Source organism: Papio anubis, chromosome 6 (genome assembly GCF_008728515.1).
Source record: "Papio anubis isolate 15944 chromosome 6, Panubis1.0, whole genome shotgun sequence".
In the NCBI taxonomy this organism is placed as follows: domain Eukaryota; kingdom Metazoa; phylum Chordata; class Mammalia; order Primates; family Cercopithecidae; genus Papio; species Papio anubis.
Window position 1 is genome coordinate 88,887,775 of NC_044981.1, and position 144,179 is coordinate 89,031,953.

At 35.1% G+C, this 144,179-nt stretch overlaps 1 long non-coding RNA gene across 1 annotated transcript; it reads left to right on the forward strand.

The window, feature by feature from the left end:
- The first annotated feature begins 53,913 nt into the window (after nucleotides 1-53,913).
- Nucleotides 53,914-82,208, forward strand: LOC103883863. Its single transcript, XR_002521656.2, has 2 exons — nucleotides 53,914-58,734; nucleotides 82,024-82,208. It is a non-coding gene; the product is annotated as an uncharacterized LOC103883863 (long non-coding RNA).
- Nucleotides 82,209-144,179: the final 61,971 nt, after the last annotated feature.

The window sequence follows — 144,179 nt, forward strand, 5'->3', positions numbered from 1 at the left end:
TGACCTTATTATTGTCCTTATTTGGAGATTAATTGTAATTTAAGATGTGTATGGATGCCAAGTTGACAAGGAGTGAACTTACGATGGTTAATACTAGGTATCAGTTTGATTGGGTTGAGGGATGCCTAGATGGCTGGTAATAAATTGTTTCTGAGTGTGTTTGGGAGGATGTTGTCAGAGATGATTGACGTTAAGTTGGTGGACTGGGAGAGGAGACCCTCCCTCAGTGTAGGTGGGTGCCATCCATTTGACCATCAGTGCAGCTAGAACAAAGCAAGAGGAAGGTGTAGAAAACTTTGATTGCTTAATCTTCTGGCTCTTTTTATTCTTTTCATGCTGGACACTTGCTTCAGCTCCTCCTGTCCTTGGGCATCAGACTGCAGGTTCTTCAGCCTTTAGACTCTGGGACTTGCACCAGCAGCTTCTCACAGACTCTTGGTCCCTTGGCTGCAGACTGAAGGTTGCACTGTCATCTTCCCTGGTTTTGAGGCTTTCAGACTTGGACTGAGGTAATACTGGCTTCTCTCTTCCCCAGCTTGGAGGGGACTCTGTCTATCACAGGACTTTGTCTTGTAATCTTGCGAGCCAATTCACCCTAATAAACTCCCTTTTTTATATGGTACTTACCCCATTTATTTAGGAAGAGTCAAACTTCACAGCCTTCTAAGTAGAGAAGACTTCAGTGGTTTAAATATTTTCATTCTGAATTCTTGCCATAAGTGTATTTTATGAGACGATTATTTTTCCCCTGACTCTGCTTGGAAAGTCAGAAGCGAGCAACATGGAAGAATATCAGTTTGGAAGCAAGGCGGAAGAATATCACTTTGGAAGCAAGGCGGAAGAATATCATAGGCAGATGCTTTAGCAGAGAACAAATAAGGGATATGGCAAAGTCCCAGTCCCTGCTTCATCTTCATCTATGGTCATGTGGTGGGCCAAACTTTGGAGTCTCTAGCTCCCGAAGACCTACCTGGAAGGTATAATCTGTCAACATCTGCTCACTCGACTCAAATGAAATGTACTCTTATTTAGTCCCAACTATCCCTCCAATAGCTTTAGATAACAGTTGCCAGCCTTTCACTGCATAGTGATTTTGTCTGCGTGTGTGTGTGTGTGACTGGCACATATTTCATGAGATTAGAAGCACTAGAAGGGTCAAAACTTATCTTGGGCATTTTTGTATCCTTAGCAACTACAGCATGCCTGGCTCATAGCAGAAAGTCAAAGAAATAAATCCAAACAAACAAGTGAATATATTCAAGACCTCACTCAAAATCTCGCAATTCTTCATCACCTTCAAACCTGCCATAGTGTTTGCTCCCTCTGTGATTCCATAATAATTTGTATATGATTCTCTTACAGCATTTTCATGTGACTTCATAATTATATATGTAGCCTGTGTAATTGTCAAGCACAATAGCTATACAGCTGAATGTTTAAACCTTGGGCTTTGAATCACAACTCGACTGCTACATAGCTATCTCATCTTAGTTAAGTTGCTTAACATTTCTAAGATTATTTCCTTGTTAATAAAATATATGTAATTTATTTTTACACAAAGAAAAGATTTATTATATACCAACATCTAACAGGTGTAGCTATTGGCAATAGACTTAAGAGAAAAAGAAAAAGAAAAAAAAGAAAAGGAAAGTATGGAGATGGGGAAGAAAGAAAAGGTGGACAAATTGCTTGTCCTCATGAATTGTGCATTACAAATATGAATTTATTTATATTTTTCTATGCCCAATTCTACACCTCCAAAGCAAACAATATGATTTCATATATTTATAAGTAGTCTGAAGAAAATAAAGCAAGGTAAGGGCATAGAGCTTGACAGGGATTTCAGAAAGTCCTGATGTTTATTGGAGAAGCTGATTTAAGGATTGAAGTCCCCCAAATCATTAGGGTTGTGCAAAAAATTCCAAAAAGTTTCTTCTTCTCAATGCATGGTAGGATTGCACTTTCTATCTTCTTTGTATCTGGGTATGGCCTTCTCAGTCCATGAAAGCTGGACAGAAGGGAGTTGCATGCAGAAGCTTTGAGAACCAACTCAAGATTTGTCCCATCTTCTTCACCTGTAGAAATTATTTGGAAGCATTTACTGAGAAGTTCTGGCCTTCATGTTAACCCAAACTGGACAGCACACAATTTGAAGATTGTTTTAGTACTGTGTAAGCTCTCCTGTCTTTACTGATGCAAGCCTTATCACAATGCCTGAGCCCCAGAGACTGCTTGATAAATTCTTATTATCATTGTGGCTGACATTATTATTATTATTGATTTTATTATAGTAACATTCGTATTACCTATGTAGAAACGTAGTAGAGGATAAATATCTTTCTCTTGAATTAGTTTTAAGGCAGGAAAATGCAAGCCTTTTGATCCTATCTTTAATTAAAATTACCTGTCAGAGGTGGCAGAGTGGCAATACTTAGATCCAAAGAGGGATCCCTAGTGGGAAAAATTAAATGTATGCTTTCAATGCTATATTTTAATTGATTGGCATGGTAAAACTGGATACATATATTTTTAAGCTATTTGGCTTGGAGACCTAATAGATCTAATTATCAATGCAGAAAACTTTAAAAAATCAAGTATATAAGTAAAAAATGTTAATTCTTTGAAATACTATTAGGAATAGTAAAAATTGTCACAAAATGTCAATATAAACTAAGAAATATTTTTAGGCACAGCTAAATTATAGAAGAAAGCATTAAGTAACTTAACTGGACAGAAATACCAGTTTTAACTGAAATGTAGCTCAGTTTCATTTAAACCTTTGCAAGGGAATCATAGGAAAAAATATAACACATAACTTTCTCTGGTGGCAGAAATTGCTAACAGCATCACAGTAAATCTTGTGTGAAACATGTAAAAACAGATCTGGAGGGGTGGGGGAATGCAAAACACGTCGGAAGCAATTTTTCAGTGAATAAAATTAAATCAAAGGAAAAAGTAAATTTATTGGAACATAAATATAAATGATAAAATGAGAACTACATTTTATAAAATAAGAACATGTTTCTTCAATAAGTATTTCAGTGGTATCTACAAAATCAAGTTCATAATTTTAAATTCTATAAGTGGAATGCTAAATATCCTATTTCTGATGCATACTAAAAACTAGTGAATTTGGAATATTATTTATTTTCTAGAGCTCACTATTTGCCACAACAATAGCTGCAGGAAAAGCTTAATTGAATTTGCATATGTTAGTAACAAATACAGTACAATCACAATAGTAGCCTTGATGGGCTTGACTTGAAATCGTGTGCTTTGACAGACTTGATTTGAGAATATGCAGGTAATACTTTTTCTATGCTGTAGAAATAACGAATGCAAATTCCTTGCTCCTAGAACTGAAAAAGAAGACATTATTCAATTGACTAGGACACAGAGTTACTGTCCTTTTTTTGTTTGACATGTTAACCTAAATAGAACCGATTTGTGAAATGTGTTCCTGTAAGAAAGAAAAACTACTTTTTGCTTCACTTTGAGATTCATTTATTTGTTCAGAGCTCATTGTACTGATTGTGTGCTATCAGGAGAAGGCTTAACCCAGAAGCCAAGTTTCCAACAAGCAGTTTCTAGATATCACATGGTTTGGTTTGTGTTGGTACTAAAATAGAGCACATGGAAGTAGTATCATGTAGTATTTGCCTTTCTTTGTCTGACCTATTTCACTTACCATAATATTCTCCAGTTTCATCCAGGTTGTTGCAAATGACAGAATTTTTAAAAATATTTGAATAATATTTCATCGTATGTATTCATTCATCCATTGATGGACATTTAGGTGGCTTCCAGGTATTGGCTATTGTGAATAATCCTATTATGATCGGGGTGTACAAATATCTCTTCAAGATCCCAATTTCGATTTCATGTTTCAAAAGAGGAATTACTGGAATATATGGTAGATCTACTTTAATTTTTTTGAGGAACCTCTATGCTGTTTTCCACAATCATTGTACCACATCCCGTCCTCTGGGAGAACTGAGCAGTATTAGTCAAAGGGTACGAAGCTTCAGTTGTGCAGGATGAATAAGCCCAAGAGCTCTGGTCTGCTGCAAAGTGCCTATGTTTAATAACACTTTGCTTTATACTTGAAATTTTGCTAAAAGTGTAGATCTCATATTAAGTAATCTTATCACAAAATAATAACAACAATAATAAAGACGTGAGAGAGAAACGTTTGAGGTGATGAATATGTTTATGATATAGATTGTTGTGATAGTTTCACAGATGTATATTTATTGCCAGATTTATCAAGTTGTGTAGATTAAATATATACATCTTTTTATGTGTCAGTCATGTATCTCAATAAAGTGGTATAAAAAACTAAAATAAAATAAAACACAAGATCATACACAAACTAGCATATCAATAAAAATAACCTAATTCTTAATTTTGCATTAACAAGCTTATTTTAATTATCTGTATATCTATTTCACTTGATAAACAGCTTTTAGGTTCCGAAAGTTAAATATAATATTTTAAAGTAATAAATCATAAAATATAACAATTTTTCATGTGGTGCTATGGATATATATCATATATTAAATCATGTGTGGTATGTGTATGTATATATGTCTTAAATTTTATAATTTATATATTATATTGGAAATAATAGGAACAAAATTTGAACTAATTTAAATAGGATAAACATTGTTTTCTTTTGTTCTGAAGTGAAAATATAGATCAGACCCTTTTCTTCAGTTCACTGAGGTTTCCTCAAATGGCTTGACACTACTGAGTTAACAAAGTTAGACTCTCCTCAATTTTTTAATGTATTAAAATAAAAGTCTCTTCCACTAAAACATTCACTAGAATTATCAAATCTTCACCAGTGAAGTGTAGTCATTAGATAGATGGATGGGTTTTTACTCCTCCTATCATTTTTAATTGTCATGGAATTACATTTATCCTCCCTAAACCAGTACAATGTATGCTTTTCTTGGTTCAGTAGAAAGGGATGCATCCAAGGAAAGATAAATTATTCCTTTATCACCAAAACATTTATTAAATGTCTATATTTTTAGGGGGCTGTGCTGAGTGCTATAAATGGGAATTAATTAGGCTAAATTCCTGCCTCTATCTCTATTACAACAGAAGATAGACAACAACGTTGCAGGAATTTTAAGGCCATTCATTCAACATGGGGGATACGTTCAACATGGGGATGCAAACAGATAAGTTTTTACCATGAACATTTGCATCCTTGAGCACAGTATATTAGTGTACTGGGTGAAAAGGGTGATGCATGCCATGTGATTAATTGCCTCTCACCAAACATGGTAAGAAAGATCCCTGCCAAAATCCTATGACTCTACAGAGTGCTGTCCAAATGAGAGCATGATAAGAAGGGGTAGGCACAGTGGGTTTTTTTTTTTTAATCATCCATATCCAATCTCAGAAATTACTAAAAGAAAGGGATTTCCAGCTTGCATCTGCTTTATACATTTTAAAAATCCTTTATATGCTGTGGGGAAAAATGTTAAACAAGGAATAAACTAGTTGTTGGCAAACATCACAGAGAGGCACACTAGAGTAATGGAAACTTCTCATACTCATAGAAATTTAAGCACATGCTTAGGGAATTATACACATTTTATATATTACATATACTCAACGCACTAACATATTATTTACTCTACCTATATTCCCCATCTCTACATGGGAAGATCTTATTAATCTTACCACATCTCTCTCTCAAACTCATTCCTTCTTCATTTGTTTCAGGACAATCAAATTAACATAAGTTGTGAATCATTTTGTTCTCGATAATTACAATAACCTCCTAGTCATTTTTTTGATTTTCCATTATTGTATTTCATACAATATTGCTTCTGAGGAAGAAACTCACTTTAAAGCAAAAAAAGTGCAAGAATGGGCTCATGCTCATGGATTTCACTGATTTTACTATGTACCCCACCAGTCTGAAGCAGCTGGCTTGATAGAATGATGGAATGTCCTTTTGAAGACTGAATTACAGCACCAGCTAGGTAATAATACCTTTCAGGGCTGGAGCAAGATTCTCCAGAAGGCTCTGATTCAGCGTCATTATATGGTACTGTTTCTCTGATAGCCAGGATATATAGGTCTAGGAGTCAAGGAGTGGAAATGGGAGTGGCATCACTCACAATTACCCTTGGTGACCCACTAGCAAAATTTTGGTTCCTGTTTCTGCAGCTTTAAGTTCTGTCAGCCTAAAGGCCTTAGTTCCACAGAAACAAATGCTTCTACCAGGAGACACAACAATGATTTCATTGTATTGGAAGTTAAGACTGCCACCTCGCGCCATTTTGGGTTCCTCATGCCTTTGAGTCAACAGGCAAGAAGAAAGTTGTGGTGTTGGCTGGGATTATTAATCCTGACCATGAAGGGGAAATTGAACTAATCCTCCTCAATAAAGGTAAGGAAGGGTATGTCTGAAATCCAGGAGATTTCTTAGTGTGTCTCTTAGTATTATCATACCCTAAAATTAAAGCCAATGGAAAACTGTGACAATCCAATTCTGGCAGAACTACAAATGGCCCAGACCTTTCAGGAATGAAGGGTTAAGTCACCCTATCAGGTGAAGAACCATCAACAGGTAAAGAACCAAAATACATATATTTTTCTCCTTGGCGGTAGAAAAAAGATACCCCTTTGAACATGATTTTCTTTGAACATTCATTAAGTATCAGTGTATTACAAACCAAAATATTCCTTAGCCTTTATTTATTTCATTTGGCATCTAACCTCATAAACTATGGTTTGACAGATGATCCAACCAAATTATTGTACATTTTAGTTAAATATTTTAGGATAATGGTTCATAAAATAATCATTGGGATCAACTACTCTGAGCTGAGCATCTAAAAAGTCTTGGTACAAAAGTTCTAAGCGATCATATCCATTCTGCACCTTAGGGGAAGTAATCACAAATTTATTTTGGTAATGTCTATGTTAGTCAGTATTTTTACTTTCCTGCTATTCAGAAGACTGAATATTAATAAACATAAATATTTGTGATTGTTAGAACCAAATGCAAAATGAAGCAATGTTGTTTCTACATTTTTATGTTGAAAATAAACCAGATTTAATTTTTACCCTACATGGGATAGGAGAGAATACACAAATCAATTTCATTCTGAAATGAGACAAAGAGATTCTGGCATTTGTTAGGACTGTCTAAAAGGAGAAAAAAAAAACAAACAAACTAGATATTTGCTTTAATGGGATAATACTGTGTTTTCATAGGTACCACAAAGCTATTTCCATAGCTTTCAGTGGGGGCATATTGTTTTAATCGCTTCTATAGTGACTGCTATGGTTTTGTCTTGGTTCACTCACATTAAGTTGCCGAATCCCTATTTGTGTACATAGACTTGCATTTATAAATATATGCCTGGTGTCTGTTAGTGACCTTCCACTGACCAACTCTGCACAAATATCTCTTATCTGAACATTTAGAGCAAAGTTTGGTAAACAGTGCAAAATTCAGGAGAGAAGACATAAATCAAAACTAAAATAATAAGTTCAAAGCCTTGAACTCTTGCAATATATTGTTTTTCAATCTTGGGAGTCATTGAAATGATTACAGAGACCCAAACTATTTGAAATGCATGTCTAAAATCTAACTGGGATGCAACCACATTTGAGTAAAAGGCTATTAAAATGATGAAGTCATTATATTGTATCCAAGGATAAAAGACATTGTAAATATTTAGTCTTTCACAATCACAAACCACTTAAATGAATGAATATAGTCTATTCAATGGTTTCTGGTTCTAATTGCCGCCAGGAAATGTCAAATTCACATGCTGTCCCAGAACACAAGATTTAGCTTTTGGATTTTTAATTTAGCTAAAAGATGTGTAAAAGCACACAGTCATTCAGATCTCTATAGGCTCCAAATCTGTGTAAGATTATATACAAATAATGTTTAAGCTAGCATTGGCAATCACATTGGCTAACTAACTTTAATGTAATTAATTGTATTTTTGTTTTTTATTTTTTTTTTAGGGAGAAACAAAAATAATGAAGGACGAAAATTTGGAGAGGCACTATTTTCAGTAATAGTCTTATAAATGAGGTAAGGCTCAAAGTTGCCAAAATGGAATCTGGAAATAAAGATCCATCAGCCTTATGTCTAAAGTAAATCATAATTGTTCTGAAAATGATTAACGCTGGGTGACAGCCAATGTTCCTTTGATAAAATAGTACTTAGTCTGATGCTACAATTGAGTAGACAGGAAATGGCTCACCTTTTGGTAATGAATTAACTCTTTCGTACAGGCCTATAGTAATTCCAAAACATAAGTTACAAAAATGGCTCAGATGCCAGGAAATTAAACAGAGTTTCCCAGGATAGCAGACAATTGGGTGTGTGCGTTTTCTTTTTACTTTTTTATTTTTCCTTGCTTTTTCTTCTTATTAGTATATTTTACAAACAATGTACCTATTGCTTAAGGAGCTTCCTATAATTTCTTTGGGGATTTGGCTGCATCAAAGTAGAAGTTAGTAAACAACAACATAACAGTAGTATTCAGTGACTTTTTACTTTGCAAAATTACACAAAATATTTTTAATAACTTTGTAATAAGGTGGGATCCAGGCAGATCAAATTCTCATAATTTGTCAAAGGTAGCCATTAAAATTGTAATAATGTATTGGAATTTCTTGATTCCTGGAGTGCAAAAAACTATTAAGCTGGGTTTCTGTCATCATATAGTGTATTTAAATGCTTCTTTTAGACATGTCTTTGCATTCCACACCACACTTCCTATATGCAATATTGCCAAGCTCAGTCTCTTTCTTCCCATGGGCATAACTTAAATGCATCTAGAAAATGATCTGAACTGTAGAGTGCATATCATTTTAAACTGGAGAGAAGAATAAAGCCTTGGAGACAGCACAGTATGTGGTTGTAGTAGTCCAAGTTAAAAATGACCTAAGTATCAACGAGGGATTTGAATGCTAGACTAGTGTGGTTATTAATGGACAAATACTCTTTCCTCAACCAAGGAACTGCTTCTATTCCTTGTAGTTATGGGAATAGGAAATGGAAAGAGACAACACTTTACTGGCAGACACATTACTGACCCTGCAGAGGCAGCAAGAAAAATGAGCAGAGAAAGCTTCAGAGAAGAGAGTCCTGCCAAGCAGAATGATTGCTTCAGGAAGTACAGGATTCCTTGGGCATGATGGTGACTGGGTTGGGTAACCAACTAACAGAGTAGAATGGATCAATCAGTGGGTTGTTGAATCAAATCATCCTAGAATGTTGAAATCACTGGGAAAGAAGCAAAGGCATCCTGATTCCTGCCGTTTCTGACTCATGGGTATTTGAGAGAGCCAACCTCTCACTTCACTTAGGACACATTGACAGCCATTTGCTAGCCATGTATCTGGCATGGTCTTGAATTCAAATATTCATTCTGTAATCAGAAAATGTCTTGATGTTTTGCTTTCATAAGTATAGCTATCAAAATAATATATTAATAAAATGCAGTTTTTAGACCACTGTAACTCTTCAAGACAGTTCTTAAAATAAATACAATGGTTAGGAGGTTTTTAAGTTACAGATTTTAGCAAATATATTTAAGTTACAAAAAACAAACATTAAATATATGTTTTTAGATTTATATTTAGCTTATTTCACATATCAACTTTGCTAACTTATAACAGTAATCAAATTTTATGAAAAAACATATTTGGAACTAGGTTCAATACAATCTAATGCATAAAAGACACGAAGGAGAAATAAATAGTGGAAGAACATAAATACAAATGATTAAATAAGAAAGCAAGCCATGTTATTACAGGCTAAATAATACCTAGAAATGGTCCCCACTTGAAAGCAGGTACTTTGTTTTTCCTCCTCTCTTTTTCATTATGCTAGAGGGAATCTAGAGCATAGTTGACCCTGGAAACAAAGACAAAATTAAAGGAGTCAGACAGAGGGAAAACCAGTACTCACCTCTGCTATCTTGAACTTGAGAGATAAGTAGAAAGTTTCTGAAAAAAGATGACTTTTATAGAACTGTGTTTTTTAGATGCTTAAAATTCTTCCACTAATCATGCATTCTTCCACTTGTGATATATTATTAAATTCTAGAACAGAAATTTATCAAGGCTTTCTGGGTCTTCAAGAAACAATTTATATAAATGAAACTGCCCCTGGAAAGGATCATAACATAATCAGCAGACACTTGGCCAGTTTTCTTTATAATAATGTAAGAAAATCTATGTTTGCTGGTAAGGAAAAATAAGATAGTCTTCTAAGGATCTGTGAATAAAGAAAATTAGGTACCTGAATTGGGAAGAAATGAAAATAGAAAGGTATCAGAGATGGGCTTTCCCTGGATCTATGCCTTTTCTGCAGTTTGCTTCACTCTACGTACAAAGGGGTCCAGCTCTAGCTGTTCTTCCCTAATGATATTATTGGCAGTCAGCTGAATGTCTGCACAGAGAATGTCACAGTCACGGCAGGATTTTTTCTGTATTGAAAAAGCAGAAACCAAGTTCTTGGCACTCCATCAGAAGAGATGTGATTTCCTAACTAAAGCAGAATGCTCAATCAGAAGAGTTTTTGGAACTTTTCCCTCTGCCATGGAACCTGGTGAATGGTTTGTGTTTTTCCAAAATTACTTGAAATTTAGCTGCTGGGAGGCTATGCCGGCCGTTCCAATTTTTCTTTCAATTTTGCATTTTATTGGATGCTTCCCTCAAGTCTTCCAGCATAGTTCAGTCATTAGTCAGAGCTGGAAGGTTTATTATTTATTTTGACAGTCACCAGCCTATTTTGTCAAACCATACACATTACTGCTCCATTTGACAGGTGTTACTCTTAAAATTCTTCAGTTTATTTTCCCCCTTTGTGTGAGGCTTCTATGTCTACTGTCTTGTTTACTTTCCCAAAGGAAGCACAATAGATTTTCTGGTTGATAAAAGCTTGAATTTGTTGCTACTTTTTGGTGACAGATTAAGCAGCCATTGGTCAAAAACTTTTTTTCTTGATTTAATCAAAATTTTGGTGGAGTGTTTACACTAGGAACCATTAGGAAATAAAATAAAACAAAGAAAGAATAGTGAATGTAGTGTAAGTAGAGGCAGAAAAACATTGCCATTTTACCTGCAATGTGCGTACTGCAGGGGATATAGAAGTTATAATTTCTTAAGAGCTCTAAGGTAAATTGTGTATTACAAACTGCCATAGAAGAAAATAGAGGGAGCTCTGATGACATAGAAGAGAGCACTATCCAGATTAGAAAAGTCAGGTAGGTCCTCCTGGAGAAGATGACAGCTAAATTGATTTGTGAAGATAAATAGTAATGCAGACAAAAGGAGATGACAGGATGGGCAATCTGTGTGGATGCCAATATAGGAAGGATGGTGAATCTGATTTGAATATATTGCTTATAACATATCACGAAAACATTTGTGTGTGTGTGTGTGTATATATATATATATATATATTTTTTTTTCTGATGTTTGTGACTCATCTCTGTTACCCATTTAGTTCTCTAATTTCCTTTTCTGCTCAAATGTTATGTCTTCAGGAACCCTTCTCTGACCACCCAATGTAAATACTTCTCTACCACTTCCATGGTAGCTCTCCTTCTTTAAGCCTTGCTTCATGTTTCTCTTTTCCTTTCTTTTTCTTTTCTTTCTCTTTTTTTTTTTTTTTGAGACAGAGTCTTGCTCTGTGGCCAGGATGGTGGGCAGTGGCACAATCTTGGCTCACTTTAACCTCCTAGGTCTCCCAGGTTCAAGCGATTCTCCTGCCTCAGGCTTCTGAGTAGCTGGGATTACAGGTGCACACCACCACACCCAGCTAATTTTTGTAGTTTTAGTAGAGACATGGTTTCACCATGTTGGCCAGGATGGTCTCGATCTCTTGACCTCGTGATCCACCGTCTAGGCCTCCCAAAGTGTTGGGATTACAGGCACGAGCCACCGCCCCCAACCTGCTTTATGTTTCTTATGGGAATGCTTCATTGTCTGTCAGGAAGGAAAGCAAATATTTAATAAACTAGTTGTTGTTAGTCCCCTTCTGTTTCTTAGCTGTACTGTGCAACACACTACTTTAACGCTCAGTGGATTAAAATGCAACCATTTATTAGTCATGATTCTGTTTTCCAAGAATGAGAGCAGGACTTGTCAGGGATGGCTCATTAGTGCTCTGTGATCTTGGCTGCATCTACTCATTCAGGTGGTAGTTGGGGTATAGGATCAAAGGTGACCTTACTCACATGTCAGGAACCATGGTGCTGGGCTGCTGCTGGGGTCCTTTTATTCACATGGCCACTTTCTCCAAGTGGATAGCCTAGACTTCTTTTCTAGAAGCCTTAGGATAGCAAAATAATGAAATAATCAGGTTCTATGTCTCTTAAAGTCTAGGCCCTGAACAAGCACAATCTCACTTCCACCACATGGTTAAATCAAATCCAAAGCCTATCCAGACTGAAGGAGAAGATAAATAAATTCCATTTTTTTCTTTTAAACATGAGGAGTAGCATGTACCTGCAGGCAAGGGAGGGATTGTTACAGTCATTTTTGCCGACTATTCTGCATACTCTCTAGAATTCAAACTGCTCAAGGATATAATCTAGTTGTGTGGAATCAAGAATATAGTTGCTCATTTATTGACTTTTCATCATGTCCACATTGAAGCACAATTAAGTACCATATTCACATCTCCAGTCCTGATTTATTTTTTATTGCGACAGGTTCTTGCTCTATCACTCAGGCTGGAGTGCAGTGGCACAATCCTGACTCACTGCAACTTCAACCTCCTGGGCTCAAGCCATCCTTCACCACAACCTCCCAAGAAGCTGGGAAGTTGGGAGGGACTACAGGTTTATGTCACCATGCTTGGCTAATTTCAATTTTTTTCTTTTTTTTGGTTGCCCAGGCTGGTCTCAAACTCCTGGGTTCAAGTGATTTTCCCACCTTGGCCACTCAAAGTACTGGAATTATAGGCATGAGCCACTGTGGTTGGCCCTCAACATATTTTTAAACTAGAATTTTAAAAAAATGGTCTCTGTTTATTGGACATTTATATTTATATGCCCTAGCCTTGCTTCAGAAACAATAATATAACAACAAATTCATCTTTCCTCCCATTTTATTTTTTTCTTCCATTTTTTTCTGCTCTGTAAATGGTATTCTTTCAGACTTTTATTATCACCAAGGATTTAAAATGTGAAGTTACCTTTCTCTCTCTCTTTCTGTCTTTTGTTTTTGCAATCAGATGGACCCAAAATCATATTTGAAAATTGGTTCTACTATGTACTGACAATGTGAAATTGAGTAAATCACTTAACCTTTCTGAACCTATTTATTCTTTTTTTTTTTTTTTTCTTTCTTTTTTTTGAGACGGAGTCTCGCGCTGTCGCCCAGGCTGGAGTGCAGTGGCGCGATCTCGGCTCACTGCAAGCTCCGCTTCCCGGGTTCACGCCACTCTCCTGCCTCAGCCTCCTGAGTAGCTGGGACTACAGGCGCCCACCACCGCGCCCGGCTAATTTTTTGTATTTTTAGTAGAGACGGGGTTTCACTGTGGTCTCGATCTCCTGACCTTGTGATCCGCCCGCCTCGGCCTCCCAAAGTGCTGGGATTACAGGCGTGAGCCACCGCGCCCGGCCCTTATTCTTCATTTAAAATTGATAGAATATCTTCATCTCAGGGTTGTTCTGCAGATTAGTTAAAAGAAAACTTTGTAGACAGCCTGAAGAAGATGTGAAGCACTCACTAAATGTAAATTTCCAGCTTTTGAAAGTTTTTTTTTCTAGTGATTATGTTCTCCATGTGCTACTATTAACATTTTATAGATATTCTATGTCTCTACAAGAAAAGAGTAAACTCCTTGAAGACAGTGACTCTAGAATTCTTAGGGTAGGGTCCTACATACTTAGAATTTGGAGCATGATAAACTCTGTCAAATGAATCACACTAACATCAATTAAAAAGCATGAACATTTTGTGGGGGAGAGTAAACATAAACTCACTGCTTTGTTGAAAATTAGGCAATGTGTATTGTCATTTTTATTGTTGTTAGTTTGCATTCTACATTATGCTGTGTTCTCTATAAAGCAAACTCTCTTTTAAAAGAAAAGTCCATAAGAAAATAAGAGGGCTCGTGTAAAGGGAACTACCGATTTTGACAGTCAGAGGAGAGTTTTTAAGACATAATACCAGATGTTGGAGTGATTTTGGTAATCACATCCCTTTTAGCTTTGCATGAAGATCTTTATACCTCCTTTTTAAAAGTTCAATAATATCACAGCAATACATTTTTAAGCAAATATATTTTAGAGACCAAATGCTTTTTTTTTTCTTCTCTGAAATGTGATTATTTCAATTACTAGTAGCAACAATTAATCACTGACTGATTCATCAGCTTGCAGCTGGGATTATAGAGCTGACTTCCCTTTCTTTTTTTTTATTCCTGTTCTACTCTGCTCAGCAGGGATTGAGTGATAGCAAACTAATAACCTTTCCCTACCCTTAGTACTTTTTCTTAATACTAGCAAAGAAGAAAATTTTAAATATTTTCCCAAGTTCATTTTTAGCCTACACAACTCATTTTTATTAAGCTTTACTGAGATATACTTGACAAATATTTTATCTATGTATATAATGATGTAATGTTTTGATATACATATATGTTATTAAATGATTTCCAAATCAAGTTAATTAACATATCCATCTACTTATGATTTAGTAAATTTCAAGTATACATTACTATTAACCTTAGTCATCATGTTGTACATTAGGAATCCGGAAATCATTTATCTCATCATTGCAATTGTAAACTTTTTGTAATTATGTATACCCATTATTTATCCCCATTTCCCCCACCTCAATCACCTGTTTGCAATTATATATCCCCAATATATTCCCATTTCCCCAACCTGAATCCCTGGTACCCAACCTTCTAATCAGTTTTTATGAGTTCAACTTTTTTAGATAAGTGAAATCATGCAGTATTTGTTTTTCTGTCCAACTTATTTCACTTAGCATAATGTCTTCTAGGTTAATCCATGTTGTTGCAAATGACAGAATTTCTTTCTCTTTTAATGCTGTGTAATATTTCATTGTATGTATATATTTTATACATATATACACACACACTAAAATGTCTTCATTCATTAATTGACAGACACTTAGGTCATTCTCATATCTTGGCTATTGTAAATAATGCTGCAAGAAACATGAGAATGCAGAGATCTCTTTGAGATAGTGATTTTATTTCCTTTGAGTATATGCACAGAAGTGGAATTACTGGGTCATATGGTATTTCTACTTTTATTTTTTTGAGAAACCTCCATACTGTTTTGCATAATGTTTTTACTAGTGTATATTCCTCTCAATAATATATGAGTTTCCTTTTCTTCACATTCTCATTATACTTATCTTTTGACTTTTCAGTAATAGCCATTGGCAGTAGAGCAAGATGGTGGAACAGAAGCCTACAACCTTTATCCCCCTGTAGGAACACAAAATTTTAACAACTATCTAAACAGAGGAAAGCAGAGTCACAAGAACTAAGAATCAGGTAGGCCATCACAGTACTTTGTTTTAGCTTGATATTGCTGAAAGAGAGGCATTAAAGGGGGTAGGAGAGACAGTCTTAAATTGCCAACACCATGCCTCCCCCATCTCCCTGCATGGTCCTGTGGGGCAAAAAGAGTCTGTCTCCTTTAGTGAGAAAGAGAGCAGTGACTGAGGGACTTCACACTGAACTTCATACTGCCCTGTCACAGCAGAGAGAAAAGATATGCTGGGCTTAGCCAGTTCCCAGGCATGAAGGGAGCCATAGACTGGCCCTAGACAGAAGTGAATTGCCCTTTCTAGTGGTTGTAACTTGAGTGTATTGGCAAGCCTTGTGAATGGAGGCCAAAGTTCTCTGGTGTCCTAGCTAAATCAGAAAGACAGTGTAGGAAACAAGGACTGCAATTCTTAAGCAACGCCTAGTTCTGGGTTGGGCTCAGAGCCAGAGGACTAGGGTGGCACATGATCTGGTAAAACAAGAGCTGGGGCAGCCAAAGGAATACTTGTGACACCATTTTCCCAAATCCAGGCAGCACAACTGACAGCAATGAAGGTGACTCTTTCCTTCTGCTTGAGGAGAAGACAGTAAAGAGTAGAGAGGACTTTGCCTTGCATCATGCATACCAGCTCAGCCACAATAGAATAGGGCACTGGGCAGGGTTGTGAGGCTCCCCTTCCAGAACTCTAGATCCCAGACAACATTTCTAGACACACCCCAAACCAAAAGGGAATCTGCTGCCTTGAAGGGTAGGACCCAGTCCTGGCAGGATTCATCACCTACTGGGGCTCCTTTAATCAGTAGGTCCTGAACAACCAGCAGGGATACCCAGGTAGTACATGATGGACCATGGGCTGTGAGACATGTTGGCTTCAGGTGAGACACACCACATTCCCAACTGTTGTGGCTATAGTGAAAGACTCCTTCTGTTTGATAAAAGCAGAGGGAAAAGTAAGGGGTCTTGTCCTGCACCTTAGCCACAGTGGGATAGAGCAACAAGCAGGCTGTTGGGGTCCCTAAGTCCAGGCTTAGGCTCTCAGTCAGGTTTGTGAACCTTCCCTGGGCCAGAAGGCTAAGTCCCAGGTCTGGTAGCATTCACCACAAGCTGACTGAAGAGCCCTTGGGGCTTTAAGTGAGCATCAGCAGTGACCTGGCAGAATCCCCTGTGGGCCAGTGATGGCAGTGGCCACAGGGAAAGGCTCCTCTGCCTATGAAAAGGGGAAGGAAGAGTAGGATAGACTTTGTATCGTGGTTTGAGTGTCAGCTTAGCTACAGTAGAATAGAACATTAGGTAAATTTCTAAGGTTTTTGACTTCAAACTCTGGCTTCCAGACAGAATCTCTGGACCAACCTGGGACCTGAGGAAACTCACTGCCCAAAAGGGAAGGACAGAAATGAGGCTGGCTTCACCACTTGCCAATTGCCAAGCCCTAGAATCTTGACCGAACATAGGTGGTAGTTAGGTAGAGGTTACAGTGGGCCGTCGGTGAGATTGAGTGCTGTGTTGACTTCAGGTCTGACCCAGTGTAGTTTCAGTGATGGTGACCACAGAGGTGCTTGCATCTCCACAGCCCAGTTTCAGGTGGCTCACCACACACACAGAGAGACTTTGTTTGGGAGAAAGTAAGTTAAGAGAACAAGAGACTCTGCCTGGTAATCCAGAGAATTCTTCTTGATCTTATCCAAAAATCACCAAGGAAGTACCTCTTCTAGTCTGCAAGAACCATAGCATTATTGGACTTGGGGCCTAAATCCTTTCAAATACTTGAAAAATCTTCCCAAGAAGGACGAGCACAAACAAGCCCAGATTGCAAAAAATACAATAAATCCTAACTCTTTAATGGCCAGACACCAACAAATATCTACAAGCAACAAGACCATCCAGGAGAATATGACCACAGCAAATGAACAAAATAAGGTACCAGGGTCAATTCTAGAGAAACAGAATTTTTCTGACCTCATGGAGGTCACAGAGATATGTGACCATTCAGACAGAGGAATCAAAATAACTGTTTTAAGGAAAATCAGAGAAGTTCAAGATAACACAAAGAAGAAATTCACAATTCTATCAGATAAATTTAACATACAAATTGAAATAATTAAAAAGAAGTAGAAATTCTAGAGTTGAAAAATCCAGTTGACACACTGAAGAATGTCAGTTGTCAGAGCCTCTCAATAGCAGAAGAAAGAATTAATGAGCTTAAAGACAGGCTATTTAAGATACAGTCAGAATAGACAAAAGAAAAAAGAATGAGAAGCAATGAAGGCGGCCTACGAAATCTAGAAAATAGCATCAAAAGGGCAAATCTAAAACTTATTGGCTTTATAGAGAAGGTAGAGAAAGTGATAGAGGTAGAAGGTTTATTCAAAAGAGTAATCTTTTTTAAGAAAACCTGTTATGTCTATAGTCTGAAATTATTGAATATTGCATTCTTAAAAAACACACATTCATAACAATTGTACAATGTAACTTTCTATTTCACTCTAAAGCATAAAAGCCAGAAGATGTATTTCTCAGATTTTCAAATGACATTCAAAAATTATATATTCTTTGCATATTTTATCTCATTTGACAATAAAAGAGCAACAAAAGTAAAAAAAAAAGAAAGAATAATATCACCAGACAACTTCCCAAACCTAGAGAAAGATATCAACATTCAAGTACAAGAAAGTTATAGAATATGAAGCAGATTTCACCCAAAGAAGACTATCTCAAGGCATTTAAAAATCAAACTCCTGAAGGTCAAGCATAAAGAAAAGGTCTTAAAAGCAGCAACAAAAAAAAGAAACAAATAACATACAATGGAGCTCCAATACATCTGGCATCAGACTTTTCAGTAGAAACTTTACAGGCCAGAAGAAAGTGGCATGACATTTAATGTACTGAGTTAAAACAAACAAACAAACAAACAAAACTTTTTACCTTAGAATAGCATATCTGGGAAAATATCCTTTAAACATGAAGGAGAAATAAAGACCTTCCCATACAAACCAAACCTGAGGAATTTCATCAACACAAGACCTGTCCTACAAGAAAAGCTACAGGGAATTCTTCAATCTGAAAGAAAATAATGTTAATGAGCAAGATAAAATCACCTGAAGATATAAAATTTACTGGCAATAGTAAGCACACAGAAAAACCAGAATGTCATAACACTATAATCCTGGTGGAGAAACTAAAGGAGAAAAACTAAATGATGAATCAATCAAATTTCATAACTACAACTTTTTAAGACATAATACAATAAGTCATAAAGAGAAAAAACAAGTTTAAAAAGTTAGAGGACAAAGTTAAGGTGTAGAGTTTGTATAGTTTTCTTTTGTGTGTTTGCTTGTTTGTTTATGCAATCAGTGTTAACTTGTTAGCAGTGTAAAATAAGGGATTGTAAAATAGCATTTGCAACCCTCATGCAAAACTGAAATTGAAAAACATACAACGGATACACAAAATATAAAATACAAGATATTAAAGCACAACACTAGAGAAAATAACATTCGCTAAAAGGAAGACAAGAAGGAAGGAAACAAGAACACAAAACAAATAGAATATAAATAACAACATAGCCAGAGTAAGTCTCTACTCATCATCAAAATAACATTGAATGTAAGTGGACTAAACTCTCCAATCAAAAGACATAGAGTGGCTGAATGAATACAAAAAGAAGACCTAATGATATGTTGCCCACAAGAAACACACTTCACCTATGAAAAGTCTACACACAGACTGAAAATAAAGGGATGAAAAGAGATATTCCATGCCAATAGAAACCAAAACAAAGCAGGATTAGCTACACATATATCAGACAAAATCAAATTCAAGACAAAAACTATTAAGAAAAGATGAAGAAGATCATTATATAATGATAAAGGAGTCAGTTGAGCAAGAGAGATAATGATTGTAAATATATATGCACCCAACACTGGAGCACCCATATATATTTATAAAACAAATATTACTGGAGCTAAAGAGAGAGATAGACTCCAATACAATAATAGTTGGAGGCTTCAATACCCCACTTTCAACATTGGACAGATCTCCCAGACAGAATATCAACAAAGAAACATTGAATTTAATTTGTACCACAGGAAATATTGACCTAATAGATATTTATAGAACATTCTATCCAAAGTCTGCAAAATTTATTCTTAGCACATGAATCAATCTCAAAGATAGACCAGACCATATGTTATGTCAAAAAACAAGTATTAAAACATTGAAAAAAAGTGAAATAATGTAAAGCATTTTCTCTGCCACAGGAAAATAAAACTAGAAATCAATAAAAAGAGATTTTGGAAACTATACAAAGACAAGAAAATTAAACAATATGCACCTAAATGACCAGTGGGTCAAAGACAAAATTAGGAAAGAAATTGAAAAAAATTCTGAAACAAATGACAATGGAAACAGAACATACCAAAACCTATGAGATTCAAATGAAACAAGTACTAAGAGGTAAATTTATAGCCATAAGTATCTACATCAAAAAGTAGAAAAAAATTAAATGAATAACCTAATAATGCATTATAAAGAATTAAAAAATCAAGAACAACAAAACCCAAAATTAGTAGAATAAAATAAATTATAAATATTGGAGCAGAAATAAATGAATTTGAAATGAAGATAACAATTTAAAAGATTAACAAAATAATACTGATTTTTTAAAAAGATAAATTGACAAACCTTTAGCCAGATTAATGAAGACAAAAGGAGAAGACCCAAATAAATAAAATCAGAGATGAAAAAGAAGACATTACAACTGATATTGCAGATAGCCGAAGGATCATTAGTGGCTACTATGAGCACCTATATGCAAAAAAATTGGAAAATTTGGAGGAAATTGATAAACTCCTGGACACACGGAACCTACCAACACTGAACCATGAAGAAATCTACAACCTAAACAGACCAATAATAAGTAACGATATTGAGGCCATAATAAAAAGTCTCCAGGAATGGTTTCACTGCTGCATTTTACCAAACATGTAAACAGGAACTAATACTGACGCTACTTAAACTATTCCAATAAATAGAGGAGGAGAGAACACTTCTAAACTCGTTCTATGAGACCAGTATTACCTTGACACGAAAGCAGACAAAGACACATCATAAAAAGAACACCGCAGGCCAATATATCAGATGAATATTGATGCAAAAATTCCAAACAAAATACTAGCAAACAAAATTAAACAATAGATTTTAAAAATCGTTCCAATCAACTAGGATTTATCCCAGTGATGCGAGAATAGTTCAACGTATGCAAATCAATCAATGTGATACTTCATATCAACAAAATGAAGAAGAAAACAACCACGTGATCTTTTCAATGATGCTGAAAAGCATTTGATTAATTTAACATCTCTTCATTATAAAAACCTCAAAAACTGGGTATAGAAGGAACTCACCTCAATATAATAAAAATTGTATGTGACAAACCCACAGCTAGTATCATACTGAATGGGGAAAAAATGAAAGTCTTTCCTTTAAGATTTGTAACATGACAAAAATTCCCACTTTCACCTCTGTTATTTGACATAGTACTAGAAATCCTAGCTAGAGGTATCTGACAAGGGAAGGAAATAAAGGGCATCCAAATTGGAAAGGAAGAAGTTGAATTATCCTAGTTTGCAGATGATATAATCTTGTATTTGAAAAAATTTAAAGACTGCAGCAAAAAACTATTCAAACTGATAAACAAACTCAGTAAGGTTGTAGGATCAAAATCAACATACAAAATTCAGTAACATTTCTGTATGCCAACAGTGAATTGCCTGAAAAAGAAATAAGGAAGTAAGCCCATTTACAAGAACCACAAATAAAATTAAATACCTCATAATTAATTTGACCAAAGTGAAAGATTTCTACAACAAAAACTATAAAACACTGATAGAAGGAATTGAAGAGGATCTCCAAAATGGAAAGCTCTTCCAGGTTCACGAATTGGAAGAAGCAATATTGTTATAAATTCCATATTACCTAAAGCAATCTACATATTAAATGCAATCCCTATCAAAATATCAATGACATTATTCTCAGAAATAGAAAAACAATCCTAAAATTTATATGGAACCTAAAAAGACCCAGAATAATGAAAGCTATCCTGAGCAAAAAAAAAAATTATAACTGGAAGAATCACATTACCTGACTTCAAATTATACTACAGAGCTACAGTAATGAAAACAACATGGTTCTGGCATAAAAACAGACAGAAACCAATGAAACAAAATGGAGAACTCAGAAACAAATCCACACACCTACAGGGCACTCCTTTTGACAAAGGTTCAAGAATATATATTGGGCAAAAGACAGTGTCTTCAATGAATGCTATGATGAAAACTGGATATGTATATGCAGAAGAATGAAGTAGATCCTTATCTCTCACCATATACAGTAATCAAATCAAAATGGATTAAATACTTAAAATGTAAGATATCAAACTATGAAATTACTACAAGAAAACCTTGGAGAAACTCTTCAGGACCTTGGTCTGGGCAAAAGTTTCTTCAGTAATACCCCATAAGCACAGGAAACCAAAGCAAAAATGGGCAAATAGGATTACAGCAAGTTAAAAAGCTACTGCACAGCAAAGGAAACAGTTAAATAAATGAAGAGACAATTCACAGAATGGGAGAAAATATTTGCAAACTACCCATCTGACAAGGCATTAATAACCAGAATGTATAAGGAGCTCAGACAGATGTTTAGGAAAAAATCTGATAACACAGTGGAAAAAAAAAAAAAACGGCAAAATACTTTAATAGACAGTTCTCAAAAGAAGATATACAAATGGCAAGAAGGCATATGAAAAGGTGCTTAACATCATTGACCATCAGTGAAATGCAAATCAAAACTACAATGAGATACCATCTCACCCCAGTTAAATGGCTTATATCCAGAAGACAGGCAATAACAAATGCTGGAGAGGATGTGGAGAAAAGGGAACTATCCTACATTATTGGCAAGAATGTAAATTAGAACAGCCACTACAGAGAATGGTTTTTGAGTTTCCTTAGAAAGCTAAAAATAGAGCTACCATACGATCTAGCCATCTCACTACTGGGTACAGACACAAAAGAGGGGAAATCATTATATCAAAGAGATATCTGCACTCTTATGTTTGTTGCAGCACTGTTCACAACAGCCAAAACTTAGAAGCAAGTTAAGTGTTCATCAACAGATGAATGAATAAACAAAATGTGGTACTTATGCACAATGGAGTACTATCCAGTCATAAAAATGAATGAGATCATGTCATTGACAATAACATGGATGAAATTGAAGTGCATTATATTCGTTAAGTGTTGCCAGGCACAGGAAGACAAACATAGTAGGTTCTCACCTGTTTGTGGGATCTAAAACTGAAAACAATTGAACTCATGGATATAGAGAATAGAAAGATGGTTACCAGAAGCTGGAAAGGGTGATGGAGTGGTGGTGGGGATATGGGAATGGTTAATGGGTACAAAAAGCAGTTAAAGAATAAATAAGACCTAGTTTTTGATAGCACAACCATGCAATTATAATTTAATTGTGCATTTCAAAATAGTTAAAAGAGTATACTTAGATTATAATACAAAGGATAAATGCTTGAGGTAATGGATACCCAATTTGCCACCATGTGATTATTACTCATTGCATTTCTATACCAAAATACCTCATGTACCCTATAAATATATGAACAAATAGAGTGAGGGTTCTCAATTAAATATTTCATAGATTTGTAAACTATCCACAAATGCCAAGAAACAATTTTTGTTGTGAAGAATTTTCTATACCTTATATCAGTTTCTTTAAGATATTAAAATAAATGTCCTTAGTGGGAACCAGAATCTTTCTTAAGGACAGCACTGAGTTACTTACTACATAATCACATTAATTTACTCACTTAATAATTTTAAAGTCCAGCATCAATTGGAAATGGTAGCTATAAGATCTTTAGACTAATTTTTTTTCACTCTTTACAAAGTAACTGAAATCATAATTAGTAGACATTAGGAATATTATACTTGTCAACAACTTAGAAGGGTCTGAGATTTTACCCTATGCACATGACAACTTAGCTTGCCACAGTTTTATGTGTTGTGGCAAAAGACAGGAGATTTCTGGGCCAGAAACAGCAGACTTTATTACTAATAGCAATACCAGCAGTCAGAATATCAGCATTTATTTTTGCGCTCCACAGGCTAAAGCTAAGAGAGCTGAGTGCCTGCATACACACAGTGGTGTACATTATACAGGAGGAAGTCTGAACTTAGGGAAATCAAATCTTTAAGGATGGGCAGTAATCTGCCTGATCTTTGCCTCCCCCCAAAAAATACTGTCTTTGTCATACTGAACAATAAACAAAACTTGTCTTTTACTTTGTAGGGGGAGATTATCATTACCTTCTTAGTCTTTTGCTGTACAATCTCCCTTGAAATGATAGTCCAGAACAATGGCTATTATTACCTCTGTTCTCTAAATGTGCAGACACATGTGAGACATATACAGAATTGTTTTTTGGCAATATTGTCTTCTTTACTCAATGCTATCTTAACTTTCAGCAAATTTTTCTATGAGTACACCAGTCTGACAGTCACACTAATTAATGTGACTGATAGAGGTTGGAACTAAATGTGTTCATTTTTTCTCATACAGCATTTAATTAAGGTTACGATCATTAGGACTTTGAGCAGCATTATGAGGCAATCTGTAGTATTGACATCAACTGTGCTCCTCAGGGTCCCGGACTCAACCAGCTGACCAAATCTCATAAACCATTTGATCTACTTTAGAATTCCAGGTGTCACTCTCCTTAACTTTCCATATTGACCTTCCCACTTGGCCCAAGGCACTAATCCAGGTACAACAGGATGTGTTAGAGAATAAGAAGACTCTGCTTTGGACCGTAAAGAGAAAATCTAGGGCAAAAATTGTCAATAACAAGCATGTTCACTCAGTAAAGACTAAACCAGATATATCCCAGGCCCAAGGACCAAGGTGGTGCCTTGATCACTTTAACTAATATCAAAGACAAAATTTGTATTACCTTTTAAAATTAGGTGATTCCTATTGCAGGAAAACCTGCCTGTAGGATGGGTGTAAATAACAAGTCAGCTTTCCTGGGAAGCACCCCTAAGTAACCAAGTATAGCTCATTTTGTAGAGAGAGGACAGTCATTTGAGGGCTATGTGATCTACTGCGGGTGTTTCCTTAAACACTTGAAGGTATGCTATGGCCACTTTTAAGGTGACAATCACCATTTTGGGAGGAGAGACAAAGGGAATGCTTGGCTTTTACAAAAGAAATACAATCCCAAGAGTACATGTGGCACCCCTAAAAATAAAGTACTGTTTACAATCACCCAGACCATCAAAGTGGGATCTACATAATGTAAGAGCACAGGTTGACATTGCTCTAATATCTCCTCCTGGCCAGCTGGCACTGCTTGGTTTCTCAATTCGGTTTGAGTAACTGAGTCTCTTTAATGTGTTTGAAGGTAAGGTCATAGGCAGTCCGTCTACTCAGTTCTGTATTTTCTCACTATCATCCAGATGACTTTCTCTACTCCACAAAATGGCAAAACTATCACAATGGGAATGGGGTGAAGCAGATAACTAGAATTATTGATAGAAATTTTGCTGGAAAATATAGGGACTAGGGCCATCATTTGTTCTTTTAATAGATTTTTTGGTAAGGATAAAATAAATGGAAATTAATTTGTCATCAGGGCTGCCTAGTGGAAGATTACCAAGGGGCATTACAGACACAGAAATCAATTAAATTTAAGTGTGTGTTACAGTTTAGGAGAGCCACTCAAGGTAATTTTTCTTGAGGAAGGCTCCAGGGGTGGTCAGAAAGAAAAAATAATAATCATTAATGTCACTACCTCATCTATGGCTTCTGTGGTCTAAGATTTTCCTTCTCTAGGTGCCAAAGTTGTTACTCTTTCTCTGCCAGCATAAAAGATCTGTGTCCTATTTTAATCTTCATAAAGAGTCTAGGTGGTTTAATAAGAATTAACTTTGAATCCCTTAGGCCTCCTTTTGCCCGGGGAGCCACACAGAGTGCATACGAATCAGTCCAGCTTGGGATTGCTACTGGGAGAAAGTAACAAGTATCATGCCCAGTAACAATCAGAGCAGAATCTCAAACTTTCAAAATATGATTACATGACCTCTTATCTTTTTCACACTGATCATTACAGAGGAAGTAACTGAAAAGGAATGATGTTTCTAGGTAGCGCTACACTCAGTAGCCAAACTGCTTTATTAAAGTGTGCGGATAAGGAAGAGTTGAGGAAGGTATAGTCAGAAATCTTTTTGAGTTGATTTTTGAGAAGGTCATTCCAATGTTCTCCAATACCAGAGTCCCGTGAATGTTAGGGAATGTAGGAGGTCCATTGTATAACTTGAATATTAGCCCATTATTGTATACATTTTTGACAAAAAAAGTACTAGCATCAGTCTCTAAATTGTCAAGACATCTGAAAATATGACATAGACCAGTTACAAGAGCCACTATTATGTGTGAACTTGGCTGATCAGGCATGGACCAAGCATTATAATCTGAAAAAAAAAAAAAAAAAATCACCAGCTATGAGGCCCTGCTGATACCCTTGAGAGAAGACAACATTCTGGTCTAGTTAATGTGCCATAGCAGGGGAGTGGAATGCCCAGTGTGATGTGGTCTCTCCTACCATGAAACAAACATATTAACTTCTGGCAAGATATATATGCCTGGTATACAGTGGTAGACTGTGCATCATAAACTCAGGGTATTTTACTTTGTGCTCGATCTATAATGACAAATGTGTTGCTATGTCTTTTATGAGAATGGATCTAGACAGCAATGGTGGAAATCTGAGCAATGCAGGCTCAATTAGCAGACTGACTTCACCTGGTTTCCTCAGGGAACAAATCCTCATTATACATATCTCTACGAGTGACCCAGATGGTTCTATCAGCAGGGTGATTTGTTACCACAGTTTGTGGTCCTAAAGAGAGGCTTCTCAAGTCTGTCAGTCTGCAATTTACCAGGTAAGAGAACAAGTAGTTTAGACCATTAGCAAAAGCTCAAGAGACAGCAAACGTAAAATAAGGTTATTCAAAGGGAATATTATCCTCCTGAATTGAGGAACAATGTCCATGTTCAGTCTGAATAGTTGGTATTGCAGTCAAACAGCTGTAGCAGTCCAGAGGACACCGTCAGGTTCCTGCTGAGATGAGCCTTCAGTGAATCAGGCCCAGGAATTTAGGGGAACCTCTGTGAAGCAAGGACCTCATTATGACAGCACTTTGCTTCGGCTGGCAGAGTGAAGGATAAAGATTTTCTCAAAGAGATATTAACCTCTTTTGAAAATGAAAGGCAAAGATGCCACTGGGTCCAAACCAATAGCATTCTTGAATGTATTACCTTCATCTGACAAATGAGGTTTGTCGAACCCTTCCTTGTCAGTCATTGTTCATCACTGAATCCAAGTTAATCCAACCTCAAATGGTAACATTAGGCTGGAAAGTCACAAAACCTTCATGGATCAGGTATTTGGTTTTGACTAGTGTCCCATGCCAAACTAAGTGCTGTTTTTCAAAAGATATGTACTTTGCACCTGTGCCACCAAGGTGATGAATCCAAAACCCAAGGGACTCCTGTGGGTATAGGGGTGCTTCGCTTTTCCAAACACTCCAATCATCAAAATCATTAGCCACAGAGAATTATAGTTCAAAGAGATCAGTTGTGTAGAAAACATGCAAAGCTCATTGGGCAATTTTAAACATAAGCTTTTGGTCTGGGCCCCACTCAATGGATGCTTATCTGTGGACTAGTTAGTATCATTTTCCAAGCAGAATGCTACTTGAGGCATGTACTATCTCCAGTATCGAAAGAGTTCAATAAATTGCTGGATCTCTTTTTGGAGATGATGTGGCAAAGACACAGTAGGTCTTATTTTTTTTCTTGACAGCCAATAGGATTGAGAGCCTTAGTATGCACTCATATAGGGCCAAAATATTAATACTCCTTGGCTAGCAGGTCCCTACATTTTATTGAAGTATTAAACCTCAGTAACCACCCTTTTTAGTAGAAATGTAATATTACAACAATCAGGGCCTTGGACACTGAGAATTCTGACTAGTAACCAGCAGGATATCATCTGTTTAGTGAAAACTTCAGACATCAGATTATGGAGACATTAATGTTATTCTGGCCCACCCCCTGATAGCAAATGGCAAGGTGCCTCTTTTAGAGTACTGCAAATGTATATCGGAGGCCTTCCTGCATGAAGGCACATTGGTCTTTGTCCTTGGGTGCCAGTGGGATAGAAAAGAAAGTGTTGGCAATATTCAGCATAACATACCAAGTGTCTTCAGTCTATGCAATGGCTTTTGAGGCTGTAGCAGCAATGACTGGATATAAATTTTGCAATTATCAACAACCTGTGAGCCCCCATCTCCCATTGTCTTTTGCATTGCCCATGTGGGATTGTTAAATTTTGCAAGTCTTACTATCTTTGCTTCCTTTAAGACCTTAATAAAGGTTGTGACTTACATGTGCCTTCCTTGGATTATATATTTTTTCTGTCAGACTATCCTGAAGAGGATAGACAGATTAATTGGGAAATGAGTTCCATGTCCTACTAGTCCTTCTCTCCGTATAGCACTTTCTGAATGGTATAATTCAGTAAGGATTTTATAAGAATGTATAGTATCCATATATAAACCATTAACATCATTATACAGTGAATTTGACAGTGAAAACCACAACTATACATTAAATTTCCCCAAATGGTGGTATCCACAAGGCTGTATTAGCTGCTCTTCCCCACTGTATACCCAGCCCAAAAATCTCATTAACTGAATTGGAGCATCTCTATACACACAGAACCCCAACAAGATGCTGAGTTGGGCACCTTTCCCCAAGAGAGCCGTGTAAGTTTGAGTTCCTGCCTTCCCCCAAATTACCTAGCATACTGAGACAGGCACATATGGCCTCTGGTCTTTCTTTTGCACAGGAATGCATAAAACTTACCCCAAAATCATATTTCTTCATAAAGAGGCTGAGAATGTGGTTGTGGAAAAGGAAGAATCAGAGGGCATGACATATTTATCTTCAACTGTGAGCAGAATGATGACCACATATAACTCAACCAAATGAACTTCCAATGTTTTTAGTCCACCCAATGCCCTGTATTAGCAGCAACATCATCCTTACTGACACCATCTATTTTAGCTTTGTGGACCCCTTGATTCAACAGCCACATTGTTTTCAGTTACCACATTGTTTTCTGTTTGGGGCTGTGGAATTTATTTCCTTTGGATTATTTAGATTTGATGTACAGAGTGGTGTCTTTTTCTTTAGAGTCCACCTTACTCTAGAACATTTGCAGTACCATTGCCAAAATAACATCTCTTAATATCTTAAGAAATAACATCTCTTAAGATCAAGATTGTGTAGTTTCAACATAAGGCCTAGGATAATTTTCCAAGATGGCATGGCTTCCCGCAAGAATTTATCTAGATTTATTTGGATATTTTTCCCATTCCTTAGTGGATCACTTTCATTATCACTGTAAAGTCCATCCAGTGCATGCAGTAAATAGTAGCTAATGCCTCACCTGTCGTTTTTCCAAGGAGTCTGCCTTTGTTTCGGAAATCTTCCTCAGAGAGCCAGAGTTTCCACATAGAAGTCAGGACACACAACAACAATAGCAACAATGACAAAACCCTGAAAGGTTCTAGGTTTGACAGTCTAGACTACAGGAGAGACTAAGCCATAAAACACTCATCTGTTGTTATTCCTCCTTAGTAGCATTATATGCCCCACTCCTTCATCTTCCAAGTGAACCAGACACAATTTTAATGGTTTGCCTGATTTCTGCACATAGTGGTAATAAATTTCCCTCAATTCTTCCCCAGTGCATCTCTGTTGTCTGAAAGGTGACAGAACTTTCTACTGTCAAACCCCAGGACAATCTTACTACTAGTTATTACAAAGCTGCAGAGGTGATGATTATCACCACATAGGGGCATTCTCTTCATCCACTCACATAAAAATTAGCAGGGTAGTTGTCTTTGTACCTACTTCCCAATGCTTTGTCTGAAACTATCTATTCAACTCACTTTAATTAAAAGTCGATGAAGTGAAGGACACTGTTATGCAGGTGACCATATATGAACCTCCCTCTATTCCTATTAGTTGGCCCAAAGACTAATCCTTCCTAATCTTTCTTTTTGCAAACCGAGAACATGCCTATGTCAGCATCCCATTTTTACCACCAAATTCCCAGGAAAACCGAAGGGTTTTAATCTTTCTCAACTAGCAAGTTATGCTGTCAATCTTTCATGGATACTCAGAGAAAAGAAAAAAAAGTAATAAAGCCTTGGATAAGAAACAAAGGGCTTTATTATTTACAGAGGTTATAATAGCCAGTACATCAGTATTTATACTGGTTCTCCAAGCTCCATGTTCCATAGGATAGCACAGCAAGGTTCAGGTGACATCTTTACATGCAATAAGTTACCCTACAGGAGAGGAAGCATGAGTTAGGGAAATCAAATCTTCCAGAGTGGGCAGAAAGCATCTCTGATTTTTACACAAAGAGAAACATGTTTTTACTATATTGAACAGTAAGAAAAATAGAGCAAATAGAAAAAAAAAAAAAAAAAAAGGGAACTGACCTTTGCTTCAGATAAAAACACTCTCTCTACCTACTTAGGCTGTTTACTATACTAACATTTTTGAAATAATAATCCTGAGAAAAGTTGGACAGTGCCTCTGCTTATAAGATATGAAGAAATGTAGGAGACTCACGGAGAATTGTCTCTCCACAACATTACCCTGTCAAAATATATTTATATTAAAAGCATTCTCTCTCTGTCTTTCTCCCATCTCTGCATCTCTCTCTCTCTCTCTCTCTCTCTCACACACACACACACACGCGCGCACACACACACACACGCGCACACACACACACACACGCGCACACACACACACACAGAGAGCAAAAACTGAAGTATTTTGCAGGTATCTTACAGCTTTAAAAGTATTCCCCCAAATTTTACAATGAAATATCAAGATGTTCATTTGGTGGGAAACTTAGAGTTTTAAAAATAGTTCACAGAAAAAAAAAAAAAACCTCTACTCTTTCAGTGATCATTAACAGTAAATGGAATGAATTCTAATCATATTAATATAATAGATAAGAATTATGACTGTAGAGAATAAATGGGAGACTGATATGTGGCAATTTTAAAAGAAAGAATTAGGAGCATTATGTGTAGCTAAGCAGATAGCTGGCTAAGGAAATGGGCTACAATGAGAAAGTCTGAAGTATATTTGAAAAAAAGAAAACAATTTGAGTTAAATTTATAAATGAAAAGAAATCCAGTCAGTTAAGGTGATGGAGGAGGAGTGAGGGTGAAGCAGTCCCGCTTCACTGAGCAAGATAATAGTCTACTCAGAGCATTCTGGACCCAGGAATTTTAGAGCCTAAAGATTTAAGGTGGCTATAAAAGAATGAATTGTAGTAGTTGACATAGGAAGGATGAATAAGGATATCAATTGAAGCCTACTCAATGTAAGAAAAATCTGGCAGTGTTTCAGAGATGATGATAGTCAAAACTATATACAGAAGGAGAAAAATTCTCTTAGAATTTTTCAGTATGGAAGCCATTTAACTCACATGGAAGTGAAGGTCTTTGAGACAGTCAGCTATTCCACAGGACATAAAGATCTGCTCTAGTGGGAGGTAACAGATACAGCCCTCCCAGCTTCTGTTTGAAGATATATGCAGCACAAGTTTAGAAAATGCCCATTATTATATTATTTTTATTGTACCATAAATATTCATAGCATCATACCACAGAGGAAAATTGTGCCAAAGGAGAGATAGAATTCCAGCACCAATGAGCTTATGGAACAATGTAATATGCAGAAAGAACAGAAGGAGAAATATAATATACTGACTTTTAATTTTTGTTTCAGACTGATGCTCATGGCTATCTAAAGCCATCCTCATCAGCAGAGGATCAAAACAAATTGTATCAGTACAGAAGGGAGGCACACCACAAAACTAAACCCCATTTTTGACAGGCTTATTTACTGCAAAATAGGATGAAAATGTAAGTATTATCACTTATAATTATGCTATGCAGTCAGGTTTTGTCTTCCCTTTTTAAAAATGCATACATGTATTGTGGAAGAGATGTTGGATAAGACCAGTTTATTCACTCAAGAAAAAAAAAAGAAATCTTTGTATGCTCTCACACAAGGTGTACACATAGGATGGGCACTAGCTTTTGATATTCCCACCTGGATCTGGTTTGAAATTGAGAAAGAAAAGGGCCAAATGCAGAAGTAAATACATTAAGACTTAGTCTTTCCTAAAACACATTTTGCGTTACAAGCATAACCCCATAATGAAATACATTTTATTTGGGCTTGATTTTCTTAAGAGCCACCTACTGCAATTGTGTGATGTCATGTTGTCTATGAAGTCTATCTTGGAACACAATCTACACTAATTTGGATCTGTATTATAAAAGCTAAGCACATCTGGAAGGTGGGTTTGTGAAAAGACATACCTTGCATTGTCATGTGCATAGCAAAGTGGGTTTTCTGTTTCGAATTGCAACTTTGGAATCAAATTTGTTTTCAGTAGTTTTGTGTAGACATGAGTAGACATGAGCATATAGCAGAATCCATTGACTGAATTCTAGGAGCGTGAGTTATTTGATTTTATTTGCAACATCTATAGGGAAACTACTTATGAAAGTTGCATTGTCAAATAAATAGCAATATAATGGCTAATATTTATTCAGTTTATTTCTACAATGGTACTATTATCAATCATCTTTATTACATAGATGAAGAAATGTAGATTTAGAAGGTTATGTGACCTTCCTGAACTCATAAACCTGTTAAATGATATTGTCAGGATTTAGATCAAGTTCTCTCTGACCCTGAAGTCCAAGTTCTTCATCAAGATCTATGCATGACCTTGAGAAAACACATTCTAATATTCTGCAAGAAATAAATCTAAAATTGATTAGAAAAAGAGAGATGAGGCATGAGATTCAGTTAATTCAATTTGTTAGAGCATATTAATAAAAAATGTTTTCTGTTATGCTCTCCCACATTGGGAAGTCATTTTTATCTATAAGCCTGAGTCAGTGTGCAAACCAAACCCAGAAAGCTGACCTGCAAATATTATACAAGATGCTGCCTTCAAGTGGGACCTAGTAACATAGTTTCTGGTTCAGCATGAAATATCATCTTTGTCAAAATCTCACACACACTTCAGTATTATAATCCCAATGGTAACAATATCCCAACTTTATAGCTTTGTGTCTCAACAATAGCTTGTTTAAAGAAATAATAATTTTGCAAATTAAAGAAATACTTTAAACTTTTAGTGTTAAATACGAAGTCTATGTTTAGGGATATCATTGAGTACAGAGCAGTCAGGAGTGAGAATACTTGGGTTTCAATACATGTTGATCAGAAATAACAGTTTTTTAATCTTTGAAAAACAGTTTACTCAATAAAATGTTTAAATGATTTGTATGACGAATGCAGGTAAAAACTGAACGATTACATTATTTAATTGTTTTCCAATATCTCAATTAAATTCCTATGAAAATAAAATGGGCTTTGATTAAAATTTCGATGGACCAAATTAATCACTACTTTATTGGTTGAGAAGATGCACTCATATTCATTATTCACTCAACCTGTCTTAATTTGGTATGAACTGCACCCTGGCCTTGTGCTAGGTGTTAAGTACATAATGATATGCAGAAGACAGACATTCCATTAGGGAATTTACAGTCTAGAAGGAGCCAGACAGAAGAATCACTATATCCTGACAAATAAGAAACTTCATATGTCCCATGTTGACAACTTGAAAGCTTATAACGTAGTAGGGAAAATGAGATAGGATGCAAACAGAGAGGTGGGTAATGATGGATCATACATAGTTTATAAAGAAAATAAAAAGCCTTTATTCTTTAAATTGAGAGCAAAAGAAAGTCAGTGCATGTCATTAACCAGAGACTGATGTAATCCAATTTATGTTAAATTTTGGTTCTCTCTTGTTGCCACGTGCAGAATGAAATGTAGGAGGGATGGGTAAGAAGGGAGATCAGAACTAGGACATTGCAATGTCCCAATAGAGAGCATCAGTAGTAATATGGTAGATGATTGTGGCTCAAATAGGGTTGTTTCTAGTGCAAATGAAGATAGTGAAATATGAGAGGTTAAACAGTCACAGCACAGAGATCAGTCATGAGGGGAAGAAGGATAAACTGAAATGAGTATGAGTTATATGGCAAGGAGAAATTGCTAAGGACAACATTTAAGTTACTAGATTGTGCAACTGGCTGTGCAGTGGTACCATTTATTGATATTAAAAAATATCTGAAAAATGACAAAGCTTAAGGAAGAGAAACTATAAGTTTGGTTTTTAAATTGCATTTGAATTGGCTTTTGCATTGTTTGATTGAATCTCTAAAGTGCAGTGGACCTGCCTTTGAAACATTTAAGTGAAGATATTGACTAAGCTGTTGCATACATTGATGTAGATCTCTAAAATGAGTTCTGGAATACTGACTAACATGGACGAACCTCCTATAAAAAATAAAGTAAAAATTAACTTGGTGCTATGTGAAATCCTATTATATCCAGGAAAGTCATCCTAGAAAAGTAAAAAAAAAAAAATACTTGTTAATACTTATCACTTGGTTTAAAACTCATTACAGAAAGCAGGAAAATATGAATATGTTGGGGAAAATTAACATAAAGAGTCTCTTTATATAAAAGTGAAAAACATTTTAGAGCCAATGCCATGCACACAGAAGTATAAGTACACTCAAAGAAATTTTTTTTCCTTATTTTTTTGAGTTGTGTAGGCTTGAGTATATACTGATATAACATGCCTCATTTAGATATGTATTTTTATCACACCTATAAATATTAACTATATATAGTGCACATGAAAATGAAATGCTAATAAATTTATAAAAGTATAACATGCTACTAAAGATAACCATTTTCCAAACACTGCATAGTCCCAAATTATTCTCTGAAAATTTCTCATTGTTTTTTAAAAAAGTAGAAACAGAACCAATAAGACAGTAGTGAATATTTTAGTAACACAGAATGCCTAGTTAAACAGAATTTGTATTTTAAAGATTTATACTTGAGCTTTTGTAGTGTTTTCAGAATTAATGTCCCAAACTAATAAACTCAGATGGCTACAGATAACCCCAAACTAACCACCTGCCTCCACTTACCCATTTGCTTTTTTTCTTATAATACAAACATAATAAGGTATCAGACATAACTTGCAAGTTAATGCAAGTAGATGACATATGATCTGTTAAGCTTGGGAAAAAAAGGAGAAAAATAAAACTGTTAAAGAAGTAAGGCCTCATTTGAAGAAGGCAAAAAAGGAGAAAGACCATTGATAAAAGCAAAGTAAGGCACCTGGAGGACATGTTTGATAAAAAGTAAAATAAAGTGGAAGGGAATGAGTTTAAAAGATTGTCAAGGATATCATCACTAGGAAAGAAAGAAAAAGGAGAGCCACAGTAATAGTAAGTACCCCTCCCTGCAGTAAAAGAAACACCATGTCTTTGGAAAAACTCAACTAGAGATATAGTCTAGTGAACTTACCGGACTACAAAAATAAAGTCCTTCAGATATTCAAGCAAAAATGTCAATTCCCTTACTCTATCAGTCAGCAAATATTTGTTGACTGCTTACTCTGTGTTAGGCATTATTCCAGTTGTTGTGGAAAGAATGGTGAACAGAACAGATAAAAGACCATGTTCTCATGGCACTTATGCAGAAAAAAATATCAGATTGGCTCCCAAGCCTCTTATTAGTCATTATTAATGCCTGAAATCTGTGGATCAATGCCTGAAATGACTTTGGAAAATAAAATATGCCTAAAGAGCTCTATACCCAGCTAAACTGCCCTTCAATATAAGGAAAACAAACAATTTTGAACATGCAAGTATTCATACAATATTGTTTCAATTAACCATTGTTGAAGAAACTATTGGTAGATGTAGTCCATCCAAATAAGAAACGAATAGAGAAACTAAGGCAAAGGGGCTGGTGGCATAGCATTGAAACCAACCACAAATGGCTGGGAATAAAGCAAATATGGTGATTATTGTAGAAAATAGAACATAGAATATTTAAACCCTCGTTGAGGAAATAATACAGCTGTTCAAATCTAGTAAAATATATTGTAAAACTGAATAAAATTGATTTTAAAATTATAATTTACTATGTTTGAGCTCAGAGTGCTACAAAATTTTACTGACCATTACCATTAAAACAAACTTATGAAATTGTAAAACACTACCTTCTAAAATAGCACTAGGCCCAATTGAATCTGTGGATGAATTCTATTACACCTTAATAAATGGATAATCTAAAGTTATCTAATATATTCCAGAGCACAGAAGAAAATTGGATACTTTCATATTATGTTGAAAGCATCATAACACTGATACGCAAATCTAACAGAGAATAATAAAAGATAATTATAGATCAGTCTCATGTATGGTTACTGATACAAATGCCTGAATAAATTTTAGTGCATTACTAATGTGGATTCATATCATAGAGGCAAGGATGAGTTTGCATTAAGGAATCAACTGTGCTTAATACTTGGTTTGGACCTTTTTCCCCATTTTATTTCACTTTCCTTCTATTTTGACAATTTGGAAAGCAAACAACACACTCTTAAGATTCCCTTGTAATTAAAATTCTGGATGTGAATTTGATTTATGCTAATATAGAAGGAAAAAACAAGGAAAGTCAATGCCATCTGATTGGGGCAGTGTTGATAGAAAAACAGCCTCTGGTAGGAGTGAGTGTTGGCAGGAGCTCTTCCACTGTTGGGTCATTAGTTTCATGGGTGTGGTGGCTGCAGTGTCCTGACTTTGGATCACAGAGGCAGTTATGTGACCTAGAAACCAGAACACCTGCTAGCTCCTTGACTCTCCCTTTACCTATCTCAGCCAGGCATATCTGATTACTTACATTTGCCTTTGTTTGCCCCTCCTCTCTTGCTACAGTGGTATAGAAGCCTCTTGTCCTAACTGTGGTTAAATCCACAACATTACCTCTGCATGCCGCTCCTATTCCTTCCCACCTGTGTGGGTTACTCTTCTGATTGTGTCTACCATGATTTTGAATCTACCAAATTTTCCTATGAAGATTTAAACATATTCAAACAACTCTTAGCTTTAACAAATTGTCGTCTACTACTTCCTTACAACCTCCAAAAAGTTGTTTAGGTCAAGCTGAGCTTATTAGGCAGTAAGTGCTCACAGCAAGAAAGAATACTACCTTGACAGAATCTTCACAGTGTCTGAATGAGGATAGGTAAGGTATGTATTCATAGAGTTTTAGGGCCTAGGCTGAATGTTTTTGCAGTGGATTTCAAAAGTAGGAAACTGGTTGGAACTGGGCAAAGTTTATGACTGGATTGGTGAGCAATGCAAGTCAAATATTAAAGCAAGTTTTGGGCAAGGTATTAGTCTTAATAGATAAATTATTTTAGATGATTCAGAGTTATCTCTCACAGGAGGAAGTGGCTGAGTTTATTATTCCTTGTCATCAATATTGTTTTCTTTGGTACAGTCTGGTCTTGGTATTGTTTTACACAAGGGTAGAAAATTCTGCTTCATGAAAACAAAGAAGCAAACAACAGCTCTCAAATTCTAGTTCCTTTTATTTAGCACACTCTTTCTCTTCCTCTTTAAAATTCAAGTTTTTGGAAGTGCTATCTATTTTCTTTTTCTCCCCAGATACTGCAATCTATTAATCTGCTTCTATTTTGGTAAAGTCACTAATAATAATTAACAAGTGTATAATTTTCACTTCGTTTTCTTATTTGGTCTTTCACCTTTTAGGCACTGCCAAACCCTTGTTGGAAACCTCACCCGTCTCTTGGATTGCAGGATGTCATCCTCTCCTCCTGTCTGCCTGCCCCTTCTCAGTTTCCTTTACCGAGTTACTCTTCTCTGCTATGCACTACATGTAGATGTTTCCCAGGGCTCTACCTGATAAATCAAATTATATCTATTGAGGTCTTCTCTTTAAAAGAATTAATTGGTAAGTTTCAACTTTCTCCCCAGCCATCACTCAATATATTTAGTTTATAAACCCAGTTTATTATAGTTATTGTTTACATTATAGTTTTAAATTTAGAATTAAAAATGTATAACTAGTATATATTTACAATTATTTAGACTTAGTTATCTGATTAGCCTGCTTTTTAATGCTCAAAACAGTACTATTAAACTCTTAAATCATTTTGATTTTTCTTCTGGTCATCTAAGCTATACTTTTGAATTCACATGGGAGAGTAAAGAGGGAGAAATATGGAGATAGTATACATTCAGAGTTTTGCATCTCCAAAAGGTATTTTTCCTCTCTTTTTTTCATATTAGAAAAACAAAGTGGTTATAGGATTTCTAATTCCAAGAATGCTCTACAAACATTTAGGTGTAAATTGTTTCTTCTATAAATTAATGCTCTAGAGGATAGAAATTCAATTTTTATTCCTTTCTGATAATTTTCTTGAACAATTATTCCTCTTCTCCCAACATTAGGTTTTGTACTAGGCCTTGAAACTCATGTATTTCCTCAAAATATAACTAGGTTTACTCGCTTTTGTTCTCTCCCATCTTTCCGTCCTTCCCTTCCTTCCTTCCTTCCTTCTTCCTTCCTTTCTCCTTTCCTGGCCTCCCTCCCTCCTTCTTCGTTCCTTCACTCCTTCCTTCCTTCCTTCTTTCCTTCCTTCCCTCTTCCTTCCTTCCTTCCCCCTTCCTTCTTTCTCACTTTCTTTTTTCTTTTTCTTATTTCCCTTCTTCCTTCCCTCCCTCCCTCTTTCCTTTCCTCCCACTTCCTCCCTCTACCTTTGCCTTTGCCTTCCCTTCCCTTCCCTTCCTTCTGTTCTCTACTTTTTACTCTCTCTCCTTCTGTCTTTTTGTTTTATGCTTTTCTTTTATGTTATTGAAGGGACATTTTGAATAATCAAAATCAGTCTTTGATTGAAGAAAGCTAGAGATTTTAATGTCCAGAAAACTTTTTTTTTTTTTTTCAGTGAAATGATATGCTGTGTTGGATGTCTCAATACTGTAATGATGTCATTACAAATTAACAAATTAATTTATTTGCATCTGCTCTCAAGCAATATTCCTACAGGATATGTGTGTGTGTCCATCTGTGTGTGTGTTTCAAAAATTGTCAAACTAATTTACATTCCCATCAACAGTGTATAAGTGTTCCCTTTTCTCAGCAGCCTCACCAACATTTGTTATTTTTTGACTTTTTAACAAAAGTCATTCTGACTGGTGTGAAATGGTATCTCAGTGCAGCTTTGATTTGCATTTCTCTGATGATTAGTGGTGATTAGCATTTTTTCACTGGCAGTTTGATGATCTCTCAAAGAATTGAGAGTTGAATTACCATTTGATCCAGCAATCTTGTTACCAGGCGTATATCCAAAGGCAAGTAAATCATTCTACCAGAAAGATACATGTACCCATATGTTTGTCACTATTTACAATAGAAAAGGCATGGAATCAATCCAGGTGCCCACCAATGGCAGATTGGAATTAAAAAAAAAAAAAGTGGTACATATACACTATGGGGTACATATACACTATGGAATACTATGCAGCCATTAAAAATGATGAAATCACGTTCTTTGCAGCAACATGGATGCAGCTGGAAAACATTATCCTAAGTGAACAAACACAGAAACAGAAAACCAAATACCACATATCGTCACTTATAAATGGTCATAAGAATGGTAACAATAGACACTGAGGAATACAAGAGTTGGGAGGGGGATTAAGGGTGGAAATAAACTAACTTTTGGGTACTATGCTCACTACCTGGGTGATGAAATCATTTGTACTCCAAACCTCAGCATCACATAGTATACATTTGTAATAAATCTGCACATGTAGCTCCCTGATTCTAAAATAAAAGTTAAAAGTAAAGAATAAATTGTCAAACTGATTTTATGTTTTCTTCTTTGGCTTATTTGTTACTAGTTTTTAAATTGATTTTTATTTCTTATCTTTTCTAGGAACAGTTTATATTATGGATATTAATCATTCACTAATGTTTTTCTTGTTTCTCTTCAGGCCACTTTGCGTTTGACATTTTAATGATGTATACAAGCATAAGATCTTAAATATTTTTGTAGACAAATTTATCATTGTTTTTTATTTTTTTCTTCCTCCAGAAGATATTGCTTATGTAAAGTTTCTGTAAGTACTCTTCTATAGTTTATTCCAGATGTTTATGTGTGTATTTATATTTAATGTTTTAATTAATCTGCGTAACTTGTATGTATGTGCATGTGTGTGTGTATATACTGGGTGAGATAAATCTCTAACGTGATTTTTGTCTTTGACTCCATTTTATACAGAATGAATCTTTCTCTTAATGTTTAGAAAAATAATGCTCACTGCTAGCAAAATTTGTATATATAATAGATTTATTTCACACTCTCTGATATGGTTTGGCTGTGTCTCCACCCAAATCTCATCTTAAATTCCCATGTGTTGTGGGAGGGACCTGATGGGAGGTGACTGAATCATGGGGGCAAGTCTTTTCAGTGCTGTTCTTGTGATAATGGATAAGTTGCACGTGATTTGATGGTTTTAAAAATGGAGTTTTCCTGCACAAACTCTCTACTCTTGTCTGCTGCCACGTGAGATGTGCCTTTCACCTTTGCCGTGATTGTGAGGCCTCCCCAGTCACGTGGAACTGTAAATCCACTAAATGTCTTTCTTTGTAAATTACCCATTCTTGGGTATGTCTTTATCAGCTGTGTGAAAATGGACTAATACAGTAAGTTGATGCAAGGAGAGTGGGGTACTGCTGAAAAGATACCCCAAAATGTGGAAGTGACTTTGGAACAGGATAATAGGCAGAGGATGGAACAGTCTGAAGGGCTCAGAAGAAGACAGGAAAATGTGGGAAAGTTTAGAACTTCCTAGACTTGTTGAATGGCTTTGCCCAAAATGCTGGTAGCGTTATGGACAACAAAGTCCAAGATGAGGTAGTCTCAGATGGAAATAAAGAACTTGTTGGGAACTGGAGCAAAGGTGACTCTTGTTATGCTTTAGCAAAGAGACTGGAAGCATTTTGCCCCTGCACTAGAGATTTGTGGAACTTTGAACTTGAGAGAGACAATTTAGGGTATCTGGCAGGAGAAATTTCTAAGCAGCAAAGCATTCAAGATGTGACATGGGTGCTGTTAAAGGCATTCAGTTTTACAAGGGAAGCAGAGCATAAAAGTTCAGAAAATTTGCAGCCTGGCAATGTAATAGAAAAGAAAATCTCATTTTCTAAGGAGAAATTCAAGCTGGCTGCAGAAATTTACATAAGTAATGAGGAAATGAATATTAATTCCCAAGAGAAAGGGGAAAATGTCTCTAGGTCATGTCAGAGGTCTTCACAGCAGCCCTTCATGTCATAGGCCTGGAGCCTAGGAGGAAAAAGTGGTTTCATGGGCCAGGCTTAGGGTATTTTGCTGTGTGTAGCCTAGGGACTTGATACCTTGCAACCCAGCTGCTCCAGCTATGACTGAAAGGGGCCAATGTAGAGGTTGGGCCATGGCTTCAGAGGGTGCAAGCCTCAAACCTTAGCAGTTTCCACATGATATTGAGCCTGGGAGTGCAGAGAAGTCAAGAATTGAGGTTTGAAAACCTCTGCCTAGATTGTGGTGAATGTATGGAAACATCTGGATGTCCAGGCAGAGGTTTGCTGCACAGGTTTGCTGCAGAGGTGGGACCCTCATGGGTAACCTCTGTTAGGGCAGTGCAGAAGGGAAATGTGGGGTCAGAACCCCCACACAGAATCCCTACTGGGGCACTGCCTAGTGGAGCTGTGAGAAGAGGGCCACCATCCTCCAGACGAGTAGATCCACTGACAACCTGCACCATGCACCTAAAAAAGCCTCAGATACTCAATTCCAGTCTGGTAAAGCAGCCAGGATGGAGGCTGTACACTGAAAAGCCAGAGGGAGCTGCCCTGACCATGAGAACCCACCTCTTGCATCAGCATGAGCTGGATGTGAGACATGGAGTCAAAGGAGATAATTTTGGAGCTTTAAGATTTGACTGCCCTGCTGATTGCACACTTGCATGGGGCCTGTAGCCCCTTTCATTTTGGCCAGTTTCTTCCATTTGGAAATGCTGTATTTCTCCAATGCCTGTATCCCCATTGGATCTAGGAAATAACTAATTTGCTTTTGATTTTGCATGCTCATAGGAAGAAGGGAATTGCCTTGTCTCAGAAGATACTTTGGACTGAGAACTTTTGACTTAATGCTGAAATTAGTTAAGACTTCAGGGAATGTTAAAACGAGATGAATGGTTTTGAAATGTGGGGACATGAGATGTGGGAGGGGCTTGAGTGGAATGATATGGCTTGGCTTGTCCCCATTCAACTCTCATCTTAAATTTTCTTGTGTTGTGGGACAGATCTAGTGGGAGGTAATTGAATCATGGGGGCAGGTCTTTCTTCATGATAGTGAGTAAGTTTCACAAGATCTGATGGTTTGAAAAATGGGAGCTTCCCTGCACAAGCTCTCTCTCTCCTCTTTTCTGCTGCCATGTGAGATGTGCCTTTCACCTTCCACCATGATTTTGATGCCTCCCCAGCCATGTGGAACTGTAAGTCAATTAAACCTGTTTCTTTGTAAATTTCCCAGTCTTGGGTATGACTTTATCACCAGTGTGAAAATGGACTAATACACTCTTTATTCTGTTTTACTGACCTATCTGTTCATTACTGTATGTATGCTACAATGTTTTACTTGCCTGGCTTTTTATTATGATGTGATATTTTCCAGACCACTAATTCTCAATCTTATGTCAGTTCATATCACTAGGGAATTTCTGGAAGGTGTGAAGTGTTTTACAGCATCACAATGACTGAGGGTATATCATTAGCTTTGATAAGTGAGGGCCAGATATGTTAACATATTCCAATAAATGAAAAAGAAAGTGCAACCCAACAAATAATTACCTTTACCAAAGTGTCAATAATACTTCAAGGCCAGGCATGGTGGCTCATGGCTGTAATCACAGCACTTTGGGAGGTGGAGGAAGGCAGATCACCTGAGGTTAGGGGTTTGAAACCAGCCTGGCCAACATAGTGAAACCCCATCTCTACTAAAAATACAAAAAAATTAGCCAGGTGTTCGGGTGGGCGCCTGCAATCCCAGCTACTCAGGGGGCTGAGGCAGAAGAATCTCTTGCACCTGGGAAGCTGAGATTGCAGTGAGCCAAGATTGTACCATCACACTCCAGTCTGGGTGACAGAACAAGACTCCATCTCAAATAATAATAACAATAATAATTATGTGAGAAATTGGTTTCAAGGAAAAAAGCCCCAAGAAATCAAACAAAACCTAGTTTAGAATCAGTTTATCAAGTACAGTTTAAAAATTTGAATTTGATTAAGAAATCTTTAAATTTATTAGCTGATTTTGAGGAGAATGAACAATTACAGATAACTAAGAATTAAGATTGATGCTTATCCACGAAAAAAGCATTCTTAAGTTGTTTTATATTTACAGGAAAGTTGTATTTTTCCCTCCACTTAGATTTTACACATTCTTCTCAGAATAATCTAAAGGAAATTTAGAGATTTTGCTATCACTGTAAATGATTTTTTAAAATTTTCCACTACATTTTCATTCTGTATATCCATTCGATTTTCTAGTCATGATAGCTGGTGCATCTGACTAGTAAAGACATATTTTTGTTGTTGTTGTTGAAATTGTACTCAGTTATTTTTCCTCTCACTTGGGAATTTATTTATTTTTAAATAAATTTTATTGTGTATATATAAGATATGTAGCATGATGTTATAAGATACAGTAAAACAGTTATTACAGTGGAACAAATTAACATATCCACTATCTCACATAGTTACACATTGTCCTCCCCTACCCCATGGCAAGAACAGCTGTAATCTACTAATTTAGTAAAACTCCTGAATACAATACACTGTTATTAACTATAGTCCTCATGCTGTACACTCAATCTTTGTACTTGTTTGTGGCACATATTTGCTACTTTATATCCTTTCATCTACTTCTCCTTATTTTCTCCCTCCTCCCTGATAACTGTTGCTCTGCTCTCTGTGTACATATTTGACTTTTATTTTTAGGTTGCACATGTAAGTGAGAGCATGTAATATTTTACTTATGTGTCTAGTATGTGATTTATTTTACTTAGCATAATGTCCTCTAGGTTCATCCATGTCAGTGTCTCTTCCTTTTTTAAGGTTGAATAATATTCCATTGCATTTTTACTACTATTTCTTTATCTATTAGTCAATTGATGGACACCTAGGTTTTTTCTTTAGCTCGGCTATTGTGAATAATGCCACAGTGGACACGGGAGTGCAGGTATGTGTATGAGGTGTTGATTTTATTTCCCTTGTGTATATACACAGGGGTGGGATTGTTGGATTACATGGTAGTTCTATTTTTAAGTTCTTTAGGAACCACCATACTGTTTTCCATAATGACTGCATCAATTTACATTCCCACCAACAGCATCCATGGGTTCCCTTTTCTCTACACTCTCTCCAATACCTCTTATTTCTTTTCTCTTTTCTTTTCTTTTTTTTTTTTTTCTTTTGGCAGCATCTCGCTCTGTTGCCAGGATGGAGTGCAGTTGTGCGATCTCGGCTCACTGCAACCTCTGCTTCCTGGGTTCAAGCAATCCTCCTGCCTCAGCCTTCCGTGTAGCTGGGACTACAGCATGTGCGACCACCTCCAGCTACTTTTTGTATTTTTAGTAGAGATCAGGTTTCACAATGTTGGCCAGGATGGCCTCAATCTCTTGACCTTGTAATCCACCTGCCTCGGCCTAACAAGTCTTTTTAATAATAGCTAATTTAACAGGTGTAAAGACGTATCTCATAGTGGTTTTAATTTGAATTTCTCTGATGATTAGTGATTTTAGCATCTTTTCAAACTACCTATTGACCATTTTTGTGACATCTTTGGAGAAATTTTTATATGTGTCTTTTGCCTATTTTAAAATCAGGTTATCTGTTTTCTTACTATTGAGTTGTATGAATTTTTTATGATTCTTGGATGTTAACCCTTTACCTAATATTTTTCCAAATTGTAGGTTGCCTTTTTATTTTCTTGATTGTTTATTTATCTGTGCAGGAGCTTTTTAGTTTGATGTAGTCCAGTTTATTTATTTTTGCCTTTGATGCCTGAGCTTTTGATGTGATATACAAAAAATCATTGCAAGGTAAATGTCAAAGAATTCTTCATCTGTGTTTTCTTCTAGGATTTTTATGGTTTCAGGTCTTACATTTATATCTTTTATATATTTTTTAGTTGATTTATATGTATGGTGTAAGATAAAGGTCTAATTTCATTCTTTTGCAAATGAAGACACGGTTTTCTTAAAATAATTTATGGAAGGATTAACCTTTGACCATTGTGTCTTTTTGGTGCCCTGGTCACAAAGTAATTGACTGTATATATTTGAATTTATTTTTGGGCTCTCTATTTTTTCCCCTCATCTATGTGTCTGCTTCTATGTTGAAACCATGCTATTTTGATTACTATAGCTTTGTAACATGATTTTAAATCAAGAAATGTAATTCTTCCAACTTTGCTTCCCCACTCCTCTGCCTCAGGATTGCTTTGGCAATTTATGGTTTTTGTTGTTGTTGTTGTTCCAATTTTAGCATTATTTTTTCTACTTCGGTGAAGAATACCATTGGGATTTTAATAGGGATTGCATTAAATCTATATATTGCTTTAGGTAGTATGGACTTTTTAACAACATTAATTCTTTCAATCCATTACCATGGAATATATATTTTATTTATTTGTTTTCTCCTTAATTTCTCATATTGTTTGGCTGTGTCCCCACCCAAATCTCATCTTAAATTGTAGATCCCATAATCCTCATGTGTTGTGGGAGGGACCCAGTGGGCAGTGGGAGGTAATTTAATCATGGGGACAGTTACCCACATGCTGTTTTCATGAGAGTGAGTGAGTTCTCACAAGATCTGATGGCTTTATAAGGGGCATTTCAGGCTTTTTCTTCAGCACTTCTTGTTGCTGCCACCATGTGAAGAAGGATGTGCTTGCTTTACCTTCTGCCATGATTGTTTCCTGAGGCCCCACCCAGCCATGCTGAACTGTGAGCCAATTAAACCTCTTTCCCTTATAAATTACCTAGTCTCGGGTATGTCTTTATTAGCAGCATGAGAATGGACTAATACAATTCCTTTCACCAATGTTTTACAGTTTTCAGTGGACAATCTTTCACCTGTTGGTTAAATGTATTCCTAAGTATTTTATTTTATTATTTAATATTATCATAAATGGAATTCTTTACTTGATTTATTTTTTTGGGTAGACAACGCTATGTGTATAAAAATGCCATGGATTTTTATATCGATTTTATATTCTGCAACTTTACTGAACTCATTAATTAAAGCTAACAGGTTTTCAGTGGAATCTTTGGCATTTTCTACATATAGGATTATGTATTCTGCAAATAGAGATAATTTTACTTCTTATTTTCTGATTTGGATACCTTTCGTTTATTTTTATTTGTCTAATTGTTCTTGACAGTACCTCCAATACTATGTCGAAAAGAAGGAACTAGAGTGAGCATGCTTGCCTTGTGCCAGATCTTAAAGAAAAAGTCTGTTTCTCTCCATTAACTATGATGTTAGCTATGGTTTTTTCATAAATGGCTTTTATTATGTTAAAATATTTTCTTTGTATACCTAAATTCTTAGAAGTTTTTATTAAGAAATGACATTGAAATTTGTTGAATGCTTTTGCTGAATCAATTGATATGATCAGGTGGTTTTTGCCTTTTATTCTATTAATATGATGTATCACATTCATTGATTTGCATTTGGTAAACCAGCTTTGCATACCAGGAATAAATTCCACTTGATCATGATGCATAATTTATCTTATGTGCTGTTGAATTTGATTTGCTAATATGTTATTGAGGAATTTTGCATTAATGTGCATAAGAGATATTTGCCTGTAGTTTTATTTTCTAGTGGTATCTTTGGCTCACATATGATAGTCATGTGGGCCTCGTAAAATGTGTTAGGAAGTATTCTACTGTTTGGAAGAGTTTTAAAAGTATTGGTATTAATTCTTCTTTGAAAGCTTTGTAGAATCCAAATGTAAAGCCATCTGGTCCTGGGCATGTTTTGAGGGGACGCTGGGGAGTCTTTTAATTACAGCTTTTATTTATTCTTTTGTTATAGGTCTCTTCAGGCTTTATATTTCTTTTTGATTCAATCTTGTTAGGTTGTAATTTTCTAGGAATGTATCCATTTTTTGAGGCTATCAAACTTATTGGCATATAATTTTTCTAATAGTTTAAGATCCTTTTTGTTTCTAAGAAATCTGTTGTAATACATCCAATTTTACTTCTGATTTTGCATATTTGAATCTTCTCTCTTTGTTTCTTAGGTAATTTAGCTAAGATTTTGTTAATTTTGTGTATTTTTAAAAATAACCATTAGTTCCATTGCTATTTTTGTATTATAGGTTTTCTATTCCTTATTTATTTATTTTCTGTTATTTACAATTTTATTCATTTTGCTAACTTTTGATTTAGTTTTTTTTTTTTCTAGTTCCTTGGGGCATAATGTTAGGCTGTTCATTTGAGAAACTATTTTTTTTTTCATTTTTTCTTCATTTCTGAAGGACAGATATAATGGGTATAGTATTCTTGGTTGACAGTTTTTGTTCTGTTTTGTTTTCTCAGCACTTTGAATAAAACATCTCATTGTCTCCTGGCCTGCAAGGTTTCTGCTGAGAAATGTTCTGATAGTATAAATGATTTTCTGCTATGTCACGTGACACTTTTATCTTGCCACTTGTCAAATTCTCTTTGTCTTTGACTTTTGATAGTTTAATAATAATGTGCCTCAGAGAGGACCTTTTTGGGTTGAATCTGTTTGAGATATTTGAATTCCATGAATCTGGATGTTTATATTTCTTCCAAGACTTGGGTTTTTTTCAGCAATTATTTCACTAAATGCTTTTTGACCTTATCTTTGTCTCTCTTCTTTCTAGAACTCCCATGATGTGAATATTTATTTACTTAATTGTGTCCCAGGAGTTTCATATGCTATTTTTATTATTTTTATTCTTCTTTCTTTTCTCCTGTCACTGAGTAATTTCAAAAGACCTTTCTTTAAGTTCATAGGTACTTTCTTCTGCTAGATCTAGTCTATTGATGAAGTTCTTGATGATATTTTACGTTATAGTGATTGAATTCTTCAGCTTCAAGATTTGTGTTTGGTTCTTTTCTATGATATTTATCTCTTTGTTAAATTTCTCATTTAAAACATGAACTGTTTTTCTTATTTTTTTAAATTGCTTTTTTATATTCTCTTTTATCTTGTTGGGTTTTCTTAAGAGTATTATTTTGAGGTTTTTTTTTGGGGGGGGGAATTTGTAAATTTTCTTTAAAGTTCAGCTACTGGAGAATTATTGTGTTCCTTTAGGAGTGTATACTTCTTTGCTTTTTAATGTGGTTTGTGCCCCTATGTTGATGTCTGTATATCCAGTAGAAAAATTACATCACCTCTCCAAATTTTAGAGTGGCTTTCACAGAAAAAGATTTTCACCTTCAGATGAAAGATGCCAGATGGAAAGGGTATGTTGACTGTTTCTGAGTAGATGAGATAGTATAGCATCCATGCAGCTCCTTCAGTTGCACTCAAAATCAGAGATGACTTTGGATGCCTCAGTGGTGTAGGCTGTAGGAGTCTATGGAAATGGATATGGAAGTATAGGTTGTTAAGAACTTTGGTGGCAAGGACTTTTGGGATTCTCCTCTTCTCATTTTTCCTTACAAGAGACAGTTTTGGTTCCTTCTTGGGATCCAAGGGGGGTCCCTCTTCAATACCACAAAGGGGATCCCTCTTCATGTTGATTATGATACAGCCCACAATCAGCTGCAGAAGTTATGGATTCTAGGCTGAAAGTGCTCAGAGTAGTTGTGGTGCTGAGTTTCTGGTCTCAGGGTCCAAAGAACCTATTGTGCCACCTGGGTCTCAGGGCACAGGTTCAGTTTCTGAGTCAGTGTGGGATGCAGATTGCCTACAAAGCTAGGGTCTGTGACTCTGAGCACCCCCGGCAGCTCAGGCTCTGGGGGACAAGTTTTAGCTCTAATTCTGTCCCTGAAGGGCAGGGTATAGCACTGCCCTGGCTCCAGAGAAAAGAGGATTCTCTGAAGATTTGAGCACAAGCAGCAAGGTACAGCTGGAATTTGAGAATGAGATCCAACAGGTCGCCATGGCTACTCAGTCACCAGAAGATGCAGCATCACATAATGGTGACTCTGGATCTAAGATGGTGGGATACAGCAGTATTTTCAGGTTCAGTGGCAGCAATAAACCCAGAATGGCAGAGAAAGCTTTGACTTGAGCCCTCGGGTACAGGGGACAGCTCAGGGATGATTCCATTCCCTGGGTAGGAGGTTGTGTGAGCAGCTCAGACTCTAGGGTGTTATTCTAATTCCAGAGCAGCAGGGTATTACAGCAGTTTGGCTCTATGGGAGTGTGTCTCAGCTCAGTCAATACTCTGTTTCCCTGGGATGTGGGGTACCATGTCAGGTAAGTTCTGGGATGCATAGAATGCTTGACTTGGCCAAAGCACCAATTCCCCATGAGTCAGGGTTCCATTTCAGCTCAAGCACAGGAAGGGTGTGAATGCTCTGGGCAGCTAAGTATCATTTCCCTGTGAGGCAGCACACTGCTTCAGCTCAGTCCCTGAGGGTCATGGCACAGCAGTAGCTGAGAAAAGCAGATTGAATGGCTTCATGGCAACTTGTCCCCATATGTTAGCATGTAGTATAATGATGATGAGTGATGAGCCACGAGGTGAGAGTGGTTCAGAGGTGACAAAGCCTAACTGATGGAAGGGTATCTTGATTATTTGTCCCAGAGCAATGTTTATGGCTCCAAGATGGTGTAGTATGATAGTGGCTTCGGCCATGCTGGGTGGTAGGAGTGGGATGGACATACTGTTGATGCCTTCTCTGGGTCGGGGGGTGGGGTGCAGCTGTGTGCATCCCAGGCAGCTCCCTCAGCTGGGCTTAGTGCTTGTGAGAATTGCAGTAGTCCCTACTGTGAGGATTGTAGGTACTCAAGGTGGTGATGGGGGATGATGGGGTCCTCTTGCTTACCTTTTCCCTATAGGAAGAATTTCCCCTTGGTTCCAAGCTGATTCCATCTGGGTGATGGAGTGACAGAGGTGAGATGTTTCCTTCTGTTCTTTGTGTGGCTATCCTGGGTTTCTTTGATCTACAAAGTTTCTGCTCTTTCTTTCGTGTACTCCAGTGCTTTCCTTCCGTTATTTTCATCAGAATGTACTCATTGTTTCTGCTGTCTTTGTAGGGGAGATGAGTGCTGGGGGCTTCTAACTGTCCATCTTGCTCTCAATCATTTTTTTTTGGAAGTGTTTTATTAGGCTTACTTTAAAAAATTTGTGTTTTCTTAACTCCTTTGTTTTCTTTTGAGATAGATAATCATGTTTTCTGCAAGAGTAATATTTTCCTATCATTCTCACATGTCCTATATGTATTAGTTTGTATAATCAAATTAACTAGAAGCAGAAGCAGTAGCCACAGTGGCATCCTTGTCTTGTTTCTCATTTTAATGGACTCTCCGTTAAAGTTTTATCAGCACACATATTGTGTTTTGGTTCTTACTAGATATGCTTAGGTAAATTTGTTTCTATTCTTAGGATATTAAGTATTTTTATTAAAGAAATTTTAATCCAAAGACAAGTGTTTCAGCTTTGAGAAAAACAATTTTGTAATGATTATTGCTTAATTTGTTTAGGATAAGATAAAAAGTGGGAGATACTTAATTGACCAAGTTGTTACAGTGACAGTTTAAAAATTGATTACAGTAACAGTTGCGCAAATGCTTCCTTCTCTTTGTACTCATACCTTTTTTAATTACTTTTTCTTCAAAATTGAGGTGACTTTAATGTTGCTATTACTTCAATAGTACCACAAATAGTTAACTAACACCTATAAAGTACATACTACATGCTGGGCACTATTCCATGTGAGATATACACACACACACACACACACACACACCCCTATTTTTCCTCAAGGTATATATCATTTGGTAGAGACATTATTGTCTTTATTGTAGAAACATTGAACCAGTTATAGTAAAGAAAAAGTAATATTTTCAAAGCCATCCAGCTGATTATTGGCTGTAATGGAAGGTATCGGGTGATGATGGCACATTAGCCAAATGCCTCTCAAAATCCCTCCCTATTTAAATCTCAGATAATTATTTCCTCTATTATATTGCTGCATATCACCAAGAGACGAACTTCTGTTTCTCTCCGGTTTGTTTTTCATTTTTTCTCGTGCATAATAATGATCTGTGTTTGGATTTGTGTCTTTTGGATCCACCATTTATTATTTTCTGCTATATGTAGCAGTGGTAGTATCCAGCAGCAAATCTTCTTGATAGCACTGGTAGTACCTATGGGGCATCCAAACAAGAGTATTTCTTCGTCACAATCTTGGCTGTGGTTCCCTCTACAAAGCTTCTGTTGTTTTCTGCCCATTTTCTTAGCAGGTACCCCATCATGCCAGCTAATTCTGTGAGCTACCCAACATTCTTTCAACAAATTTATATTCTCCTTTTGTTAGCTAGAACTGCTTTTTCTGCTCACATCCAAGATTTTTAACTGAGAGAGAAATTGTTACCTGGGGATGGGGTGCATCAGATACTTTCAAGGAAATGTGGAAACTGTTAAATTGTTCATCTGGCATAGCTGGGGCAGAAACCAGTCAAAATCTTGCTTCAATGCCAATGCAGGAATTCAGTAATCGTGAAAAAGCTAATCAAATTGTTGTCTGTAGTCACCTGGCATCAGGTGCTCATTGCAGTGATGACTTTTGGGAATTGAGGTGCCCCCACCACAGAATTGAGTTGCCCCCACCACAGAATAGTGGGGTGTACATGCAGAATTTATGGACTTAGAGAAAGGGCAGCTGTTTTGAACATCAATGGACAGCTTAAAGAAACAGAATGACAAGTTAAAATCCTTGAATTCTAGGCTCACAGCACTGACTGAAATCCAGGGAGTTTCTAGGATCAAGATAAAAGGATCTCTTATCTTTTGTTGCTTCAGGGACTGAGCTGGCAAAAAACAAAAGGTGGTATTAGAGATAGTAAAATTAGACTATCAGTTGAATTCAGAGCTTTTCCTCGTCTCTTATGTAAAAATTAGAGAATTGGTAGGGAAAGAGTATTTTGGCACCCTGAACACTAGCTCCCATTGTTAGCCCATTGACACTGAAGAATACACTATGAAAATTCCTTGTACCTCTTCTTAAAGGCACCCATCGCGACTTACCAGGGGAAGAATGTACTGGGAAAATGGAAATGCTAAGATCTTTTCGAGATTCTTAGACACAGCATTAAACACATTAATCTATTTTGCCCATTGGGAGGATTTTCTCTCTAAAACCTACTGGATGACTTGTGGAGCTCATGGGCAAAATAATGCCCCAAGAAGTCCAGTTTTCTCTTGTGCTTTGATAATAGTTTCAAATTGCCTTAAATGTCAACTTACCAGTATTTATGGCAAATAGCTGCCAGTTTGCCTAGAAACTAGATAAGGGATCTCAAAGGAACTGAACTGGGGGACTAGTGGCAGATTTTTTTTTTTTTTTTTTTTGCGGGGGGAGATTGGGGAAGAGAAGCATGGAAGAAATTCTTAAAATAGGCTCAGAACATAAAGAATATTCATGCTACATGTTAATCCAAAGGACATTTCTAGCCAAACAGCTCATAATATTTAGATGGACGAGTTAACCTAATCTCTCAATGTAGGTTGTCTTCCTTCTATAGAAGCTTTAGAATTTAATGAACAAAGTGACCATAGTTGAAAAGATAGCAGCTACTCAAGCACAACAACACAGGATTCCCTTTACCTGTGTACCAAGATATTTTACCAAAAGTAGTAAATGCAAACCTATAATACTATAGGATAATTGTTTGGACAACTGTTTGCTTGGAATCAGTTGATGATTGTTTTACTGCTTTTGTCATGGAGAATTCATGTAATGCCTCAAGTCAGCATCATTATACCTTACACAACTGAATGCTTTATTCAATGTCACTGTATTTCTCATAGTTTCTTCCAAACAAGGAACTCTATTTCCTATGAACAAAGCAGGAAAATGGGATAATGCCCTTAGGTTTGTTTAGTCTTATATATTTTTTTGAAGAATAAGTTAGGTATCATGTCATAGGATATTATCTATGATTTGAAACATTTGAAACGTACACATTTCTATTTATTTCACAGTCAGTATACAATAGAATTGAAATTAGTACTTCTCCCAATTAAACCTAATTAATTATTCACAATATATTTATTCCTATCTCTGAAATAATGGGAACTACTGGTTTAGAAACTAGTAATGTTCAAGGCAGAAATGTTACACCAGGGTATTCAGTGATTGTTACATGGAGTAAACATTGTCAGCTGGTCAATTCAGAATCTCATGACCTGAGTCAGCAAACAATAAAATGGGTTAGTGTGTTGTATAGGGTAATTGATATTGAAAGTCAAGAGGAAAGATAATTTATGATACATCAGGAAGGGTGGGTCTCCAGTTGGTTCCATGGGTAATTTTTATGTGACCATATTTATTTGTAAAAGATTGAACTATATAGATAAAACTAGTAAGAGTTCAGAACCCCTAGGAATGAAGGATTTTCATAAATCTACTTCCCCTTTCTTTCAGTTGCTACTGTGGCAAGATCAAGACTGGATCTAGGAGATCTCGGTTCAATATGGAGATTATCCAAGGATTCTAGTGTTGGAGCTATATGCTGTAACTGAAGAGGGTTAAAATTGTCTCCTTTTGGGACATTGGTAAACTGGACTTTTGCTATGAGAGGAAGTTTCATGGTATAAGACAGGAAGTTTTTTGATTAGAATGGGCAAAAGATTTTATATGAATTCCAGGTTGCTAAAGAGATTATTGCTAGTGGGAATGTTGTGAACCTATCATACACATGTTTACCTTATTTGGGATGAAAATCCGTACTATGGGCTGGGCGCGGTGGCTCACACTTGTAATTCCAATACTTTGGGAGGCTGAGGCGGATGGAACATGAGGTCAGGAGATTGAGAAGATCCTGACCAACGTGATGAAATCCTGTCTCTACTAAAAATACAAAAGTTAGCTGGGCATGGTAGCTTGTGTCTGTAGTCCCAGCTACTTCATTCCACTCCAGTCTGGGTGATAGAGCAAGACTCTGTCAAAAAAAAAAAAAAAAAAAAAATCCTTGCTATGTAAATCTTGGAGGAAGCCAGAATTTAAGGTCAGACTAACAAGGTCGTATATTCTTCTTTGTTTCCCCTGGCACCCAGAGCAGGGCAACTGACCTAGGTTCAACCTACTGGATGGCCCACTTTGAATCTTCAGGAAGTGATACAAAATTTTAAAAAGGCCTATGAAAAATTATTGACTATCACTGTGTTCATGGCAGCTGTGCCCAGTGACAGTAGGTCTAGTTCAGTGGTATTCAGGAACAACAGTGAGTGATTCCTATGTTGTAACCAGGAAATTCCTCTAGTGGAAATTACCTGTATTTTCTGATGTTTGACCTTCCTATTTTCCCAAACAGTTATCAAGCTTTTGAGTGAATTCTAGTATCTACTCAGTAGGCTCCTGTCTATTGAATCTTTTCAGGATTCAAATCCAACTTCAACATTACCTCCAATCAAATGCTCTCCCTGGACTCTACATTGGTAATTGAAATGCCATTCTAAAAACTTCAGATTATAGCTTCTGTCATGGCACTTCTCATATTTTGTTATAATTGTTTTCTTTGTCATGTTAATTTCCCAAGTAGAAAGTTGAAAGGACTAAAACTTTCCTGTGGTTAAAACAATCTGGCCTCATATAAGATTTGGTAAAGTAGGAATTCTACAACTGTGTTTCTAATCAATCAGTATAGTCGACCTCTGGCTGTTACCTTACATGGGTATTAAGTTATTGCCTCTCAGCTCAGACTCTTTCTTCTACACTCTGCTCTGTGAAGCTGGACTAGAAATCTGCAAGCTTCATGTCTGCTTTGCCAGCTGCCTTCCTCTTAGTCTTGGCTAGTAGAAAGCACTAGAGGGAGCTGTAAGGATGGAAGAGGGAAAAGAGACTTGCTCCATCTTGTTTGTTTGGTGCTGGCTTTCCGTTTGCTTCCTGTCATTGAGCATCACCTTAGCCTCATCTCACCTCTTCCTGCTGGTAGCAGCAGTTTGTCTCTGTAGAATGTTTAATTGACTTTGCAGTTCTTCAGCATTTGCAGAATCAGTCTCATTGTGCTCCTGCAAAAACAGCAGCCCCTGATGCTGTCCATCAGCATTCCCCTTCAGAGGCCTGGGTCCTAGTCCCATAAGATATTTCCCTCAAGCAAAGAGACACAAGCATGGGTGAACCAGCACACTTTATCCGAGATCTGAGTTTCAGCTCTGCACAGACCCTCCTCCAAGATTGTACATTTGCATACCCAGTCCTAGTAGGGTAACTGCAGTCTATAGAAACTCCTTCCATAACAATGCAATTATTTTTCTTTTTGCCATTTTAAGTCTTTAGTACCTAGTTAACACTTATTATATAAAACCATTTCTGTTAAAATAACTGACTTGACTTTGTCTTATGAATGGACCCTGACTGATACACACTCATTCTAGGGTAGTATATGCAAAAGCATGCTTGATGGTACCCTGAACTGTTCTGGCCCATTTTAACCATAAGTAACCATGAAAAGTGCATCCTTCTGCATGTGATATATTGACTCAGAAAACTAGAAAAATTCAGGTGCTTAGGCCAATTTGAATTGTATTTTCAGTATTCAAAATGAAAAGATGTAATGAGGATGTTCATGTTTTACTCTATTCTTGAATTGCTTATTTACAAAAATAATCATGTCAGGGTGTTGCATAGAACAGGTTATGTACTCAAATTGGATAATTTGAGATACTTTGAGATGAAATTAATAAAATGATGATCTACAAAAGCTAGAGCAGGGTATAGAGAAATCAAAAGAGATTTCAATACCCCAGGGCCAGTTGTAATGGAGAGACCTGTTATCACCCTTATATCTGAAAGGACTAAAACCCATAGAGCGATTTGTGCAGCAAGAATCACCCGTCAAGAGCTGTGACCTTTGGCAGAGGTATACAATCAACCTGCAGAAAAGGAGCAAGGAAAATAAATTTTCCTACCTACCTCTGATCTCCTGCCAGGGATATCCATTAGCCAAGCTCAACTAGAAACTGCAGGGCAAGGGAAACACTTAATGCCGTTCATAGAGATCATTGTCCTGTGGGTCTGCTGGGGAGAGGTGGAGGGCAGAAGATCTGAAGGAGTGAATGGAACACAGCTTCAAAAAATGGGTTAATTATAAGCATAAATGAAATGTTTTTAATAATGGAACATTTTCAGGAAGAAATCTTTTTGAATACATGAGGAAAATATTCTGAGGGCAGGGAGGGAACGTGATGGGAAGAGAAGAGAACATTTACAAAGCATTTCTGGAAGCATAGAAGTTAAATATCAAAGAAAAACACTCTGTCATCTGAAAACATGAGAGGAATTGGAAATATAAGTGTTCTAAATAACATTTTTACTTTTAACAATAAATACAGATTTTTAACACACTTTTATCTTGATTCTGGGAAGCATTTTAGTGCTCGGTAGCATTAAGAAACACTGAAACAGGTTGACAAATACCTCCAAACATATATAACATGTGTATGTATGTATGCTTTAACATTTCAAAATATAATGTGGTAAGTTTCAAAGCATTTATAATTAATTAAGCTGTTTTCACAGCCCTTTAGAAGAATATTTTTCCAGGATAGCTGACTGCATAATGCTTTGTATGATTTATTTATAGACTACTAATGAAGACATATCTAATCATCATAATTAATTGGTATTTTTGTGCTTTGGGGCCTAATCACAAAATCTTTTACATGCTAGCTCAAAGTAAACCTGGCTATGGGGCAAATATTTAGGACAAACCCTGCTTGTTGTTTTTAATATACAGCTCCATTTTATTGATTTGTTTATTCAACATTTCTGACTCTGATTATACAATGCCAGAATAAGTGGCCCATTTGGTCAATTTAACTTTTTAAAATACTTTCTTAAACAAACAAAAAGAAGACAGAGGAATCATATTTGGCATAGTAGATAAAAACTTCAGTTTTTTACATTATTTATTGTGTTGTATTACTATCAGATAGTGATACTGTTCAGAAGGATTTTGATTACCTTGAAGTGAAAGCAGAATTATTCTCTTCTAATTTACTTGTTAATTTTCCTTTCTCTTTTACTCATATGAAAAGTAACTTGAACTCACTGTTATGAGACAAATTAAGGTTTTTGTTTTGTGTATTTTTTATAGCTATTGGGAGTTCCTGAGGAAAACTCTCAGAACACCCACTTTCATGTCTAGATACTGAAATAGTGAGAAATTACACCAAGAACAAAGGTGAATATCAAATATCTCTTTTATTTTGAACAGAGGCCAGTTTAGCATGTGGCTTTTATGCTTTGATATGCAGCAAGCACTAAAATTACACTGGTGTTTACCCTGTGTCCACAAACAGAAACATATAGAAGGCTGCCCGGGAAGGGCAGGGCAGAACTTATATTCTCTTTGATCAGCTTCCCAGAGAAAAAGAAGGCCGGAGTGAAGCCAGGTATGTCCAGTTATTCTTTCCCAAATGTATAAATGTCTTAAATCACTCCACCTTCCATGGACAGAATGAGCAAAGAGAGGGGACTAGAGTTTTACTAATTAATCTCCTCTCAAAGAAGAGTTTCAGATTAAAGATTTCAGTCTATTAAAAGGAAAGAAGGAAAAACAAATATTTTGTATTTTCCAATGGCTTTATTCAGTTTAAGTGATCCTTTGAATATTTTAGCATTAAAATATTCTAAACATTTCATCTGATATATTTAATCCTATCATGAATCCCAAATATCACCTCAGTGTTTGCTTCAGGAACCCAACCTGTGACAGGTGCCCATTGTTTTATGAATATGAGCATGTTCTCCTTAAAAAGAGACAATACTTCAAACAGATTATAAGACAATGATTGAATATTAATAATGATAGTGATAAATTAGAATATAACATGATGTATTTAGTTTTTATTTGAAACTTATCTAAAGTTCTGAACCTTCCTTTGCTTTATAACTAAAACACCATTTATTTGAACTCCTGCAAAGGGTAGTGAGTTTTCTGGATGGTGACTTCTACTGAAGTTTCTGGAATTGGAATAACTTTCCTAACTAAATTAGTATATTAACTAATTTTATTTTTAGTGATCCTTCTATATCTATGATTTTCATTTAAACTGACTACCTAGTGATGCAACATAATTCACTTGCTTCTGCAAACATTCTGATTAAATCAGTCACTATGAAGCCCTTCTGAGAAGCCACTAAGACAAGAAAAAGTGAATATTCCATCAATAAAAGGAAATCAAAGTGAGAGATGGATAAATATCATTAGTATTAATTAGTCTAATATAATTATTTAAAAATTTAAGCAATAGAAAAATATAGGGCCCAAAAGATCGTATTTCTAAGTTAATGAATTTATGAACATGAGAATTGTATAACTGTTTGCATTAGTTTGGGCTGCTATTAAAAAAATCATAGACGTGGTGACTTTAGAGCAGACATTTGTTTCTCAAATTTGGAAACTGGAAAGTCTAAATTCAAGGTGCCACTAAATACAATTTCTGGTAAAATTCTTCTTTCTGGCTTGTAGACAGCCATCTTCATCTTCATCCTGTGTCATAACATGACGGAGACAGATCAATTTTTGCTTTTCTTCTTCTTATAACACCAATAACTCCATCATGAGGGTCCCTCATAACCACATGTAGCCCTAATTACCTCCCATTGTCTCCATCTCCAAATACCATCACACTGTGCATTATGACTTCAACATATGAGTTGAGTCTTGGGGAGACTGAAATCAGTCCATAGCACCAGTCACAAAAAAAAAATATTTGAGATGAGCAGAAAAAATTTGCTTTTCAGATTATAGAGAAACACTTGGATTCCAGCAGGTATCATCTTAGGAATGCTGAACTTAAGATAAAGAGACAGGGGGCTGAGTTCCATTGTGGGGCTGAATGCCTAAAACTCTTGAGATGGCTTAAAAAATGTCTGTAACTATACCTTCCTCAGGAATAAGATAGGGCTACTGAAGATCTTTCATAGGGTTGTGTGTATTTCTAAATGAGGTAAGATATATACTCTATGTGTCGAAACAATAATAGAAAATTAAAGGTAAGATATCACAACGTAATTTCTTCATTTCAGATACCGACACTATATATATGTATATACATATACATATATATATACACACACTACATTTTAAAGGAGTTATGAGAAGGATAGAGTATTTGAGAAATGAGCAATTTTGAGGAAAGAATAGCTAGTCTATATGAAAGATGTTTAGGGAACTATATTTTAAGCCTTCCACCACTGACTGTCTTATGAACCTTCCCACACTCCTTATTGGATATTGTTCTTCCTGAGGAAGTTTGCTTTTCCTCTTTAAAATAATCCCTGTGAAATTTTAAACTGTACTTTTGCATCCAATTGTTTGAACCATTTAAGTAGAGTTGATTGATTTCAGAAGCAGTGCTATTAAAAATGATGAGTAATTTGTTAAAGAAGGAAAACAAAACATGCGGGAGAGAAAACACAGGGTGAGACTGGAAGAGAAATACAGAATATTGAGACCCCTGTGATGGCGTTAAAGCATTGGGTTAATTACTCCTTCCCGGAAGTTAAGATGAGAGCTACTGGCTCAAACGTGTGAGTGAGTGAGGACAGGGAACACAAATAAACCTAACAGTAATTTATCTTACAAGTGTGAGAAAATACCGTCTCCTTAGAATGTGTAATGTGTATATTTCTTATTAAGGATTGATAGGTAACCTTTAGAAACTGCCCAATTAGCATTAGAAATTGATAGTGTGGGTCAGGTGGGGTGACTCACACCTGTAATCCCAGCACTTTGGTAGGCTGAGGCGGAAGGATTACCTGCGGTTAAGAGCTGGAGATCAGCCTGTCCAACATGGTGAAACCTCGTCTCTACTGAAAACTACAAAAATTAGCTGGGTGTTGTGGTGGGCCCCTGTAATCCCAGCTACCTGGGAGGCTGAGGCAGGAGAGTTGCTGGAACCTGGGAGACGGAGGTTGCTGTGAGCCGAGATCATGCCATTGCACTCCAGCATGGGTGACAGAGTGAAACTCTGTCTTAAAGAAACAAAAAGAAAAAGAAATTGATAGTGTGGGCTGGTTGTGGTGGCTCACGCTTGTAATTCTAGCACTTTGGGAGGCTGAAGCAGGCAATCACGTGACATCAGGGGTTCGAGACCAGCCTCGCCAACATGGTGAAACCCCATCTCTACTAAAAAAAAAAAAAAAAAAAAAAAAAAAAAAATAGCTGGGTGTGGTGGCACATACCTGTAATCCCAACTACTTGGTAGGCTGAGGTAGGAGAATCACTTGAACCCAGGAGGCAGAGGTTGCAGTGAGTGGAGATCATGCCATTGCACTCCAGCCTATGTGACAAGAGTGAAACTTTGTCTAAAAATAATAATAATAATAATAAAAAAGAAAGAAATTGATAGTGTGACACAGCACATTCTTGATTAATGCTAAAAGTGTGTAAATATATATATGTAAATATATATATAGAGAGAGACAGAGTCTAAAAGCATATATTTTCTAAATGAATACTTCCCTTATTTTTTATTAAAAATACACATTTTCTCCACTTCCACACTGTATAGTTTACTGTGTTAAACATTTGCCCACCTTTTTTTTTAAAGGATGTAGAATATACAAAGAAACTCTTCATAGCTTGAAATGTGCATAGGAGATAGACAAGTTTAGCTACTGCAGGATGAAAAGACTTGATGTGTTTTATGCCATGTTTATTTATTCCAACTATAAAAACAGAAATGATCCACAAAATAGTTTGATGGATAATGACTGAGGTTGTAAAAGTGATTGTGACTAATGGTATTTACCTTGTTTGGTTAAGTTAATTGAAAATCAAGGTGAAATTACCCTCTAGATAGATCCTATATTTTATAACATTTGTAAAATCATAAAAAGGTTATGCCATCCTCAATTCTCAAAAACTTGTATTGTTTTTGAAACTGTCAGAACATATTTTCCATCTGTGTTACAGAAACAGGTAAACAATCTGATATGATGACCTCATTGTGTTTGTGTTTGGCCATTACAAGTGTTGGCAGTTCCCTGGCTTCTGTTTGGAAGTAGTGTGTCAGTTGCATCTTATAATATGTTTGCCTTTGGTGAGGCATCAGAAAACATGTCACATATTGGAGATTTATGTACTATAAAACGTCTCAGGAGCTTAACTTCACCATTAGGGTTACTCCTGTATAAACTTTGATAAAAGTAATATCTTTGCTCCCTCCCAAGATAAATGAAAGAATTTAAGCCCACTTTGAGAATTCTAAGCTTTTGTGGTCAGTCTTCTTTTGTCCTCCAAGTTTGTAATTAATAGGGTTTAAACAAAGCTGTAATCTGGTGGATAGTTTGAGCTTTTGACTTAATCGATCAGTTGGAAAATTATTAGCTAGTTCCTTTACTTTACTTTTACCCCACCCCAGGATTTAGCTGTCTGAGTAACGTATTTGCCTGGTTTTATGTATTAGCATACTCTCAGTTGAAAAAGCAAATCCGAATATGCACATTGATAAAGCACTTGCACAATAAAAGGGGCCATAAAAATATTTATAATGCTTCTGAGATGTATTAGTCAATAAAATGAGTTATTCATTGAAATTTAATAGGGTGCAATCTCAGATGGAGTGCAAGCTCCTATTGAAAAATTGACACATTTTCTTGCTGGAGGGAAGGATACATGTACGTCTAGCACTATGCAAGTTGTAAGGATGCTGGGAAGCTGGCAACTGGATGGAATCCTGAATCACATCTTACACAGCTGCTGCTTCACTTTCTCTAAGAGCAGGGCTATGCTGATTAAGCCATAAGCATTTGCAAAGATTTTTTTTTTATTTTCTTTTATTATTTTCTGGCCATCTGTAAATCATAGAAGAACAGGAATAGGTGGCTTTCTTCCTTCAGCAACAGATCACCAATCCAAATACTCCTCTCTCACATAAAATTTTGCCCTGGTCAAACTCTTTTCTATTCCTCAATCAAATTCTACAGTTTCTTTTTTCTTCTCTCTAAAATGATTTTTATCAAATGTTCATTTATCAAAAGGCATCAGTAACCATTTTTTTTCATTTAAACCTTTACTTACCACTTTAATTTAACTTGCTCTTATATATTTATAAATTCTTAGAATGCTTTACCTATATTATTGGAATTTTTCACATATAACCTTGCCAACTTATTGTAGTCATTTAAAAGACATATCTCTAAATTCTTTGATACTCCTCATTGCAAAATACACAGCTTAATTCATTTCCTTTTGAGTGAGGACTAGACTTAGTTATTCTTTTCTAGTGCATAGCATATGGCAGAAGTAATAAGATTTCACTTGCAAGATTATGTTATAAAAATCTGTGGTTTCCTTCCAGAATTTTATTTCTTTCTTGCTCTTCTCACTCTCTTTTTCTTCCTCTATTTCCTGAATTACTCATTCTGGGGAAACCAATATTGTGGCTACTCAGGCAACCTTTGGAGAGGCCCACATCGTGAGGAACTGAAACCCACCAATATCAGTTATCTTGGAAATGAATGATATTCATATTCACTCCTCCCCATTGAACCTTGAGATAACTATCGCTCCAGTCAATATGTGGCTGAAACTTTGCGAGTGATCTCAAGACAGAACCACCCAGCTAAGACACCTAGATTCCTGACCCTCGGACACTGTGAGATAATAAATGTTTACTGTTTTATGTTATTGAGTTTGGGGTAATTGGCTTTGACAGCAAAAGACAGCTAATACACTTGTATATCTTTACTTTCTCTTGTACTAGATTATGAACTTTATGAAGAAAAGGATACATACTATTGATGTTATATTTTTAGTCTAGATAATACATGCCTGCAGATGTAAAAAATAAAATCTCAAAAGATTAAGCCGATAAAAGTTTATTTGTACTAATATAAAGCCTAATATGGGTAAGGAGATGTAATAAAAATAAACAAATACATATATAAGATAATTTTTATGGTAATTAATTATCTGAAAAATATAAAACACCTGTAGTAACTTAACAGAATTACTGACAAAAGGAAGACAGAAGGTACATTTGGACAGAGTGGTGAAAAATCCCCACTACTAGAAGTTAATATTAGAGTTGAAATCTGAACATTGCCAATTAACTCTGCAAATACTCAGGGAAGAGCATTCTGGACTGAAGAGCAAATACCCCAGGTAAGGACCTTTCCTAGCTTGCCAATAGGAAACAAAGTGAGCTGGTGGGCAGGAACCTGTTAAAGCAGTATTTTGTAGGTAATAATGAAGAGGTTGGAATTTATCGAAAAGTTTCATTGGAACTCGCATTTGCTGTAAGTCAACACTCCAGAGAAGACCACGGTCAGCTGTGAGTTATTATCAGCCGACACAACAGCTGGGCAATGAGTGGAAAAGGACATCAAAGTGGATCAGCAAAAGCGTCTATGACAATCACATTGGCCATTGAATGGAGAATTAATTGTGGTGGTGGTAGTGTGATTGGGCAAGTGGAGAGTAGGACAACCAATTAGTAGACTGTTGTAATACCACAGAAAAGGGGAAATCGTTCATTAAACTGGCATTAGATGTAGAAAAGAGGAGTTGATTGAAAAAAAAAGATTTAGGATGTATTTTGGAAGAAGAGTCATGAGATGAGATGTTTAGATTTACATCTCCTTTCAGAATACATTCTAAATCTCTTTTCTTTCAACTCTTCTTTTCTGCGTCCAGCCCCAGTTTAATGGAAAGTGGATAATGAAACATGACCCCCTTCACCACCTTTTTGTTTTGTTTTGTTTTGTTTTTGGTTTGGCCTGTATTACTGGATAGTGCTCTTTACAGAAAAAAAAAATTAAGGAGATACAAAAAATACCATATCTTTCCAATATCTCCCAAGATAATTCCATTTTCAGAAAGACACTTCAGTTTTGTATATCACTTGAAGAGAACAGGGTAGAGAGGGTTTCAAGGGGAGGAAGGAAAAGTGGAGAAGGGAGCTAGAGGTCAGTAAGGAAAGGAGTAATTAAAAAGATAATAAAGTAAAGAATAATACAAAAGGAAAGGAAAAGAAATAAAATATGTGAGGCATTAAAGGAAAAAAGAAAAGAAAGACCAAGGGTAATCAATGTAAAGTGGTTAAAAAAGAAAAGTAAAAATGAAAGCAATGAAAGGAATAGAGTTAGATGTCTCTGAGACTCTTCGGGGGTCTGTAAGGTCCTCCTTTGTCCCAATCCATGTCTGTGTGAGGGCAGATTTTCTTCATATAGTTCAACCAAATAACATATTGCAACAGACCGAATGTAGAAGTAGGTATGAAAATCTAGCTATTTTCTAATAAGTGAGGCAATGCAGAGATTTACAAAACTGAAAAATTATGCTACTTTTATCATTTTCTAAGCAATATAGTTATTTTAATAAAACACATTATATTGATTTTAACAGGTAATGAATTTATGTTATTTATAAGAATATTTTAAAACTGAATTCAATATGTTTTCTAGTAAGGAATATGTGTGTGTGTGTGTATGTGTGTGTGTATATGTGTGTGTGTGTGTGTGTGTGTGTGTATATATATATATATCTCCTACAGAAATAAAAGCTCTTTGGGATCTAGTTTTTAAGGGAAAAAGTGGTTCTATGACCAAAACATTTGAGGATTATTACTGTAAAAGCGATCGAGGTTTTATGGCAAGTATTAATTAATATACTCTTCTGCCAAGCTGCTCTTCATCTGGAAAAACAATGTGTTATCACCTGTTTATTTAGTAATTATAACTCAGAGATTTCACTCTGAAAAGAATAGCCAAAATTGCCAGACAAGAAGTAAAATAAGTTTATGTCATTTAATGACAGGAATATGTTCTGAGAACTGTGTCATTATATGATTTAGTCATTGCGGAACATCATAGCATGTACTTACACAAACTAGATGGTACAGCCTAATACACACCCAGGCTATATGGTGTAGCCTATTGTTCCTAGGCTATAAAACTGTACAGCATGTTACACTACTGAATTTTATGGCCAATTTAACACAATGGTAAGAAATTGTGTACAATTATGTGCAATTACCTACAGATATTAAAAAGTTATAGTAAGAGAACAGTATTAAAGACTTTTAAAATATTACACTTCTGTAGGGAACTTAAAGCTTATAGGCCTGGAAGTTGCTCTCAGTGAGTCATTGAATGAGTGAGTGGTAAGTGAATGCGAAGGCCCAGGACATTAATGTACACTTTGCAAACTTCAGAAATATTGCAAACTTTGGCTACACTAAATTTATAAAGAAATTTCTTTCTTCAATTATATATTAATCTTAGCATACTGTAACTTCCTTTCTTTATAAACTTTATAAAATTTTAACTTTTTGACTCTGATAATAACACTTAGTTTAAAACCAAAACACCTTGCACAGCTGTACAAAAATATTTTCTTTCTTCATACCCAAAATAAGGTAGAAGAATTTGGAAGAACCCTTGGAAGTAGATGCTGTGATAATTAAATGTAAATATCAAAATTGGGTATAACAAATTATATTAAAAAATCAACAAAATCCCTGCCATTCAGTGTTTAAAAACAGGTTCTATAAATCTGAAGAGAAATCTTTTCCCATATATCAGGTACTATAATAAATTTTGGCAAAAAAGGCTCTGATAAATGTAAAAGGGAATATTAGTCATTGTCACCATGATCCCTGATAAGTGAAGACATGCAAACCATAAATGTACATATACAGAGACACCAGAATGTCATTAATTTGGATTTGCAAAAGCAGACATCTTCTTATTCTATTCTACTAATGAAAGGGTTAGCTTCTATCTAGTTCAGATGTGTGCTGTGAGTGCACAATTAACTTCTACTGAGATCCATAATCATGGATTGTTTCCAGTTTTAAACACTGTTTGTCAAATGATGCTTTTTGTATACAATTTTAAGCCATGAGAACTGATTCTTTTGGGGGGAAGTGGTAAAAATCATTTAGAAATTAGACTTAGATTTTATTTTTACAAAAATTTCTTAGACATTCTGATGTTTTAACACATTTGGATAATTTTCATTTACAACTTTTAAGCTTTGGACAAAAAAACCTCGTTAAAGTGACAAATGAATTATAGGAAGGAAATTCAATAAGACAAATTCAAATAACATAAAGAGTTACTCTTAATGCAAGGTAAGAAATATGTACACAAATATTTATAACAATATTTAATCAAAATTTACTATGTATAGGTCTTTTAACCTACCTAAGGATAATTTATAGTAAATAATATATTATTAAAATAAAATATGTTTTTAAATATATTAAATTTCTTCTAGATATCTTCTTTTCTCTATTAGTATGCATAGCTTATTCTTTTTTCCCTCTTTAATTTCAGATCTCATTCTATTTAAATCATCCTAAATTTTCAATTAGAGAAAAATTTCATTGCAAAGGTTTTACTGAATTGCTGGGGGATATTAGTCCATTTTAACTTTGAAATTAAATTATAAACTGTTTTGTTACATAATAAAGAGAGCTTACAGAATTTGGACAGTGATTAAAGTAATTTAAAAATATGTATTCAGTAGTCATCTCATTAATTTCCAATTCTAAACTGTGGCTAAATACCACCACTGTCCTCTCTCTCTCTCTCTCTCTCTCTCTCTCTCTCTCTCTCCCCCATCTTAGGCACACACACACACACACACTCACATGCGTGCCAAATATGGAAATGTGAAGACAGAGGTTCAGCTAGGTTAGGTAACTTTGCTAAAATCACACAACTAATCTTACTTTGAACTCTGCTTTACAGTGAACAAATTAAATTTCTTATTGCTTTGAGAAATTGAACTGAGTGTGGTGGCTCACGTCTTTAATCCCAGCACTTTGAGAGGCTGAGGCAGGCGGATCACGAGGTCAGGAGTTTGAGACCAGCCTGGCCAACATGGTGAAATGCCATCTCTACTAAAAATACAAAAATTAGCCGGGCATAATGGTGCATGCTTGTAATCCCAGTTACTCGGGAGGCTGAGGCTGAGAATTGCTTGAATTCGAAAGGCGGAGGTTGCAGTGAATCGAGATCGAGCAACTGCAATCCAGCTTGGGCTGTCGACAGAGTAAGACACTGTCAAAAAAAAAAGAGAGAGAGAGAGAGGGAGAAAAATTGAATGAGAAAATAAGACTTAGCTATAGTAGCTGAGTGTTCAAAAAAAAAAAAAAAATTCCCCGAATCCCTCTGAATTCTAGCTTTCTCACTGCAAAGCAGGTTAATATTATCTACTTTACAAATATGTGAGGATTATATTCCAAAAGCTCCTTCTTACCCAGGTGTATTTTTCTCCGTGCTTTTCAGAAGGATTAGGGCATATAATGAAAAGCCAGGAGGGGAAAGACACTCATTTGACATGCACTAGTGTGAAGAGAACTGTACTAATGATAGATCTGGCTACAGAAACTCAATTGGATAGTTAAAAACAAACGTTGTCTCTCCCAGTAGTGATCAATTAGGGCTTTGTGACAAAGAAAAAGGATGCCATACTCCTAGAATCTAGATAGACAACTATATTTGTTTTCTATTGCTGTATAGCAAATTTTCATAAATGTAATAACTTAGTGCTCATGTATTACCTCAGGGTTTTATTTGGTTTTTGTTTTTGTTTTTGTTTTTCCCTGAAGTTTGACCACACCTGAACTGGTTCCTCTGGTCTGTGTCTGACGAGGCTGACATCAACGTGTCAGCTGCGAGACTGCAATCTTATCTGAAGTTAAAAGTCCCCTTTCAGCTCCTTGGTTGTTGCCACAATTCATTTCCTTGTAGTAGTAGGATAGAAGGTCTTGATTTCTAGAACTCATCCACTATTCCCTGCCACATGACCCTCTCCACAACATGGCAATTTGATATTCAAAGGCCAAGGAAAGCAAATCTACTACTGCTTCTTCTCTTTTACCTCTAGATCCTTTTTTAGAGGGCTCATGTCATTATGTCAGACCCACCTAGGATAATCTTTCTTTTGATTAACACAAATACAACTCAATGGAAACCTTAATTATATCTGCAAAATCCATTCGTCTTTGCATTATAAAGTGACCTAATCTCAGGAGTAATCTCATAATATCCATAGATCTTATCTGCAGTTTAAGGGGAGAGGTTAAAAATTGGGACCATGTTACAATTTCATCATTGTAGGCATTGGAGTTGTCTTCTTATTATCCATTTCACTTCTCTCTCTTACATATCCGTCATTCAGTTTGGCTATAATACCTTGTCTCCTGGAGTGAGTCCTGATTAGAAAAAGCAAGGGACTTTCAAACATTTTTAACTTGGCAACCCACGATGATAAATACATGAAAAATACATGTTGCATTACACTCTAATGCAGATACACACACACACACACACACACACACACATGCATATAACTGAAAAACACTTAGCTTTACTACATGCAATTCACTCTATTCCGTTCTATTCTATTCTGGTCTACTTTAGTCTACTCCATTCCATCCTATAAGTAAACAAATGCTAGTTACACTTAAACAAATTGTTATAAAAAACCCATCAGTGCATCACCCTAGAAGCTGAAAAACACTGGAGTAAGCCATTCACTGTGATTCTATTATCTGGCCAGTGACTATTTCAAGAAAGCTGGGAATTTTGCCCCCCAAAACAAAGGCAGAATAAAAATTCAGAAGTAATGAGTCCTCCAGTGGGATAATTACTCGGTAAATTTGAGTAGATAAAAGCAAATACCTCAACCGGAATCTAGAATAAATGAGAATGCACGTAAAAACATATGCAAATATAATGGAAGACACTTTATAAATTATTATTTTGTTATCCCACCATGGCTGCCCTGGATCTTTAGTAAACCTTAGCAGAGTTGATGGTGTCCCTACTTATTCTATATAATCATCTCGAGTGAGTAAAGCAAGAATTGTGTCTGAAGCCTTGTCTAGCTTCATTTATTTTATGCTGCCATGCTTAGGAATATAATGGGAGACTTAGAAGCCAAGTCGGTGTCAGAATTGTATGTGCACAGCGGCAGTACCGTTGTCTGAAATTCTGATTCAGAGGATCAGGTTTGTGTGCCAGGTGAAGATTAATTGTACAAATGTCAATCTTCTTGGGGGTTCATTAAATTATGATACTTAATTAACATCAATGTCAGTGAAAGAAAAAATACCCAAAGCTTCCCTAAAAGCTGTTCATATTCAAATATATGTTGATTGACGGAAGCCTATTGTTTCCCAGTGCCTAGTAATGTTCTTCACTGCATATATTACCTGGAGACTTCCCCAAACACTGAGATATTTGGAACTCTAATGAAAAAATAGCTTCTATTGTTAGGTGTAAAGTGCAATTTTATGAGCAGACCTAGTGCCTCTCCTTATCCATCCATTGAGTGTGTATCTACGACTTGATTGATTTCGACACATTCTTTACCAGCCAGTTATTGGTTACAGAATCCCATGAATAAAAATAAGAACCTATTTGTTGGTTGGCGTATCGTAACATGTTAGCAAGACATGCTTTCAATTTATAAAGTATAATATTGACTTCATTCCTAGGTAATATAAAATGACAATAAAATGTAACTATGTGATTTATTCATTTAAATAGACTCATCCAATATAATTTAGAGTAACTTTGTAAAATACTTAGCAAGGGATCACTAAATAATGAAAATGATTAGGTCAGGTATAGTGTTAGACGTTACGGAAATCATGCTGCTGTCAAGTAGTGGTGTTAATGGAAACATGAATCTAGTCTCATCTTTCCTGAGACTTATTATTGGTTACATAAAATGCATTAGTTCTATGATATTTGTAAATAAAGGAAGGATTCTAAATTATGTTGCAGATTAGGAAGCAACATGAAGCCATGAAACATAGTGAACAATTCCATGTTTATGGTGAATATCCATGATTATTTCAATGCATATTTGTGTGACTTGAGATGGGTAGGCTTTAGGAATTATGATCCTGTAGCAGGATAGGTAGATACCAGGGTAAAGACAGAAGACAAGCTAAACAAAAATCAAATGTATTCATTAGGAATCACAAAATATACAGTATATTTTTATTTAACATATGAATACATTGTTTATCAAGACTTCAGCATATGGCAAAAATGAATTATTTCTTTTCTTCTACCTCTAAATGACTTTAAAGTCATCGAGAATAATGCACTAGGGAACAGGTCTAGAAATAGAAAACAAAAATAGAAAAAATCATAAACAAGAGATCCTACAAACCAGCAATCTAAGTCCTAATGAGAAAGAAAAACTGTAAGAATAGATTGAAATAAAAGCTACAGTTGTAATATAATGTTAACCTCCAAACAAAATGTAATTAAGTGTAGACGCAAGAACCGGTTCCATAAATAGCTATCCATAATCATATACAATTGGCATGCCATTATTTTCTATTAGAAAAAAAAACATGAGAATAAAATACAATATTAAATGATAGAATTGAGTTCCTAATTAAGTCTTCAGCTGAATTAAGTAAGCATCTTCCTTTCACTTTTTCTTTATGTCTTGTGTATAGGCTGTTAAAGATGCTTGGCATAATTACAGTCAAAATAGATGTATTTTTGCCTGTTCTGAACAACAAGAAGTTTGGCAGGAAATTAAGAACCCAAACCACAGCCAAACTGCTGAATCCTTGAATCATTCAAGGATTCAAGCAACAAAACCTATGGCCTAAACTGGAAAAAAATATTAATTGTACATTTGTGACCTCTTCTTTCTCCAGCACATAGTTTACAACAACAAATTCCTGCCACATAAAAAAGAATCTGCTTACTGGCACCCAACCATAAGCAGTTTAGCCTGATGAATATGTATTGTAAGATTCTTATTAACATTCCTTATATTCCTAAATTTTAAATAAATTATTAAATCCTTCACCATTTGTAAAGGGTGACTGTTTCCCCTCTAAACTGGTCACATTTCATTAGATCATCACACTTTGGCCTTCCTTAATAAGCACAAAATCTCTATACTGCAGTTTCTAAAAAGTCTCAGTTTCATGGCTGAGGGAACACATCATGGGATATGAAAGCTTTTGCCTCTAAGTTTTACATGTAAATTCAGTGTCTATTGTCAGTGATCAAGTATTATGACATCTCATGATCATTCTAGAACTGACATAAAATATTTAGTTGCCTCAATTTAATTTTTAGGAAGATGTTATTTTTATTACTTTAAATTAAAATTGTAATTGACTGAAAGCTTCAACTGGGTCTACAGTTAAACGGGTTAAGGCATAAGTTTTGCTCAGAGTCTTTGCTATTTATGGAAATTCTAGTTCAGTTGAGAAGCTTGTGCTCCCTTCTACAATTTCTAAGAACTGTAGAAAAAAAAAATATATCAGAACTCAAAGTTTTCAAATGAGATATGACGATTATTATAAAAAAAGTTAGAAATAGTTTAAGCTATAAACTTTTGAAGAAAGTTATGATTTACCTGTACTTGGGACTTCTGGTTCTGGCCATGATGAAGTAGCTGATATTCTTACGATAGGAGTCTTATCATCCTATAAAAAACAACTACAAATATTAAAATTTTACATGAAGTAACTTTTTCAAGGTTAGCAAAAACAGAGGCTAATATTACTTCAGAGAAGGTGAAAACATGCTTATGAGATATTGTCCTATGTTAAATATTCAAAAACCTAGCATCTAAAAATATTTTTCTTAATTTAGTTTTTTTTTTTTTTAACTTTTATTTTAAGTTCAGGGACATATGTACAGGTTTGTTACATAGGTGAACTTGTGTAATGGTGGTTTGTTGTACAGAATTTTTCATCATCCAGATATCCTTAATAAGGATAACGGAGGCCATTACCCTTAACACAGTGACACAAGAACAGAAAGCCAAATACTGCATATTCTCACGTATAAGCGGAAGCTAAATGATGACTACATTTATATATTTCAGTTTAGAAACATTGTCAAATCATTCCAGAAATACAAACTCACAATTTTTTATAACTACATTCATAAAAGTATTATTGTTTAATGACAACACTTACTATATTTTTCCTCAGTAGAGAGATATTAAAAGCAAAATGAAAAATAATAATAAAAATAAGGGAAGTAGAACTTTGCAATGTTTAGAGGCGAAATTTTTCTCAGCATTTTTTTTTTTTTTTTTTAGCTTGGTAAACCAACTTCTCATATGATAGTATATTACTTCTCATTGCCTCAGCAAAACTATTTTTGAATCTACAAAGCCTTTGCCACCATCCTATTCAGGGAAATCTATCACAGTTTTGCAAATCACTCAAATTTTGCAGAAAATTATAATGCTGAAAATGATCACACAAGGCTTCATTTTAGCTTCAGCCTAGTTCTGTTCTTGGATATCAGAATATATTGCAGGTGCTTAATCCTAAAATGACTCTATACAATTTGCTTCTTTCTATCAATGAAATAGTTATTTCCTTTAAAAATAATCAATCTCATATCAATCATATGATTATATTTTATATACTCTGTATAGTTATAATATATTAAAATGTTCTTTTTTACATTATTTAAAAAGTTGATATATATGGTGCTAATATAAAATTTAATAGTGAAATATTACATTATGAGGATACTCTAAATCTATCTGCCTTAAGATTGAACAATATTATCACAATTTGCTAGAAGGTAATGTAAGGTAAGCAGTTTGAAAGTAAGGAAAAAATTTATTGAATGAAGTTACAAATTGATCCATAAAAGATAAATGATGGACTTGGGAAATAAGGCATATTTTGTGCAGGTAATAGCTAATATTATTGTCCATGGCTTTACATATAATTTTGGAATTGTCATAGAAAGAAAGTCCTTTTTTTTTTGCCACTAACTACTTGCTTCTATCAAAACTTGAAACTTATTTTAAAGATATCACTTATCATGTACTTTTAAATTTTTTTTCAGCAATGCATATTTTAAAATATCCTAAAGAATACTTCTTCAAATACAAGTCTAAAATATTCCAATAACTTTATAAAACTACAAACAAATGAGGAAATAGTCCTAGTAGGACACTGAGGTAAAATTAACAATTAGAAGTTAACATGTGAGGTACTAAAAGTTATTGAAAATAGATTTGTTTTATGTGGGTTTTTTGACTCCTAAAATATTAATGTCCTGATTACTATAAAAGTTCTAGACAAACTGTATGTAAAGTTTATAAATCACCAACTAATTTTTGCTATAACTATACATATTCTTATATAGATTCTTACTTATCTACCACAACCAGATTTCTGTTTTTATAATCCAGAGACAAAACTTTGCTAAAATTCTCATATGAGATAGGTATAGAATAAAGCAAATATAGGAAACCTTTGCTTCTTCTTTTCACTTTGACTGCCATGAAAAACTTAATGCTGAGAGAGTTCTATTCTTCTGAAAACGGTAAAGAGCAAAAAATTTCTGGTCATTTTCCAATGACTCCTGCTGCTAAGTTGGTATCATTAGAAACAGACCTATTTTGATGCTCATGCCTGTAGTGATTCTTGCATATTTATTTCTTAATTATTTCGATTAACTATAAGAGGCCAAATGCATTCGAACTACAGTTTTTCACAATTGTGTAGTTTCCAAAATATTCTCCTCTGCTCATAAGATATATCCTCAATGGCCAAATCTTTTGCAGGAAGAAAATTCTGGTAATTAACTTACTTCAAACCGAAGAGCCAAGGTAAGCCTTGAAAATAAGTTCTTGGATCGTGTGGGAAAATAGGAAATGTCTAATATTTTAAAGGATAATATTGGTATAGTGTTAAATAAACCTAATACCCATTTATCCTACTTGTGAGCTTTGTGCTAGTTTTATCATAGCCCTAATTATTAGATTTATCAACTTTTAAATGAATTTGTTTATTTATCAAGGAATTTATTACTTCCAAGAAAAAAACAAACAAACAGCATGTGAAAAAAATAAATAAATAAAGTATGGTCATGGTGGAATATTAACATTTTTATTATTAAATATTTATTCTTAAAATATTTAATATATTAAAATATATGTCATAATAACCAAAGATGAATCAAGCAACAGGCTTCATGGTATCTAGAAACAAAGACTCATAAAAATATCAATCAAAAATGAACCAAGGATATTCTCTGTGATATCTAGGGATACATGGTCTCACGTCTTCACTTCTCTTTCTGTACTATCTTTTTATTTGTTCTCTCTGCAGATTGTTTTTCTGTGCTCACTTGCATGAAGCAGATTTTTATCAATCAAATTCTGATATTAGTAACATAGTACATTTAATAATCTGCAAAATAATCTTACACTTTACTTATTAGGTTACTGTTCATATTTATGTTGATAATACAATTTCAAATAATTTTATAAATATAGGATAAAGCAAACAAGTAATTATATTAATATTGTTAGGAATTAAAGTTTAAATGTAATTGAAAAGAGATACAAATATAAGTTCAAGAAAATTAACTAACAACCTGTAATAACTAATTTAATTTGGATACTTTCATATTAACTCATAATATTTATAAAATATGTCAAAGAGATAACTGCACTTCCATGTTAATTATGAAATTGTTTACCAACAGCCAAGATATGGAATTAACATCAATCAATGAATGTAAAAAGAAAATATTGTATACATTTGTATATGTATACACATGAACACAAAAATGGCACATTATTTAGCTTAGAAAAGAAAATCCTGCAATTTGCAACAGAATGGATAAACATGAAGAACATTATGCTAAGTGAAATAAGCTAGGATAGTAATGTATGATGTCACTTATACATGGAATGAAAAAACTTTGAACTTTTGGAAACAGAGAGTGTCATGGTGGTTACCAGGGATCGGGGGAAGGTGGAAGATTGAGATGAAAGATATTGGTCAAAGGATACAAGACTTTAGTTAGACACAGAATCAAAATCATTCAAATGGCTATACTGCCAGAAGCAATTTATAGATTCAATGTTATTTCTATTACGCTACCATTGACATTCTTCACAGAACTGGAAAAAACCATTTTAAAATTCAGATGGGATAAAAACAAAAGAGCATGAATAGCTAAAGCAATCCTAAGCAAAAAGAACAATGCTGGAGGCATCACACTACTCAACTTCAAACTATACTAGAGGACTACAGTAACCAAAACAACATAGTACTGGTACAGAAACAGACACATAGACCGATGAAACAGAATTGAGAACCCAGAAATAAGACCGCACCCCTACAACTATCTGATCTTCAAAAAACCTGATAAGAACAAACAATAGGGAAAGAATTCCCTATTCAGTAAGTGGTGCTGAGATAACCGGCTAGTCATATGCAGAAGATTGAAACTGGATCCCTTCTTTATACCATATACAAAAATTAACTCAAGATGGGTTGAAGACTTAAATGTAAAACCACAAACTATGAAAACTCTGGAAAGCAATACCTTTAAGGACATAGGCACAGGCAAAGGATTCATGAGGAAAATGCCAAAAGCAATTGCAACAAGAGCAAAAATTGACAAATGTGATCTAATCAAACTAAAGAGCTTCTGCAAAACAAAAGAAAGCATCAACTTAGTAAACAGCCTATAAAATTGGAGAAAATTTTTGCAAACTATGCGTTTGACAAAGGTCTAATATTCAGCATCTACAAGGAACTCAAATTTACAAGAAAAAAAAATTTGAGCAAAGGACATGAACAGACACTTTTCAAAAGAAGATATACATATAGCCAACTCATATGAAAAAATGCTCAATATCATTGCTTATTAGAGTAAGGTAAACCAGAGCCACAATTTGATACCATTTCACAACAGTCAGAATGGCTACTATTAAGAAGCAAAAAGAAAAAATAAACAGATGCTGGCAAGGTTGTGGAGAAAAATAAATACATATACAATGTTGGTGGGAATGTAAATTAGTTCAACCATTGTGGAAGACAGTGTGGTGATTTCCCAAAGACCTAAATGCAGAAATACTATTTGACTTAACAATTATATTACTGGGTATATACCTAAAGGAATATAAATAATTCTATTATACTGTAAAGACACATGCACATGTATGTTCATGGCAGCAATATTCACAAAAGCAAATACATGGAATCGACCTAAATGTCCATCAATGATAGATTGAATAAAGAAAATATGGTACATATACACCAAGGAACACTATGCAACCATAAAAAAGAATGAGATAACGTCTTTTGCAGGGACATGGATGGAGCTGGATTCTGTTCTCCCTAGCAACAAACATACAAACAGAAAACCAAATACTGCATGTCTTCACTTATAAGTGGTAGCTAAATGATGAGAACACATGGACACGTAGAAGGGAACAACACACACTGGGGCCTATAAGAGGGTGGAGGGTGAGAGGAGGGAGATCAGGAAAAATCACTAATGGTTACTAGGCTTAATACCTGGGTGATAAAATAATCTCTACAACTCACTCCCATGACAATTTACCTATGTAACAAACCTGCACATGTACCTCTGAAATTAAAAGTTAAAAAAAAGAATCAAGTGAATAAAAGAAGGACAGAATGGAGGGAGAGACAGAGAAGGAAAGGTTGAAGAAATAAAAAGTCACAAGCTCTTCAGGACCCTCAGGTGGAAGGACTGCTTAAGTTTGGGCGTTCAATGCTGCAGTGAGCTATGATCGGCACTCTAGCCTGTGCGATAGAGTGAGACCCTGTCCCCCAAAGAATAAGAAAAAGAAAGCCATGATTTTCTTAAAAAAAAAAAAAAAAGCAAGAATAATAAAATCAAATTAATATAACAAATATTCATCTTCAGAAGTAGTTACAACACCAATTTCTTACTCTAAAAATTGATAATTAAATGGAAACCAGACATTTACTTTGTGTAATGAGAAGATACAGTGAATCCCAAGTGGTGAGGAAAATGTTTTTACAGAACAACATTAGCTAATAAATTCTTTTTAATATGACATTTTTCAACTGTTAATGAAATGATTGACTCAGGCAAAAATTATCATTCACCTAAAATTAAAGAGGAATTATTTTGGAGAAGAGGATTCACGTGATCATTAAATGTCACTTCCAGATTATTTGCAATTTGAAAAATATTTTTAAAAATAATGGAGAACATTTGGTGGTCACTGCCTTAGTGAAGTAATCAAATTTATCATCACCAACAGGGGGAAAGTTAACAATATCTGTTTTCTGCAGAATTCAAAAAATAGTATATTTCCTAAGAAGTATAGTGTGTTCGCTACAATACAAACCTTTATGAAGCTAATTAGCTTATACTGACTGGGAAAATTGGAAAATAATATCAGTAAAACATAGATGGTGTGCTGATTCAAATATTATTGTTCCTAGCCAAGAAGAACCAAAATAGCAGGAGTAGAATCACTACCTCAAGCAATATTGCTAGAGAAAATCCTGACTCAGAGAAGACAAGCTCAATGCTTGATGTGAAAAGTTATCTGCACGTACAGAACCAGTCCATAATACAAGTAGGTGTATTCAGATGAGGGCTGGGGGATATAAATGGAACACAATCAAAATTTGCTGTGATCTTTTGAGAAGTGTCTGTTCACGCCTTTTGCCCACTTTTTAGTGAGGTTATTGGTTTTTTGCTTGTTGAATTGTTTAAGTTTCTAAACATATGAAAAAAATGCTCAACATCACTAATCATCAGATAAATGCAAATAAAAGCCAAAGTGAGAAAACATCTCACACCACTGAGAATGATTATTATTAAAAAGAAAAAACAACAGAGGCTCGTGAGGCTACAGAGGAAAGGGAATGCTTATACACTGTTAATGGGAATGTAATTTAGTTTAGCACCTGTTGAAAGCAGTTTGGAGATTTCTCAAAGAACATAAAAGACAAATACCATTCTACCCAGCAATCCCATTACTGGTTATATATACAAAAGAAAATAAATTCTTATCAAAAGGACACATGTACTTGTATGTTTATGACAGCACTGTTCACCATAGTGAAGACATGGAATCAACCAAGGTGATTATCAAAAGGGGAATGGATTAAAAAAAATGTGGTAGATATAGACCATGGAATCCTATGCTGCCATGAAAGAGAACAAAATCATGTACTTTGAGGCAACAGCATGGATGCAGCTGGAAGCCATTATCCTAAGTGTATTAACAGAAGAACAGTAAACCAAACAACACGTGGTCTCATTTAAAAGTGAGAGCTAAACATTGTGTACTCATGGACATAAAGATGGAACAATAGATTACGAGGGCTAACAGGATTGAAATACTGATGAGTAGTATCCTCACTGTCTGGGACACAGGATCATTTGGACTGCAAACCTCAACATCATGCAACATACCCATGTAACAAGACTGTACATGTACCTACAAAAAAAATTTTGACTTTTTCTTTTTTTTTGAGAATTTACTGCAATCTTGGAAAAATTTTTCTTCAAAGTCTTCCAAAAGCATTTTAACTTTTTATTTATATTTAGAAATTCAAGCCATCTAAAATGAAATCTTGCATATGGTCTAACAGGTGCCAACATTATTTTTATGTATATATATCCAGTTTAGGTGGCATTATTTATTGAGAAGATGAAGCTTCCTCTATGGCTCTACAGTTTCTCCTTTGTCATAGATTAGGTTTATCCATTTTTGTGGGTTTGTTTGTAAACCCTGTATTCTGTTCCACTGGTCTATTTATCAACCCTTGTTTCAATCCACACTGTTTACTTAGTAAAGTGTTATAAGATGATTTTTAGCTAGTAGTATAAAATCTCTGATTTGTAATTATTCGAGATTGACTTTATTATTTCCTGCTTTGTGTTTCTACATAACTTTTAGAATCAGCTTGTCATTTCCCATCCCCTATAAAAAACACTACCATTTTTATTGGGATTATGTTGCATCTATATATATGAGAGAATTGTCTTCTAATTTATAAATATAGTACATCCCAATTTATTTTATCTGTTCTAATATCTCTTGACAATGGTTTATTTTCTACTTGAAGTTTCGACTTAGCCTTCATTAGATCCACGCCATTATAAATGGTATCATTAAAAAAAAAAAACAACAACTTTCTAATTGTTTGTTGCTAGTATATATGTAACTACAATTTATTTTTATACTAGCTTCATGTCCAGTAGAGTGATCAGCTCAATTAACTAATCCCAATAATTTGAAGTAATTTTTTTAATTTTCTATGAAAAAAAATCATGTCTGCACATAAGTTGATTTTTATTTCTGCAATATAATCATTTGGCTTATTGTACAGGTCAGGCTTTGCCAGATAATTATTAACGGGTCATAGGAGATATCCTTATGTCATTACAGAAGTCATATATCTTCCCTTATTTCACCATTAAATCTGATATTTCTTTTCATTTTTAAAATAAATGCCTTGTTTCAGACTAGAATATATCTTCCTTTATTTCACCATTAAATCTGATATTTCTTTTCATTTTGAAAATAAATGCCTTGTTTCAGACTAAGAAAATTCTATTTTATTTCTAGTTTTCTGTTATTTAATATTACATATGGGTTTTGAGATGATTATGATAATTCTCCTTTTTTGTTAATTTAAAAAATTGTATTAATTGATCTAAAAGTTTTAAGTCACCCCTGAAGTCCTGGAATCAATTCATTTTTTTAAAATTACACAGTGTATTTTTATTAATTGATAAATTTTTCTTGATAATATTTTGTTTATCATTGTACCTAGTCATGAAAGATATTATATTTTTAGGATGTTGGTATCAAGGTTATGCTGGACTCATAAAAATAATGTGGTATATTCTCAGTTTATAAAAGTGGCTATTTAGGACTGGTATAATTTATTATTTGTTTAAAGGTTTTCATATGGAGTTTCTTCTGGATATGGAATTTTATTCAGATAATTGTTTTAATTAGATTCAATTCTAATAGGTTTCGAAATTTCATTCTAATTGGGTTTTTTATTTCTTCTATCAGTTTTGGAAATCTGTGTTTTTTCTTAGAATTTCATTTAATTTTTTCTATTTATTGGCATAAATTTGTTTATAATATTCTGATTTTTTTGATTATGTATTCCCACAGTCACCCTGTGAAACAAACTACCTTAGGATTTACCGGCTTAAAGCAATATATACTGCTTTGTGTGGATGAGTGTTTTTTTGTTTTCGTTTTTGTTTTTTGATCTGATGAACTACATAAATTCATTAATTTTAGTTTAAATGTATATTTGTTTGGATTTTCTGTGTGAAGACATCAATTTATGAGAAAATAGTGAAAATTTTCTTTCTCCCTTTTCACTATTACATGTTTACTTATTTATTTATTTAATTTATTTTTCTTGAATTTGTGTTTTCTGCTTGGCAACATGGCACAGTTCTTGTAGTCTGAGCTGGACTTGGAGGGATCATTTATGCAGCAGCAGTCATTGTGTTAAGCTGAGCAGCACTGCTTTTCTTGGCTGTGCCCTCTTACATTTCTGGAGCCTCTGCTATGCCTTTATTGCTTGAATGGCTCTGCTTCACATGGTTTCTCATCCATGTGGACCAACTTGAGCTTGTTCATAAGGAGAAAGTAGGGGCCTAACAGAAAGAGGGGGAGAGAGTAGAAGCGTGGAAAGCCTTTTGAGACCTTTGCTTAGAACTCACACATCAGCATTTTACACCACATTTTGTCAGTCAAGAAAACTACAAGACCAACTTCAAAGGATGTGGAAGTAGAATCAACCTTTCTACAGGAGGACCTGCAAAGTCACATTGTGAAAGAAAAGATAGAGGGGAAAAGCATAGAGGCCATTTTTGCAGTCTATCTACCATACTCATTTTCTTTTCATTTTTGTTGATGTAATGTTTTTATCCTTTTCATTGTTAATATTTGTGCCCTTTTAATACCTATTTTTAGTCCAGTTTCATGGGATTGTGAATGTTAATTTTTTAAAAAAAGAAAAATTGGACTTGTAAATTATGTTTTCTCATTTGTTGACTTTCTAGTTCATGAAATTCTGCTCTTTTTAAAATAATATTTGTTATTTCCTTTTTCAATTTTTTAATCTTTTTTATTTTTATTATTTCCATTTTCAATTTGGGGGAGCATTAATTAGCTGTTTTAACTTTTTACAAACATTTTTAAGTAACTGACTTAAACGTACTTTTTTGCAATATATACATTTCAAAATATTTTCTACTTTCCAATGTTTTCTACCTTGACAAATAAGCTACTTATGTGAGTCTCTTTTTTCTATCATAGTTACGAATTTTATTATTTATTTTTCTTAGTTCTATGAGCCTCATGCTAAATTATTAGGTTTGAAAATTTTTGAGTAAAAACTGGATATTAGATGATTTTAGGAAATTACTGCTAATTTTATTAAATATCTTATTCTTAGAAAATGCAACATGAAGGATTTAGAGAAAAAGAAATCTGACATCTGAAACCTATGAGCAAATGTATAAAACAAGATGTGCTAAAACAATTGAGTACATAACATGTCTATAATATAGTTAAAATTTAACAATTACTGAATCTAGACATCAGGTATACAGATATTACAGTATAATTCCTATAATATTCCTGTATGTTTAAAGCTGTCATAACAAAAAATGTTGGGAAAAATTTAGAAATGATGTGAACCTCTTTCTGAACTTGTTTTTTAGAGATCTCAACATGTTGATTACAGGTAGTAAAGGCTTCTTACTGAGGAATGGGTGTGTTTCTTTTTGTGTGCTAATACTGCCAATCCAGCAATTAAATTAATTATTTTCTCAAAATCTTGCCTAGTATTTTGATAAGTACTTATCTAACCCACATATTTCTGTATTACTAATCCATTTGGACTATCCTATAGAAGAAAGTATTTGGTTCCCCAATTTTACAACCTTAGTGGTCATATAGTGTCGAGTGACGACAGATGAAAACTTCTTATTTCCCAATTTAAGACGTAAGGCCAACTTGACCCAAAAGTAATTCTACATTCTTTATGTTTTCTCTGAGAATGTATTGCAATTCCAACACAAGTAATAAATACTGATATCTGGGTCTTGTTTAATTTCAATGACCATAAGCCTGCTCAAGTTTGCCCAAGTAAAGTGAGATTTATTAAGCACATATTAATAAAATAAAAGCTGATTAGGGCATCAGAAAGAAAAAAGGTGGACCATCATATTTTGATAATAGATTGGTTTTAGCTTTTTTCTCTGTCTTAACTATCTTCTTATCTTTTCAGAATCTTTGTCTCCAGTTTGTCAGAAGAGACTACCCGATTGATTCAATCAATTGATGGATTGGTCATCGTTGGAAGAGTGTTCTTCCTCATCCATTCAGATGTCCTTATGTGAGAGGGAGGACATATATTATATATTCAAATGGGAAAACCATAGTGATTTTCAATTCTAAACTGGAAAAGCAAAATAATCATGTCTGCATTATATGAATTTAGCTATTGTTTTATAATAAATGATAGGAGCATTTTTATCTTATCTTGTTTGTGTCATGATCAGCTGTCGGGAATAGGAGGCTTCCCTGTATATTAGTTCATTGGTATTATAAGAAATGCCTCAGACCTTCATCAAGATATAACAAAGTGTTTAGATAAAATAGAACCTCAGCAATAATAGAATTGTAATTACAGCAATAATAGAATCTTCTCAGTTATCTGATCCATGAGTTTGCCACAGGAATTTCCTTGAAGTTATGCAAAAGATGAGAGAGAAGATTTGCATTCACATCTATCATTCTACAATAACACGAGTCATGGGAACTTGTTGTATCTTAAGGAAGGTTTGAATAGATGCACTCTGGTTGGACCCACCTATCTCATGGAAGCAATTTATTCAATTTAGTAAACATATATCTATTACAACCTAAAAATGTTACGTTTTGTGGTAGGATTAATTAAAAAATCAATATCCTCAAATAACTTAAATTTTTTATGATTATAAAATACTCATTAATTTGTGAACAATGGCGTTAATATGCGAAAAACTGTTAATATTGGTGATATAAAATGTAAAAGAGGCCGGGCGCGGTGGCTCAAGCCTGTAATCCCAGCACTTTGGGAGGCCGAGGCGGGTGGATCACAAGGTCAGGAGATCGAGACTATCCTGGCTAACATGGTGAAACCCTGTCTCTACTAAAAATACAAAAAACTAGCCGGGCGCGGTAGCGGGCGCCTGTAGTCCCAGCTACTTGGGAGGCTGAGGCGGGAGAATGGCGTGAACCCGGGGGGCGGAGCTTGCAGTGAGCCGAGATCGCGCCACTGCACTCCAGCCTGGGAGACACAGTGAGACTCCGTCTCAAAAAAAAAAAAAATGTAAAAGAGTAGTTCTTAGCATGAATTATTAAGTAACTTTTCTAGGCATGATAAATAATGGACTTTACAAATGCGTAAGTTTTGGATAGAGAGGAAGAGGGAAACACAAAAAGAATGGAGGAATGCCATAAGTAAAGTGCAATGAATTGAAGATAGGGGACTATGAGACTATAGGATAAAATGGTATTATTTTACAATAATTTTTGGAAAAAAGTAAATTAAACATATCCTCTCCACCATAACTTGATGGAAAATGCTGTTGTGCCTTGTGGACTCAGGATTGAAAAATTATGCAGAAAAATTCTGATGAATCTGAAAGAGATTTTTATTTCTTTGCTAGTCTAACTGAAACTTAATGACTCAATCAAGATATGTCATTTTGTGATTCAATATTATTTATTTTCTCAAATACAATCCAAATACTAAAACAAGCACAAAGACATACTATGGATTATGTTCACTGCTTCTTGGGAAAAGTACAGTGAATGGTTTTACTCAATTATATGTTCATTGTTTTTCAAATGTTATAATAAAAATCTAATAAAAACCCTATTAAATAATGTGTTTTCATTAAAAATATCACAGTTTCTAGGGGTCTTTTTATTTAAAGCATTAAGAGTACTTTGGCCTATTTTTCCTAGGAAACTTGATAACCCTGAAAATTCCTTTTCATAGGAGATCATAAGTTCATGTTAAGTAGTAAAATGTATAATTTATAGTGAAAGCCTATGCATTGAAAAATAATTCTTATATTTAATCTCCCACTGGTGCTCTAGAATTTGCAGATATTTGTATCACTATTCTTCACAATTTTATCTGTCAAATGGAGTGTAGTGAGGATTAAATGAGATATTTGCATAGATTTAAATATGTGAACCAGTGAAAGCAGTTAACACACAGACGCTGCTGTAATAATCCAAATCAAAATCTAATGACAAAGTGTATGCCTAGGGTACAATTTTAACACCATTAATGTGATGACAAAGATAAAGCATAGTATTATTACATTATAATCCAGCCACATTCCTACTCTTCTCTTTAGACATTATTTTACATCTATCCTTTTTCCCTATAAGTAATCATCTAGCTCTATCAGTGTTCCTTTTTGAAATCTCTTTTTTCTCTAGTGAAATTATTACTCATCAAAAAGTATTCATTCAGTACTTAAAATGTGAGCATATAAATACAAGTTTTAAGTGGTTCAAAGTACATATATATCGGGAGAACCCGTTCCCAATGTTTAACATGGGTTCTTTTCTATTTCCTAAGTGTCTCGGCTGGTTTGAGAAATAAAGGGAAAGAGCACAAGAGAGAGGAGTTTAAAGCTGGGTGTCCGAGGGAGACATCACATGTCGGCAGGATCCGTGATGTTCCCTGAGCCGTAAAACCAGCAAGTTTTTATTAGCGGTTTTCAAAAGGGGAGGGAGTGCACGAATAGGGTGTGGGTCACAGAGATCACATATTTCACAAAGTAATTAAATAACAAAGCAAATGGAGGCAGGGTGAGATCACAGGACCACAAGATGGGGCGGAATTAAAATTGCTAATGAAGTTTTGGGCACGCATTGTCATTGATAACATTTTATTTGAGAGCAGACAACCTGTCTGACCAAAATTTATTAGGCAGGAATTTTCCTCCTCCTAATAAGCCTGGGAGCACTACAGGAGACTGGGGCTTATTTCCTCCCTTCGGCTTAGACCGTAAAAGGCAGCACGCCTTAAAGGGACCGTCTATAAGCCTACCTTCAGGGAGCATTCTCTTTCTCAGGGATGTTCCTTGCGGAGAAAAAGAATTCAGCAATATTTCTTCTATTTGCTTCTGAAAGTGGAGAAATATGGTTGTGTTCCATCTGGCTCACCGGCAGGCAGTTCAAAGTTACCTCCCTTGTTCCCTGAACATTGCTGTTATCCTGTACTTTTTTTAAGACGCCCAGATTTCATTTTGTTCAAACACATGCTCTACAAACAATTTGTGCAGTTGACACAATCATCACAGGATCCTGAGGCAACATTCATCCTCCTCAGCTTACAAAGAAGATGACAGGATTAAGAGAGTAAAGACAGGCATAGGAAATCACAATGATGATATTGATTGGGGAAGTGATAAGTGTCCATGAAATCTTCACAATTTATGTTCAGAGATTGAAGTAAATACCAGCATAAGAAATTATAAAAGTATTAATTTGGGGAACTAATAAATGTCAATGAAATCTTCACAATTTATGTTCTTCTGCCACGGCTTCAGTCGGTCCCTCTGTTTGGGGTCCCTGACTTCCCACAACACATATACATTCTCTGTTGGAATTTGAAGATGTGACTTGACCTCTAAGTTGACCTTTAAGGGTTCTGAACAAATTGAGGTAAGATAGGTTCAGCAATGGTCCAAATATTAGCTTTTCTATGGATTAGAGAATAAGTCACTACTGTATTACGGGGAGGGGTTAAAGCCTGTAAGAGGTGCAGGAAGACTTATACTCTCTTGGAAGAGCAGAGATTACAGGGAGAGATTTCTTTACCATAGATGCAGAAAATAGAAAGGGCATATTCTCCTATACTATGATGTCTGCTTATATTTGGGAGATAAGATATGTATCCCAGTTTCTTAGTGATCAAGAGACCATTTATACCAAAAGGGATGCTAAATATACTTCTGAGGCTTAAACATGAATAATTCTTCTTGCATGACTGTCATAATTTACTCTGACCTGTCTCATTTCAATATTAGTAATTTCAGCAAAATTTAAATCTATATACTATGTTAATATATTTCTACTCTTGAAACTCTAAGAGACTATTGTTTTGAGTGAATCTGTATTTTCTTCTTTTGTTCCAAGGCCAGGCAACCCTTTTCTTTGAGAAGTGTCTAAGGAGTCCCATTATAGCAAGGCCCACTTTGAGTGTTCTTAGACATTATGACTAGTCCTTAAATTAGAAGAATTTCATGATCAGTTGAAGTAAGCTGTTCTTTCTCTTTAAATACATGGATGCTTCCTGGGGATTTTGCATAGGAATATTATTATCATATTATTTGTAACCTGTGTGAACATAACACAACGAACATTTCGAAAAATCAATTCCTTTCATCCTCGACTTTCTGGTTAATTAGATTTAACTATTTTTTCATTTTGTTGATACACTTTAAATTTTGTTTTAATATCAATAATTTATCATTCATTTACAGATTTCTTTAAACACTGGAGGTCAAGATACTAGTAACATAATGTGCATAATTTACTAATGGTGACTATATCTGATAAAATGAATTCAGCTATGGAAAATCTGACTCAGACTGCTCCAACAACAGAGAATATGTTGGCTCATCAATGGAAGTCAAAAGATAGGGTACATTTCAGTGACAGTTTAGAGTTTATTTCAGTGTCCTGGTGTGTGTGTGTGTGTGCACGCGTGTGTATGTGTGTAATCTTAATTGCGCATGTTGGTTTAAACTTCAGGCAACATTTCTCAAGGTGGCTCTAGTTTTCACATTTCACACACTATAGCATGCAGAGGAAGAGAGAATGCTTTGTCTTAACACTCCAAGAAAACTCTGAGATTCCTCATGTTTGGAATGTTTACAGCATGTCTGTCCCTATGCTGCTCATGAGTATGGAATATACTGGTTAACTTAAGTCAAGTATTGCCTATCTTAGGAAATGTGGGTTTGGGCAGGTATATACAAGGCTTGGCTGTGTGCTTAAACTTAAGATATCTTAACTAAACTGAAATTTTTATTATTAAATGGGAAAGGGCTGCAAAAGTGATCAACCTGCTCACTACAACCAATCTTCTTTTGAAACAAAATCTTTTGTCCAGTGTCTTTTCTTTATGATAAAAAGCAGCTTTATTCCACATTGCACAAAGAACAGGAACTGCTCTGTTAGTGTGGATAATGTTTTGCTTTACAAATCTTACAAGTACATATTTAATTAATATCATGATCCTTCACATACAACTTAAACTCTTGGGCTAATTATCTCAAGGGTGATCCATTAGATGACTGGGGACAACATTCAAGGTATCAAGATCTATTGATTATTTGTTCAATGTGTTCACAGTGGTGATGTTTTTAATTTCAATTAGAATGTAGTATCTTATGCTTTCAAAAATTGTGTTTTAAAAGTAATATTTTATAACTATCTTTCAAATATTTTTATGTTTCCATTCCTGGAAAAGGCATTATAGGTTGAAATGACGGATCTCAGATCTGATGTCCCCATAGAAACAATATTATAACAGGAAGTTATGTTCCACGACAAGTGCCTGATGAATATTTTTGTTTTATTTTATAAATGGCTAGAAATAAACTATCTTGTCAACTCTCAAATCACATATAAAAATATAATTATAAGAGCAATATTATGATATTTTTCAGTGTGTTTATTGAATTGGACAACATAGTATCCACATATATAAAATTTTGTAAATTCTGAGATAGAATTCTAGAATTTTTTAAAGAAATGAGGTAAAAGAAACATTAATTGGGAACATAGAAGTTAAATGAATCATTTGGAGCAATTTTTTCAGGAAATTTCAAGATATTTTTAGGACTCTCAGGGATAGCTGCTGGACTTTGAGTATTTATTTATTTAGAAGCTGGTTTATGGATGCTTATTTTTATAGCTTCTACTGATAATTGAGATATCTTCCATAGCAAACAAAAGCTTAGGTTCGTCTGTGTTTGACATTGTATCCTTTTCTTCAGCAGTGACTTTATAGCATAACTGTGTTACACTTATCCCGTTTCAGAAAAGTCACACAAAGTGCAGTGTTGTAATGACAATATTTTGATTTTTTTTATTTTACCTAGTTTTTTTAAGCACATTTGGAAGCAAGAGGTTGTAGAGTTTGGTGGGAACTTTGAGATCTTCCTGTCCAATTGTACATCCATTGTGAATTGCTTCCCCCACAGAATAAATAATTCTGTTCAAGTGTCAGAAATCCAGTTCAAGCTAACTGAAGTCAACAACAGGGTTTTAATTGCCTCACAGAGCTAAAGAAGTCAGGAATGGAACTGACTTCTTTAGCCCCCCCAACCCCCCTCTGGTGGTCTCCCACACAGCCCGAGCTTCCCCTATGGGTGCCGCCCCCTGCTCCATGGCACCCACTCCCATCAACCACCCAAGGGCTGAGGAGTGCAGGGGCTCAGCGCCAGACTGGCAGACAGCTCCGCCTGTGGTCCCAGCGCGGGATCCACTAGGGGAAGCCAGCTGGGCTCCTGAGTCTGGTGGGGACTTGGAGAAGTTTTATGTCTAGCTGGAGGATTATATATGCACCAATCAGCACTCTGTACCTCGCTCAGGGTTTGTGGATGCACCAATCAGCACTATCTAGCTAATCTGCTGGGGACTTGGAGAACTTTTATGTCTAGCTAAAGGATTATAAATGCACCAATCAGTGCTGTGTCTAGCTCAAGGTTTGTAAATGCACCAATAAGCACCCTGTCAAAACAGACCAATCAGCTTTCTGTAAAATGGACCAGTCAGCAGAATGTGGGTGGGGTCAGATAAGGGAATAAAAGTGGGCTGCCTGAGCCAGCAGTGGCCACCTGCTCTGGTCCCCTTCCATGCTGGGGAATGTTTATTCTTTTGCTCTTTGCAATACATCTTGCTGCTGCCCACTCTTTGGGTCCACAACACCTTTATGAGCTGTAACACTCACAGCAGAAGTCTGCAGCTCCACTCCTGAAGCCAGTGAGACTACGAACCCACCGGGAGGAAAGAACAACTATGGATGTGCCACCTTTATGAATTGTAACACTCACTGCGAAGGTCTGCAGCTTCACTCCTGAGGCCAGTGAGACCACGAACCCACCAGAAGGAACAAACTCAGTGTAACGTAATGGGGAGCCAAGCAAGAAGACATGAGGCAGATGAGAACAGAGGTAGCCTTTATTGGGCTTGTGGGTGAGGTTCACTGGTCCCCTAGGAGGAGGGCTGAGGAAGTCGCTCTTGGGGTGGGTATCGGGGGCCTTTTATAGGGCAAGGTAGGCGGGGTTTGTAGGTTTCAGTTTTCCTGAGTTAGATTTCAATCTCTGAGGAATGACGTGTCCAGGAGCTTGCACAGAGCGGGGGTTTTTTGGCGGGCACAGGCTTTTTTCACACGCTGAAAGTCTTAGCAGGAATTGAAGGGCGGGAAGTCCTAACAAAGGGCCAGCCATGCTGGGTGATACAGCCATGTTGCATCTAGATTCCTGCCTAACATTCTGACCTCTTTCTAATAAGAAAAGGAGGCAACGTATTCATCTGGCTGCTTCCTGCTGATATAGGTCATTGTGGGGTTCTTCCGAGGTCGGAACTTGGGTTTAGCGATGGAGTAGCATCTGAATGAAAGTGACCTGGGAGACTTCCTTTATGCGGTCCTGGACGAAGCGGAGGACACTGGGTGCTATGAGTAGCAAGAAGCCAATGATTAGTAAGGAGCTTAGAAAGGGTAGGACCTAACCGGCTGTTGATGACTGCCACAACCTAAATGAGGGCCCCAATCCGAGGTTTCTCTGGTGGAGTCCTGGGGACCGAAAACCAGGAGTGAGGTATCAGCCTGGTGGGGTTTATTAGCTGAGAGGAGAGGCAAGAGGAGCACGAGGTGCGAGGAGGGGTTGGGCCAGAAGTGAACTGAGGCCTTTAGCTTGGAGAGGAGTTCTCGTCCTAACAAGGGGACTGGGCACGAAGGAATGATATGAGTGCAAGAAGAGGGAGCCATCAGGCGGCAAGACAGAGGAGGAGTCTGGCGGTAGGTGGAGGGAGTGCCATCAATTCCTATGACCGTGACAGTGGAGGGATGACTGGGGCCACTGGAGGAAGGCAAAACAGAGTAGGCAGCCTCCTGTGTCCATAAGGAAGGATATGGACTTACCCGCTGCCTGGAGCATAACCTTGGGCTCGGCGAGAGTAGGAAGGATTTTCCAGCCTGGGTCTTTTAATCTTCATCGGTGAGGAGATGGAAGGCACCTCCAGGACCCAGAGGAGAGTCATTATGTGGAGGTGTAGCGATCGTCCTCAGGTTGGGGCAGTCTGACTTCCAGTGGCCCATCTGCCTACAGCTCGGACAAGGGAGAGTTGGTTCCTCCAGGTGGGGGCACTGCTTGGCCCAGTGGCCTTCATTGCCGCACTTGAAGCAGGCACCAAGTGGCGCTTGAGGAGTACCTCTTCTCTGAGAGCTCCTGGAGCCAGCCAGCCTCAGGGCTGCTACCAAGGCCTGGGTTTGGAGTTGTACCTTCTGTTTTAACCTGGCCTGTCGCTGGGCCTCAGCTGCTTCCTTCCTGGAGTTGTAGACCTTGAAGGCCAGTTTGACTAAATCCTGGATGGGATTTTGAGGGCCGTCCTCCACCTTTTTTAATTTATTTTTTCGGATATCTGGAGCCAACTGAGAAATAAAGTAGGTGGGCAAGACAGTCCTTCCTGCAAGGGAGGCAGGGTCAAGGCGGGTGTACTGAATGAGTACCTCAGTCAGTCAGTTAAGAAAAATGGCCGGATTTTCATTTGAGCCTTGGACGATCTCCTTTAATTTATTAAAGTTGACCAACTTATTGGAGGCTGCCTGCATGCCGGCAAGAAGGCACTGGACCATCATATCTTGGTGGCGGCGGCCTGCCTGCCTAACCTGGTAGTCCTAGCTGGGCTCGGCCGAGGGCACTGCCTTGGTGCCAACTGGCATGACGGGGTCAGTTAAATGAACCTAGTCGGCATGCTGCCTGGTTATCACTAGGATACGCTCCTGTTCCTCAGGGGACAGGGTTGAGGTCATAACGACATGGAGATCATGCCAGGTGAAGTCATACGTCTGGCATAGGTATCTGAACTCTTTGATATACAGGGTGGGGTTGGCCAAGAAAGAGCCTGCATGCTCTTCAATCTTAGACAGGTCTGCCAGTGTAAACGGCATATGGACCCGGACTATTCCTTTGCACCTGCCACTTCCTGCAAGGGGCACAGGAGGTCGGTCCTGGACCGGGTATGGGCTGAGGCAGGCGAGCAGGAGGAGGAGGTAGGAGAGACAGGGTCTGTCAGGTTTGGTCGGGACACAGGAGGAGTGGAGAGAAGGGGTGGCGCAGATGGAGACAGCAAGGGGTCAGAGTAAGGGAGGGATTGAGCAGGGGACTGAAGGGGAGGTGGAAAAAAAGCATTAGGGAGTTCAGAGAAAGAGGGGAGATTGTTCTTCTTCTAGCCTGAGGAAGAAGATGTCGTGAGCAAGACCTGGGCCAACAAACATTGGGCACAGAGGTCTGGGCGGGAGCACAAGTCCTAAAAGGCCTGAACGTAGGGTACCTCAGACTGTTTGCCTACTCTCTTGCAGAAGTTGGTCAGGTCTGTGAGGATGTTAAAGTCTAGAGTGCCCTCTGCAGGCCACTGAGATTGATTATCTAATTTATACTGTGGCCATGCCACTGTGCAGAAGAAAATAAGCCGCTTTCATTTTAGGTCTTGGCTGAGACCTAAAGCCTGGAAATTAGCCAAAAGGCACCCCAGAGGGGATTTTGGGTCTGATTTGGACTGGGCAGTCCCCATGATCCTGAGGTGGGCAGTCCGGAGTCAATGGGAGCATCCTCCCACTGCCACACAGAGTGCGGGATATGGCGGCTTCTGGGGAGGTTGGATGTCTCCTAGTCCCCGGTGCTGAGGTCACAAGTGATGGACGGGGGGAGGCCCTGACACGGCCGTGTTTTTGGACAGGGACTCCCGGAGCCTGAAGGAAGGGGGAAAACTTACCCAGCAGTGATTGAATTGAGTCTTGGATTTGGTGAAAGGGCTCCCTGCTTGGAGAGGAGGTCTTGGCTGGGGGAGAGGAGAGCCTGCCCGAACCGTCAGGGGTCCGGGGAGGGGGTCTCCTCCCGGGTTTTCGGCACCAATGTAATGTAATGGGGAGCCGAGCAAGAAGACATGAGGCAGATGAGAACAGAGGTAGCCTTTATTGGGCTCATGGGCGAGGTTCACTGGTCCCTTAGGAGGAGGGCCGAGGAAGTCGCTCTCGGGGTGGGTATCGGGGGCCTTTTATAGGGCGAGGTAGGCAGGGTTTGTAGGTTTCGGTTTTCCTGAGTTAGGTTTCCATCTCTGAGGAATGTCGTGTCCAGGAGCTCGCGCAGAGTGGGGGTTTTTGGTGGGCGTGGGCTTTTTTCATGCACTGAGAGTCTTAGCAGGAAGTGAAGGGCGAGGAGTCCTAACAAAGGGCCTGCCATGCCGGATGACACCACCATGTTAGGTCCAGATTCATGCCTAACACTCAGGACACACCATCTTTAAGAACCGTAACACTCACCATGAGTGTTCGCAGCTTCATTCTTGAAGTCAGCGAGACCAAGAACCCACCAATTCCGAACACAGTATGACTCTTCACCTATAAAATGTGATAGAAACCCCACACCATGTGTGCAATCCTAGAGAAGTGGAGAGCTATGATTAGGCTCCTCTCATCAAACCTATATGGAGTTGGGGAGAAGTGTTTCACAATGTTGGGGTGCCCATAATCAGAAAAAGGGTGGAGAAATGGTGGACAATTAGAAAGATTAGGTGTCCATAGTAGTTTGTAAAAATGTTGCTTCATACCTGTGGTAGGCTGAGTAATGGTCCCTCAAAGATGTCCACATCTTAATCCATGGAATTTATGAATGTTATCTAAAGTGGCAATGAGGATTTGGGAGAATATCCCCCATCAGCAGGGTGGTCCCTAAATGCAATCACATGTATCCTTTTTGAGGGAGGCAGAAAGAGAGAGATAAATTTGACACGTGATGAAAGAGAGAGAGCCATTGTGACCACAGAGGTAAAGATTGGAGGGATACAACCAGTAGAACCTCCAAAACTGAAAGAAATTGATTCTCCTTTACTGTCTCAGGAGGGAGCACAGTCCTGCCAACACCTTGATTTTGGCCCAGTGATACTGATTTTGGGTTTCTGGCCTCCACAACTGTGAGAGAATAAATTTTCTTTGTTTTAAGCCACCACATTTGTGATAACTTGTTACAGCAGCCACTGGAAACTAGAGCAATACCTAGTGAATTGATATTTTCCTCATTCTAATTGTTACTCACCAATTAATCCTATCTAAATGTCTTAACAACCAAAAATATGTTAATTTGTTTTTCTTTCTTCTTGCTCCTTATAACTCTCACGATTTTCTTGTTAAGGCGACATGTATTCAGTTTTGCTTGATTGCCAGTCCTTCAGGGTAATTCCACTATACCATCTTGCCCCACATCCTTTCAGGAAGGAAATGTGAATTACAGTTTAACACTGGCTTCAGCAATTCTAGTTGTTTCATTTTCTACATATTGACTTATTTGATTTATACATATACACACACTAATTACACACATATAGGATATCTGGAAAACAGTAGATACTAAAATACTGTTAGATACCTATCTCAATTAATGCTTATCTTATTCTTCGAGTACATGTAGAGGTATTTCTTTTGTCAATTGTCAACATCTCTCTTAAAATATTGCATGAAATCAGTGTACAATAGCTAGGCATAATAAACTGTATGTGGAATAATAAGCAAACAATTCAGTGGAATTCATACTTTGTCTGGAATACACACAGGGACACACAAACACATACACATATTCCAAATTTTTATTACAAAGTATTTCAAATAATCATAAAACAATGAAATGGATAGCAATATACCCCCAACTATCAACAGATGTTAATATTTTGTTATTTTTGATTCATGCAAAGATATTAAATGTGACAGATATATTAAAGTTCACTTTCACCATTCCTACCCATTTCCTAAATCCCTACAAAGGAACACTCACCTGAAATTGGTGTATGTCAATCTGCTATATGCTTTGGTCGCTTGGTAGATATACATGCATCCATAAACATTGTGTCATTGTTTTCTATGGTTTAAACATACAAAAAATGTATAATATATATATTACTTTGTAATTTCATTTTTATTTTATTTATTTATTTATTTTTTTGAGATGGAATCTTGCTCTGTCGCCCAGGCTGGATTCCAGTGACGGGATCTCGGCTCACTGCAACCTCCCCCTCCTGGGTTCAAGCAATTCTCCTACCTCAGCCTTCCCAGTAGCTGGGACTACAGGCGAATGCCACCATGCCAGGCTAATTTTTTAATTTTTAGTGGAGACGGGGTTTCACCATATTGGCCAGGGTGGTGTCAAACTCCTGACCTTGTGATCCACCAGGCTCAGCCTCCCAAAGTGCTGGGATTACAGACATGAGCGGCCGTGCTTGGCCTGTAATTTCCTTTTTATAACTCAAAAATATTTTTAAAGTTTATCCATACTTCATAAAGTAGAATTAGTTTGTTCATTTTAATTATTCTTTATTCACCTATGTTGAATGCATGTACTTAAGCCACTTATTTATCTATTACTCTACAGAGGAATAATTAGGTTGCTACCATCTCTTTTCTATTACACATAGTGATGCAATTAACATGCTTAACTCTGTTCCCTTGTGAGCTCACGGATGTAAATTACTAAATAATAAAGTTCATACAAGTTAACAACTTTATTAGGTATTGTCATCTTGCTCTCGAAATTTATTGTGTCTCTCTAACTCCAGGAAAGCATAAAAGATTCTATTTCCCCACAGCCTTGTCAACACTTAGTGTTTTCAAACTTATTAACGATTTCAAACTTATTAATCCTCATATGGTTTTAATGGTACCTTGAAATTTAAATTTGCACTTTCTAATTAATAACAAATTTGAAGGTATTTTTAGTTTGATTTTCCTTTTACAAATTGTCTTTTCCTAACTTTGTTTATTTAATTGAGGAAGGTTGTTTTTCTTTTCATTTAATAGATTTATAGGACTTTCATAGTCTCTCAATTTTGTATTTTTGTTAATTTTATGTGTTACAAACACTTTCCCCAGGCTTTCTTTTTTTTTCATTTCATTGATCTTTTTTTTTTCTGTTTGCTCATTGAAATAAAATTTTAAGTGTAAATGTCATTTAATTTAACAGCATTATTAAATGCCATATAGATAGCTTCCAAAGTATATTATAATTTTAACATTTACATTTTTAATCCATTTGGAATTTAATACATTTGGTGTTTTAGAATTCAATTTTAATTTTTTCTATAGATTGCTAATATTATGTTATTTCTCAGGGGTTTAAAATTCCATCTCTCATAGTATAAAGTAATGCACCACATGCATCAGTCAATCATGGGCTGCTTAGACAAGGGTAATACCATAAGATTATACCGTATTTTTACTGTACATTTTCTATATTTAGATATGTTTAGATACACAAAAACTTTCAATTCTGTTGCAATTGGCTACAGAATTCAGTACAGTACCATGTTACAGAGTTTTGCAGCCTAGAAGCAGAATAATAGGCTGTACCATATAGCCTTGGTGTTTAGTAGGATACACCATCTAGGTTTGCGTAAGTACACTCAATGATATTTGCACAATGACAATATTGCCTGATAATACAGAATGCATCCTGTCATTAAGTAACACATGACTCTGTATCTGTTCTTACATTTATTACATTGCCTTGTTTCTATAGGATTCCTAAAAGTGTTCTAGTTTTGCAGTAAATTTCGATATGTTGTTGGGAAAATATCCAAATTTGGCTGGGTGTTCTTGGCCGTTAGTATTTACATATACATTTTAGCATAGTTTTTCAAGTTCATAAAGTATCCTGATGAGATTTTGGTTGAAATTGTATTTAATTTCTTATTTTACTTGGGGAGAATGAAATCTTTATGATTTTAAATTTTCTAATTTATCAATAAGTTATAATATCTCCATTTATTTGCCTTATTTTATGTCCTTTAATTAAGTTTTATACTTTCTTTCATAAAGAACATGTACTTTGGGTACATGTAGTCTTGGATTAATTTCCATAAACCTTATGACTTGGGATTGTACTGAGAATGGTATTTTCATTACTTCAATTTCCTAATTATTTTATTGTGGTAAAGTGTGCTATTGTTTTCAGAAAATTTTCTTAGATTCTTCAAACCTGATTGTATCTCTTATTATTTCTAATAGATTATCTAGAAACTGTAAATAATGCTAGTTAATTTTCCACATCAAGATTTCTATTATTCTCTTATACTTACTAGAATCTCCAGTGTCATGTAAATAGATACAAGGATCATGAAAATTCTTCTATTGCTTCTGATTTTAAAAATAATGTTTCCAGAAATCCAGCAGTAAGTATATTCTCTATGTTTTGTTTTTAGTTACACATTACCAAGTTAAAGAAGTTTATTTTAGGAGTTTTCTATGAGTTTTGATTATAAACAAATGTTGTATTACTTTTTTTCCTGCACTTAGTGACATTATCCTATGGGTTTCTCCTTTAATATATTAATATGGTGAATAATGTTAGTGGATTATCTAAAATTCAGTACCTGAATTCAGAAGATACATTTAGAAATCGAGAAACATGCCTTAAATTTTGTAAATGCATAGGGATCAGGAGCATGTTTTCCTTTCTGTAATAATTGTACATATTATTGCATCATGGACAGCTGGGCTGGCCCACTATTCATTTTATGGGGACTGTCTTGATTTTAGCACTGAAAGTTCTACAACCAGGAAATCCCTCCCTGAAACTCAAAATCAGCCATTTTTTCAGCAATAGGTATGGAAGGTTGGGAGAAAGGTAGAGAAGTTCTAAGGCAGCCAAAATATAGGATCTGAAAACAGCATTATTTTACCATTAAATGCATGCAGCTTGGGCCATCTGCGTCCTATAGTCCCTATTGCTGTTTTTTCCCCCGGCCACCTACATTGGCAATCATGCTTTGCAGTTTCTAATAATGGATCATCCAATGCTGTATCACCTGACTGAAGCAAGTTAATTGTGTAACTTCAGTGTGTTTTTATTTGTGAGCATGCATAATTTGTCCTTGATCTTGGTGATGGATTAACTATGATGATTTGTATCAAGATACTACTAGTTTAGTTGTTAACATTGTGAATATTGTGACCAGGTTTTCTAACAATTCCCATAATGGAAATGAGAACGAATATAATACCAACATCAAAATGACCTAACCTTCAGTGGAAAAGAAGCTTAAATGGCTGTACAACTTAATGGCAGATGGAAGAATATATAAAAGAGGATTCAGGAGGTAAATAACCAAAGCAGAGCTTACTATAAAATATACAGAAAACAGTCTGGGTTTGAGGAGGTGAAGAAAGCATATATAAAGACTGAATCTCACAAGCCAACACTGAGAAGTACTTTTAAATCAATCAAAATGTTTTTTTTATCTCAGCGAAAGACACAGATGGTTTATTGAAAATAGTGACTGCTGCATTAATGTGGACATACCACATAAACAAATACATAATATCACATCTATCCCTTGATTGCTCTATGAAAATGAGTAAAATTACATTTCCTGATACAGAGGTTGTAGCTAAAATGTCTGAAGTCAGCCCCTTATAGTGTAGAGCTGATTCTGTCAGATTTTATTAATATTAATGATCATGCTTTCTTACAGTATATCAAGTGATGTGTCAGATCATTAGAACAAAAACAACAGGGTACTCTTAAGCACTTCAGTTTGTAAAATCAAATACAGCACTTAATTTCTACAAAAAATTAATAAAACCACCAAAACCAGAAAAGAGTAGATTGCTGATATTTTGTTTAAATACAAACTAGGCCAGGCTCATCTACCTGCATATTCAGCAAAAATTACAAATACAAATTTTGGCAAATTCCATTCCTCCATAAATTTCAGGCACAGAAAATGAATAGCTCTTACTCAGCTAAATGTCCTGCTTGCTTTCTATGCAGGATTACTAGAAGAGGTGTAATTTGCTTATCTGTGATATTGAAGCTTTCATAATGAATGCATTTTGTCATTTTTCATTTCTTCAAAATGTGCAGAATCACACAATAAAATTTTCAATTCATAGAAGTAAAAGTAGATAATGTCCTAAACATGTGGCCTACAAGATGTACATCATTGTTGCCCACCATAGAAACAATTTTAAAATCTCCTGTAAAAGCATATTTTCAAAGTATGAGAAAAAGAATGCCCATTTCTAATTTGGAAATACATTGACAATGAAAATAAAAGAAAATGATTACAGTAAAACAGAAGTTGATGTACTGTTCCCCCAAAACTCTATGACGGTCTTTTGAAGAAGCCATGAGCAGTCTAAAAAAGGATGAACGAACTGCATCTGGAATATTTGCTGTTGTTATGTGTAGATGGTGATAAAAATACGTATTGGCAACACATGACCTTTTAAAATAGAAATCAGACTGCTTTAGAGCCCCAAAATATACGACTAGAAAATGGCAAAGGTAAGGGTAAGCAGGACTTTCTCAATTTTTTTTTTCACTAAAACTGTTACTTAATTGGCTTTTACTTTAAACTTCACGAGTTCTAATTACCTCCCTGCTTTAAATCCACTTTTCCTGAAAAAAAAAAAAAAAAAAAAAAAGAAGAAGAAGTTTAAATTCTGATGACATTCAATGTGAGTTTTAAAATTATGGGTATTTTAGGGATGGATATCCTGTATTATGAATTCATAGACGCAAAGGACTTAATTGCAAAAGCTGATCTACCAAAACAGGCCTGTAGATAGAGTATATGGGCGTTTTTGAGAATAATTCCCCCAAGTTTTAAAATTTGCTGTTGCAGGAAGGTAAAATACTAAGTATTTCATGCTCAAATGCTTTTGCATAGAGGCTGCTTAGCTTGTTGTTATCAATCAGACTGACACCAGAAATCAGCATAATGGGGACTTGTTAAAAACAGAGCTGGAAATCACAATGAATCTTAGGATTGATTGTAGTACTACCTCTAAATAAAAATAAAGAATGATGTCCTAAATGCTGAAAGCAGTTAAGGCAAATACATTTGCTTCCTCTTTTTTGTAGTTTTACTTGGCTGTCTGTGATTTTAGTTACCACAGTCGATTGTGATCTAAAAGTGTGCATACAGTACAATAAGATTTTGAGAGACAGAGATGGCATGCACATAACTTTTGACATTATATTGTTGTAATTGTTTTATTTTATTATGATATTGTTATTAATCTCCTAGCTGTGCCTAATTTATACATTAAATTTTATCATTCTGTATCATGTATACAAAAAAACAATACCGTCTTCCCTTGATATCTGTGTGGGATGTTTCAGGACCTCCAGCTGATACCAAATTTCTCAATGCTCAAGTCCCTCCGTCGGCACTGCGGTAACTCAGATATGAAAAGTCAGTCCTGCATATCTGTGGGTTTTGCTTTCTGTTAATACTGTATTTTTGATCCATGGTTGTTTGAATCCACAAATGTAGAACTCGCACATATGAATGGCTGACTATAGAGAGAGTTTGGTACCATTCACAGTTTTAGGCATACACTGGAGGTCTTAGAACTTAACCCTCGTGGATAAGGGGAGACTACTGTATTATCGGAAAAGGAAACAGGATAAAATTTCTTACCTTATTATGGATTAGAAGACGGTATGATATTATTTATTATTAAATATGGCTAATTTTTCATTAGTCCTACTTATGTTTTCCTTTAAAAAAGTTCACATTTATGAATCTTAAAGAAATAATAATAAATCATATAACATTTAACATCCACTTAGAAGTGAAAAAAACATAAGGGCTGTTCCAGAAAATGGAAACAAGATTTCAGATAAATACCAATTTGTCATATTTTGTGTAAAAGTGATAACATGTGTATGTGTAATTATTATATAGTATTTACTATAATTGTTATTTGCTGTTATAATTATTATTGTTATCTAGGATGGCTATGTCTTGAGTTTACTTTCTAAAATATTGGCTATAGTAGGTACAGTCCATACATGATATTTGGTATTTACTGTATTATAGTTTAATATATGGTTAACTTTTATAAATGCTTGCTTGAATGTAATGTATATTCACTAATCATAAAGGTGAGTTATATGTACATGCCAATCTGTGGGGACTAAACTTGTTATTTGTTTTGTTTGAATAATTTATATTCTTTTTTTTTGTTCTGCTTGATGAGTTTCTGAAAGAGTGGTATTATAATCTCCCATACTAATTTAAGATATGTCCAGTTTTCTCACAATACAGACAAATTTTGAATGATGTGTTTTGAGACTCTATTTGAAGCTCATACTTGTTCTGAATTACACTATCTTGTCAAATTGTTCCTTTAATCATGTGTACAGTAGTGACTTTATCTATAATAATGGTCCTGTCTTAAATTCAAAACTGTCTGCTTAATATCATTATATTAGCTTTCCTCTCTTGAGTATTTGCCTACATCATTTTATATCCTTTCATATAAAATCTTTCCCTGTCATTGTGTTTTATGTGTAATTCTAGTGTACATCATATTACAGATTTTTATTTTTTAGTTCATTTTGAGAGTTTTTGTCAACTGATGACATTGGCCTGTGTCTACTTATTGTTATTACTGATATATTTGGATTTATTTCTGCTGTCGTATTTTGTAGATAATATATCTGCAATATTTTTATTTCCTTTCTTACTTTTTAAAATTTAATAAACATTATTTTTCAGGAAGTTTTAGGTTCATAGTAAAATTGAGCAAATTACAGGAAATTCCATGTACCCTCCGTCCCCAGTTTGTGGATTGTCTTCTCTTTCTCTTGACATTGTCTTTAGTAGAACGGAAGTTTTCAATCTGAGTGAAGTCTAATTTACCAATTATTTCTTTCATGGATTGTATTTTTGGTATTGTAGCAAAAAATCATCCCCAAACCCAAGATCGTCTAGATTTTCTACTGTGTTATCTTCCTACAGTTTTATTATTTATTTATTTATTTATTTTTAGTTTTGTGGGTTGCATTTAGGTCTATGATGCATTTTCAGTTAATGTTTGTGAATGGTGTAAAGTTTATTTCTAGATCCATATTTTTGAATGCAGAAGTTTAGTTGACCAGGTCTTATCTTTGGTCCTTTGTCAAAGACCAGTTGACTATAATCACATCGGTGTATTACTGGGCTCTCTATTTTGTTCCACTGATTTATTCATCTATATTTTCAACAACACTGTCTTGATTACTATAGCTTTACACTAGATCTTGAAGTGCAGTAGTATTAGTCCTCTGACTTTGCTCTTTTTCTTCACTATTAAATTGGCTAATCTGGACCTTTTGCCCTTCACAGAAACTTTAGAATACGTTTGTCCACAAAAAAACTTGCTTGGATTTTGATTGGTATTGCATCAAATCTATTACTCAAGTTGGAAAGAACTGACATCTTGACAATATTGAGTCTTCCTGTACATGAACATGGAATATCTCACCACTTATTTAGGTCTTCTTTGAATCATTCATTAGAGTTTTGTCATTTTCCTCATGTAAACATTTAATATATTTTATCAGATTTACACAAAACTGTTTTATTTGGAGGGATGACGTAAATAGTATTTTTTTTTTTTAATTTCAAATCCTGCCAGCTCATTGCTTGTATATAAGAAAGTTGTTGACTTTTGTGTATTACTGTCTTTGATATTTTTCACCTCTTTATCACTGTGTGTTTCACCTTTGTAAATTTTCCAGGTTTTTAAAAGTTTACCATTTTCATACTGAATTGTTCCTTAAAGGGTGTTTATTCCATCCAATGAGTTTCTCAGGAAACATGAAAATGTTGCTCTTTTACAAATGCACTTATACTTCCTAAATGTCTTTTTTATGGATATTTTATTAAAACTCTCTTATTAACTATTTTAAGCATATTTAATTATTTTATAGTGTTTTTTGTTTGTTTGTTTGTTTGTACTATATTGACTTCTTGGGGCTGAGTTTGCCATATTTGTTGAGTCTGTTGATTCAGGGGCCAAGTAGATTGTTCTCTTTTACATTTTGTAACATTTTTGTCATTATATTTTAATTTAACTTTATTTCTTGGTATATGTGTGTGTTGCTATCCCTGTACTATTGGTTGTGGAAATTATCTCCTGAGTGCCTTTCCTATGCTTCTGCCAAATATCCCAGATTTATCACCAGAGGGTACAAATTTTTAACGTTAATTTTTTATTGGAGTTATGCAGACCTCATGGATAATTCTGAACCTGAATCTATTCAAGATAAAGTTTTTGGATTTTGATTTCTCAGAAGAGACATATTTTTGTTTTACCCAGAGACAAGGCAAAAAGAAAATAATATTCTTATCTTTTATTTGAGTCAATTGTTGGGTATACTTTCCTACAAATGTTTATTTATTTATTTATTTATTTATTTATTTATTTATTTTGAGCACTGACTATTTTGGAGCTAAGAAACACCCAGACGTTAGCCCCCATATGAACAATAAACAGAGTCCCTATGTTTTGGACACCAAATTTTTCTCCACTGAAACCATAGCCAGTTTACAAATTGTCTTTCATTGTTTCCCACATTTTTCTCTTCAATTCCCTTCCATTTTTAGCAACTCACACTTGCATTAATTTTTTTTAAATTAATTATTTTCTTTCAAGGATTTCTAGCCATTTGGGCAGATGAATTTTACATTTTGTCCGTCTGTTATTTTGATGGAATGAGATATAATACTCAAAATTAGTAGACATCCTAACTAGAGGAAGAACCAAGATGATCACATAAAACAATGTCCCCAAACATCTATTATAACCCACATATAAGGTAATAATAAACCTATAGCTTACTGATGTAGACTGTATAAACCTCCTTTTACTTTGTGGCAATCAACTTAGGCATCTGGCCACGCAATCTCCACTCAGCTATGAGGGAAGCTGGTATCATAACTCTGCACTCCTCTAACCTATTTGTAAGCACATTGTGTTCCTCAGCATGCATATTAGGAAACTCCGATAAATAAAATTAATGTCTTATTGTCTTCATTTTTTTAATAATTTTAACAATATAATATCTTAGCATACTTGTTAAAACTAAAAATGTTGTACTTATATACATTTATACACACTAGAAGCATAGTGTAGCAAAAATTATCTTTCCCCCCATTCTCTACTATGAATATTTTCTTAAAAATACCAATTTATTTTATAACATCTTGAAAGAAAAACAAGACATACAAAATTAACAATAATCCTAATACCAAAAGAAAAAAATTACCCGTAACTTCAGTTTCTGACATGCTTATCTGGTACAGAGTATGTGCTCAATAATATTTATTGACTTGAATGAGTTCAAAATTTTTGTAGAATTTTAAACAACATTTTACTTTATATATTTAATTATATATAATTGCTGTCTTTGTATATGTAAGTATAGTTTTATGTCCAGCTGTATTTTCTTTTTCACCTAACATTGTAATGTGATTATATCAAGATACATCTGTATGCACGTGACAGAAATGGAAATCAACCTGGTAAAAGGCAATTGTTATAAAGATAAAAGCTTGTATTAAACAACTGAAGGAAATTTTAACCTTCAGTCTCTGAAAAGATGAATGCTCTTACTTAGTTTCAAGAACTACCGGGCACTCAAACCATCGCTGGAATCTCTCTGACATGTTTTTGATTTCTCTTTGTATATCTAGCTAAAGCTGAACATCCCATGTTATAGTTTTTATCGGCAAAAATAACTATTTATGATTTCTTTGATCCCACATTTAAAAAAATAAGTCAGAAGAGAATTATGATAGATCATTTCCAGAAGAAAGTAGACATAATTTCTACAAGAAAAGGATAGTATTTGAAAGGAACTTTATATATGTGTTATAGAGTGTAACTTTGCCAATTTAAGCTTTTTATCAATATTTTTTTACATAGTGGATATTGTAGTGGATGCCCCACAATTTGCTTACCTATTCTGTTTCCAAGTAGTACATTGTTCTTATACTCAATGTTGTAATGGAGTTTTCTTGGTTGTTTGTCATTATCTTGTACAATTCCCTCAGAACATATTTTCAAAATTAATTTCTGGGAAATACACAGAGATTATACAATAAATAATGTATATGAGTTTATGTACATCTTAACCTTCATTATTAGATCTTAAATTTTCACTTGAGTATTTACATTGACTTTCTCTCCCTCTTTTCCTCTCTCTCTTTGTTTATATTTTTTAGGAGAGTGTTATATCCAATGTATCATATCATTGGCACAATGAACATCTGTAAAGATGGAAATTGGTTTACTATGAATTGTAAGGAAATACTTTTATATACTGAAACTTGTATTTATATTTAGCTTTGTGATACCAGATGGAAGTCTTGCTCAATGACCTATATTTAAAACAAATGAAATAAGTTATATTACATTGACCAAATGAAATTTATTATTGTTATAACCTAAATGTGGTTAACATCAGCAATTCTATGTGGCTAAACCCAGAATATCAGTTAAGAACTTTTTAAAACCTGAAAATAAAAGAATAACTGGACAATAGTAACATAAAACAAATAGAAGCAAATTTTTTCTTACATAACAAGAAGTTTAGAAGTGGTTGCAGATGTTGGTTTAGTAGAACAATGTCTGCAGAGATACAAGTTCCTTCTATTCATTTTACTCACTGTCTCATGTATTTCATGTTTATGCTTATTCACCTCACATTCACCAAATTGCTGCTATGACTCTAGACAACATGTTTGTATAATGGGAGAAGGTAGGGTCAGAAGAAGACCATGGTACCGGCTCTATTCCTTTTTACCAGGAAATAAAATATTTTTTTTTCTCAGAATTCCTAGTATACTTCTGTTTACAATTCATTGAATAAAACAGTATTGTGGTCACATTTGTCTGCAAAGAAAGCAAGTATAATAATAAGTATTTAGCTAGGCACATTGTAGTCCTGAGCTTTAGTGATTCTCTTGGTAAAGTATATATAAGAGAAATAGGTATTGGGAATGTAATTCACAGGGCCTTTCACAGGTTATTTCCTTACTAAATTCAGTACTACGTAAAGCCAGAACAACTTCAAAATCTCTACATTGCAAGTATTAAAAAGGACTTTAAACATCATAAGCATGGTCTTTGGTACATAATGGTATTTTTCGTTATTGAAACTCTGTTATGACTACTTTAAAGACAATCCTGCATGGTGGGCATCTAGAAGCAACTAGTAGCTTGGTGACCACTGTGGTTCATACCTGACCAAACATCCCTGGAGAAATTATGGAGCTGACTCACCAGAAGTCAATTTGCATTAGGAACTTTAAAGCCTCCTGAGAAATGAATACTATCCTCGGGGTAGAAATATTCAGATATGAGAAGCTTGTATTGGGATGGAGTGGTGAATCAGAGTCTAGCACTGTTCGGAAACATGGATTTGTTCCTCAATCCAACATGGCTCCTTTCCACAATTAGTCATTCATGATGGATCTAGGGATAGAGAGGGCAGGGCATGATTTATACATGAGAAATGATTTGTAAACAGTTTGCAGTCATACTCACTAAATTCAGTTATTGGAACCCAAGTAGCTTCGTTAGTAGAATGTAACATAAAAATGAGGGACAGACATTCTTCTCCACTCAGCAGCACAATATTTACGAAGAAACATATTGCTTCTAATGTAGCAGGCAGTAGCAATGACTGGTGGACGTATAGATGCACAAGGTAAGCTGCTGTTCATGGCATGAGTAGATATGCATCAGCCTAGGCAAGAATGCCAAGTGTAAGAGGAAGGCTAAGAAACCACAGCTGTACCCAACACAAGTGACACTGATCAAAAGCAGAGCTCAGCATGAGAAACCGTGAGAATCAGCAGAGATGGGACTCCTAAGTGGTCATGGTGCCCTCCAGGAGATTGAGCTACAGTTAAAAGGTAAGAAGTAGAGAATGCAATGTGATAGATGATTAGTAAACTAATCATATTTGTTTGTGTGTGGGTATCTGTGCTCTCAAGAAATTCTTATGAGCATTTTTTCAGTAGTTATGATTTATCTTTAGCACCTGTGGATGAGAGTCATTGGAATATACATTACACCTACAAATAAATATCTATCTCTGAGATGAGCTGGTCACAGTTTAATAAAAGTAGGGCAAAATAAGACCAAATGTTTGGCTTTTCATATATGTCTGTGGATCTATAGCAAGATCTTAAGTATTTCCCATTCTTGTTCCTGGAGCCCTTTTTGCTCTCAGATGGATTCTCAAATAAGAAAAGAAAAAGGTAAGGGAGCTAAAAGCATTTTAGAGTATTTAAAAAAATGCCTGTTATCATTCCAGAACAGGAGTCAGCAAACTTTGTTTGTAAAGGTCAATGTAGGAAACACTTCGGCTTTGTGGGCCACATGGTGTCTGCAGCAACTACTCACCTGTGCCATTATAGCACAAAAACAGCCGTAGTCAATACCTAAACAGAAGAGTATGGCTGTGTTCCAATAAAACCTCATCAATATTGAAATGTATATATCATGTAATTCTCACATGCCACAAATATTCTTATTCTGATTTCTTTCAACCGTTTTAAAACGTGAAAACCATTCTGAAGCTCTTTAGTTAGACAGAAAGAGATGGCAGGCCAGACCTGGCCTATAGGCTCTAGTTTGCTGACCCTTGTTCTAGGAGCATAAATTAACTCATTTGATGTCTGTAAGAACATAACAGAATAGAACAGTTACAATTCCTATTATACATCTAAAGTATATATTATATATATACTACATATACAGTTTATTCATATATATTATACACACATTATTACATGTATTATTATATGTATATTTATATATTATATGTATTACTATTATATATGTATTACTATATGTATTATATATAATTAATATAATATATAATTATATGTATTATATATTATATATTCAAAATATATAATATATGCATATTATATGTATAGCATATATTCATATTATATGTATAGCATATATACATATACTAATGCATATATCATATATATGAATAAACAGGCCAAGAAAGATTTGCTGCCTGACTTACGGACACACGGTAAGTAGTAAAACCAGTATTCATACCAAGGTAATTCTGATAAATTTAATATTCTTTTGATATATGGAAATTTCTGTTAAGTGGCAGTGGTTTTCTGGAGAACTGTGCTGACATGGACAGCAAGGTCTTGCTGTGGCTCAGCAGCAAGAAGTATAGTGATGAGTTTGCAATATCTTCTGTGAGTAGGAGAGGTAAGGGTGGCAGCAGATGCTGTAAATAATTATTTTCCATCTCTAACAGGTGAAAACAGAACTAATGATGTTTTCTGACTTTGAGAATTCCAGAATGATTAGGGTTTCATCTGCACTACAAACAACTTCAGCTCCAAAGAGGACTTTCACAGATGAGCTGGTTCGTGTTGAGATGTCCAAGTGCCTGCATTTTGATCATTTTATCACACGATAGCGGCTGATGTTGTCCCCACTATGACTTCTGTGTCCCCACACCTCTTCTCTGGCTGCCGCTGCCAATTTGGTCTGCTTACAGGTGTGAGGTTTGATAATATTCTACTGCTTCTGATACTATATTTCTATCTGGTACATAGTTTACTCCTAGGCTAATTTTTAAAGGTTGGTGGGAGAGAATCTTCCAGGATGCTGCAGACTGTTTACCTAGAACGTCCTCATTCTTTATGGCTTCCATTGAATGCTGATGTCAAGAAATTTCTGTGTCACATTAAGACTGTCAAGACTGAAATAAGAGGCAGTGTGGAGGAAAGTGTCGAAGGAAGGGTTTCTCAACTTCTTTCTTTTTTGTCAAACTCATCCCTATTCTTCTTTTTCTAGGCTTATATAATTTTTGAACTGGCTTTTTTTTTGTTGCTCAATATAATTGTTACTCTTTGGTTTATGACAACTGGTAGGAGTCCTCATGTGTGCTGGGCTTTAGCTTTTAAAACTCATGTGATCATATTGGGCCCACTGAATAATCCAGAATAATTTTACTACCTTGTGGTCAACAGATCTTTCATCTTAACAGCATCTGCAAAGTTCCATTTGCCATATCACTTAACATGTCAATAGGTATAACACAGGGGTCAAAGGCCACTGGGGCCAAAGTTCTCCCTACCACACAAGTGTTTATACAATGTGACAATAACACAGATTAATATGTAGCATAGTACAATTCTCAACATATGTGCAGAATAAGCTTGCTTTGAACATGTACCTCTGGTCAGTTGAAGAAGTAGAAAAGCCTCTTCAGACCTTGCTTAGACAGTGTCTGACTTTAAGCTGCACGATTTAATCTCTCAGTGCCTCTGTATTTTTATCTTAAAGCAACAATAATATATCTTATCATACCTAACTCACTGGACTGATGTAAACATTACACAAAGTAAATGAATAGTAAACTTACTATCTCAAGAATTTAGTATCCATCTTTTATTTTTCATCACTGAGAACAGATCATAATTAGAACCACTAATCTTGGTTATAAAGAGGAAAGAAAAAAGTAAATGTTTAGAATAGTATATATTTAAAATTATTTAACTCTAATGAACTTTGAAAATCTTATGGAAAACCCCATATGGTGTGTGTAAGTGCAAATACATAGAAAAATTCAGATGAGGAATCTATTTCTTTTCATGTTTTATTATGCCAAGAGATAATGGAGTGCCTCAATCTGAAATCTCATCTGTCATACTGTGTTCTGTAAAGTGACAGAACATGATGTGACATATTGATGAGACCCAACGTGACACAAGGCATGGTTTGTGGTCTGCGTGTAGGTATAGATAATTAGAAAAACCCTGGAAAAGAGCAGTTTTGGAAGGATTTAATGAAGAATTATTATGATAGATAAATAAGAGGTAAGACTGAGCATACCTTTTTAAATAAAATAAAACATACAGGATATCAGATGTTATCATCCTGACCCCCAAATTTTATAATTATAGTTGGTATTTAACCTTTACATATGACTAAGATAGCAAACCTTATACCCACAGCATTCCCTTGTAAGAGGAGTATATGGTGATAGGAGGTAATTGAATTTTGTTCTGACCTGGTTTGGCCTCTGCGCGGAAGCAATTTGTGAATTATTTAGGAAAAAAGGAAAAGGATATTGCCTCAAGAGAGAAATGCTGGGTGCAAAGAAGAATTTAGTTCAGTGGTGCTGTCTCTTAGAATACATCTGCTTTCTCAGCTTGAAATGAAAAACGAAATGGAAATTTACGTTCATCCTTACGCATTAGCAAGATCCCTTCCTATCACTGCCATGCTTCATAGGTCCCAAACTGGACCAATGGTGGATCTAAAACTTTACAAATCATGCTGGGACCTTTGTTATTAAGATGGCAGTCTATGACTGAACCAATAAAAGGAAGTAACTCCACCGTAATAAATTTGGAATGAACATTTGGGCTTCACAAACCAAGACTAAGGTACATTAAGAACAACATTAAGTGCAGTTGTTAATCTTAGCAGTGCTATTGAGTTACAGCTCCTTATAGTTATACAATTTTAGAAAGGAACTATGGATTATTGGCATTACAATAGTAATTAAATGAGAAAAATAACTGCTTTTTTCATTCTTGTCTTTTTCTTTGTTTTTTAAAGTACTATTTTATGTTGTGATTACATAACTTACTATCTGTGAAAATTTTTAAAATGCCAATATTATCATTGAACTTTAAAACAAGTCACAAATATATTTAAAGAACACCATTCTCCAAAGATTATAAATATTTTACTTTTTATAGCCATCAATGGCATTGGCATGTATGTGACAGCCAAAGGATCAGAATGAAAATGATTTAATAAAGAAATTCAACACTAATGTTAAAAATGAAATTGCAACTGGGCTGTCATGGCCTTAGAGAGTTGAGGGGTCGGTATGAAACATTTTGTTTTATTTCGAAAGCTTTGATTGGCCTGCCAACATGCATTTGTGCTGTCACTCTGAGGGCCCTTCCAGTAGCACTGAAGTGGCAGGGAGCTCTTGATTGATGAGTGTTTGCATCCATTTTATTATTTGTTGTATATTTCTTCCCTGACATATTTAACTGAAAAAAATTCACACAAGAACCTTTACAATTATGTGAGTCAACCTACATCAGAATTCCATTTCAGCGTATTTAGGAAACTGCAACAAAAACAAACATACATAGAAGCACCACAGGTTAATTGGAGATAAGAAGATGATGTCAGTTCTGTAACATTATTAATATATTCCTGTTCAAGTAAGAGGCAACAAAAAATCACATGCCAACAATTTTTTAAAAAGTTATAAGTTAGGCTAAAAACTTTTTGAAATGGTTTCAGACACAAAACGATGTCTTTGGTAGTGAGCCATTTAACTATTTCCCCACTGCAATTTTCACTTCCAAAGGGAAAAAGACCCCAAGATTGAAACTTTAAAATTCAGCATTTGATTACATAAATATTGGTAAGCAGTGTTTAAAAGCTGAAGTGACCCTGTAATCAAAGACTCAGCATTCTCATTTCATGAACTAATACAGGCTTGTACAGTGTTAATGTCAAAAATCTGAGATTGATTCAATATACAGATTTGAGCATACATATTGGCATTAACGTGGTCCTTTAATTTCTGCCACCTGACTGAATAAAAGGCATGAAATACATATTCACCCTTTGATATTTTTCTACCCCACAACAATGGAGCCAGTTTTTTGTTTGTTTGTTTGTTTGTTTTTTAATCTGTTAGGACTCTATGTTTCACTTAAAAGAAAAGCAACTCAAACTGACTTAAATGATACATGACAAAAAAGTGGGTTTTGCTTTTCTGCATTTGGCTGATTGCTTTCAGCTTTTATAACTGGAAGATCCAGGGATAGGGTAGAAATCAAGATTGACTTGCCTTAACTACTCATGGAGTCTTCACTCAGCAGGCCTTGTACAGGGTCAGCATATCGTCAGACTGACTTCTCTCATAATGGTAAAATGACAGTATAGATTTAGACTTCACATTCACCCACCCCACTGTCAAGAATTACACACAGGATGTCTTCTTTCTCAGAATCCATTAGAAAATGTAAATGTCTTAATTGGGTCAGATGTTCTTTCTTGAACCAATACAAAAGGGAGGGGGGTTGACAATGACCAAATTCCAAATACAAATCAAAATCAATTTAAGAAAATTTTAAGACTTGTAAGTTAAGAATTAGCACTTGATTATGTTGGTGAAGAAATCTTTGTGTGAGCTGAATTAATCTTAAAAGTCTTCTAGGAGCAAATTTTGTTTTTAAGATATATTTAAAATATGAGCAAAAAGAGTGTGATGAACTGGAAGGGGCAAATTGGAGTAATGCCCCCCCACACCAATTTTTGTACTTACATTTGAGATGGACTTAAAAATAGATACTCTACTGAGCACTTATTTAAAGCCCTATGCTAAGTTCTTTATAAATATTATTCATGTCACACAAAAACCTTTTCTAGAATTAGATACTATTATCCCTATTTAGCAGATGAGAAAACTGGGTTTCAAAGAGGTTAAGTAACTTTTCCAAGATCATTGTTAAAAAGTGATGAAAAGTGATTTGAATTTATAACCTCTAATTTGATAGTTCATGATCATAAACATTACATTATTATTTTGCTCATATATTTTGGTTTATAGCTCAATCTCTTGTTTTGTGATCTTTAATATTTTATTATTTATAGATCAATCTCTTTATTTTGTGAAATCCCTAAGGGCAGAAAAAGCAGGGAATCTTTACTGCTTAATTCACTAACCTTTCTGTAGTGTCTAAAATAGTGTCTGGCTTATAGTAAATGCTGAATTAATATTTTTAAATTGTTGAATAAATAATTATATTTTTGGGGTTAGAAAATGACATTATTGATTGCCTCAGGCCAATCCTGGAACTGGTTGCTACATAAGAGGGGAGAGATAAATTTTATCATCAAAAAATATATAACTACAATGTCCACTACAATTCTTGGAAGAAAATTCCAAATTTGGAGTCTGGCACCACATTTTATTAAATTACCTAACTGCAGTGTGGTTTTCTGTACCTCTGTTTTCTTTTATAAAATTATGAAAATGTATAGTACACATCTCACTCTCTTATTGTGAATACTGTCAAGATTAAATAAGGTAATATATGTCAATTATCATGCAATCTGCCCAGCATAAGAACTCACTGAATATTAAACACTATAATTCTTATTGTTAATGTCTTTTCTACTTCATTATCATTCTTATCAGCATCATCTCCATGAGATCAAAGTGTCCCAATTACATCCTGAGGAGGCTGTCTTTTGATCTCTTTTTTAAGTGTAAGATGATCCTTAATAACATCAATAATATGTATTTATTGCTAAGTATGACCAAGAAGACTATTTGGGCTTATTTGTCCTAAAACAGTTACTTTCCAGGGACTTTCCTCATCAGAAGTCATGTAACATTCTATCTAAGGAGAGATTTGCCAAAGAATTCACAGGATGCCTTTGGTATTGAATAGACAGAATATTCTTGAAGCTGATATAGTAAACCCAGGGAACTGAAACAAATTACTTAATTTTTCAGTTTCTGGAAATGTGGAACTTAGGAATTCTCTGAAATTCCTTTTGATTTTGAAGATTTAATGAAATTTTATTCCTCTGTAAGACTGAGCTTACATTCATCTCTAACTTAGAAATTGTTCTTAAACACTGTTCAACCACTGAAATGTTAATGCTTGTACCTTACGTTTGTGGCCACTTATATAGAATCTGATAGTATTAGTTGTTTCATGTGAATTAGTCTTATTTTTCTAAAAATTTTTTCCAAAAGTTTTTAACGGTTATATATTCTTATAGTGACAGCATCTTCCACACTTAAAAACTTATAATACAGTTAATTAATGTTCATACACTTACAGAGTACTTGGGAATGCTTTTTAAATATCTACCTTTGACATAGTTAGGGCAAGTAATTTTATTTAACAAGGGAGAAAATTTAAATTTCAGAGCATTAAGTCATTTATTCAAAGTCATTTATCTAGTAAGTGACAGACCCCAAATTTCAACTCACGTAGGTCTTTATGTGTCAAATCTGGTCCTTGGGAGTTTTTTTGTTCTAACAAACATTGCTTCTTCAAGTGCATATTTTTTCACTAGATTGGGAATATATGGAAGCAAATACTTTCGTGACTTCCTTGTACGCTCAGGTAGTTCAATGTTTTCCTCTCAAGAAACCAAGTGAATATTAAAAATATTCCTAACTGACAAGAAAGTAAAGGAGCTGACTTGCTAGGATCATAGAACCAACAATGAGAGTGCGTCTGCATGTCAAGACTCTGACCTACTGTGTGGGACTCTTTTAATTACTCCATCCTCATCCTCCATCAGCCATAGCCACTGAAGAACACTCACTTATTTAAGCAAACTCTGTTTTTAGAATTGAAGATGATAATTATTGGTTGCTTTTTTCAGAGTTTTTTGTTTTTTAATATTTATTATAACAAATTAGAATGTAAGAGTGATGTGCCAGGCGCCGTGGCTCACGCCTGTAATCCCAGCACTTCGGTAGGCCGAGGCAGGTGGATCACCTGAGGTCAGGAGTTCGAGACCAGCCTGGCCAACAGAGTGAAACCCCATCTCTACTAAATATAAAAATTAGCCAGGTGTGGTGGCAGGTGTCTTTGAGGCGGGAGAATCACTTGAACCCGAGAGGTGGAGGTTGCAGTGAGTCGAGACCACGCCATTGCACTCCAGCCTGGGCAACAGAGTGAGACTACGTTTCAAAAATAATAATAATAATAATAATAATAAATAATAATAATATAAGAGTGATGTGTCACACCACCTTCCCCCAGAACTGATTCTGCTTATTTGACAGTTTGGATGGAGGCCGAGTTTCCCTATTGCATGCTTTCTCATACTGCATCTTTGGACAAAGGTGACCATCCCATAGAGACGATGATGCAGATCTTGCTAGAGCTTCTAAATAACTAAATAACCAACCAATGATCAAACATTCTTCCATCCCTTTAAAAGTTCATTTATTTAATAAACATTTATTCACCTTATTGAATTAGTGGGAACATAATGATGGATAAGTTATAGTCTAGTGGAGGCAGTAGAGAAGGAACTTTGTTAATCCGCAGAGATATATACTTGGTCTTTGGGGTGAACTATTGGGTATCATAAAAGTACTTAGCGTGCACCAGTCTGTGTTCTAAATAGTTCACATTTAGGAACTCAATTAATATTCACTTATATCTGGGAGAGAACTATTATTTACCCCAACTTACAGATAATATAATGAACACCCAAATGAATTAAATAACTTTCTCAAGGTAGATATAGAGTAACTAAACTAAGGCTTGAAATTCTGCTGTCTGACTAAAAAAATCCAAGCTCTGTATTCCTCCATGCAACCAAAGTACTTTATGTGTGCTATTTTGTCATTCTCAAGATTCTACAATATACATGGCGATTTGTGTGCATGTTTTGTTTTTTTGTGCTAGATTCTTTACCCTCAGAGATATAAATTGTATTTCATGTATTTGGGCCTTACCCGTGGTATCTAGCATCATGTTTTGGAAATAGTTGCTTTACAAACAAATTAAGACCATTGCTCTTTATAAACTTGTAATTAAATAAAAAGTAGCAATAATATTAAACATAAGGAATGAGACAAGCACAATGAGCAAAGAGAGCAAAATGTAGGCTCTTGTAGTAATGAAGGAAGATCTCAACACTCAAAGAATAATCTTGCTCTATTGTTAAATCAAATAGGATGTCTAATTAGCTAAGCAAGGATTTTTCTTTCTTTTTTCCTCCCCCAGAAACCCATTCAATTTTTAAAATATTCAAAATTCCTAAATGAAACAATTTTAATCATCTATCTGTAAGTTGGTAGCACTATAGGAAATTGACAGCCTGGCATCAGAGTTAAACACCCTTTTAATTCTTTTTGCTTCTAATTTGTATCATTAGTGCATCTTAGTCTGTCAAAGTAATCAAAGCCATCAGTGTGGGAGAAAAGGTGACTTGTGCGTACGAGTATCATGTATTTATTAATATGATTATTTTAGTCATTTAGTTGAAGAGAACTTATTTGTAACGAGTACAGTCACTGACCATGTTTACATTAGCATCTTTCCACCATGGTGAAGGTCCTGTCTACAAGTAAGAAAGCTATAGTTAGCATCAAGAAATATTAAAACAGCTCCGTATTCATGCAGTATGAGGACATACATGTGTGTCCTCTGTGTAAGGCACAAGCAGGGTAGTAAAATCAAATCAAAGTATTTGGGATTATATTTCTTTTTTGGCTCTTCTCCAATTAGAATAATATGAGACTTTGTGGGCACATTACCTAGAATTAAACATGAAGTTTCACCCTGAGCATACACATGTGGCACACCTTAACTGTTCATATGAAATGTTTGTCTCCTTTTCAATCTACTACTTTCCAAGGGCTACTGTGTGGGGCTAGGGAGAAAGCATACTCTATAGCACAAGCTGAAGATACAAATATATATCTGCCTTATCTTCCTCTGCTTCTCGTGGTACCTGTACAATTTTACGCCACCTGCTACCACTGTAAATCTTCTGATACTCCTCACTATGTTGGTTATTTTAATTTTTCTTTTTTTTTTTTTTAGATGGAGTTTCGCCCTTGTTGCCTGTTCTGCAGTGCAGTGGTAAAATCTCGGCTCACTGCAACCTCTGCCTCCCGGGTTCAAGTGATTCTCCTACCTCAGTCTCCCAAGTAGCTGGGATTACAAGCATGTGCCACCAAGCCTGGCCAAGTTTTTGTATTTTTAGTAGAGACGGGGTTTCTCCATGCTGGTCAGGCTGGTCTCGAACTCCCAACCTCAGGTGATCCACCCACCTTGGACTCCCACAGTGCTGGGGTTACAAGCGTGAGCCACCGCGCCTGGCGGTCATTAGAATTTTAAAAGCAGTTTAAAGAAACTTAACATTTACCTTTGGAGTTCCTAGCATGGACTCTTTTTCCCTCTTTCTCTTGACCACTCTCTGGCTCCCAGGAAAAGAAAAATATACCTATGCATGTATATATTTTGGAGAAAAATATACATATGCATGTATATATTTTGGAGAAAAAAATATATATGTATATATGAAAATACATAGTCATATTCATGGAAGAGAAACATACACTTAAACGTTTAGAATTCCCTTAGAGGAAGAGCACAATTTAATAGAATGCAGTGTTTTATTTTTAGTTTTGAGAAAGTATTCATTAAGGGTAAAACAGGAAAGACGATCAAAGCACATAAAAGAGAAACTGTATTCTTTGTACTTTCCTTGTTGTCTTGACTGAAATTTAGTCCTCTTCACCTCTTGCCCCACTGGATTCGCTAACCTCCAATTTTCTTCTCCCTATTGTGCTAAACTCAAAAATGTGCCTAGAAACCAAAGAATAAGGTTGACTGTGACTTGTGTATGTTTGGAATAGAGAATTACCATACCTAAGTTTCTCAGAGATTTTAGAATTATATTCCTCACCCCAAAGAAAGGGAATTTTTTTTTTTCTTGTTTCTTCCCCCCACCCCGCCTTTCACTGTCAATTTAGAAGCTGCCTGAAACAGGCACTGTAAAAACACTGGGTGGCAGTCCTCTCTTCCAGCCACCCATACCAGAATGGACTGTCATCAGGAGCGCTCTAGCTACGAAACATCACGTTATTTCCCTGCATTTGCTGGCTGCACTGAAACTGTAAATTCCACAGGAGATCAGGCAGTTTAGTGGAGACAGGGCAGTGCAGAGCAACAGAAATAACAATTTTCCTAAAAGCATGTGTCACCAAACAAAACCATGAGATTTCCTAGGTCAGCTAAAGCATGAAAACTAGAAGTGAAAAATGCCCTGTTCAGTGATCCAGTCAATGGGATTAAATCATAAAACTCCCAACAGTTGTTTTCAGTAGTCTCACCCTTGATTTTATGAGTACAAAGGCCTATGTCGGGATCCCATATTTTTTCCCTTCTTCCACGTCTAGTTCTGCATACTGTTATCATTTACGTAAGTTTCCTGTAATCAAAGCATCTGTAAGCTCTAGCACATAGCGTGTCCTGCCGTATTCTGTTTCTTTTCTTTTTCTCTCCAAGCATCCCAGCCCTCCCGGCATCCCCCCACTCAAAGCATGAGTCTGTGTTATGGAGCTCCAAAGTACACACAGTACAGCTTGCCCACTGAGAATCAGCAGTGTTCCAGAACATGGCTCATGAGTCAGCTCCTTTCAAAACTCCTGAGCACTGCTGGATAGAAAATTTTTTTTATTCAATTAATTTTAATGATTAAAAATATGACAATGCGGACATTTAGAAAGTAATTAAACACGCAATTTGTGGCAGTATAAATATTGTAAGCAAAACAAACAAACAAACCAACCCAACAATTCCCATATGGTACCTTTGATGTAAGATATTTAATTAAAATAGCCAAAAGCATTTACAGATCCTGAGTTTTCATAACAAGAAGAGGGAGTTTGAGCTGAGGGTCATAAATTATTGTATCTAAGTGATAGTTATCTATATCTATGTTTTGTTTCTTTTTAACCATTGATGCTATGACGCAAATAGTCTAAGACTAAAAATAAATACATAAATAAATTCAAAAAAGCAAAGGCAAGTTTTCTTAGACAAGGGAATTCACCACAAAGAGATTCATGTTTCTTAAAATTATTTTTTTCCTTATAATCAATAGCCCATAAAAATTAACAAAAGCAAGATTTCCACAGTGTTATTACTGTAAAATTAAATAAAACAACTAAATTAATGATTTAAGGTCTAGGCTCCAAAATCATGGATAACAATCAGAAAGAACCTATAAGAATTAATTTTCAGAATAGTAAGAATTAACTAAGGATCCTTTTTACTAACAAATGTCTTCTTTGTGCTAGATTTTGTTGTGGTTCCTGGAGTTTCAGCAGTGAACAAAACAAATGAAGCTTTGCTCATAGGGACACACCCTACACATAAAATGCCTGTCTCTAATTCCAGATTAGATGATGAGATGACTGTTTTGTACACATCATTTATATCTTAAATTAGCTAGTAAATTATCCTATTCATTGAAAGTACTCAAAATTTTGTTTAAAAAAGGAATTAATTACTGATGCCTTTGACAAAGGGAGTCAGTATGCCCGCCTGTAAAGTGATCAGCCAAAAATATTTTTAAATGCATACTTAATTATAAATAAAATAAAATAAAATCCATATTGGAAAATTAATTATAATGTATAACATTTAGATAGCACATCTCTACAGGCATTAATTACTTTGCTTATTTTTCTGCCTACAATTTAAATTAAAGATTTATAATAATATGCACAGAAACACTAACATTGTACTTTTACCAGAAATTTAATATTGAATTTTTTATATATAAAATGGAAAATCTTGCCCATGTGACTTATACGTTGTGCCTGTGACTTTAATGCCTTTAACAAGACAGCCTAATGGCCCATTATTGTTTTTAACAGGCCACCTTAAAATAACCTTTCAGCAAATTTTCTGACATATTTTATCTTAGCCTCCATTTATTTCATTTATATTGACCCTAGTCTCTTTAAAATTGCTGGTTTTTGAGAAACATTGGAGTAAGCACAGCATTTCTGCAAAGACTTTCGGATTCTTCCAGTAATGTCACGTTGATGCTGCTTAGTTTTATGGCTAGCAATCTGCTCTTCTTTTGGAATCTGTCAGGATCAGAAAAATGCACATTAATCATTTACTATAGGAGCATGTACCACTCCAAATGTCCCCCATTTCAAGATGGCAATTGGGCACTTGTCAGGAATTACCCACAGCCACACAAGTGGGGAACTGGCTGTGTAGTGTTAACCGTGGACAGCACCTTCTCCTGTAGATGATGTTCTTAGAGACCCAAGGATGGACCTCCATAAGTTGTCATAGGAATACAGGGCTGCCATATAAATGTTCTTTGCCATTGATGTACTATAGGGACTGTTTCACTTCCAGACTGAGTCTCAGCCATGGGACAGTTCCAAAGGAGAAATATAGCTTTCAAAGAGTCTTTGGGGGTGGGAGCAACACCATCTCCAAAAGACTTTTTCAGATTAGAGTTAGGTCTAGTAGTTGAGAAATCCAGGAAGATTATGATTCTAACTAGACAAGTAGTGGTGTGGGAATTTGGGGAGACATTTAGTTGGTTTCTCCCTCAAAGATGTAAAAACACCTTTTTGACTGTTTGACATTATGTGAAGATGTGTGGTCCCAGGAAGTCGTTAAACAGAAGCCTTCTGGAATAATTTTTACCAACTGAATATCTTTACATTGCTATTACCTCAGAGGCTGCAATATCTTCTCTAAGATTCTGGCCTACGTTCAGAGCCATTTAATTCCTCTTCCCTTCTTTTGCAGGTAAAATCAGAGGCAACTCTTCCTCATTGCTCAGGAAATGCAAAACCCAGTGTCAGCTATTTAGAAGGAAAATATTATTTTCCTGTAATATATGATAACTGACTCATTCTTTCTTAGCAAACAAGCCAGGCAAACTACCCAGGAAAAATATGCGTGATGTTTCTGACTTAATCCTAGATCATTTTGTTGCTGAAAATATACGATTTTGTATTCTTTAAATTTTGACCCATGTTATTCCTTAGATTACTAGATTATTTATAGTGTAACTCCTATATACACATCTAGATATGTTTCAGATTGAAGGAGAGAGAAAAAAGAAAGAGACTTAACACATCTATTTATTTCATTCTGTCTATTCACATTTCATCCATATCAATTTCATTTTCTTCAGCACCAAGAGTTTAAAACTGGAATGTAAAGGCTTAATATGTAGTAAAAGATAAATTACAACTTGAGGTAGTAATAAGTATCAAATTAAAATATTAAATAAAATCATGAAGGGTTTTGTCATTTGAATTCAATATTTTAAAATATGCACATGGGTAAAATCTGAAAGCTAAGATGAAAAAATAGTTATTAAAAATAGTGGAAATTTGAGTCTTTAAAAATTCCTTTAAATAATTATTTCATCATCTTTTCAGTAAAAAGGATCAAAAGAGTAGTTTAAATGTTATATGCAATGTGTATGTGCAATGCCAGCGTTCAGCAGGTTGCTCATAAATTTTGTTGAATAAGTGAATATATGAATGGCTGAATAAATAAATAGATACAAGGAGGAAATAGAGATAGTTAGGAAAAGTTGCTGTTGGCTAGATTGCATGCAGAAACAAATCTAGAACTTGAATGCAATAAACCTGAAAAAAGATACAAAAGGGAGGGTGTTATATGAATATTTAGCACGTGGAGATAAGAATAAAGATGACATCTTCAGCAACTTAGATTAGGAAAATAGAAAAGCATTTGTTAAGTATGTAAATGACGTTTTGAAGGTGACATTCAGGGAAAATTAATTTGGCATAGTAAGAATTTAAATTGGTAGAAACTTTCTATAAAATAATTTGATAAAACATATTAAAACCTCTTTACCTGGCAATCCAAATTTAGAAATGTTTCCTAAGGAGATAATTGAACATATATACAAGTATATGATTAAAGATATTCAATTGAATATTTTTATAATGAAGAAAAAAAAGAAAATAGAAGAAACCAAATACATATAAAGAAACTAAAGGTTAAATAAATTGTGATTCATTCATAAAATGTGTGATTAATTTATTAAGGTGGAAAAAGTGCTCATAGTTTTTCATATAGTTGGTGGATAAAAAAACTACTTTAGGAAGGATGTATTAAACAATTTATATTAAAATATATACTTTCATGTTTTTTCACCTTTTTTCACAATAGCGCAATATGACATTTTTATGGCATTCAATGATTTCCTTACTTTGATGTGAAACTGCATTTCTAAGCACCTATCATTCATCTATCTATCTATCTATCTATCTATCTATCTATCTATCTATCTATCTATTCATCATCTATCTATCTACAGGCTCCAGTTAGGAAGCATCCATTTCTCCCTAAATACAAATTTCTCTTTATTGTTTCAGCAGTGCTGCTCAGTTTCCTCCAGTATGATTAGCTACCTTAGGTATTCACCTTGTATTTGTTTGAAAAGGTTCTGTTGAAGTCATCCTTGACCTTTTAGATCAGACATGATATATGTTTTCTCAGACTTCTAAGGCATTTGACCGTAAGAGAATCCTGATCATCAGTAAGACATGAATTTGAATATCAATCTCATAACTGAATTATACTTTCTTAACCTTAGGCCTGTTATCTTTAAAATGGGACTATTAGATACTGCTTCACAGAGTTGTATAGATAATGTGTGTGGAGCACCCAGAGTAGTACCTAAATTTGATTAAGCGCTCTGTACCTGTGAGTTCTTCCTCCAGGCACTCTGTTGATATGGTGGTTCTCTAATTGCACCGAATAGATTTTAATGATGAATAATCTAAATCATTTTATTCCTTGTAGTGTGAGGCAGTGCCACGTATCTAGCAGTTGTTCAATAAATATTTGTTGACACTGTTAATATGAATTCATCATAAGGGAATTTTGAAACAACTTTTAAGTATCCTGCTGGGAGACATACATAAAATGGGACATTTCCCAGAATATACACGGCTTACTCTTTCTAGATGTCTTCATCCCTCTAAAATAACAACAATAACAAAAGTGGTTGTTAATGCTATGGGCAACACAGAATAGGACTCTTGGTAAAGTGCATGTTAGTGATTTTTCAGTTCGTCACCTACTCATCTAGTCAATGGTGCAAACCACAAAAGTGGCAGGTACGAGGCTCACAAAATGTGACACAAGTCTAAAAAAGGGTATGCGCTTCACCACAATTATGAAAGTAGCTTATGTTTTACAAAATGTGATTTCTTCATTAGTTAAAAGATGCCTTCTTGGGCAGGGGGTGGTGTGATTGGGGAGATGACTATGGAGGATTTTCTTCATATATTCAAGAGTATCCTCTAAGGCTAGCAAGCAGGCAAGCAGTAGAACAAGAAAACAAACAAAACTCCCTGAGAGAAGGGAAGTAGAATGTTTCTAGTAAATTTCCTATTAATTATATAACATTTAGGGACATTTCAGACCAAAGCAGACGACTCTGACCTTGTACATTTATTTTTAAAAATGACCGTTAATAGTATAACAATGCCATACTCCAGTCACCACCAAGGTAAACAAAACAAAACAAGACAAAACAAAACTGTTATTCTTTTTAGCCACTTATTTGGCTAAAATTGACCGAATAACAGCTTCAGAGGATAAAACAAGCACTGTGGTATAATCTGAGTGTATTAAACAACAGCAACAACAACAAAACAAACAACAACAACAAAAAACTTTGTTCAAATCATTTGAGAAACTAACTACAAACTAAATTAGAAAACAACTGCAAGGCCTGGCTTCTGCATTTCAGTGATGACAGCTATTGGGCCCTCAGATAAGGAACTAAAAATGAACACTGCAGTATCATTAGTAATTGTAGCATCACATTTCCCAAAACAACCTAAAAAAATAGAAACATTTAAATCTCATTGCCCTGAAGTCTCCACTGCAAAGACATTTGTTTTGCATCATATCCTCATCAAAAAATAAGAAAGAAAAATCAATAGAATTGTCACTGAGTCATCGACACTTCTTAACTCTGTTCCCTTCCAACAGATGCAGCACCTGCTGTTGTTTCTGGTTCTGCACTCTTGCTTGCCTCAGGAGTGATGATATTTCCTAGCAATTGTAGGAATCCGAGCAGGATCTGACTCAGTGTCACAGAGGCCAATATATCATGCACCCCGTCGGTAAGGAGAAACTGCCAAATAAATGTTCGTAATTCACAATGGACAGATTATGAAACTGAAACACAAGCACTAGCACAGAAGCTGTGTAGGAGGAAAAGGGAGAGAAGAATGAGGAATAGAAAGAGGAAGAAAATGGCAGATGTAAATTTTATTTGTTTTTTCGGTTCATGGTGCTGGGTTTTGAAAAACCAGTAATGATCTGAATATGGTGGCTATATTTTTTATTTTTACCAGCGTTAAAGGTCCATGTTTCACTTGGAGGTGAAGAGAGTCTACTTTGAATTCTGGAATAACAAGGCTGTCACTATTTCAATCTTTTATTCTTTTCCTCTTTCTTCCCTCCTTCTTTCTTCTTTCCTTCCTTTCTTCCATACCCTCTCTCCTCTCTGTCTTCCTTCCTTCTTCAAATTATATAATCCCTAAAACAATTTTTGGCTAAATCTTTTAATGTTTTCCCCATAATGTACCGGGGTGTGTGTGTGTGTGTGTGTGTGTGTGTGTGTGTGTGTGCAGGTTCACAATTAAGACAACCTCATTTTCAAAACGGTGTCTCTCCATTTTAAATTGGGCCCCTGAGGTTTTTTTTTTTTTTCTTTTTGACAAAAATTTATTTTTTTACTGTTTACTTTTACATCATTTAAAATTTTAAAACTGACAGAACATGCCTACTTATGATAGTTTTTCACATCTTAATACTTGAGAATTTTTTGTTGTTATCTGTAATTAGAAAAAAATGTGACTATATCGCATTTTCTTGGAATAATTAAAATAACTTTTGGAAAGTGGAAATAGCACAAACATAACCTTCTTGACAATGAGGGAAAAGAACAGTTCACTCTTATTTTACTAAAACAAATTATTCTTACAACATACGTCTTGTAAAATAACAGCAAAATCTGAATACACAATGCAAAGACTGGCAAGAATTGTTTTGTGTTTCTTGGGTCTGTATTGCATAAATATAAATTACGAACTGATTTGACACATAAAATAGAAAGTTATCTTGCTTTAAAGAAATCATTTAAACCAGTGCTATTTTCAAAGAATCTTCCAGTCTACATTATAATTATGAATGTGAAAATAACTTTATATGTGAAAAAAATTGGCCTTTAACAAGAAAAATATATTCGGCAATTGTTAGTGCAAAGCTATTAACTGACTGATATCTGATCCCTGACACAGGATGTCATCCTTAACCCAGTGCCTGGCTGCTCAGCATCCTGTGGGAACCGCAGACTTCTGAAGATTCCTCTTTACAAATAACAATCAGTGCGGATAGAGGAGACACAAGGAGAGCCAGTTAAATCTTTCACATCATTACCAACCTCATTGTTTTGCAAATCAGGAGCATAAAGTAGAACACGTGCATGAATCCTCTTACAGGTTTCTGAATGCTAGGGATTTCAAATATGTGAATCCTGGTGATTAACAGTAAATGAATAAGCCGCATGACAAATCATTACCTTTACCAGCTAAGTGGCTAGTTTAAATGAAAGATTACAGGTTATAGTTTGAATTCATCAAGATTTGTCCATCTAAAATGATAAGCCTTTCCTCTATTCATACATCAGTCCATCATTATCGCGAAGTCTGCCATAGATGATCACTAACTCACTTGAACAGCTCAAAACAGCATTTTTTAAAGTATCCTATTTATAGTAGAGATATGTAGAATAATCCAAAACACTGTGTTCTTTAACATGCTAACCCTCTCTTGGTAAGAAATTCTTCTCAGGATACTTCAATTTCTGCCACAAAGCCAAGTGCCATAACAATGGGATTAAAAGTGATTTAGCTGTATTTTAAAGGGCTGCATTTTTTCCCTTTGTAATTTGCTTTTACAAATGTAATTCTTCATTTTCTTCAGTAGGTGACTAAGTTGACCATATTTCACTTATAGGTATTTAATATTCATTTTCTGGTAATGATTTTTCGGTACTATTTTCCACAAATGTCAAAATCCCGAGTTGTTTATTTGAATCCTGAGTTATTGCTCTTATAATGAGAAACTCTAATTATAGAGTGCAGTGAACCAGGCAACAGAGAGCTTGCATCCCAAATATTATTACTAATATCAAGGCATATGAACAACACTAGTCACTACTTTAAAATATATTGCCTACTTCTCAAAGTTTGGATAGGGACTGTTGCTTTACTTTTGAGGGGTTGTAGCAACCTCTAAAGTAAAAAAATTCCTCATCCTTATTTTTACTCTGTTCAAACTGATATTTATCTCAGTTTATGTAAAGAACTCACCTGTATCTCATTACCCCTGAACCCTATACTTTCTCATTCAACGAAAACAGGAGCATGGAAAGCAGAGCTGGCACTGACCCTCACCCTTAATTATGCATGTGAGCAGTTCAATGCCACTCTATTCCCAAACACATTTGTTTGGTATGCATATCCAAGCAATATTAGTTAAAGGGAGCACACAAATAAGACACCATTTTTTTCCTCCCACTCTCCATCTGTTGTGGAAAACACACAGGTTTTCCTCCACAGGTTAAAAAGAACATGTCCTTGGAGCACAGACTCATAGTGCATTGCAATAATAGTGTGAACCTTCTTCCCACTCCTCAACTTACAGTCCTGTTTTGAAGGATGCATTCTGAGAATAGGCTTCACCATGATGCTGTTGGAACATAAGCTACCATGTTAAACAAGCATGACATGAGGCTGACTAATCCTGGTGAACTGCGTGGTTAAATAGCTGCTCCTTAGAAGCAGTAGTGATTACAAGCCTTGTCCAGCACTACGAATCAGAATGTCTTCCCTCTTATTTTGAAGGTAGATGGTGCAAAAGCTACTCCTTACTGGGGCATAGACTAAGTTTATTAAATTAATTCATTTAACATATTCAATGTTTTTACTAAATATTTACTGATTTTTAATAATAAAAATTAAATGCAATTTCTGTAACAATTGTTAACTTATTGCTTCATCCATGGACTCAATGATCAGAAAATATACATGATGGGTAAAAATAACCTAAATGATGTAGACATAACTATGGAAGAACATTGAGGAAAGAGCAGATTCAGTAAGAAAGATGAATTAAAATTTAGGTATACCATTTCTTTCTTTCTTTCTTTCTTTCTTTCTTTCTTTCTTTCTTTCTTTCTTTCTTTCTTTCTTTCTTTCTTTCTTTCTTTCTTTCTTTCTTTCTTTCTTTTCTTTTTCTTTCTTTCGTTTTTCTTCTTTATTTTATTTTTTATTTTGAGACAGAATCTTGCTCTGTCGCCAGGCTGGAGTGCAGAGGCGCAATATCGACTCACTGCAACCTCTACCTCCCGGGTTCAAGCAATTCTCCTGCCTCAGCCTCCTGAGTAGCTGGAACTACAGGTGCGTGCCATCAGGCCCAACTAATTTTTGTACTTTTAGTAGAGATGGAGTTTCGCCATGTTGACCAGACTGGTCTCCATCTCCTGACCTCGTGATCCGCCTGCCTTGGCCTCCTAACACATTCTTTTTCTCTCCCTCTCTCTCTCTCTTTCCCCCTCCTGAATAGCACAAGTGATTTAAACACAGTGTGACATGTAAGACAAATCAGATGGGGTCTTCTGGTTACAAAGCCAAACCCAAAGTCCTGGATTCTATTCTTAGCTTATTCACAAGAAATTTGTAGAATCTTTCCTTAATTATTTTAAGCCATTTATTCATATTAAAATGGACTCAACGGTCATTTAACGGTTATTCTTTTACTTATAAATATTATAATGACCTATTCCATGGTAAGTTCAAAAAAACAAGATGGACATAGTCCTTATGGATCTTATTATGTTCGTACGAATGCATATTCAACATTAATCAAGAACATACCAAATGATAATACTTGAAATAAAATATAGGTTCAAAATTTCCAATAGCTAATAATGTGTAATTGATGTTGTTATTAATAATTCAGATTCAAAACTTAATCAATAAAAATTTTAGGTAGTCAATTAAGTGACAAGAGTCTACATATAACATTATCTACATTTAATTTTTTTATTATGAAACTTGAAATTAATCTCTAGTTATAAGGACACCATTAAGAATCATGAGCGTATGACCCCCTACTGATTTCACTGGAGAGAAAGACTTGAAAAGAACATGAACTCATTGTTGATTCAGTTGCACATAATATCAGCTTATTTATGTACTCAGGGGAATAAAACACATTTCGCTTTTCCCTGCCCTACAGCAGTAGCGAAATTTTAAGTTCTGAAGAGAGAATTTGAATAATTATTTTATTTTTTCAAAGTGACTTCTATCTGAAAAACTTACACTTTATAAAAATGATATATTTCTAGTAAAGCTTTTAAAATCTTATATCTTTGTAACTAACTAGTCATGAATAGCCCTTTATAACTAATATATCATAACTATTTGGTACCTGCATGCTTTCTTTGTGCATAAAAACAGTGCTAACTGGTCGGCACTCCCATTTGCCGGTCTGAAATCTAAACAGAATTCTCTCCTTAGAGCTGTCTGTTAACAAGATGTGCGTCTTTACCTCAAAGGGCTCTTGAATCACTGCTAATTACAAGGGGATAATGAGAACTCACCAATGGAGACCATCTCAATTAAACAAAAATCAGTTTATATTGATACAGCAATTAATTATATATGACAGAATAATTGAAAAAGCTTTCCTTGTGTATTCATAGAGAACCTAAACTTATGTGAAATTAAGTATTAGTTGTGGAGAATTTAATAAAAATTAAAATGAATTTCAGCTGTAGACTTTATACAGAATTAAAAAAATTAAATTAAGTGGTAAGAAAATAATGCAAGTTTTCTATGATGAGTATTCTTTTATCCAAAGTTGGAGTGGGGACAATTTATATCTCGATGCCATTAATCTTTTTTAAAAAACAATGTTAATGACGTATATGGACCAATGCTCACTAACACTTTGGACACATGGAAACCCCAGTGGTTTATTTGAGTTTGCACAATATAAATGTATGCATCCCAAAGAACTTGTAATACTAATGGCGTTTATCAGGTATTGTTTGTAAAGGATATGAATAATAATAATCCATCTGCTATAGTCCCTTTTCAGCAGAGGAATCATACAAATTAATGTTGGCCTGGATATAATCCATTTAGGATGATTCATGAGAGTCATAAAAATGACCTCTCTCTCTCTTTTTAATTCCCAAGTAAGTGTTTTTCCATTAGTTATTTTTCTACTTCTTTTTGTAAGGTCCACTTTGAGGTTCTTTAATTCTGTCAAATGTTTTATGAGTATTTTGAAAAAATATCTAACATCCGCAAGACCACCACCATCAACAACAATGCGAAACTTCATAAAAATCCAAGTTTATGCTCTGGTATTTATAGGAGAAAAATATTAAGAGTATCTAATGATGCATCAAGTATAACAATATAAGAAAAATGAAAACTAACATGTAGTGAATGCTTACCAACTACTTTTAAAACATTATTTTCTTTGATTTTAACAGTGTCTCTTTTGGGGCAGATACATGCATGAATTAACTTCATTTCATAACTGAGGAAACAGAATCCTAGAGAGAATAGATAACCATCCTGTGGACCCACATTTAAGATGTGACAAAGCCAGTAGTCAAATCCTCATCTGCTTTCAACCATATTTGCCCTCTTAATCACTAGGCAAAATCTTTTTTTGTGCATGGGCTAGTGGAATGCACACCTAGATTATGAACTGGTATGGAATAACATTAATTTATTAATCATGAAAGTCATCTATGTACAATATTTTTAATATCATTACAATTATACACGAGGTACAATTTATATTAGTTCTCATGCATAAGCTGAGAGTTTTCCCTCTACATTTTCAGGGAAGAATAGTAAACAACTATTTAATTATATATGTGTATTTTCTGCACATGACAAAGTAGAACACTAAATAACAGCTTTGAAGTATAACAAAAATGTATACATTGACATTCATGTGTGAGAACTATATCAGATCTTAGAAAGATTAGAATATATGTAGTTTTAGAAAATATTCCCATTAATAGATGCTGTAGACCTTTCTTCATTTTCTCTTCTGTTATACACATTTTCCATGCTGTTCCATTGTTCTTTCATTTTCAAGTTGATCTATCACCTCTTTGACTCTATTACTAACTTCTTTATTTAACTTATTCACTACTAGTGTTATCACAGTGTAAATACTAGAAGTAAAGAGAGGAAGATTAGAGTACATGTAATTTTTGGTGCCAAAACCAAAATATAGAACTTGTTGCTTCATAATGCTTCAGTGACTTTCTTTTGTGCAATAAAATAACCTTCTTACTTTTCCTTATAAGTTAAAATTATAGCATTGCAGATAAAGCAAACACTATGGGTTTAGACCTTTTGGGGTTTAAATGTTAGCTCAGCCATTTACTAGGTATGAACATTTGAACAAGTAATTCTTATGTTCTCAGTTCATTTCTAAATTGGTACTGGCAATACTTATATTGATTTATTGATTGATTGATTGTTTTATTTATTTATCTGAGATGGAGTTTTGCTCTTGTCATCCAGGCTGGAGTACAATGGTGCAATCTCGGCTCACTGCAACCTCTGCCTCCTAGGTTCAACTGATTCTCCTGCCTAAGCCTCCCAAGTAGCTGGAATTACAGGCATGTGCCACTATGACTGGCTAATTTTTGTATTTTTAGAAGAGACAGGGTTTCATCATGTTGACCAGGTTGGTCTCGAACTCCTGACCTCAGATGATCCACCCACCTTGGCCTCCCAAAGTGCTGGAATTACAAGCGTGAGCCACTGTGCCCAGCTACCTAGATTTATTTTTTAATGAGTTGGAGATGATTTCTATATTTATTTCCACTTCAAAAATGTATTGGTGGCTTACCATGAATCAAATATCATTTTTTGGCTATACTATAAACAACATAGATAGTTTTTTTTACAGCTGATGATATTTACATTTTCAAGAAGAGAGACAGAAAATGAACAATTGACATTAAAAAATAAATAATTTTTTTAGAAAGTGATTTGGAAAAGGAAAAAGTAGAGCAAGGTAAGGGACTTAGGATTTCTGGGTATGCGACTCATGATATTTTAATATGCAATGTTGTGTAGTATTAGTGGGTGACAGAATTGAAGAAAGTAAGAAAGATGGCTATGTGGATCTTCTCGAGAAAATAGTACAGCCAGTGCAAAGACCCAACAGAGGGAATACCTTGTATTAGAAGAATAAGAAGCAGTGTGACATGGAGAGAGTGAGCGATAACTCACAGAGTTACAGAGTGGTTCAGGTTACATAGAATCTTGAGTGCAGAGAAACATTGAATAAATGCAGCTGTTACTGTGTTTAGATAAGAAATGCTAGGCTTACTAACAGAAAAAAAAATATTATTCTGTAATTAAAAAAAAACCCCACATAGCATTGCAAATATTTATTTAATTCATACTGTGAGTCAAGCATTGCCCTGGTCACTATAAAAACATTCTCTCATTTTTTCCCCATGAAAGCCCTATGTGAAAAATGTCATTTCTATGTCCACTATACAGATGAGAAAACTGAAGCTCTAGTAGGCTAAGTGACTCATCCAGGGTCACACTCTTATTATGTGACAGACATATTATGAATAACCTTAATATGATTTCTTTTTGTTAAATACATATAAAGTCTTTTTCCTAAGCAAAATATACTTGTGACATCCTTTTGGTTTCCAAGTTAGTTCCTTACTTCCATTTACTTCTCAGATAGGCTCCTTTCAGCTCTCTATCACTATAGTCCAGTCTTTCTGTAAAAAGCATTCAGTATACTGGTCACAGAAAATAAATTACTGTTTCACCATCTCTCTTTTATTCCTCTCATTCACTAGGAATTACATTTAATTGTCTTCTAGCTAGAATTATCTCATTGAGTTGAGACTTTATTCTAAATGTGATCAAACAGCAACTTTGTAATTTTTTCTTTCTAAATCATATATTTTAGGGATCTTTCTCTTTTTTTTAGTTGTTGGTGTTTCATTACTCTCAAGGTATTCCTACTTGCATTCACACTGATTTATGCAGTCATCACATTTTGAACATTTTTTTATTTGAATGACTTTTCTGTGTTAAAAGGAATTATCATCAGTCTTTGGTTTAAATTCTTACTTAATAATATATCAATATAAACTCATATTTTAATGTTGGCATTGTTAAAAAATAAAATAAAGGTATAATTACTTTGTGTGTAAATGATATAACTATTACATGTTTTCTCTTTTCAAAAATTATCTATTCCCTACTGTCAATGTGATATTTTCAAAATTCACTATAAAGGAAACATAAGTTCTCTTATATCTTCTAACTCTAGAATTACATATATTGATTAAAATATATTATTCTAAGGTTAATGTATTTTAAACCATAAGACCTCCTTCTTTTACATTTCCATGTGATTTTCAGCATCATCGTTTAATATTTATATTCCCCCTAGTTTTATTCCTGTGTTTTTGAGTTTATATGCTTATAACAACAAAAAAATTGGTAACTTACTATGTGTTTTTGAGTTTATATGCTTATAACAAAAAAAAAATTGGTAGCTTACTATGAGAGGATTCCAAATTCAAGAAAGTATAAAGAAACAAAATACAAATAATATATTTAATGGAGGTATACAAGTTTGCTTTTTGAGAGTATTTTGATAGACCATTGAATTCTCCACTCTTCATCTGCTTCTCTTAGCATGAGATGAACAAACTGAAGATTTTACTTTTTAAAGCAAGGCCAGTATGATTTATTGGTATACTAAAGGCTATATCCAGTGCAGGTGTTTCAGGATCTACAGTTTTCAGAACAGACGTTTGTCATACTTCCTCCTTGAAGTCAGTGTACAAGACTTACAAGAATAAATAAGATTAGCTGTAAACTCCTCATCTCCACTCAATGATTCATGATCCCATCGGTTATGTCCAGTACTGTGGTATCAGTCTTAAACTATTAAAATCACTGACTAATACAACTTTCAAGATTTAAAAAAATTAGACTTTTACATGATCCAATCTATTATTTGACAGATTAATAATAAAAATCCCTATAAAAGAAGAAACATGACAAATGTGTTTGTGACTTGAAACTTAAAACAGTTTAAAAACTTATGTTGCATGAATGTAACAACCAGAGAAATTCATTGAATATTTAGCAGGTGTAAGATGCTGAAGTATTCAATTTGACTACAGCAAATATCACGATTTAAAGAAAAAAATATTTTCAGCAAAAAATATTTAAGATCATTTATGATTCTCAGTAACAGAGTGCGCAAAAATGTATCCACCCTTGTGAGTTTGCTACATATAACATTGGGATATATTAAAGCTAGTGGCAGTGGAGGTGAAAAAGCCATGGCATTATTGAGATGAATCAGTGCAAATTGAAGATCTAAAAAAGTAACTTAAATGTTCAATCAAATACTTTACCCAAAGGACAAAAATATCTATCATGTTAAAAAATGAGAAAGAAAAAAGTGACATGTTGGATCAGGAACAAAAGAAAAAATTAAGAAATAATTTAACTATTTTTTGTCACTGTGGCCCTTTACTTCTAATGGAGCACTGAGGATAAAACTTATAGTATGAAAAAAATTAAGACAACTGTAGTATGAAAAAAAAAATAAGCAGCTATAGGGTAACACCAAGTGATATTTTTTGATAATTTTCTTTTCAGGTAATTATTGGCCTATTCCAACATACACTCTTATATTCTATCACAATTTTATCCTGTGATTTTTCTAGCATCTTGCATTAAATAAAGAAATGCTCATGAGAGGTGTTTGTTATCTCATGTGTCATTTAAGTCTTAATCTATTTTAGAAAGAAATCATTATGAATGTCTAGTAAATAGCTCTTTTAATTTTGAAAAATGGACACCCACATTAATATAAAATATAACTAGCATATTTGTTCACTCTCACACTGCTATAAATAAATACCTGAAACTGGGTAATTTATAAAGCAAAGAAGTTTAATTAGTCCATGGTTCCACAGGCTGTACAGGAAGCATGACTGTGGAAGTCTCAGGAAATTTTCAATCATGGAAGAAGGTGAAAGGGAAGCAGGCATGCCTTACATGGCTGGAGGAAGAGGAAGAGAAGCAAAGGGAGAGGTACAACACACTTTTAAACAACCAGATCTCATGAGACCTCACTCACTATCATGAGAACGGCAAGGGAAGTATCTGCCCCCATCATCCAATCACCTCCCACCAAGACCCCCCTCTGATATTGGAGATTACAATTCAACCTGAGATTTGGGCAGAGACACAAATCCAAACCACATCAATTAGTATACTTGAATTATTTTTTCTAGCTAAAATGAAGAGGTTCTTTTTTGTGTGTGTGTGTAATATTAAGATACACTTCACCAAATATCTATGATTTTTAAGAAGATCAGTCTCGTTTTACTTTGTTTTGTTTGCTTTCATTTTAAGTGTCAGAAATTTCATCTATAAATCTCAGTTAATTTTACTTCTAAAACTTTTAATTTTTCATGTATCACCTCTATTTTACAGATTAGGAAACTGCTGCTCATAGATTAACTGATTTACTCAATATTACTAAATTTATATGTATAATTAAAGAAACTTGAGCTCTAGAGACTATGCTATTTCCACTCTTTAAACTGCCTAATTATAGAGGCACAAAGCCAGCTGGAATTTCTTATAGTATATCTCAAGAAGAAGAAACCCTTATAATAAATTTACACAAAAGATACAATTCTCCAAAATTGACTACTTTATTTAAAATAAATATTTATTTGTGAAAGCTACAACCCAAGAAATTTGACAGAATGAAAGAGAAATAAACCCCACCCCCACCAACAAAAAAGTAAGATAGCTCTATTTCTTATCTCACCGCATATTCAAGACTCAACTTGAAATGGGTTAAAGATAAGACCTGAAACTGTAAAACTACTAGAAGGAAACATAGGGGGAAACCTCACAATATTGGTCTGGACAATGATTTCTTAGATATGATCCCAAAAGCACTGACAACAAAAGCGAATATAAACAAATTGGATTGCATCAAACTAAAAAGCTTCTGCACAACAAAGGAAACAACAGAATGAAGAGACAACACATAGATTAGGGAGAAATATTTTCAAATTGTACATCTGATAAGGGGCTAATATATGAAATACATAGAACTTGAACTACTCAATAGCAAGAATAAAAATAACCCAATTAAAGGGCAAAGAACTTGGACAGACATTTTTCAAAAGAAGGCATAAAAATGGCCAACAGGTACTTGAAAAAAATTTCCAGCACCACTGATCATTAGGGAAATACAAACTAAAACCATAATGAGGTATCACCTCCCATCAGTTAGAATGGTTATTATCAAAAAGACAAGAGATAACAAGTGTTGGAGAGGATATAGAGAAAAATAAACTCTTATACACTGTTGGCAGGAATGCAAATTAGTACAGCCATTTTGAAAAATAGTATTGAGGTTCCTCCAAAAACTAGTTCCACTTCTGGGTATATATCCAAATGAATGAGAATCAGCATGTTGAAGAGATATCTGCATTTTCATGTTCATGGAATTATTATTCCCAACAGCCAAGATGTGAAAAATACCTAAGTACTATCAATGGATAAATAGACAAAGAAAGTGTAAAAATACACAACTGAATATTATTTAGCCTTTAAAATAAGGACATTTGTCATTTATTATAACATGAATGAATCTAGGGAACATTATGCTGAATGAAATAAGCCAGACTTAGAAAAATAAGTATTATATGATAACACTTATATGTTGGATCTAAAAAGTCTAGCTCATAGAAGTAGAGAATAGAATGGTGGGTACCAGAGACTAGAGGTGTGAAGGATGAACAAGGACAAAGGAGATATTGGTCAAGGGTATGAAATTTTATTTAGACAGAACCAGTAAGTTCTAGTGATTTACTGCACAGCACGGTGACTATAGCTAATAATAATATGTTGTATATTTAAAAAATGCTTAGAGAGTGGATTTTAAGTATTCTTACCACAAAAAAGTGTATTAGTCTGATTTAATCATCCCACAATGTATACATGTATCACAATATCACATTCTACCCCATAAAACCATACAATTATTTGTTGGTTAGAAATAAAATAAATAGTTAACAAAAAATTTAAAATGTGTTATCTGTTTATAGTGATTTCAATTTCATTTTAAAGTAAAATCTTCAAGAGACATAGTAAACCCTTTGCATTTCCTAAAACAATGTCTTGGACAGAAATGGGCTTGTATTTTGAATTCTCTGACCCAAAGAGATTACAGGCTCCATTAAGAGTCTTGCCTTATAGAAGCAGAAATGCAATCAATGTAGGTTATTGGTCATTTTCCCAAAAGATTGAAAGGGTAGTTTGGAGTTGGGAAGCACAATTAAACTGCTAAAACAAAACTTTCTCTTCTGTTATATACAGTGTGTGTCTGGCATAAAAGCAAAATTGATAAAATAGACACTTTGTGTGTGTTAGGAATCAGTACATTTTATCTTTCATTTGATGCTTAAATGACTTCTCTTTTGCATAATGTGCTGTTTTTTCTTGTTACTCTTCCAATTTGAAAATATTTTTATTTGTACATACTATATTTCATAATATATGAAAACCAAATCACTTTCATATTTTAAATTCTAAACTGTTTTTATTTTTTAATCATTGAGTTATATGCAACAATTAATACATGTGGAGCATTTGGTAAGTTCTAGAAACTCAATTGTGAAAAAGAATGACAATCCATGTCCCTATGAAAATTGTATTTAGTGTTGAATACAGACAAATAAATGTTTGAGGACAACATGGGATATGTGTTTTGAGTGGAAATTTATGGGTTCTAGCTTGAGAACTAGAAAGATCAACTAATCAAAACTTGGCACATTCAGGATTTTTTTTTTTCAAAGGAAGCAGTATCAAAGGTGAGGTCTGACATGGGGTACAAAAACAGCCAAACAATGAAGAAAGGAGAAAGAACACACTGGACAGAGAGAATAGAGGAGACAAAGAACTTTATGACCAATAAGAGATGGGGAGCAATTAGAATGAAGTGGGTCAAACATTGGGAGGATAGAATTGTCATTCAATGTAAAAAAAGAGGAGAAAATAGTACATACTTGGGATAGATATATTTAGTTTTGAACATCCTGAGATTTTGGTGAATGTGAGATGATAAATAAGAATGTATTTATACCCAGACATTTATATTTTATTGCTTCTAAGAATCACATTTTTGCACAGTTTAGTATTTCCAAAACCCAAATGCATAGCACAAGCAAAGTATATAAGAACTATAATTGCCAGTGGGTTTTCTTTTTTGCTTGTATGTAAATTATTGGTGATTTTTGTAATAGATAATGTCTCAGATTAAATGAAATATGATAAGCCACGGATTTCAGCCTCATCCTAAAATATTTAACTTGAACCTGAATCATTTATAGCAAACTTCTAACCATTAGATAGTGTTTGCTTCATTTCTGGTGAACTTCAAACCTTCTTTACCCTGAAACCAATTCCAAATCCAGATGGCACAGTATATTCTAAGTCATGATTAGAATCCTCAAAGAGTTATGCTCCGATCTTTCTGTGTAAAGGAGGGTGATTTAGAGCCACATTATCATTTTATAATTCTCTATATCTAATTCCCTACCATGTGTCTTAGAAAAAAAAAGAAATGTGATTACCTGACAAATTGTCCAAGTTTTTTGCCATGCATAGACCATATCTTACAGGCAGAGTCAGGACAAAAATCAATGTCTTCCTAACTGCCTCCTGCTCCAACTGGCAGTGTTTGAAGCCTGTACGCCCACCACTTAAGTCAAGACTGCTGGGATTCAGAGCAAATGTCCTCCACATTTCCTTTCCATCATATCTTTTCAATTTATTTTTTAAAAGAACTACACAATAACTGAATAATTTTAAAAGTGACCTTCTCATCTAGCAACTCTGTGAGACCTCATGCTAATAAGGAGCTTAGGGGTGATAAACTCACACAAAATATATTTCAAACTTAGTCTCTCTTGAGATTCCAGGGAATGTGCTTAGTTGAAGATTAAAGTCTTGGCTGGAATGTTATGCTTGAAATTTTGAGAGTCTTCCTGTGGTAATCAGAATGAGTAATGTTTTTCAATGAACAGAAGGTTATTTAATAACTGAGATAAGTTACTTGCGATTTTAACTTGTTTAGTAAGCATTAATTACGTGTGTGTGTGTGTGTGTGTGTGTGTGTGTGTGTGTGTGTGTTACTGTAGGAACATAAATAATGAAAAGACACAAGATACATTTTCTTTCATCAAGTCGTGGACACACTTATAAACATCTCATTCCAATAGAACCAGAGGAAAGCAGAAAAACAATATGCTTTGGGAGTACAAAGGCATAAAATATTTAATCTGAGGATAAGAATGCTTTAAAGAAGTGCAGCTGTGATATTCTTGATAGGTGGGTGATTGAGGGAGAATATTGCTCGCTAAGGAATTAGGTGCAAACGCCTGGAAGCATATGATGTTTCTAGGTAATTACAACAGTTCTCAGTGGCCAGGGAACAAGACTGGGGAGGCTGACATGCAAATGTTACTACAAAGGTAGTTTATGTAATTGGAGCCAGGCCATTGGATGGGCTAAGTTGTTCATTTATTATTTTGGGAGGAATGGAAAAACTAAGGGTTCTGATGAGTGGAGAGTTATCAATAGACCCATGCAAAGCTTTAACATTGAGTAAGGCTTTTTATGTATGCAGTCCTACATCCCTGCCTAGGGTCCAGAGACAATGAAGGAACTAAGTTCTGGAGAAAAAGCTACTTAGTGCTAGCCTTGCTTAGTCTACAATCCTATTGTTTGAGAAAAATCATTAGACATCATTCTACTACTACTAAATATGTGTGTGTGTATATATGTTCTAAATGAACAAAAAATGTTTCAAGCACCCAATACTTAGTTATACCAACAGACAAAATATATTCAAGTTAGAGTCACAAAGATATCTTTATAGCAGAAGAATCTTTCAAAATGCAACCTACAGATCTCATTATATATGTGGGGCATGAAATACTGCACTGGTAATAGGAAATGCTGCACTAGTAATAGGAAGACTGAATTTACACCTGGTTTATTTCCCCCAGCTTGTGAGAGTCAGGATATGAAGATTATCTATCTATCTATCTATCTATCTATCTATCTATCTATCTATCTATCTATCTATCTATCTATCTATCTATCTAAAATTCTATATATGTATCTGTGTGCATACATACACAAAAATATATATATGTACACACACACATATATATATACGCATATATATCTATATATAAGTGCACTTTTTTGAGGGATAAGAGCTTACCTGAGGAAAAATATATATATGTGTACACAATACAAAGTGTACTTATATATATTTGCCCTCAGGTATATATATATATAAGTGTACTTACTGAAGGAAAATATATATATAACTGTACTTATCTTAGGGATAACAGCTTACCTGGATATAATAACTATTCAATCCTATAAATGGGAGAAAAAAATTATTCATAGTGTGCATTTAAGGTGAGGGATGGAAGGGATGAGAAGGAAGGAGAAATGTGGTTTTACTTGTTTGACTACTCATTCTAACAATCCTTGCATTACCCTCAATTCTTAATTTAAAACATCTATTTGTCCTATTAAATCAAATTATGAAAAAAATGTAATCCAGAAGAGGATTAACTTTTGGTAATATAACACCATTAAGTATGATATAAAACTGATTCTGTCTTGTTATAAAATAAGTATAAGTTCATGTTAGTTCTGACTACCATAACAAAATATCACAGACTAGATGGCTTAAACAATGCAAATTTATTTTCTCACTGTTCTGGAGGTGGAAAGTCTGAAATGAAGGTACCAGCATAGTGAGGGTTTGGTGAGTGCTCTCTTCCTGGCTTGCAGGCATCCACCTTCCTGCTGTGTGCTCACAAGGCCTTTCCTTGGTACGTGCATAGGTAGAAAAAGAGAGTTCTTCTTCTTTTTCTTAGAAGGCCACTGGTCTTTTCAGATTAGGGCTCCTATGTTATGACTTCATGTAACCATAAATACGTCTTAAAAACCCTATCTCCAAATGCAGTCACATTGGGAATTGGGGCTTCTACATATGAATTTGAGAGAGACACAACTTACAGTTCAGTCTGTAGCATTCTCCTTTTGGTCCCCTAAAATTCATATCCTTCTCACATGCAAAATACATTCATTCTATTCCACCAGTTCCAGGAGTCTTAACTCATTCCTGCAGTAACTCTCTATTATGTTCATTTTTGTCTAGTTTGGAATTTTAATTGGACAGCTTTCCATTTACACTTACTATAATTATTAATTTGCTTTATCTTTTTTTAATCACTTGTTCTTCTGTCTCTCAACTATTGTCATCTTTTGAGTCAATAATATAATTTATGGTATTTCATTTTAATTTCTTTTTAGAGTTCGTACCATACTGCTTTGTGTTATGTGTTTACTAACTTTTCTTAGGATTTACATACACAATCTTGTAGCATTATTTACTAGAATTAATATTTTATCTTTTTATATAAGATGGATATGTCTTGAAATACTATAATTTACTCCCATTTTTGATGCTACTGTTTTCATATATTTTACGTCAACATTTTTTAAAGCAGAAATACAATGTTATAAAGTTGATCAAAAGAGTTAGCTGTTTTTGAAAAAATTGAAGAAAAAGGTTACTTATTTATGTTTACATACATATTTGCCATTTCTTATTTTCTTCATTCTTGTCTTGATCAGAGTTTCCATGTAGTATTATTTTCCTTCAACCTAAAAAACTTACTTTTGTTTGTAATGCAATTCCGTCAGCAACAATTGCTCCCACTTGTTATTTGAGAATGGTTTTATTTCATCTGTATTCTAGACTTAAATGTTTTCTGATATAGAAATCATAATTGAAATGATTTTCCCCCAGTACTGTAGTGATTTCATTACCTTGTCTGTCAGTCTCTGTTATTTCTTATAAAATATCCACCATAATTTGTATCCTTGTTTCTTTGTAGGTAATATACCTTTTCCCTTTAGCTGCTTTCAAAGATTTCTCTTTATCTTTGATTTTCAGTAAAACCTCTGTGTAGTTTTCTTTGTGTTTATCTTTGCATGGATTGCTGAGATTTCTGGCTTTGTAAATTGATACTTTAACTTAATTTGGGAAATTTTGGGGTACTATATTTTCAAAAATGCTAATGTTGCAGTTTATTTCTTCTCTTCTTTGAGAACTTGGATCTATTTTATAACTCTTTATATATCCCACAGCTTATTACTGTCCCGTTCAATGTTTTAAGTTTTTATAAACAACAACAACAACAACAAAAAACATGCTTCTGCTTTTTCAAATTAGCCAAAAATTCAATGACTTTTTTCTCCTTAATTTCAGATATGGTACATGTCAGTACTAGAATTTCCACAATTTATACTTATTTTTCCACTGAGAATTTTCATCAGTTTATTTATCTTTTCCTTTAAGTCCTTCACAATATTCATAACTGCTAATTTACTTTTCATTTTTTGCAAAATCCCATATCTGGCTTTTTTGGAAAACATTTCTGTTGACTTTTTCTCTTGTCAGTGGTCACCTTTTCTTGTTTCTTATCACAGGATATATTTTTAAAACAGCCTCAAAATTACAGAGAAGTTTCAAATTCAGCGCTAATAAATTATTCACCTGAATCTTTTGAGAGCAAGTTGCTCACATGTTGTCTCATCAACCCCTAAAGAGTTTAGTGGATATTCTCTATCAACAATGACATTATCCTGTATAATTATAATACAAACATAAAACTCAAGAAATTAACCTGACTTTCACAATATAGCAATACTGGCATCCAACATGGAGACCCCATTCAAGTTATGTCAACTGTTTCAACGTACCTTTAGCAAAAAGATTTTGTTTGGGCTAGTGCATTACATTTAGTTATCATACTTCTCCAGATTCTACAATTTAGAATAGTCCTCCAAAAGGCTTATAATGTCGATACTTTTGAATCCAGTTTCTTTGTGGAATATCCTCAAATTGAATTTATCTTATATTTTCTCATATTAAATTCAAGTTGTGCATCATTGAAGGAATAGCAATGCAGTGATACTGTGCTCTCTTTGCATGCTTCCAGGTGTCACATGATTTTAATTTATGTGGATTAATGGTTTTCTTATTTCATTCAATGAAATATAATCTGTTACTGTCATTATTTATTTGAATGCTCAAACTGTAAGAACTGAGGGCCACCTCAAGCTGATTTCTGTTCCTTGTGACATAAAAACATAGCTCCATCAATCTTTGAGCAATTCTTTATTTTCTAGTTCATCTTACATATTCCATGTCCCAGCCCTGGAATTATCCATTTACCCAATGATTTATATATTTTTAAATGAAGATTTGTGTTTAATAAAACATATCTGCTTTAGTGTCACTGTATCAGGCTCTCAGACATAAATATCTGTTATATATACATATGTGTGTGTGTGTGTGTGCGCAGTTAACCTGTGAACAACATAGGATTTAACTGTAAGGGTCCACTTATATGGCTATATTTTTCTATAAAACTCAGTGTACTTGCCTTTCCTGCCTCATCTTCCACCTTTCTCTTCCTTTTCTGCCTCTGCCAACCTTGAGACAGCAAGACCAAGCTCTTCTCTTTTTTCTCCTTCTTCAGACCACTCAAAATGAAGGTAAAGACAATGACAAGCTTAATGATGTTCCTTTTCTACTTAATGAATAGTAAAGGTACATTCTCTTCCTTATGAGTTTCTTAATAACATTTCTTTTTCCCAGCTTCCTTTATTGTAAGATGTAATCTATAACACACATAACATACAAAATATGTGTTAAATGACTATTTCTGTTATTGTTAAGGTTTCTAGTCAACAGTAAGCTTTTGGAGGGTCAAAAGTTATATGCAAATTTTTCATGGAACAGGGATTGGTGCCCCAACTCCTGCATTGTTCAAGGATCAACATGAAATACATGTATGTATATGTGCATATACAAACATGTACTTGTGCTTCTATATTTGCAAGTCTATGTATACATATGCACATGTATGTACAAATTATAAATTAATACCAATACCTCTAATCCTAATTCAACATCCCAATATTTATTCCAGTTTTCTCTCTTTTTCTACTTAAAACATAATTATTTGGCAGTGATATACCTGACTCTTATTATTCTACTATATTTAATTTGTTTATTCAACCTCTCAGAAAGTAACCAGCTTCTTATTACTGCCACAATCCCACCTCACTTTTATCATTATGAATGTTCTCCATACCCTACTTAGGATCTAACACTGTACTACCATATTTATCCCATTGGGTGGCCTCTTTTCCTTGATACAGTCATCATTTCTTGTATCTACACCCTAATGGAATGAGTTGTGTCCCCCTCTAAAATCTGTAAGTTGAGGCCCTGACCCTCAATGTGACTATATATGTTGTTGAGATCTTTAAGGAGGCATGTAGGGTTACATGAGGTCATAAGAGTAGTGTCTTAATCCATTAGGACTGATGTCCTTGCAAGAATAAAGAGGGGCATAAGAGTCATTTGTGTACAAAGAGTAGGCAATGCGAAAATGCAGAGAGAACGTGGCCACCTACAAGCTAAGGAGAGGGGTCTCAGGGAGAAACCAGCTGAAACCTTATTTTGTTTTGTTTCTGACACCTGAGGTGGACTAGTTTCAACCTTGGTGTTGGACTTTGAGATTCCCAAACTGTGAGAAACAAAAGTTGTGTTGCTTAACCTGTTCTGTGGTGTTTTGTTACGACAGTCTTAGAAGACTAATATAGTTGCCTCCTTACGCTGCTTAGATTCCAAAACCCATGCTCACTGACTACATCGTGATGAAGTCCTTTTCAATCTCTCAATTCAGATTTCAACACTTGCCAACAGGCTAGTCCACCCTATATACTCCCTCCATACTCTGACAGGCTGCACCCTCATCTGGAAGCCTTATTTATACCATTTGTGTCCCAACCCTCCATAGCAAATATCTTCTTCTGGAGAAGTCTTCTTCATCAGAGCAGATTACCTGTCCACAGTTTATAATTCTCATACTCTCATTGTTTGCCTCCACGGGTGAATATTGTTCTTACCCCATTTGGATTAGCATAAAGTACACCAGGTTGCCTTTTTGTAGGAACCTCAGATCATCTTTCCACATGATCATCCTCATCATATCTGGGCTGAAAATCTTGCATCAGCCTTTCCCTACCACATGGAAGCCTTGCTTATGCTAAACTCTGACGCTTCACTCCAGGAAGCCTTCGTACATTGACTTGTTTCTCATCCTTAGTAGCCTCCTATATTTGCTCTATATAACTGTGAATCTTCCTTCCCCACTTTCCAAAATGTGGATGTTTTGTTTACTTGGCTTGACCTAATAAGTTTTTGATCAATTTTTTTTTGTGAAGGGAAAAGAAGAGAAAGAAACAGAAGGAAATGAAACAAAAGGAAAACATAAATTGGCAATATTTTACTTCATTCTAGGTACCATCAACATTATGCTATGAAAACTCTGGATTTGGTTTTCTTCCTCTGAAGAGCGTTGGCTTTGTTGTACCAGAGAGTTACTACTGGCTGACCACACTAAACTTGTAGGTTTGGGTTGATGTTTTTTATAGAGAAGTGTTTTTAAGTTTTTGCTTTCACTCCTCGATTTAAATTTTCAGTCTCTACATATAGTTTTACTCGTAAAGCACGACAATTGTGGGGTTTTACTTGTAAGGTATGAGATGTTTGTAAAATTCTTCTATATAGGTGGGACTCAAGTTCCAAACTCTGTATTCTTTGTGGTAGACACAAGCTGAAAATATCTGCTCAAGTTTTCAAATTTCCAGCTATCGACTGGACATTTAAAGTGTTCCCCATACGTATTCAACCATTTGTGAATCAAGAATTTAATGGCAATTTATGTGCAGATTTTGTGGTCTCCTTTTTGGCCTGTTTCTCTCTATAATTTTCCTATTCAATTTTTATCTCCTTTGATAGTCTCATACTACAACCTTTAAACATTTCAACTCCATTGATAAAAGCTATCACCATAAATTTTTAAATTCCAGGCAACATGCACAGTGTTGTATGGTGAGAGCTCTCAGAATAAAATTTATGTGGCTATCACTAAATTCCATTCCATTCCTTCAAAGGTTGTGTTTCTCTAGTTTCCACCTGCATCATTTTGCTATTCAGTACCTTCAAAGAAGTATGCTTGTGTGTGTATTTTTGAAGTTGTGTTCTTAGTTTATATTTTTTTAATAGGAGACTTACTTTAATGCAAATTACTTCATTATTATCAGAATTGAGAATATCTCTCATATTCAGTTGTAATATTGCTTAGGCATATTTTGATTAGTTGCTTTTATTTTTTCTCTCATAAATTGTTACAAAATAATTTTGAAGAAACAATTCAAAAATTAATACTGCAAACAGAAGTACAAATGCAGTATCTACATATTTTGAATAAAACATTGAATCAAAAATTATCATACATATATTATGGAAAATTCCTTATTGGGGTAATAATTGTGACTTACATATATTTTGTCAGTTTTTTTAATTGAAATAATTAGAAACTTGTTATAT